Source organism: Ambystoma mexicanum, chromosome 2p (genome assembly GCF_040938575.1).
Source record: "Ambystoma mexicanum isolate Mex_15411 chromosome 2p, UKY_AmexF1_1, whole genome shotgun sequence".
In the NCBI taxonomy this organism is placed as follows: Eukaryota; Metazoa; Chordata; class Amphibia; order Caudata; family Ambystomatidae; genus Ambystoma; species Ambystoma mexicanum.
In genome coordinates, this window is record NC_090923.1 from 427599522 (window position 1) to 427743700 (window position 144179).

A 144179-nucleotide genomic window follows, 5' to 3' on the forward strand; every position below is an offset into this window, starting at 1 on the left:
GGGAAGGAGGGTTAGGGACTCGACGAGTGGATAGGTAGAGGGATTTTAGGGTAACCGGATTGAGGGATAGGAAGAGGTTATGGATGGGACTGGGGACTTTTAGGATAAACGATGACTGCACACTTTTCCTGAACTGGTTGCTGCCAGTGTTTGTAACACCTTTACATGTAAAGATGTTTTCCCTTCACACTAGATTGCCCTTTCAACATATCATGTACATTCTCCCCTGAACATGAAGTTTAAACAAACTTGAATCGGCAAACATGATATGAGTCCAGTTACAATTTTCATAAACAAACGTCTTTGCACAAGCACACTTAGCTTCAACTTCTGTCTTTAAGTCCTGTCCTGCAAAGGCTGTCGAGTCCTGTGCCACGTCCTTGCGGTCAGGTGATCTGATGCTCACTGAAAGGAAAAACAAGGACAAGCATTAGCGTGTGCCTTCTGGTTGTGTTAGTCTCTCACTCTCACTTTCCCAAACACACTCTACACACATTCAGCATTCCGCATTCCGTGCATTCAAAGATTCTGGTTCCCTTGGGGTGCGTTGCCGCACGTGGCCTTAAATCCCCAGGATCTATATTTTGCCAATATTCGATCTTCCTTCAGACCGAGTGCCTTTTGCACAGTAATGCGCTCCCGCCTCGTACGCCGTTCCGGCGTATGTTTCACGAGACGAAAACAGGTGAAAACATCCACATATAAAGTCGTCTGCACACAATCACTGATCAGAACTCTCTCCCCGAAGCCCGCCCACTTAGCTTCTATGTGGCGGCGCAGGGGCTCTGGAGGGATTGGGAAATGCCCCCTGCGCTTCCCCGTATAACCCAGACTTTCCGTGAGCTGAGCGGCACTTATCTTTGTGAAGCGAGGGGCCGGATGGTTCCTCCGGAGGCTCTGGGCCACTCGCGTGTGAATTCCGAGGAGCTGCTGGGCACACGTCCGCTCTCCTCGATGTCTCGAGCACAAGCCCCGTGCCTTGGGGCTCGCGCATGCGCATTCGCGCGCCACACCCAGCGCGGCTTCCCATTGGCTCGCGAGTCCGCCGAGCATGCTGGGGAATGTAGTCCTGGTGTGTCAAATGCTGGGATTTGTAGTCTTGGACTGCAATATGTCTACAGAAAGGGCATAACAGCCTTTTTAAGTACAACAGCCTTCTGGGTCTAGATGCCTTCATGATCCCAGGCCCTACAGTTCCAACAGAATATGGTCTTTGGCCAGACCTGCCCCTGACAACCAGACTGATTTGCATATGGCTGGACCCTTGTGCAATGGCACAGACGGGCTAAAAAATGGTGGTTTGGAAGGTTGCCCAGAGCAACGCCAGTGGTACAGATTCATTCAAAACCTTCCACCCATCACTTTTGTGGTCACAGTTTGTCTCACTACGTGAGAGAGGGTATGCCCAGACGTGGGTCCCTTGCTCGCTGTGGCATAGGGAACCAAGCTGCACCTCACTGAGGAGGCCAAACAAGGCCGAAACATGTCTGGGATGGCTTGTGTTTCCGTGCAGAGGGGATCTGGCCTAGCAGTTCGGGCTGGGCTGCTACCATTGGTGGCAGTACCAGACTGATTTGCATATGGCTGGACCCTTTTGCAATGGCGCAGATGGGCTAAAAAACGGTGGTGTGGAAGGTTGCCCAGAGCAACGCCAGTGGTACAGATTCATTCAAAACCTTCCACCCATCACTTTTGTGGTCACAGTTTGTCTCACTATGTGAGAGAGGGTATGCCCAGACGTGGGTCCCTTGCTCGCTGTGCCATAGGGAACCAAGCTGCACCTCACTGAGGAGGCCCAACAAGGCCGAAACATGTCTGGGGTTGCTTGTGTTTCCGTGCAGAGGGGACCTGGCCTAGCAGTTCGGGCTGGGCTGCTACCATTGGTGGCAGTACCAGACTGATTTGCATATGGCTGGACCCTTTTGCAATGCCGCAGACGGGCTAAAAAACAGTGGTGTGGAAGGTTGCCCAGAGCAACGCCAGTGGTACAGATTCATTCAAAACCTTCCACCCATCACTTTTGTGGTCACAGTTTCTCTCACTATGTGAGAGAGGGTATGCCCAGACGTGGGTCCCTTGCTCGCTGTGCCATAGGGAACCAAGCTGCACCTCACTGAGGAGGCCCAACAAGGCCGAAACATATCTGGGGTTGCTTGTGTTTCCGTGCAGAGGGGACCTGGCCTAGCAGTTCGGGCTGGGCTGCTACCATTGGTGGCAGTACCAGACTGATTTGCATATGGCTGGACCCTTTTGCAATGGCGCAGACGGGCTAAAAAACGATGGTGTGGAAGGTTGCCCAGAGCAACGCCAGTGGTACAGATTCATTCAAAACCTTCCACCCATCACTTTTGTGGTCACAGTTTGTCTCACTATGTGAGAGAGGGTATGCCCAGGCGTGGGTCCCTTGCTCGCTGTGCCATAGGGAACCAAGCTGCACCTCACTGAGGAGGCCCAACAAGGCCGAAACATGTCTGGGGTTGCTTATGTTTCCGTGCAGAGGGGACCTGGCCTAGCAGTTCGGGCTGGGCTGCTACCATTGGTGGCAGTACCAGACTAATTTGCATATGGCTGGACCCTTTTGCAATGGCGCAGACGGGCTAAAAAACGGTGGTGTGGAAGGTTGCCCAGAGCAACGGCAGTGGTACAGATTCATTCAAAACCTTCCACCCATCACTTTTGTGGTCACAGTTTGTCTCACTATGTGAGAGAGGGTATGCCCAGACGTGGGTCCCTTGCTCGCTGTGCATAGGGAACCAAGCTGCACCTCACTGAGGAGGCCCAACAAGGCCGAAACATTTCTGGGGATGCTTGTGTTTCCGTGCAGAGGGGACCTGGCCTAGCAGTTCGGGCTGGGCTGCTACCATTGGTGGCAGTACCAGACTGATTTGCATATGGCTGGACCCTTTTGCAATGGCGCAGACGGGCTAAAAAACGGTGGTGTGGAAGGTTGCCCAGAGCAACGCCAGTGGTACAGATTCATTCAAAACCTTCCACCCATCACTTTTGTGGTCACAGTTTGTCTCACTATGTGAGAGAGGGTATGTCCAGACGTGGGTCCCTGCTCGCTGTGCTATAGGGAACCAAGCTGCACCTCACTGAGGAGGCCCAACAAGGCCGAAACATGTCTGGGGTTGCTTGTGTTTCCGTGCAGAGGGGACCTGGCCTAGCAGTTCGGGCTGGGCTGCTACCATTGGTGGCAGTACCAGACTGATTTGCATATGGCTGGACCCTTTTGCAATGGCACAGACGGGCTAAAAAACGGTGGTGTGGAAGGTTGCCCAGAGCAACGCCAGTGGTACAGATTCATTCAATATCTTCCACCCATCACTTTTGTGGTCAGAGTTTGTCTCACTATGTGAGAGAGGGTATGCCCAGACGTGGGTCCCTTGCTCACTGTGCCATAGGGAACCAAGCTGCACCTCACTGAGGAGGCCCAACAAGGCCGAAACATGTCTGGGGTTGCTTGTGTTTCCGTGCAGAGGGGACCTGGCCTAGCAGTTCGGGCTGGGCTGCTACCATTGGTGGCAGTACCAGACTGATTTGCATATGGCTGGACCCTTTTGCAATGGCGCAGACGGGCTAAAAAACGGTGGTGTGGAAGGTTGCCCAGAGCAACGCCAGTGGTACAGATTCATTCAAAACCTTCCACCCATCACTTTTGTGGTCACAGTTTGTCTCACTATGTGAGAGAGGGTATGCCCAGACGTGGGTCCCTTGCTCGCTGTGCCATAGGGAACCAAGCTGCACCTCACTGAGGAGGCCCAACAAGGCCGAAACATGTCTTGGGTTGCTTGTGTTTCCGTGCAGAGGGGACCTGGCCTAGCAGTTCGGACTGGGCTGCTACCATTGGTGGCAGTCCCAGACAGATTTGCATATGGCTGGACCCTTTTGCAATGGTGCAGACGGGCTAAAAAACGGTGGTGTGGAAGGTTGCCCAGAGCAACGCCAGTGGTACAGATTCATTCAAAACCTTCCACCCATCACTTTTGTGGTCACAGTTTGTCTCACTATGTGAGAGAGGGTATGCCCAGACGTGGGTCCCTTGCTCGCTGTGCCATAGGGAACCAAGCTGCACCTCACTGAGGAGGCCCAACAAGGCCGAAACATGTCTGGGGTTGCTTGTGTTTCCGTGCAGAGGGGACCTGGCCTAGCAGTTCGGGCTGGGCTGCTACCATGGGTGGCAGTACCAGACTGATTTGCATATGGCTGGACCCTTTTGCAATAGCACAGACGGGCTAAAAAATGGTGGTTTGGAAGGTTGCCCAGAGCAACGCCAGTGGTACAGATTCATTCAAAACCTTCCACCCATCACTTTTGTGGTCACAGTTTGTCTCACTATGTGAGAGAGGGTATGCCCAGACGTGGGTCCCTTGCTCGCTGTACCATAGCGAACCAAGCTGCACCTCACTGAGGAGGCCTAACAAGGCCGAAACATGTATGGGGTTGCTTGTGTTTCCGTGCAGAGGGGATCTGGCCTAGCAGTTCGGGCTGGGCTGCTACCATTGGTGGCAGTACCAGACTGATTTGCATATGGCTGGACCCTTTTGCAATGGCGCAGATGGGCTAAAAAACGGTGGTGTGGAAGGTTGCCCAGAGCAACGCCAGTGGTACAGATTCATTCAAAACCTTCCACCCATCACTTTTGTGGTCACAGTTTGTCTCACTATGTGAGAGAGGGTATGCCCAGACGTGGGTCCCTTGCTCGCTGTGCCATAGGGAACCAAACTGCACCTCACTGAGGAGGCCCAACAAGGCCGAAACATGTCTGGGGTTGCTTGTGTTTCCGTGCAGAGGGGACCTGGCCTAGCAGTTCGGGCTGGGCTGCTACCATTGGTGGCAGTACCAGACTGATTTGCATATGGCTGGACCCTTTTGCAATGCCGCAGACGGGCTAAAAAACAGTGGTGTGGAAGGTTGCCCAGAGCAACGCCAGTGGTACAGATTCATTCAAAACCTTCCACCCATCACTTTTGTGGTCACAGTTTCTCTCACTATGTGAGAGAGGGTATGCCCAGACGTGGGTCCCTTGCTCGCTGTGCCATAGGGAACCAAGCTGCACCTCACTGAGGAGGCCCAACAAGGCCGAAACATATCTGGGGTTGCTTGTGTTTCCGTGCAGAGGGGACCTGGCCTAGCAGTTCGGGCTGGGCTGCTACCATTGGTGGCAGTACCAGACTGATTTGCATATGGCTGGACCCTTTTGCAATGGCGCAGACGGGCTAAAAAACGATGGTGTGGAAGGTTGCCCAGAGCAACGCCAGTGGTACAGATTCATTCAAAACCTTCCACCCATCACTTTTGTGGTCACAGTTTGTCTCACAATGTGAGAGAGGGTATGCCCAGGCGTGGGTCCCTTGCTCGCTGTGCCATAGGGAACCAAGCTGCACCTCACTGAGGAGGCCCAACAAGGCCGAAACATGTCTGGGGTTGCTTGTGTTTCCGTGCAGAGGGGACCTGGCCTAGCAGTTTGGGCTGGGCTGCTACCATTGGTGGCAGTACCAGACTGATTTGCATATGGCTGGACCCTTTTGCAATGGCGCAGACGGGCTAAAAAACGGTGGCGTGGAAGGTTGCCAAGGGCAACCCCAGTGGTACAGATTCATTCAAAACCTTCCACCCATCACTTTTGTGGTCACAGTTTGTCTCACTATGTGAGAGAGGGTATGCCCAGACGTGGGTCCCTTGCTCGCTGTGCCATAGGGAACCAAGCTGCACCTCACTGAGGAGGCCCAACAAGGCCGAAACATGTCTGGGGTTGCTTGTGTTTCCATGCAGAGGGGACCTGGCCTAGCAGTTCGGGCTGGGCTGCTACCATTGGTGGCAGTACCAGACTGATTTGCATATGGCTGGACCCTTTTGCAATGGCGCAGACGGGCTATAAAACGGTGGTGTGGAAGGTTGCCCAAAGCAACGCCAGTGGTACAGATTCATTCAAAACCTTCCACCCATCACTTTTGTGGTCACAGTTTGTCTCACTATGTGAGAGAGGGTATGCCCAGACGTGGGTCCCTTGCTCGCTGTGCCATAGGGAACCAAGCTGCACCTCACTGAGGAGGCCCAACAAGGCCGAAACATGTCTGGGGTTGCTTGTGTTTCCATGCAGAGGGGACCTGGCCTAGCAGTTCGGGCTGGGCTGCTACCATTGGTGGCAGTACCAGACTGATTTGCATATGGCTGGACCCTTTTGCAATGGCGCAGACGGGCTAAAACACAGTGGTGTGGAAGGTTGCCCAGAGAAACGCCAGTGGTACAGATTCATTCAAAACCTTCCACCCATCACTTTTGTGGTCACAGTTTGTCTCACTATGTGAGAGAGGGTATGTCCAGACGTGGGTCCCTGCTCGCTGTGCTATAGGGAACCAAGCTGCACCTCACTGAGGAGGCCCAACAAGGCCGAAACATGTCTGGGGTTGCTTGTGTTTCCGTGCAGAGGGGACCTGGCCTAGCAGTTCGGGCTGGGCTGCTACCATTGGTGGCAGTACCAGACTGATTTGCATATGGCTGGACCCTTTTGCAATGGCACAGACGGGCTAAAAAACGGTGGTGTGGAAGGTTGCCCAGAGCAACGCCAGTGGTACAGATTCATTCAATATCTTCCAACCATCACTTTTGTGGTCAGAGTTTGTCTCACTATGTGAGAGAGGGTATGCCCAGACGTGGGTCCCTTGCTCACTGTGCCATAGGGAACCAAGCTGCACCTCACTGAGGAGGCCCAACAAGGCCGAAACATGTCTGGGGTTGCTTGTGTTTCCGTGCAGAGGGGACCTGGCCTAGCAGTTCGGGCTGGGCTGCTACCATTGGTGGCAGTACCAGACTGATTTGCATATGGCTGGACCCTTTTGCAATGGCGCAGACGGGCTAAAAAACGGTGGTGTGGAAGGTTGCCCAGAGCAACGCCAGTGGTACAGATTCATTCAAAACCTTCCACCCATCACTTTTGTGGTCACAGTTTGTCTCACTATGTGAGAGAGGGTATGCCCAGACGTGGGTCCCTTGCTCGCTGTGCCATAGGGAACCAAGCTGCACCTCACTGAGGAGGCCCAACAAGGCCGAAACATGTCTGGGGTTGCTTGTGTTTCCGTGCAGAGGGGACCTGGCCTAGCAGTTCGGACTGGGCTGCTACCATTGGTGGCAGTCCCAGACAGATTTGCATATGGCTGGACCCTTTTGCAATGGCGCAGACGGGCTAAAAAACGGTGGTGTGGAAGGTTGCCCAGAGCAACGCCAGTGGTACAGATTCATTCAAAACCTTCCACCCATCACTTTTGTGGTCACAGTTTGTCTCACTATGTGAGAGAGGGTATGCCCAGACGTGGGTCCCTTGCTCGCTGTGCCATAGGGAACCAAGCTGCACCTCACTGAGGAGGCCCAACAAGGCCGAAACATGTCTGGGGTTGCTTGTGTTTCCGTGCAGAGGGGACCTGGCCTAGCAGTTCGGGCTGGGCTGCTACCATGGGTGGCAGTACCAGACTGATTTGCATATGGCTGGACCCTTTTGCAATAGCACAGACGGGCTAAAAAATGGTGGTTTGGAAGGTTGCCCAGAGCAACGCCAGTGGTACAGATTCATTCAAAACCTTCCACCCATCACTTTTGTGGTCACAGTTTGTCTCACTACGTGAGAGAGGGTATGCCCAGACGTGGGTCCCTTGCTCGCTGTACCATAGCGAACCAAGCTGCACCTCACTGAGGAGGCCTAACAAGGCCGAAACATGTATGGGGTTGCTTGTGTTTCCGTGCAGAGGGGATCTGGCCTAGCAGTTCGGGCTGGGCTGCTACCATTGGTGGCAGTACCAGACTGATTTGCATATGGCTGGACCCTTTTGCAATGGCGCAGATGGGCTAAAAAACGGTGGTGTGGAAGGTTGCCCAGAGCAACGCCAGTGGTACAGATTCATTCAAAACCTTCCACCCATCACTTTTGTGGTCACAGTTTGTCTCACTATGTGAGAGAGGGTATGCCCAGACGTGGGTCCCTTGCTCGCTGTGCCATAGGGAACCAAACTGCACCTCACTGAGGAGGCCCAACAAGGCCGAAACATGTCTGGGGTTGCTTGTGTTTCCGTGCAGAGGGGACCTGGCCTAGCAGTTCGGGCTGGGCTGCTACCATTGGTGGCAGTACCAGACTGATTTGCATATGGCTGGACCCTTTTGCAATGCCGCAGACGGGCTAAAAAACAGTGGTGTGGAAGGTTGCCCAGAGCAACGCCAGTGGTACAGATTCATTCAAAACCTTCCACCCATCACTTTTGTGGTCACAGTTTCTCTCACTATGTGAGAGAGGGTATGCCCAGACGTGGGTCCCTTGCTCGCTGTGCCATAGGGAACCAAGCTGCACCTCACTGAGGAGGCCCAACAAGGCCGAAACATATCTGGGGTTGCTTGTGTTTCCGTGCAGAGGGGACCTGGCCTAGCAGTTCGGGCTGGGCTGCTACCATTGGTGGCAGTACCAGACTGATTTGCATATGGCTGGACCCTTTTGCAATGGCGCAGACGGGCTAAAAAACGATGGTGTGGAAGGTTGCCCAGAGCAACGCCAGTGGTAGAGATTCATTCAAAACCTTCCACCCATCACTTTTGTGGTCACAGTTTGTCTCACAATGTGAGAGAGGGTATGCCCAGGCGTGGGTCCCTTGCTCGCTGTGCCATAGGGAACCAAGCTGCACCTCACTGAGGAGGCCCAACAAGGCCGAAACATGTCTGGGGTTGCTTGTGTTTCCGTGCAGAGGGGACCTGGCCTAGCAGTTTGGGCTGGGCTGCTACCATTGGTGGCAGTACCAGACTGATTTGCATATGGCTGGACCCTTTTGCAATGGCGCAGACGGGCTAAAAAACGGTGGCGTGGAAGGTTGCCAAGGGCAACCCCAGTGGTACAGATTCATTCAAAACCTTCCACCCATCACTTTTGTGGTCACAGTTTGTCTCACTATGTGAGAGAGGGTATGCCCAGACGTGGGTCCCTTGCTCGCTGTGCCATAGGGAACCAAGCTGCACCTCACTGAGGAGGCCCAACAAGGCCGAAACATGTCTGGGGTTGCTTGTGTTTCCATGCAGAGGGGACCTGGCCTAGCAGTTCGGGCTGGGCTGCTACCATTGGTGGCAGTACCAGACTGATTTGCATATGGCTGGACCCTTTTGCAATGGCGCAGACGGGCTAAAACACAGTGGTGTGGAAGGTTGCCCAGAGAAACGCCAGTGGTACAGATTCATTCAAAACCTTCCACCCATCACTTTTGTGGTCACAGTTTGTCTCACTATGTGAGAGAGGGTATGCCCAGACGTGGGTCCCTTGCTCGCTGTGCCATAGGGAACCAAGCTGCACCTCACTGAGGAGGCCCAACAAGGCCGAAACATGTCTGGGGTTGCTTGTGTTTCCGTGCAGAGAGGACCTGGCCTAGCAGTTCGGGCTGGGCTGCTACCATTGGTGGCAGTACCAGACTGATTTGCATATGGCTGGACCCTTTTGCAATGGCGCAGACCGGCTAAAAAACGGTGGTGTGGAAGGTTGCCCAGAGAAACGCCAGTGGTACAGATTCATTCAAAACCTTCCACCCATCACTTTTGTAGTCACAGTTTGTCTCACTATGTGAGAGAGGGTATGCCCAGACGTGGGTCCCTTGCTCGCTGTGCCATAGGGAACCAAGCTGCACCTCACTGAGGAGGCCCAACAAGGCCGAAACATGTCTGGGGTTGCTTGTGTTTCCGTGCAGAGGGGACCTGGCCTAGCAGTTCGGGCTGGGCTGCTACCATTGGTGGCAGTACCAGACTGATTTGCATATGGCTGGACCCTTGTGCAATGGCACAGACGGGCTAAAAAATGGTGGTTTGGAAGGTTGCCCAGAGCAACGCCAGTGGTACAGATTCATTCAAAACCTTCCACCCATCACTTTTGTGGTCACAGTTTGTCTCACTACGTGAGAGAGGGTATGCCCAGACGTGGGTCCCTTGCTCGCTGTGCCATAGGGAACCAAGCTGCACCTCACTGAGGAGGCCAAACAAGGCCGAAACATGTCTGGGATGGCTTGTGTTTCCGTGCAGAGGGGATCTGGCCTAGCAGTTCGGGCTGGGCTGCTACCATTGGTGGCAGTACCAGACTGATTTGCATATGGCTGGACCCTTTTGCAATGGCGCAGATGGGCTAAAAAACGGTGGTGTGGAAGGTTGCCCAGAGCAACGCCAGTGGTACAGATTCATTCAAAACCTTCCACCCATCACTTTTGTGGTCACAGTTTGTCTCACTATGTGAGAGAGGGTATGCCCAGACGTGGGTCCCTTGCTCGCTGTGCCATAGGGAACCAAGCTGCACCTCACTGAGGAGGCCCAACAAGGCCGAAACATGTCTGGGGTTGCTTGTGTTTCCGTGCAGAGGGGACCTGGCCTAGCAGTTCGGGCTGGGCTGCTACCATTGGTGGCAGTACCAGACTGATTTGCATATGGCTGGACCCTTTTGCAATGCCGCAGACGGGCTAAAAAACAGTGGTGTGGAAGGTTGCCCAGAGCAACGCCAGTGGTACAGATTCATTCAAAACCTTCCACCCATCACTTTTGTGGTCACAGTTTCTCTCACTATGTGAGAGAGGGTATGCCCAGACGTGGGTCCCTTGCTCGCTGTGCCATAGGGAACCAAGCTGCACCTCACTGAGGAGGCCCAAATATTCCGAAACATATCTGGGGTTGCTTGTGTTTCCGTGCAGAGGGGACCTGGCCTAGCAGTTCGGGCTGGGCTGCTACCATTGGTGGCAGTACCAGACTGATTTGCATATGGCTGGACCCTTTTGCAATGGCGCAGACGGGCTAAAAAACGATGGTGTGGAAGGTTGCCCAGAGCAACGCCAGTGGTACAGATTCATTCAAAACCTTCCACCCATCACTTTTGTGGTCACAGTTTGTCTCACTATGTGAGAGAGGGTATGCCCAGGCGTGGGTCCCTTGCTCGCTGTGCCATAGGGAACCAAGCTGCACCTCACTGAGGAGGCCCAACAAGGCCGAAACATGTCTGGGGTTGCTTGTGTTTCCGTGCAGAGGGGACCTGGCCTAGCAGTTTGGGCTGGGCTGCTACCATTGGTGGCAGTACCAGACTGATTTGCATATATCTGGACCCTTTTGCAATGGCGCAGACGGGCTATAAAATGGTGGTGTGAAAGGTTGCCCAAAGCAACGCCAGTGGTACAGATTCATTCAAAACCTTCCACCCATCACTTTTGTGGTCACAGTTTGTCTCACTATGTGAGAGAGGGTATGCCCAGACGTGGGTCCCTTGCTCGCTGTGCCATAGGGAACCAAGCTGCACCTCACTGAGGAGGCCCAACAAGGCCGAAACATGTCTGGGGTTGCTTGTGTTTCCGTGCAGAGGGGACCTGGCCTAGCAGTTTGGGCTGGGCTGCTACCATTGGTGGCAGTACCAGACTGATTTGCATATATCTGGACCCTTTTGCAATGGCGCAGACGGGCTATAAAATGGTGGTGTGAAAGGTTGCCCAAAGCAACGCCAGTGGTACAGATTCATTCAAAACCTTCCACCCATCACTTTTGTGGTCACAGTTTGTCTCACTATGTGAGAGAGGGTATGCCCAGACGTGGGTCCCTTGCTCGCTGTGCCATAGGGAACCAAGCTGCACCTCACTGAGGAGGCCCAACAAGGCCGAAACATGTCTGGGGTTGCTTGTGTTTCCGTGCAGAGGGGACCTGGCCTAGCAGTTTGGGCTGGGCTGCTACCATTGGTGGCAGTACCAGACTGATTTGCATATGGCTGGACCCTTTTGCAATGGCGCAGACGGGCTAAAAAACGGTGGCGTGGAAGGTTGCCAAGGGCAACCCCAGTGGTACAGATTCATTCAAAACCTTCCACCCATCACTTTTGTGGTCACAGTTTGTCTCACTATGTGAGAGAGGGTATGCCCAGACATGGGTCCCTTGCTCGCTGTGCCATAGGGAACCAAGCTGCACCTCACTGAGGAGGCCCAACAAGGCCGAAACATGTCTGGGGTTGCTTGTGTTTCCATGCAGAGGGGACCTGGCCTAGCAGTTCGGGCTGGGCTGCTACCATTGGTGGCAGTACCAGACTGATTTTCATATGGCTGGACCCTTTTGCAATGGCGCAGACGGGCTATAAAACGGTGGTGTGGAAGGTTGCCCAAAGCAACGCCAGTGGTACAGATTCATTCAAAACCTTCCACCCATCACTTTTGTGGTCACAGTTTGTCTCACTATGTGAGAGAGGGTATGCCCAGACGTGGGTCCCTTGCTCGCTGTGCCATAGGGAACCAAGCTGCACCTCACTGAGGAGGCCCAACAAGGCCGAAACATGTCTGGGGTTGCTTGTGTTTCCGTGCAGAGGGGACCTGGCCTAGCAGTTCGGGCTGGGCTGCTACCATTGGTGGCAGTACCAGACTGATTTGCATATGGCTGGACCCTTTTGCAATGGCTCAGACGGGCTAAAAAACGGTGGCGTGGAAGGTTGCCAAGGGCAACCCCAGTGGTACAGATTCATTCAAAACCTTCCACCCATCACTTTTGTGGTCACAGTTTGTCTCACTATGTGAGAGAGGGTATGCCCAGACGTGGGTCCCTTGCTCGCTGTGCCATAGGGAACCAAGCTGCACCTCACTGAGGAGGCCCAACAAGGCCGAAACATGTCTGGGGTTGCTTGTGTTTCCGTGCAGAGGGGACCTGGCCTAGCAGTTCGGGCTGGGCTGCTACCATTGGTGGCAGTACCAGACTGATTTGCATATGGCTGGACCCTTTTGCAATGGCTCAGACGGGCTAAAAAACGGTGGCGTGGAAGGTTGCCAAGGGCAACCCCAGTGGTACAGATTCATTCAAAACCTTCCACCCATCACTTTTGTGGTCACAGTTTGTCTCACTATGTGAGAGAGGGTATGCCCAGACGTGGGTCCCTTGCTCGCTGTGCCATAGGGAACCAAGCTGCACCTCACTGAGGAGGCCCAACAAGGCCGAAACATGTCTGGGGTTGCTTGTGTTTCCATGCAGAGGGGACCTGGCCTAGCAGTTCGGGCTGGGCTGCTACCATTGGTGGCAGTACCAGACTGATTTGCATATGGCTGGACCCTTTTGCAATGGCGCAGACGGGCTAAAACACAGTGGTGTGGAAGGTTGCCCAGAGAAACGCCAGTGGTACAGATTCATTCAAAACCTTCCACCCATCACTTTTGTGGTCACAGTTTGTCTCACTATGTGAGAGAGGGTATGCCCAGACGTGGGTCCCTTGCTCGCTGTGCCATAGGGAACCAAGCTGCACCTCACTGAGGAGGCCCAACAAGGCCGAAACATGTCTGGGGTTGCTTGTGTTTCCGTGCAGAGGGGACCTGGCCTAGCAGTTCGGGCTGGGCTGCTACCATTGGTGGCAGTACCAGACTGATTTGCATATGGCTGGACCCTTTTGCAATGGCGCAGACCGGCTAAAAATCGGTGGTGTGGAAGGTTGCCCAGAGAAACGCCAGTGGTACAGATTCATTCAAAACCTTCCACCCATCACTTTTGTAGTCACAGTTTGTCTCACTATGTGAGAGAGGGTATGCCCAGACGTGGGTCCCTTGCTCGCTGTGCCATAGGGAACCAAGCTGCACCTCACTGAGGAGGCCCAACAAGGCCGAAACATGTCTGGGGTTGCTTGTGTTTCCGTGCAGAGGGGACCTGGCCTAGCAGTTCGGGCTGGGCTGCTACCATTGGTGGCAGTACCAGACTGATTTGCATATGGCTGGACCCTTGTGCAATGGCACAGACGGGCTAAAAAATGGTGGTTTGGAAGGTTGCCCAGAGCAACGCCAGTGGTACAGATTCATTCAAAACCTTCCATCCATCACTTTTGTGGTCACAGTTTGTCTCACTACGTGAGAGAGGGTATGCCCAGACGTGGGTCCCTTGCTCGCTGTGCCATAGGGAACCAAGCTGCACCTCACTGAGGAGGCCAAACAAGGCCGAAACATGTCTGGGATGGCTTGTGTTTCCGTGCAGAGGGGATCTGGCCTAGCAGTTCGGGCTGGGCTGCTACCATTGGTGGCAGTACCAGACTGATTTGCATATGGCTGGACCCTTTTGCAATGGCGCAGATGGGCTAAAAAACGGTGGTGTGGAAGGTTGCCCAGAGCAACGCCAGTGGTACAGATTCATTCAAAACCTTCCACCCATCACTTTTGTGGTCACAGTTTGTCTCACTATGTGAGAGAGGGTATGCCCAGACGTGGGTCCCTTGCTCGCTGTGCCATAGGGAACCAAGCTGCACCTCACTGAGGAGGCCCAACAAGGCCGAAACATGTCTGGGGGTGCTTGTGTTTCCCTGCAGAGGGGACCTGGCCTAGCAGTTCGGGCTGGGCTGCTACCATTGGTGGCAGTACCAGACTGATTTGCATATGGCTGGACCCTTTTGCAATGCCGCAGACGGGCTAAAAAACAGTGGTGTGGAAGGTTGCCCAGAGCAACGCCAGTGGTACAGATTCATTCAAAACCTTCCACCCATCACTTTTGTGGTCACAGTTTCTCTCACTATGTGAGAGAGGGTATGCCCAGACGTGGGTCCCTTGCTCGCTGTGCCATAGGGAACCAAGCTGCACCTCACTGAGGAGGCCCAACAAGGCCGAAACATATCTGGGGTTGCTTGTGTTTCCGTGCAGAGGGGACCTGGCCTAGCAGTTCGGGCTGGGCTGCTACCATTGGTGGCAGTACCAGACTGATTTGCATATGGCTGGACCCTTTTGCAATGGCGCAGACGGGCTAAAAAACGATGGTGTGGAAGGTTGCCCAGAGCAACGCCAGTGGTACAGATTCATTCAAAACCTTCCACCCATCACTTTTGTGGTCACAGTTTGTCTCACTATGTGAGAGAGGGTATGCCCAGGCGTGGGTCCCTTGCTCGCTGTGCCATAGGGAACCAAGCTGCACCTCACTGAGGAGGCCCAACAAGGCCGAAACATGTCTGGGGTTGCTTGTGTTTCCGTGCAGAGGGGACCTGGCCTAGCAGTTTGGGCTGGGCTGCTACCATTGGTGGCAGTACCAGACTGATTTGCATATATCTGGACCCTTTTGCAATGGCGCAGACGGGCTATAAAATGGTGGTGTGAAAGGTTGCCCAAAGCAACGCCAGTGGTACAGATTCATTCAAAACCTTCCACCCATCACTTTTGTGGTCACAGTTTGTCTCACTATGTGAGAGAGGGTATGCCCAGACGTGGGTCCCTTGCTCGCTGTGCCATAGGGAACCAAGCTGCACCTCACTGAGGAGGCCCAACAAGGCCGAAACATGTCTGGGGTTGCTTGTGTTTCCGTGCAGAGGGGACCTGGCCTAGCAGTTCGGGCTGGGCTGCTACCATTGGTGCCAGTACCAGACTGATTTGCATATGGCTGGACCCTTTTGCAATGGCGCAGACGGGCTAAAACACAGTGGTGTGGAAGGTTGCCCAGAGCAACGCCAGTGGTATAGATTCATTCAAAACCTTCCACCCATCACTTTTGTGGTCACAGTTTGTCTCACTATGTGAGGAAGGGTATGCCCAGACGTGGGTCCCTTGCTCGCTGTGCCATAGGGAACCAAGCTGCACCTCACAGAGGAGGCCCAACAAGGCCGAAACATGTCTGGGGTTGCTTGTGTTTCCGTGCAGAGGGGACCTGGCCTAGCAGTTCGGGCTGGGCTGCTACCATTGGTGGCAGTACCAGACTGATTTGCATATGGCTGGATCCTTTTGCAATGGCGCAGACCGGCTAAAAAACGGTGGTGTGGAAGGTTGCCCAGAGAAACGCCAGTGGTACAGATTCATTCAAAACCTTCCACCCATCACTTTTGTGATCACAGTTTGTCTCACTATGTGAGAGAGGGTATGCCCAGACGTGGGTCCCTTGCTCGCTGTGCCATAGGGAACCAAGCTGCACCTCACTGAGGAGGCCCAACAAGGCCGAAACATGTCTGGGGTTGCTTGTGTTTCCGTGCAGAGGGGATCTGGCCTAGCAGTTCGGGCTGGGCTGCTACCATTGGTGGCAGTACCAGACTGATTTGCATATGGCTGGACCCTTGTGCAATGGCACAGACGGGCTAAAAAATGGTGGTTTGGAAGGTTGCCCAGAGCAACGCCAGTGGTACAGATTCATTCAAAACCTTCCACCCATCACTTTTGTGGTCACAGTTTGTCTCACTACGTGAGAGAGGGTATGCCCAGACGTGTGTCCCTTGCTCGCTGTGCCATAGGGAACCAAGCTGCACCTCACTGAGGAGGCCCAACAAGGCCGAAACATGTCTGGGGTTGCTTGTGTTTCCGTGCAGAGGGGATCTGGCCTAGCAGTTCGGGCTGGGCTGCTACCATTGGTGGCAGTACCAGACTGATCTGCATATGGCTGGACCCTTTTGCAATGGCGCAGATGGGCTAAAAAACGGTGGTGTGGAAGGTTGCCCAGAGCAACGCCAGTGGTACAGATTCATTCAAAACCTTCCACCCATCACTTTTGTGGTCACAGTTTGTCTCACTATGTGAGAGAGGGTATGCCCAGACGTGGGTCCCTTGCTCGCTGTGCCATAGGGAACCAAGCTGCACCTCACTGAGGAGGCCCAACAAGGCCGAAACATGTCTGGGGTTGCTTGTGTTTCCGTGCAGAGGGGACCTGGCCTAGCAGTTCGGGCTGGGCTGCTACCATTGGTGGCAGTACCAGACTGATTTGCATATGGCTGGACCCTTTTGCAATGCCGCAGATGGGCTAAAAAACAGTGGTGTGGAAGGTTGCCCAGAGCAACGCCAGTGGTACAGATTCATTCAAAACCTTCGACCCATCACTTTTGTGGTCACAGTTTCTCTCACTATGTGAGAGAGGGTATGCCCAGACGTGGGTCCCTTGCTCGCTGTGCCATAGGGAACCAAGCTGCACCTCACTGAGGAGGCCCAACAAGGCCGAAACATATCTGGGGTTGCTTGTGTTTCCGTGCAGAGGGGACCTGGCCTAGCAGTTCGGGCTGGGCTGCTACCATTGGTGGCAGTACCAGACTGATTTGCATATGGCTGGACCCTTTTGCAATGGCGCAGACGGGCTAAAAAACGGTGGTGTGGAAGGTTGCCCAGAGCAACGCCAGTGGTACAGATTCATTCAAAACCTTCCACCCATCACTTTTGTGGTCACAGTTTGTCTCACTATGTGAGAGAGGGTATGCCCAGGCGTGGGTCCCTTGCTCGCTGTGCCATAGGGAACCAAGCTGCACCTCACTGAGGAGGCCCAACAAGGCCAAAACATGTCTGGGGTTGCTTGTGTTTCCCTGCAGAGGGGACCTGGCCTAGCAGTTTGGGCTGGGCTGCTACCATTGGGGGCAGTACCAGACTGATTTGCATATGGCTGGACCCTTTTGCAATGGCGCAGACGGGCTAAAAAACGGTGGCGTGGAAGGTTGCCAAGGGCAACCCCAGTGGTACAGATTCATTCAAAACCTTCCACCCATCACTTTTGTGGTCACAGTTTGTCTCACTATGTGAGAGAGGGTATGCCCAGACGTGGGTCCCTTGCTCGCTGTGCCATAGGGAACCAAGCTGCACCTCACTGAGGAGGCCCAACAAGGCCGAAACATGTCTGGGGTTGCTTGTGTTTCCGTGCAGAGGGGACCTGGCCTAGCAGTTCGGGCTGGGCTGCTACCATTGGTGGCAGTACCAGACTGATTTGCATATGGCTGGACCCTTTTGCAATGGCGCAGACGGGCTAAAAAACGGTGTTGTGGAAGGTTACCCAGAGCAACGCCAGTGGTACAGATTCATTCAAAACCTTCCACCCATCACTTTTATGGTCACAGTTTGTCTCACTATGTGAGAGAGGGTATGCCCAGACGTGGGTCCCTTGCTCGCTGTGCCATAGGGAACCAAGCTGCACCTCACTGAGGAGGCTCAACAAGGCCGAAACATGTCTGGGGATGCTTGTGTTTCCGTGCAGAGGGGACCTGGCCTAGCAGTTCGGGCTGGGCTGCTACCATTGGCGGCAGTACCAGACTGATTTGCATATGGCTGGATCCTTTTGCAATGGCACAGACGGGCTAAAAAACGGTGGTGTGGAAGGTTGCCCAGAGCAACGCCAGTGGTACAGATTCATTCAAAACCTTCCACCCATCACTTTTGTGGTCACAGTTTGTCTCACTATGTGAGAGAGGGTATGCCCAGACGTGGGTCCCTTGCTCGCTGTGCCATAGGGAACCAAGCTGCACCTCACTGAGGAGGCCCAACAAGGCCGAAACATGTCTGGGTTTGCTTGTGTTTCCGTGCAGAGGGGACCTGGCCTAGCAGTTCGGGCTGGGCTACTACCATTGGTGGCAGTACCAGACTGATTTGCATATGGCTGGACCCTTTTGCAATGGCGCAGACGGGCTAAAAAATGGTGGTGTGGAAGGTTGCCCAGAGCAACGCCAGTGGTACAGATTCATTCAAAACCTTCCACCCATCACTTTTGTGGTCACAGTTTGTCTCACTATTTGAGAGAGGGTATGCCCAGACGTGGGTCCCTTGCTCGCTGTGCCATAGGGAACCAAGCAGCACCTCACTGAGGAGGCCCAACAAGGCCGGAATATGTCTGGGGTTGCTTGTGTTTCCGTGCAGAGGGGACCTGGCCTAGCAGTTCCGGCTGGGCTGCTACCATTGGTGGCAGTACCAGACTGATTTGCATATGGCTGGACCCTTTTGCAATGGCGCAGACAGGCTAAAAAACGATGGTGTGGAAGGTTGCCCAGAGCAACGCCAGTGGTACAGATTCATTCAAAACCTTCCACCCATCACTTTTCTGGTCACAGTTTGTCTCACTATGTGAGAGAGGGTATGCCCAGACGTGGGTCCCTTGCTCGCTGTGCCATAGGGAACCAAGCTGCACCTCACTGAGGAGGCCCAACAAGGCCGAAACATGTCTGGGGTTGCTTGTGTTTCTGTGCAGAGGGGACCTGGCCTAGCAGTTCGGGCTGGGCTGCTACCATTGGTGGCAGTACCAGACTGATTTGCATATGGCTGGACCCTTTTGCAATGGCGCAGACGGGCTAAAAAACGGAGGTGTGGAAGGATGCCCAGAGCAACGCCAGTGGTACAGATTCATTCAAAACCTTCCACCCATCACTTTTGTGGTCAGAGTTTGTCTCACTATGTGAGAGAGGGTATGCCCAGACGTGGGTCCCTTGCTCACTGTGCCATAGGGAACCAAGCTGCACCTCACTGAGGAGGCCCAACAAGGCCGAAACATGTCTGGGGTTGCTTGTGTTTCCGTGCAGAGGGGACCTGGCCTAGCAGTTCGGGCTGGGCTGCTACCATTGGTGGCAGTACCAGACTGATTTGCATATGGCTGGACCCTTTTGCAATGGCGCAGACGGGCTAAAAAACGGTGTTGTGGAAGGTTGCCCAGAGCAACGGGTGTGGTACAGATTCATTCAAAACCTTCCACCCATCACTTTTATGGTCACAGTTTGTCTAACTATGTGAGAGAGGGTATGCCCAGACGTGGGTCCCTTGCTCGCTGTGCCATAGGGAACCAAGCTGCACCTCACTGAGGAGGCCCAAGAAGGCCGAAACATGTCTGGGGTTGCTTGTGTTTCCGTTCAGAGGGGACCTGGCCTAGCAGTTCGGGCTGGGCTGCTACCATTGGTGGCAGTCCCAGACTGATTTGCATATGGCTGGACCCTTTTGCAATGGCGCAGACGGGCTAAAAAACGGTGTTGTGGAAGGTTGCCCAGAGCAACGCCAGTGGTACAGATTCATTAAAAACCTTCCACCCATCACTTTTGTGGTCACAGTTTGTCTCACTATGTGAGAGAGGGTATGCCCAGACGTGGGTCCCTTGCTCGCTGTGCCATAGGGAACCAAGCTGCACCTCACTGAGGAGGCCCAACAAGGCCGAAACATGTCTGGGGTTGCTTGTGTTTCCGTGCAGAGGGGACCTGGCCTAGCAGTTCGGGCTGGGCTGCTACCATTGGTGGCAGTACCAGACTAATTTGCATATGGCTGGACCCTTTTGCAATGGCGCAGACGGGCTAAAAAACGGTGGTGTGGAAGGTTGCCAAGAGCAACAGCAGTGGTACAGATTCATTCAAAACCTTCCACCCATCACTTTTGTGGTCACAGTTTGTCTCACTATGTGAGAGAGGGTATGCCCAGACGTGGGTCCCTTGCTCGCTGTGCCATAGGGAACCAAGCTGCACCTCACTGAGGAGGCCCAACAAGGCCGAAACATGTCTGGGGTTGCTTGTGTTTCTGTGCAGAGGGGACCTGGCCTAGCAGTTCGGGCTGGGCTGCTACCATTGGTGGCAGTACCAGACTGATTTGCATATGGCTGGACCCTTTTGCAATGGCGCAGACGGGCTAAAAAACGGTGGTGTGGAAGGTTGCCCAGAGCAACGCCAGTGGTACAGATTCATTCAAAACCTTCCACCCATCACTTTTGTGGTCACAGTTTGTCTCACTATGTGAGAGAGGGTATGCCCAGACGTGGGTCCCTTGCTCGCTGTGCCATAGGGAACCAAGCTGCACCTCACTGAGGAGGCCCAACAAGGCCGAAACATTTCTGGGGATGCTTGTGTTTCCGTGCAGAGGGGACCTGGCCTAGCAGTTCGGGCTGGGCTGCTACCATTGGTGGCAGTACCAGACTGATTTGCATATGGCTGGACCCTTTTGTAATGGCGCAGACGGGCTAAAAAACGGTGGTGTGGAAGGTTGCCCAGAGCAACGCCAGTGGTACAGATTCATTCAAAACCTTCCACCCATCACTTTTGTGGTCACAGTTTGTCTCACTATGTGAGAGAGGGTATGCCCAGACGTGGGTCCCTTGCTCGCTGTGCCATAGGGAACCAAGCTGCACCTCACTGAGGAGGCCCAACAAGGCCGAAACATGTCTGGGGTTGCTTGTGTTTCCGTGCAGAGGGGACCTGTCCTAGCAGTTCGGGCTGGGCTGCTACCATTGGTGGCAGTCCCAGACTGATTTGCATATGGCTGGACCCTTTTGCAATGGCGCAGACGGGCTAAAAAACGGTGGTGTGGAAGGTTCCCCAGAGCAACGCCAGTGGTACAGATTCATTCAAAACCTTCCACCCATCACTTTTGTGGTCACAGTTTGTCTCACTATGTGAGAGAGGGTATGCCCAGACGTGGGTCCCTTGCTCGCTGTGCCATAGGGAACCAAGCTGCACCTCACTGAGGAGGCCCAACAAGGCCGAAACATGTCTGGGGTTGCTTGTGTTTCCGTGCAGAGGGGACCTGGCCTAGCAGTTCGGGCTGGGCTGCTACCATTGGTGGCAGTACCAGACTGATTTGCATATGGCTGGACCCTTTTGCAAAGGCGCAGACGGGCTAAAAAACGGTGGTGTGGAAGGTTGCCCAGAGCAACGGCAGTGGTACAGATTCATTCAAAACCTTCCACCCATCACTTTTGTGGTCACAGTTTGTCTCACTATGTGAGAGAGGGTATGCCCAGACGTGGGTCCCTTGCTCGCTGTGCCATAGGGAACCAAGCTGCACCTCACTGAGGAGGCCCAACAAGGCCGAAACATGTCTGGGGTTGCTTGTGTTTCCGTGCAGAGGGGACCTGGCCTAGCAGTTCGGGCTGGGCTGCTACCATTGGTGGCAGTACCAGACTGATTTGCATATGGCTGGACCCTTTTGCAATGGCGCAGACGGGCTAAAAAACGGTGGTGTGGAAGGTTACCCAGAGCAACGCCAGTGGTACAGATTCATTCAAAACCTTCCACCCATCACTTTTATGGTCACAGTTTGTCTCACTATGTGAGAGAGGGTATGCCCAGACGTGGGTCCCTTGCTCGCTGTGCCATAGGGAACCAAGCTGCACCTCACTGAGGAGGCTCAACAAGGCCGAAACATGTCTGGGGATGCTTGTGTTTCCGTGCAGAGGGGACCTGGCCTAGCAGTTCGGGCTGGGCTGCTACCATTGGTGGCAGTACCAGACTGATTTGCATATGGCTGGATCCTTTTGCAATGGCACAGACGGGCTAAAAAACGGTGGTGTGGAAGGTTGCCCAGAGCAATGGGTGTGGTACAGATTCATTCAAAACCTTCCACCCATCACTTTTGTGGTCACAGTTTGTCTCACTATGTGAGAGAGGGTATGCCCAGACGTGGGTCCCTTGCTCGCTGTGCCATAGGGAACCAAGCTGCACCTCACTGAGGAGGCCCAACAAGGCCGAAACATGTCTGGGTTTGCTTGTGTTTCCGTGCAGAGGGGACCGGGCCTAGCAGTTCGGGCTGGGCTACTACCATTGGTGGCAGTACCAGACTGATTTGCATATGGCTGGACCCTTTTGCAATGGCGCAGACGGGCTAAAAAACGGTGGTGTGGAAGGTTGCCCAGAGCAACGCCAGTGGTACAGATTCATTCATAACCTTCCACCCATCACTTTTGTGGTCACAGTTTGTCTCACTATGTAAGAGAGGGTATGCCCAGACGTGGGTCCCTTGCTCGCTGTGCCATAGGGAACCAAGCTGCACCTCATTGAGGAGGCCCAACAAGGCCGGAACATGTCTGGGGTTGCTTGTGTTTCCGTGCAGAGGGGACCTGGCCTAGCAGTTCGGGCTGGGCTGCTACCATTGGTGGCAGTACCAGACTGATTTGCATATGGCTGGACCCTTTTGCAATGGCGCAGACAGGCTAAAAAACGATGGTGTGGAAGGTTGCCCAGAGCAACGCCAGTGGTACAGATTCATTCAAAACCTTCCACCCATCACTTTTCTGGTCACAGTTTGTCTCACTATGTGAGAGAGGGTATGCCCAGACGTGGGTCCCTTGCTCGCTGTGCCATAGGGAACCAAGCTGCACCTCACTGAGGAGGCCCAACAAGGCCGAAACATGTCTGCGGTTGCTTGTGTTTCTGTGCAGAGGGGACCTGGCCTAGCAGTTCGGGCTGGGCTGCTACCATTGGTGGCAGTACCAGACTGATTTGCATATGGCTGGGCCCTTTTGCAATGGCGCAGACGGGCTAAAAAACGGTGGTGTGGAAGGTTGCCCAGAGCAACGCCAGTGGTACAGATTCATTCAAAACCTTCCACCCATCACTTTTGTGGTCACAGTTTGTCTCACTATGTGAGGAAGGGTATGCCCAGACGTGGGTCCCTTGTTCGCTGTGCCATAGGGAACCAAGCTGCACCTCACTGAGGTGGCCCAACAAGGCCGAAACATGTCTGGGTTTGCTTGTGTTTCCGTGCAGAGGGGACCTGGCCTAGCAGTTCGGGCTGGGCTGCTACCATTGGTGGCAGTACCAGACTGATTTGCATATGGCTGGACCCTTTTGCAATGGCGCAGACGGGCTAAAAAACGGTGGTGTGGAAGGATGCCCAGAGCAACGGCAGTGGTACAGATTCATTCAAAACCTTCCACCCATCACTTTTGTGGTCAGAGTTTGTCTCACTATGTGAGAGAGGGTATGCCCAGACGTGGGTCCCTTGCTCACTGTGCCATAGGGAACCAAGCTGCACCTCACTGAGGAGGCCCAACAAGGCCGAAACATGTCTGGGGTTGCTTGTGTTTCCGTGCAGAGGGGACCTGGCCTAGCAGTTCGGGCTGGGCTGCTACCATTGGTGGCAGTACCAGACTGATTTGCATATGGCTGGACCCTTTTGCAATGGCGCAGACGGGCTAAAAAACGGTGTTGTGGAAGGTTGCCCAGAGCAACGGATGTGGTACAGATTCATTCAAAACCTTCCACCCATCACTTTTGTGGTCACAGTTTGTCTCACTATGTGAGAGAGGGTATGCCCAGACGTGGGTCCCTTGCTCGCTGTGCCATAGGGAACCAAGCTGCACCTCACTGAGGAGGCCCAAGAAGGCCGAAACATGTCTGGGGTTGCTTGTGTTTCCGTGCAGAGGGGACCTGGCCTAGCAGTTCGGGCTGGGCTGCTACCATTGGTGGCAGTCCCAGACTGATTTGCATATGGCTGGACCCTTTTGCAATGGCGCAGATGGGCTAAAAAACGGTGGTGTGGAAGTTTGCCCAGAGCAACGCCAGTGGTACAGATTCATTCAAAACCTTCCACCCATCACTTTTGTGGTCACAGTTTGTCTCACTATGTGAGAGAGGGTATGCCCAGACGTGGGTCCCTTGCTCGCTGTGCCACAGGGAACCAAGCTGCACCTCACTGAGGAGGCCCAACAAGGCCGAAACATGTCTGGGGTTGCTTGTGTTTCCGTGCAGAGGGGACCTGGCCTAGCAGTTCGGGCTGGGCTGCTACCATTGGTGGCAGTACCAGACTGATTTGCATATGGCTGGACCCTTTTGCAATGGCACAGACGGGCTAAAAAATGGTGGTTTGGAAGGTTGCCCAGAGCAACGCCAGTGGTACAGATTCATTCAAAACCTTCCACCCATCACTTTTGTGGTCACAGTTTGTCTCACTACGTGAGAGAGGGTATGCCCAGACGTGGGTCCCTTGCTCGCTGTACCATAGCGAACCAAGCTGCACCTCACTGAGGAGGCCCAACAAGGCCGAAACATGTCTGGGGTTGCTTGTGTTTCCGTGCAGAGGGGATCTGGCCTAGCAGTTCGGGCTGGGCTGCTACCATTGGTGGCAGTACCAGACTGATTTGCATATGGCTGGACCCTTTTGCAATGGCGCAGATGGGCTAAAAAACGGTGGTGTGGAAGGTTGCCCAGAGCAACGCCAGTGGTACAGATTCATTCAAAACCTTCCACCCATCACTTTTGTGGTCACAGTTTGTCTCACTATGTGAGAGAGGGTATGCCCAGACGTGGGTCACTTGCTCGCTGTGCCATAGGGAACCAAGCTGCACCTCACTGAGGAGGCCCAACAAGGCCGAAACATGTCTGGGGTTGCTTGTGTTTCCGTGCAGAGGGGACCTGGCCTAGCAGTTCGGGCTGGGCTGCTACCATTGGTGGCAGTACCAGACTGATTTGCATATGGCTGGACCCTTTTGCAATGGCACAGACGGGCTAAAAAACGGTGGTGTGGAAGGTTGCCCAGAGCAACGCCAGTGGTACAGATTCATTCAAAACCTTCCACCCATCACTTTTGTGGTCACAGTTTGTCTCACTATGTGAGAGAGGGTATGCCCAGGCGTGGGTCCCTTGCTCGCTGTGCCATAGGGAACCAAGCTGCACCTCACTGAGGAGGCCCAACAAGGCCGAAACATGTCTGGGGTTGCTTGTGTTTCCGTGCAGAGGGGACCTGGCCTAGCAGTTTGGGCTGGGCTGCTACCATTGGTGGCAGTACCAGACTGATTTGCATATGGCTGGACCCTTTTGCAATGGCGCAGACGGGCTAAAAAACGGTGGCGTGGAAGGTTGCCAAGGGCAACCCCAGTGGTACAGATTCATTCAAAACCTTCCACCCATCACTTTTGTGGTCACAGTTTGTCTCACTATGTGAGAGAGGGTATGCCCAGACGTGGGTCCCTTGCTCGCTGTGCCATAGGGAACCAAGCTGCACCTCACTGAGGAGGCCCAACAAGGCCGAAACATGTCTGGGGTTGCTTGTGTTTCCGTGCAGAGGGGACCTGGCCTAGCAGTTCGGGCTGGGCTGCTACCATTGGTGGCAGTACCCGACTGATTTGCATATGGCTGGACCCTTTTGCAATGGCGCAGACGGGCTAAAAAATGGTGGCGTGAATGGTTGCCAAGGGCAACCCCAGTGGTACAGATTCATTCAAAACCTTCCACCCATCACTTTTGTGGTCACAGTTTGTCTCACTATGTGAGAGAGGGTATGCCCAGACGTGGGTCCCTTGCTCGCTGTGCCATAGGGAACCAAGCTTCACCTCACTGAGGAGGCCCAACAAGGCCGAAACATGTCTGGGGTTGCTTGTGTTTCCGTGCAGAGGGGACCTGGCCTAGCAGTTCGGGCTGGGCTGCTACCATTGGTGGCAGTACCAGACTGATTTGCATATGGCTGGACCCTTTTGCAATGGCGCAGACGGGCTAAAAAACGGTGGTGTGGAAGGTTGCCTAGAGCAACGCCAGTGGTACAGATTCATTCAAAACCTTCCACCCATCACTTTTATGGTCACAGTTTGTCTCACTATGTGAGAGAGGGTATGCCCAGACGTGGGTCCCTTGCTCGCTGTGCCATAGGGAACCAAGCTGCACCTCACTGAGGAGGCCCAACAAGGCCGAAACATTTCAGGGGATGCCTGTGTTTCCGTGCAGAGGGGACCTGGCCTAGCAGTTCGGGCTGGGCTGCTACCATTGGTGGCAGTACCAGACTGATTTGCATATGGCTGGACCCTTTTGCAATGGCACAGACGGGCTAAAAAACGGTGGTGTGGAAGGTTGCCCAGAGCAACGCCAGTGGTACAGATTCATTCAAAACCTTCCACCCATCACTTTTGTGGTCACAGTTTGTCTCACTATGTGAGAGAGGGTATGCCCAGACGTGGGTCCCTTGCTCGCTGTGCTATAGGGAACCAAGCTGCACCTCACTGAGGAGGCCCAACAAGGCCGAAACATGTCTGGGGTTGCTTGTGTTTCCGTGCAGAGGGGACCTGGCCTAGCAGTTCGGGCTGGGCTGCTACCATTGGTGGCAGTACCAGACTGATTTGCATATGGCTGGACCCTTTTGCAATGGCGCAGACGGGCTAAAAAACGGTGGTGTGGAAGGTTGCCCAGAGCAACGCCAGTGGTACAGATTCATTCAAAACCTTCCACCCATCACTTTTGTGGTCACAGTTTGTCTCACTATGTGAGAGAGGGTATGCCCAGACGTGGGTCCCTTGCTCGCAGTGCTATAGGGAACCAAGCTGCACCTCACTGAGGAGGTCCAACAAGGCCGAAACATGTCTGGGGTTGCTTGTGTTTCCGTGCAGAGGGGACCTGGCCTAGCAGTTCGGGCTGGGCTGCTACCATTGGTGGCAGTACCAGACTGATTTGCATATGGCTGGACCCTTTTGCAATGGCGCAGACGGGCTAAAAAACGGTGGTGTGGAAGGTTGCCCAGAGCAACGCCAGTGGTACAGATTCATTCAAAACTTTCCACCCATCACTTTTGTGGTCAGAGTTTTTCTCACTATGTGAGAGAGGGTATGCCCAGACGTGGGTCCCTTGCTCGCTGTGCTACAGGGAACCAAGCTGCACCTCACTGAGGAGGCCCAACAAGGCCGAAACATGTCTGGGGTTGCTTGTGTTTCCGTGCAGAGGGGACCTGGCCTAGCAGTTCGGGCTGGGCTGCTACCATTGGTGGCAGTACCAGACTGATTTGCATATGGCTGGACCCTTTTGCAATGGCGCAGACGGGCTAAAAAACAGTGGTGTGGAAGGTTGCCCAGAGCAACGCCAGTGGTACAGATTCATTCAAAACCTTCCACCCATCAATTTTGTGGTCACAGTTTGTCTCACTATGTGAGAGAGGGTATGCCCAGACGTGGGTCCCTTGCTCACTGTGCCATAGGGAACCAAGCTGCACCTCACTGAGGAGGCCCAACAAGGCTGAAACATGTCTGGGGTTGCTTGTGTTTCCGTGCAGAGGGGACCTGGCCTAGCAGTTCGGGCTGGGCTGCTACCATTGGTGGCAGTACCAGACTGATTTGCATATGGCTGGACCCTTTTGCAATGGCGCAGACGGGCTAAAAAACGGTGGCGTGGAAGGTTGCCAAGGGCAACCCCAGTGGTACAGATTCATTCAAAACCTTCCACCCATCACTTTTGTGGTCACAGTTTGTCTCACTATGTGAGAGAGGGTATGCCCAGACGTGGGTCCCTTGCTCGATGTGCCATAGGGAACCAAGCTGCACCTCACTGAGGAGGCCCAAGAAGGCCGAAACATGTCTGGGGTTGCTTTTGTTTCCGTGCAGAGGGGACCTGGCCTAGCAGTTCGGGCTGGGCTGCTACCATTGGTGGCAGTACCAGACTGATTTGCATATGGCTGGACCCTTTTGCAATGGCGCAGACGGGCTAAAAAACGGTGGTGTGGAAGGTTGCCCAGAGCAACGCCAGTGGTACAGATTCATTCAAAACCTTCCACCCATCACTTTTGTGGTCACAGTTTGTCTCACTATGTGAGAGAGGGTATGCCCAGACGTGGGTCCCTTGCTCGCTGTGCCATAGGGAACCAAGCTGCACCTCACTGAGGAGGCCCAACAAGGCCGAAACATTTCAGGGGATGCTTGTGTTTCCGTGCAGAGGGGACCTGGCCTAGCAGTTCGGGCTGGGCTGCTACCATTGGTGGCAGTACCAGACTGATTTGCATATGGCTGGACCCTTTTGCAATGGCACAGACGGGCTAAAAAACGGTGGTGTGGAAGGTTGCCCAGAGCAACGCCAGTGGTACAGATTCATTCAAAACCTTCCACCCATCACTTTTGTGGTCACAGTTTGTCTCACTATGTGAGAGAGGGTATGCCCAGACGTGGGTCCCTTGCTCGCTGTGCTATAGGGAACCAAGCTGCACCTCACTGAGGAGGCCCAACAAGGCCGAAATATGTCTGGGGTTGCTTGTGTTTCCGTGCAGAGGGGACCTGGCCTAGCAGTTCGGGCTGGGCTGCTACCATTGGTGGCAGTACCAGACTGATTTGCATATGGCTGGACCCTTTTGCAATGGCGCAGACGGGCTAAAAAACGGTGGTGTGGAAGGTTGCCCAAAGCAACGCCAGTGGTACAGATTCATTCAAAACCTTCCACCCATCACTTTTGTGGTCACAGTTTGTCTCACTATGTGAGAGAGGGTATGCCCAGACGTGGGTCCCTTGCTCGCTGTGCCATAGGGAACCAAGCTGCACCTCACTGAGGAGGCCCAACAAGGCCGAAACATGTCTGGGGTTGCTTGTGTTTCCGTGCAGAGGGGACCTGGCCTAGCAGTTCGGGCTGGGCTGCTACCATTGGTGGCAGTACCAGACTGATTTGCATATGGCTGGACCCTTTTGCAATGGCTCAGACGGGCTAAAAAACGGTGGCGTGGAAGGTTGCCAAGGGCAACCCCAGTGGTACAGATTCATTCAAAACCTTCCACCCATCACTTTTGTGGTCACAGTTTGTCTCACTATGTGAGAGAGGGTATGCCCAGACGTGGGTCCCTTGCTCGCTGTGCCATAGGGAACCAAGCTGCACCTCACTGAGGAGGCCCAACAAGGCCGAAACATGTCTGGGGTTGCTTGTGTTTCCGTGCAGAGGGGACCTGGCCTAGCAGTTCGGGCTGGGCTGCTACCATTGGTGGCAGTACCAGACTGATTTGCATATGGCTGGACCCTTTTGCAATGGCTCAGACGGGCTAAAAAACGGTGGCGTGGAAGGTTGCCAAGGGCAACCCCAGTGGTACAGATTCATTCAAAACCTTCCACCCATCACTTTTGTGGTCACAGTTTGTCTCACTATGTGAGAGAGGGTATGCCCAGACGTGGGTCCCTTGCTCGCTGTGCCATAGGGAACCAAGCTGCACCTCACTGAGGAGGCCCAACAAGGCCGAAACATGTCTGGGGTTGCTTGTGTTTCCATGCAGAGGGGACCTGGCCTAGCAGTTCGGGCTGGGCTGCTACCATTGGTGGCAGTACCAGACTGATTTGCATATGGCTGGACCCTTTTGCAATGGCGCAGACGGGCTAAAACACAGTGGTGTGGAAGGTTGCCCAGAGAAACGCCAGTGGTACAGATTCATTCAAAACCTTCCACCCATCACTTTTGTGGTCACAGTTTGTCTCACTATGTGAGAGAGGGTATGCCCAGACGTGGGTCCCTTGCTCGCTGTGCCATAGGGAACCAAGCTGCACCTCACTGAGGAGGCCCAACAAGGCCGAAACATGTCTGGGGTTGCTTGTGTTTCCGTGCAGAGGGGACCTGGCCTAGCAGTTCGGGCTGGGCTGCTACCATTGGTGGCAGTACCAGACTGATTTGCATATGGCTGGACCCTTTTGCAATGGCGCAGACCGGCTAAAAATCGGTGGTGTGGAAGGTTGCCCAGAGAAACGCCAGTGGTACAGATTCATTCAAAACCTTCCACCCATCACTTTTGTAGTCACAGTTTGTCTCACTATGTGAGAGAGGGTATGCCCAGACGTGGGTCCCTTGCTCGCTGTGCCATAGGGAACCAAGCTGCACCTCACTGAGGAGGCCCAACAAGGCCGAAACATGTCTGGGGTTGCTTGTGTTTCCGTGCAGAGGGGACCTGGCCTAGCAGTTCGGGCTGGGCTGCTACCATTGGTGGCAGTACCAGACTGATTTGCATATGGCTGGACCCTTGTGCAATGGCACAGACGGGCTAAAAAATGGTGGTTTGGAAGGTTGCCCAGAGCAACGCCAGTGGTACAGATTCATTCAAAACCTTCCATCCATCACTTTTGTGGTCACAGTTTGTCTCACTACGTGAGAGAGGGTATGCCCAGACGTGGGTCCCTTGCTCGCTGTGCCATAGGGAACCAAGCTGCACCTCACTGAGGAGGCCAAACAAGGCCGAAACATGTCTGGGATGGCTTGTGTTTCCGTGCAGAGGGGATCTGGCCTAGCAGTTCGGGCTGGGCTGCTACCATTGGTGGCAGTACCAGACTGATTTGCATATGGCTGGACCCTTTTGCAATGGCGCAGATGGGCTAAAAAACGGTGGTGTGGAAGGTTGCCCAGAGCAACGCCAGTGGTACAGATTCATTCAAAACCTTCCACCCATCACTTTTGTGGTCACAGTTTGTCTCACTATGTGAGAGAGGGTATGCCCAGACGTGGGTCCCTTGCTCGCTGTGCCATAGGGAACCAAGCTGCACCTCACTGAGGAGGCCCAACAAGGCCGAAACATGTCTGGGGGTGCTTGTGTTTCCGTGCAGAGGGGACCTGGCCTAGCAGTTCGGGCTGGGCTGCTACCATTGGTGGCAGTACCAGACTGATTTGCATATGGCTGGACCCTTTTGCAATGCCGCAGACGGGCTAAAAAACAGTGGTGTGGAAGGTTGCCCAGAGCAACGCCAGTGGTACAGATTCATTCAAAACCTTCCACCCATCACTTTTGTGGTCACAGTTTCTCTCACTATGTGAGAGAGGGTATGCCCAGACGTGGGTCCCTTGCTCGCTGTGCCATAGGGAACCAAGCTGCACCTCACTGAGGAGGCCCAACAAGGCCGAAACATATCTGGGGTTGCTTGTGTTTCCGTGCAGAGGGGACCTGGCCTAGCAGTTCGGGCTGGGCTGCTACCATTGGTGGCAGTACCAGACTGATTTGCATATGGCTGGACCCTTTTGCAATGGCGCAGACGGGCTAAAAAACGATGGTGTGGAAGGTTGCCCAGAGCAACGCCAGTGGTACAGATTCATTCAAAACCTTCCACCCATCACTTTTGTGGTCACAGTTTGTCTCACTATGTGAGAGAGGGTATGCCCAGGCGTGGGTCCCTTGCTCGCTGTGCCATAGGGAACCAAGCTGCACCTCACTGAGGAGGCCCAACAAGGCCGAAACATGTCTGGGGTTGCTTGTGTTTCCGTGCAGAGGGGACCTGGCCTAGCAGTTTGGGCTGGGCTGCTACCATTGGTGGCAGTACCAGACTGATTTGCATATATCTGGACCCTTTTGCAATGGCGCAGACGGGCTATAAAATGGTGGTGTGAAAGGTTGCCCAAAGCAACGCCAGTGGTACAGATTCATTCAAAACCTTCCACCCATCACTTTTGTGGTCACAGTTTGTCTCACTATGTGAGAGAGGGTATGCCCAGACGTGGGTCCCTTGCTCGCTGTGCCATAGGGAACCAAGCTGCACCTCACTGAGGAGGCCCAACAAGGCCGAAACATGTCTGGGGTTGCTTGTGTTTCCGTGCAGAGGGGACCTGGCCTAGCAGTTCGGGCTGGGCTGCTACCATTGGTGCCAGTACCAGACTGATTTGCATATGGCTGGACCCTTTTGCAATGGCGCAGACGGGCTAAAACACAGTGGTGTGGAAGGTTGCCCAGAGCAACGCCAGTGGTATAGATTCATTCAAAACCTTCCACCCATCACTTTTGTGGTCACAGTTTGTCTCACTATGTGAGGAAGGGTATGCCCAGACGTGGGTCCCTTGCTCGCTGTGCCATAGGGAACCAAGCTGCACCTCACAGAGGAGGCCCAACAAGGCCGAAACATGTCTGGGGTTGCTTGTGTTTCCGTGCAGAGGGGACCTGGCCTAGCAGTTCGGGCTGGGCTGCTACCATTGGTGGCAGTACCAGACTGATTTGCATATGGCTGGATCCTTTTGCAATGGCGCAGACCGGCTAAAAAACGGTGGTGTGGAAGGTTGCCCAGAGAAACGCCAGTGGTACAGATTCATTCAAAACCTTCCACCCATCACTTTTGTGATCACAGTTTGTCTCACTATGTGAGAGAGGGTATGCCCAGACGTGGGTCCCTTGCTCGCTGTGCCATAGGGAACCAAGCTGCACCTCACTGAGGAGGCCCAACAAGGCCGAAACATGTCTGGGGTTGCTTGTGTTTCCGTGCAGAGGGGATCTGGCCTAGCAGTTCGGGCTGGGCTGCTACCATTGGTGGCAGTACCAGACTGATTTGCATATGGCTGGACCCTTGTGCAATGGCACAGACGGGCTAAAAAATGGTGGTTTGGAAGGTTGCCCAGAGCAACGCCAGTGGTACAGATTCATTCAAAACCTTCCACCCATCACTTTTGTGGTCACAGTTTGTCTCACTACGTGAGAGAGGGTATGCCCAGACGTGTGTCCCTTGCTCGCTGTGCCATAGGGAACCAAGCTGCACCTCACTGAGGAGGCCCAACAAGGCCGAAACATGTCTGGGGTTGCTTGTGTTTCCGTGCAGAGGGGATCTGGCCTAGCAGTTCGGGCTGGGCTGCTACCATTGGTGGCAGTACCAGACTGATCTGCATATGGCTGGACCCTTTTGCAATGGCGCAGATGGGCTAAAAAACGGTGGTGTGGAAGGTTGCCCAGAGCAACGCCAGTGGTACAGATTCATTCAAAACCTTCCACCCATCACTTTTGTGGTCACAGTTTGTCTCACTATGTGAGAGAGGGTATGCCCAGACGTGGGTCCCTTGCTCGCTGTGCCATAGGGAACCAAGCTGCACCTCACTGAGGAGGCCCAACAAGGCCGAAACATGTCTGGGGTTGCTTGTGTTTCCGTGCAGAGGGGACCTGGCCTAGCAGTTCGGGCTGGGCTGCTACCATTGGTGGCAGTACCAGACTGATTTGCATATGGCTGGACCCTTTTGCAATGCCGCAGATGGGCTAAAAAACAGTGGTGTGGAAGGTTGCCCAGAGCAACGCCAGTGGTACAGATTCATTCAAAACCTTCGACCCATCACTTTTGTGGTCACAGTTTCTCTCACTATGTGAGAGAGGGTATGCCCAGACGTGGGTCCCTTGCTCGCTGTGCCATAGGGAACCAAGCTGCACCTCACTGAGGAGGCCCAACAAGGCCGAAACATATCTGGGGTTGCTTGTGTTTCCGTGCAGAGGGGACCTGGCCTAGCAGTTCGGGCTGGGCTGCTACCATTGGTGGCAGTACCAGACTGATTTGCATATGGCTGGACCCTTTTGCAATGGCGCAGACGGGCTAAAAAACGGTGGTGTGGAAGGTTGCCCAGAGCAACGCCAGTGGTACAGATTCATTCAAAACCTTCCACCCATCACTTTTGTGGTCACAGTTTGTCTCACTATGTGAGAGAGGGTATGCCCAGGCGTGGGTCCCTTGCTCGCTGTGCCATAGGGAACCAAGCTGCACCTCACTGAGGAGGCCCAACAAGGCCAAAACATGTCTGGGGTTGCTTGTGTTTCCCTGCAGAGGGGACCTGGCCTAGCAGTTTGGGCTGGGCTGCTACCATTGGGGGCAGTACCAGACTGATTTGCATATGGCTGGACCCTTTTGCAATGGCGCAGACGGGCTAAAAAACGGTGGCGTGGAAGGTTGCCAAGGGCAACCCCAGTGGTACAGATTCATTCAAAACCTTCCACCCATCACTTTTGTGGTCACAGTTTGTCTCACTATGTGAGAGAGGGTATGCCCAGACGTGGGTCCCTTGCTCGCTGTGCCATAGGGAACCAAGCTGCACCTCACTGAGGAGGCCCAACAAGGCCGAAACATGTCTGGGGTTGCTTGTGTTTCCGTGCAGAGGGGACCTGGCCTAGCAGTTCGGGCTGGGCTGCTACCATTGGTGGCAGTACCAGACTGATTTGCATATGGCTGGACCCTTTTGCAATGGCGCAGACGGGCTAAAAAACGGTGTTGTGGAAGGTTACCCAGAGCAACGCCAGTGGTACAGATTCATTCAAAACCTTCCACCCATCACTTTTATGGTCACAGTTTGTCTCACTATGTGAGAGAGGGTATGCCCAGACGTGGGTCCCTTGCTCGCTGTGCCATAGGGAACCAAGCTGCACCTCACTGAGGAGGCTCAACAAGGCCGAAACATGTCTGGGGATGCTTGTGTTTCCGTGCAGAGGGGACCTGGCCTAGCAGTTCGGGCTGGGCTGCTACCATTGGCGGCAGTACCAGACTGATTTGCATATGGCTGGATCCTTTTGCAATGGCACAGACGGGCTAAAAAACGGTGGTGTGGAAGGTTGCCCAGAGCAACGCCAGTGGTACAGATTCATTCAAAACCTTCCACCCATCACTTTTGTGGTCACAGTTTGTCTCACTATGTGAGAGAGGGTATGCCCAGACGTGGGTCCCTTGCTCGCTGTGCCATAGGGAACCAAGCTGCACCTCACTGAGGAGGCCCAACAAGGCCGAAACATGTCTGGGTTTGCTTGTGTTTCCGTGCAGAGGGGACCTGGCCTAGCAGTTCGGGCTGGGCTACTACCATTGGTGGCAGTACCAGACTGATTTGCATATGGCTGGACCCTTTTGCAATGGCGCAGACGGGCTAAAAAATGGTGGTGTGGAAGGTTGCCCAGAGCAACGCCAGTGGTACAGATTCATTCAAAACCTTCCACCCATCACTTTTGTGGTCACAGTTTGTCTCACTATTTGAGAGAGGGTATGCCCAGACGTGGGTCCCTTGCTCGCTGTGCCATAGGGAACCAAGCAGCACCTCACTGAGGAGGCCCAACAAGGCCGGAATATGTCTGGGGTTGCTTGTGTTTCCGTGCAGAGGGGACCTGGCCTAGCAGTTCCGGCTGGGCTGCTACCATTGGTGGCAGTACCAGACTGATTTGCATATGGCTGGACCCTTTTGCAATGGCGCAGACAGGCTAAAAAACGATGGTGTGGAAGGTTGCCCAGAGCAACGCCAGTGGTACAGATTCATTCAAAACCTTCCACCCATCACTTTTCTGGTCACAGTTTGTCTCACTATGTGAGAGAGGGTATGCCCAGACGTGGGTCCCTTGCTCGCTGTGCCATAGGGAACCAAGCTGCACCTCACTGAGGAGGCCCAACAAGGCCGAAACATGTCTGGGGTTGCTTGTGTTTCTGTGCAGAGGGGACCTGGCCTAGCAGTTCGGGCTGGGCTGCTACCATTGGTGGCAGTACCAGACTGATTTGCATATGGCTGGACCCTTTTGCAATGGCGCAGACGGGCTAAAAAACGGAGGTGTGGAAGGATGCCCAGAGCAACGCCAGTGGTACAGATTCATTCAAAACCTTCCACCCATCACTTTTGTGGTCAGAGTTTGTCTCACTATGTGAGAGAGGGTATGCCCAGACGTGGGTCCCTTGCTCACTGTGCCATAGGGAACCAAGCTGCACCTCACTGAGGAGGCCCAACAAGGCCGAAACATGTCTGGGGTTGCTTGTGTTTCCGTGCAGAGGGGACCTGGCCTAGCAGTTCGGGCTGGGCTGCTACCATTGGTGGCAGTACCAGACTGATTTGCATATGGCTGGACCCTTTTGCAATGGCGCAGACGGGCTAAAAAACGGTGTTGTGGAAGGTTGCCCAGAGCAACGGGTGTGGTACAGATTCATTCAAAACCTTCCACCCATCACTTTTATGGTCACAGTTTGTCTAACTATGTGAGAGAGGGTATGCCCAGACGTGGGTCCCTTGCTCGCTGTGCCATAGGGAACCAAGCTGCACCTCACTGAGGAGGCCCAAGAAGGCCGAAACATGTCTGGGGTTGCTTGTGTTTCCGTTCAGAGGGGACCTGGCCTAGCAGTTCGGGCTGGGCTGCTACCATTGGTGGCAGTCCCAGACTGATTTGCATATGGCTGGACCCTTTTGCAATGGCGCAGACGGGCTAAAAAACGGTGTTGTGGAAGGTTGCCCAGAGCAACGCCAGTGGTACAGATTCATTAAAAACCTTCCACCCATCACTTTTGTGGTCACAGTTTGTCTCACTATGTGAGAGAGGGTATGCCCAGACGTGGGTCCCTTGCTCGCTGTGCCATAGGGAACCAAGCTGCACCTCACTGAGGAGGCCCAACAAGGCCGAAACATGTCTGGGGTTGCTTGTGTTTCCGTGCAGAGGGGACCTGGCCTAGCAGTTCGGGCTGGGCTGCTACCATTGGTGGCAGTACCAGACTAATTTGCATATGGCTGGACCCTTTTGCAATGGCGCAGACGGGCTAAAAAACGGTGGTGTGGAAGGTTGCCAAGAGCAACAGCAGTGGTACAGATTCATTCAAAACCTTCCACCCATCACTTTTGTGGTCACAGTTTGTCTCACTATGTGAGAGAGGGTATGCCCAGACGTGGGTCCCTTGCTCGCTGTGCCATAGGGAACCAAGCTGCACCTCACTGAGGAGGCCCAACAAGGCCGAAACATGTCTGGGGTTGCTTGTGTTTCTGTGCAGAGGGGACCTGGCCTAGCAGTTCGGGCTGGGCTGCTACCATTGGTGGCAGTACCAGACTGATTTGCATATGGCTGGACCCTTTTGCAATGGCGCAGACGGGCTAAAAAACGGTGGTGTGGAAGGTTGCCCAGAGCAACGCCAGTGGTACAGATTCATTCAAAACCTTCCACCCATCACTTTTGTGGTCACAGTTTGTCTCACTATGTGAGAGAGGGTATGCCCAGACGTGGGTCCCTTGCTCGCTGTGCCATAGGGAACCAAGCTGCACCTCACTGAGGAGGCCCAACAAGGCCGAAACATTTCTGGGGATGCTTGTGTTTCCGTGCAGAGGGGACCTGGCCTAGCAGTTCGGGCTGGGCTGCTACCATTGGTGGCAGTACCAGACTGATTTGCATATGGCTGGACCCTTTTGTAATGGCGCAGACGGGCTAAAAAACGGTGGTGTGGAAGGTTGCCCAGAGCAACGCCAGTGGTACAGATTCATTCAAAACCTTCCACCCATCACTTTTGTGGTCACAGTTTGTCTCACTATGTGAGAGAGGGTATGCCCAGACGTGGGTCCCTTGCTCGCTGTGCCATAGGGAACCAAGCTGCACCTCACTGAGGAGGCCCAACAAGGCCGAAACATGTCTGGGGTTGCTTGTGTTTCCGTGCAGAGGGGACCTGTCCTAGCAGTTCGGGCTGGGCTGCTACCATTGGTGGCAGTCCCAGACTGATTTGCATATGGCTGGACCCTTTTGCAATGGCGCAGACGGGCTAAAAAACGGTGGTGTGGAAGGTTCCCCAGAGCAACGCCAGTGGTACAGATTCATTCAAAACCTTCCACCCATCACTTTTGTGGTCACAGTTTGTCTCACTATGTGAGAGAGGGTATGCCCAGACGTGGGTCCCTTGCTCGCTGTGCCATAGGGAACCAAGCTGCACCTCACTGAGGAGGCCCAACAAGGCCGAAACATGTCTGGGGTTGCTTGTGTTTCCGTGCAGAGGGGACCTGGCCTAGCAGTTCGGGCTGGGCTGCTACCATTGGTGGCAGTACCAGACTGATTTGCATATGGCTGGACCCTTTTGCAAAGGCGCAGACGGGCTAAAAAACGGTGGTGTGGAAGGTTGCCCAGAGCAACGGCAGTGGTACAGATTCATTCAAAACCTTCCACCCATCACTTTTGTGGTCACAGTTTGTCTCACTATGTGAGAGAGGGTATGCCCAGACGTGGGTCCCTTGCTCGCTGTGCCATAGGGAACCAAGCTGCACCTCACTGAGGAGGCCCAACAAGGCCGAAACATGTCTGGGGTTGCTTGTGTTTCCGTGCAGAGGGGACCTGGCCTAGCAGTTCGGGCTGGGCTGCTACCATTGGTGGCAGTACCAGACTGATTTGCATATGGCTGGACCCTTTTGCAATGGCGCAGACGGGCTAAAAAACGGTGGTGTGGAAGGTTACCCAGAGCAACGCCAGTGGTACAGATTCATTCAAAACCTTCCACCCATCACTTTTATGGTCACAGTTTGTCTCACTATGTGAGAGAGGGTATGCCCAGACGTGGGTCCCTTGCTCGCTGTGCCATAGGGAACCAAGCTGCACCTCACTGAGGAGGCTCAACAAGGCCGAAACATGTCTGGGGATGCTTGTGTTTCCGTGCAGAGGGGACCTGGCCTAGCAGTTCGGGCTGGGCTGCTACCATTGGTGGCAGTACCAGACTGATTTGCATATGGCTGGATCCTTTTGCAATGGCACAGACGGGCTAAAAAACGGTGGTGTGGAAGGTTGCCCAGAGCAATGGGTGTGGTACAGATTCATTCAAAACCTTCCACCCATCACTTTTGTGGTCACAGTTTGTCTCACTATGTGAGAGAGGGTATGCCCAGACGTGGGTCCCTTGCTCGCTGTGCCATAGGGAACCAAGCTGCACCTCACTGAGGAGGCCCAACAAGGCCGAAACATGTCTGGGTTTGCTTGTGTTTCCGTGCAGAGGGGACCGGGCCTAGCAGTTCGGGCTGGGCTACTACCATTGGTGGCAGTACCAGACTGATTTGCATATGGCTGGACCCTTTTGCAATGGCGCAGACGGGCTAAAAAACGGTGGTGTGGAAGGTTGCCCAGAGCAACGCCAGTGGTACAGATTCATTCATAACCTTCCACCCATCACTTTTGTGGTCACAGTTTGTCTCACTATGTAAGAGAGGGTATGCCCAGACGTGGGTCCCTTGCTCGCTGTGCCATAGGGAACCAAGCTGCACCTCATTGAGGAGGCCCAACAAGGCCGGAACATGTCTGGGGTTGCTTGTGTTTCCGTGCAGAGGGGACCTGGCCTAGCAGTTCGGGCTGGGCTGCTACCATTGGTGGCAGTACCAGACTGATTTGCATATGGCTGGACCCTTTTGCAATGGCGCAGACAGGCTAAAAAACGATGGTGTGGAAGGTTGCCCAGAGCAACGCCAGTGGTACAGATTCATTCAAAACCTTCCACCCATCACTTTTCTGGTCACAGTTTGTCTCACTATGTGAGAGAGGGTATGCCCAGACGTGGGTCCCTTGCTCGCTGTGCCATAGGGAACCAAGCTGCACCTCACTGAGGAGGCCCAACAAGGCCGAAACATGTCTGCGGTTGCTTGTGTTTCTGTGCAGAGGGGACCTGGCCTAGCAGTTCGGGCTGGGCTGCTACCATTGGTGGCAGTACCAGACTGATTTGCATATGGCTGGGCCCTTTTGCAATGGCGCAGACGGGCTAAAAAACGGTGGTGTGGAAGGTTGCCCAGAGCAACGCCAGTGGTACAGATTCATTCAAAACCTTCCACCCATCACTTTTGTGGTCACAGTTTGTCTCACTATGTGAGGAAGGGTATGCCCAGACGTGGGTCCCTTGTTCGCTGTGCCATAGGGAACCAAGCTGCACCTCACTGAGGTGGCCCAACAAGGCCGAAACATGTCTGGGTTTGCTTGTGTTTCCGTGCAGAGGGGACCTGGCCTAGCAGTTCGGGCTGGGCTGCTACCATTGGTGGCAGTACCAGACTGATTTGCATATGGCTGGACCCTTTTGCAATGGCGCAGACGGGCTAAAAAACGGTGGTGTGGAAGGATGCCCAGAGCAACGGCAGTGGTACAGATTCATTCAAAACCTTCCACCCATCACTTTTGTGGTCAGAGTTTGTCTCACTATGTGAGAGAGGGTATGCCCAGACGTGGGTCCCTTGCTCACTGTGCCATAGGGAACCAAGCTGCACCTCACTGAGGAGGCCCAACAAGGCCGAAACATGTCTGGGGTTGCTTGTGTTTCCGTGCAGAGGGGACCTGGCCTAGCAGTTCGGGCTGGGCTGCTACCATTGGTGGCAGTACCAGACTGATTTGCATATGGCTGGACCCTTTTGCAATGGCGCAGACGGGCTAAAAAACGGTGTTGTGGAAGGTTGCCCAGAGCAACGGATGTGGTACAGATTCATTCAAAACCTTCCACCCATCACTTTTGTGGTCACAGTTTGTCTCACTATGTGAGAGAGGGTATGCCCAGACGTGGGTCCCTTGCTCGCTGTGCCATAGGGAACCAAGCTGCACCTCACTGAGGAGGCCCAAGAAGGCCGAAACATGTCTGGGGTTGCTTGTGTTTCCGTGCAGAGGGGACCTGGCCTAGCAGTTCGGGCTGGGCTGCTACCATTGGTGGCAGTCCCAGACTGATTTGCATATGGCTGGACCCTTTTGCAATGGCGCAGATGGGCTAAAAAACGGTGGTGTGGAAGTTTGCCCAGAGCAACGCCAGTGGTACAGATTCATTCAAAACCTTCCACCCATCACTTTTGTGGTCACAGTTTGTCTCACTATGTGAGAGAGGGTATGCCCAGACGTGGGTCCCTTGCTCGCTGTGCCACAGGGAACCAAGCTGCACCTCACTGAGGAGGCCCAACAAGGCCGAAACATGTCTGGGGTTGCTTGTGTTTCCGTGCAGAGGGGACCTGGCCTAGCAGTTCGGGCTGGGCTGCTACCATTGGTGGCAGTACCAGACTGATTTGCATATGGCTGGACCCTTTTGCAATGGCACAGACGGGCTAAAAAATGGTGGTTTGGAAGGTTGCCCAGAGCAACGCCAGTGGTACAGATTCATTCAAAACCTTCCACCCATCACTTTTGTGGTCACAGTTTGTCTCACTACGTGAGAGAGGGTATGCCCAGACGTGGGTCCCTTGCTCGCTGTACCATAGCGAACCAAGCTGCAACTCACTGAGGAGGCCCAACAAGGCCGAAACATGTCTGGGGTTGCTTGTGTTTCCGTGCAGAGGGGATCTGGCCTAGCAGTTCGGGCTGGGCTGCTACCATTGGTGGCAGTACCAGACTGATTTGCATATGGCTGGACCCTTTTGCAATGGCGCAGATGGGCTAAAAAACGGTGGTGTGGAAGGTTGCCCAGAGCAACGCCAGTGGTACAGATTCATTCAAAACCTTCCACCCATCACTTTTGTGGTCACAGTTTGTCTCACTATGTGAGAGAGGGTATGCCCAGACGTGGGTCACTTGCTCGCTGTGCCATAGGGAACCAAGCTGCACCTCACTGAGGAGGCCCAACAAGGCCGAAACATGTCTGGGGTTGCTTGTGTTTCCGTGCAGAGGGGACCTGGCCTAGCAGTTCGGGCTGGGCTGCTACCATTGGTGGCAGTACCAGACTGATTTGCATATGGCTGGACCCTTTTGCAATGGCGCAGACGGGCTAAAAAACGGTGGTGTGGAAGGTTGCCCAGAGCAACGCCAGTGGTACAGATTCATTCAAAACCTTCCACCCATCACTTTTGTGGTCACAGTTTGTCTCACTATGTGAGAGAGGGTATGCCCAGGCGTGGGTCCCTTGCTCGCTGTGCCATAGGGAACCAAGCTGCACCTCACTGAGGAGGCCCAACAAGGCCGAAACATGTCTGGGGTTGCTTGTGTTTCCGTGCAGAGGGGACCTGGCCTAGCAGTTTGGGCTGGGCTGCTACCATTGGTGGCAGTACCAGACTGATTTGCATATGGCTGGACCCTTTTGCAATGGCGCAGACGGGCTAAAAAACGGTGGCGTGGAAGGTTGCCAAGGGCAACCCCAGTGGTACAGATTCATTCAAAACCTTCCACCCATCACTTTTGTGGTCACAGTTTGTCTCACTATGTGAGAGAGGGTATGCCCAGACGTGGGTCCCTTGCTCGCTGTGCCATAGGGAACCAAGCTGCACCTCACTGAGGAGGCCCAACAAGGCCGAAACATGTCTGGGGTTGCTTGTGTTTCCGTGCAGAGGGGACCTGGCCTAGCAGTTCGGGCTGGGCTGCTACCATTGGTGGCAGTACCCGACTGATTTGCATATGGCTGGACCCTTTTGCAATGGCGCAGACGGGCTAAAAAATGGTGGCGTGGATGGTTGCCAAGGGCAACCCCAGTGGTACAGATTCATTCAAAACCTTCCACCCATCACTTTTGTGGTCACAGTTTGTCTCACTATGTGAGAGAGGGTATGCCCAGACGTGGGTCCCTTGCTCGCTGTGCCATAGGGAACCAAGCTTCACCTCACTGAGGAGGCCCAACAAGGCCGAAACATGTCTGGGGTTGCTTGTGTTTCCGTGCAGAGGGGACCTGGCCTAGCAGTTCGGGCTGGGCTGCTACCATTGGTGGCAGTACCAGACTGATTTGCATATGGCTGGACCCTTTTGCAATGGCGCAGACGGGCTAAAAAACGGTGGTGTGGAAGGTTGCCTAGAGCAACGCCAGTGGTACAGATTCATTCAAAACCTTCCACCCATCACTTTTATGGTCACAGTTTGTCTCACTATGTGAGAGAGGGTATGCCCAGACGTGGGTCCCTTGCTCGCTGTGCCATAGGGAACCAAGCTGCACCTCACTGAGGAGGCCCAACAAGGCCGAAACATTTCAGGGGATGCCTGTGTTTCCGTGCAGAGGGGACCTGGCCTAGCAGTTCGGGCTGGGCTGCTACCATTGGTGGCAGTACCCGACTGATTTGCATATGGCTGGACCCTTTTGCAATGGCGCAGACGGGCTAAAAAATGGTGGCGTGGATGGTTGCCAAGGGCAACCCCAGTGGTACAGATTCATTCAAAACCTTCCACCCATCACTTTTGTGGTCACAGTTTGTCTCACTATGTGAGAGAGGGTATGCCCAGACGTGGGTCCCTTGCTCGCTGTGCCATAGGGAACCAAGCTGCACCTCACTGAGGAGGCCCAACAAGGCCGAAACATGTCTGGGGTTGCTTGTGTTTCCGTGCAGAGGGGACCTGGCCTAGCAGTTCGGGCTGGGCTGCTACCATTGGTGGCAGTACCCGACTGATTTGCATATGGCTGGACCCTTTTGCAATGGCGCAGACGGGCTAAAAAATGGTGGCGTGGATGGTTGCCAAGGGCAACCCCAGTGGTACAGATTCATTCAAAACCTTCCACCCATCACTTTTGTGGTCACAGTTTGTCTCACTATGTGAGAGAGGGTATGCCCAGACGTGGGTCCCTTGCTCGCTGTGCCATAGGGAACCAAGCTTCACCTCACTGAGGAGGCCCAACAAGGCCGAAACATGTCTGGGGTTGCTTGTGTTTCCGTGCAGAGGGGACCTGGCCTAGCAGTTCGGGCTGGGCTGCTACCATTGGTGGCAGTACCAGACTGATTTGCATATGGCTGGACCCTTTTGCAATGGCGCAGACGGGCTAAAAAACGGTGGTGTGGAAGGTTGCCTAGAGCAACGCCAGTGGTACAGATTCATTCAAAACCTTCCACCCATCACTTTTATGGTCACAGTTTGTCTCACTATGTGAGAGAGGGTATGCCCAGACGTGGGTCCCTTGCTCGCTGTGCCATAGGGAACCAAGCTGCACCTCACTGAGGAGGCCCAACAAGGCCGAAACATTTCAGGGGATGCCTGTGTTTCCGTGCAGAGGGGACCTGGCCTAGCAGTTCGGGCTGGGCTGCTACCATTGGTGGCAGTACCAGACTGATTTGCATATGGCTGGACCCTTTTGCAATGGCACAGACGGGCTAAAAAACGGTGGTGTGGAAGGTTGCCCAGAGCAACGCCAGTGGTACAGATTCATTCAAAACCTTCCACCCATCACTTTTGTGGTCACAGTTTGTCTCACTATGTGAGAGAGGGTATGCCCAGACGTGGGTCCCTTGCTCGCTGTGCTATAGGGAACCAAGCTGCACCTCACTGAGGAGGCCCAACAAGGCCGAAACATGTCTGGGGTTGCTTGTGTTTCCGTGCAGAGGGGACCTGGCCTAGCAGTTCGGGCTGGGCTGCTACCATTGGTGGCAGTACCAGACTGATTTGCATATGGCTGGACCCTTTTGCAATGGCGCAGACGGGCTAAAAAACGGTGGTGTGGAAGGTTGCCCAGAGCAACGCCAGTGGTACAGATTCATTCAAAACCTTCCACCCATCACTTTTGTGGTCACAGTTTGTCTCACTATGTGAGAGAGGGTATGCCCAGACGTGGGTCCCTTGCTCGCAGTGCTATAGGGAACCAAGCTGCACCTCACTGAGGAGGTCCAACAAGGCCGAAACATGTCTGGGGTTGCTTGTGTTTCCGTGCAGAGGGGACCTGGCCTAGCAGTTCGGGCTGGGCTGCTACCATTGGTGGCAGTACCAGACTGATTTGCATATGGCTGGACCCTTTTGCAATGGCGCAGACGGGCTAAAAAACGGTGGTGTGGAAGGTTGCCCAGAGCAACGCCAGTGGTACAGATTCATTCAAAACTTTCCACCCATCACTTTTGTGGTCAGAGTTTTTCTCACTATGTGAGAGAGGGTATGCCCAGACGTGGGTCCCTTGCTCGCTGTGCTACAGGGAACCAAGCTGCACCTCACTGAGGAGGCCCAACAAGGCCGAAACATGTCTGGGGTTGCTTGTGTTTCCGTGCAGAGGGGACCTGGCCTAGCAGTTCGGGCTGGGCTGCTACCATTGGTGGCAGTACCAGACTGATTTGCATATGGCTGGACCCTTTTGCAATGGCGCAGACGGGCTAAAAAACAGTGGTGTGGAAGGTTGCCCAGAGCAACGCCAGTGGTACAGATTCATTCAAAACCTTCCACCCATCAATTTTGTGGTCACAGTTTGTCTCACTATGTGAGAGAGGGTATGCCCAGACGTGGGTCCCTTGCTCACTGTGCCATAGGGAACCAAGCTGCACCTCACTGAGGAGGCCCAACAAGGCTGAAACATGTCTGGGGTTGCTTGTGTTTCCGTGCAGAGGGGACCTGGCCTAGCAGTTCGGGCTGGGCTGCTACCATTGGTGGCAGTACCAGACTGATTTGCATATGGCTGGACCCTTTTGCAATGGCGCAGACGGGCTAAAAAACGGTGGCGTGGAAGGTTGCCAAGGGCAACCCCAGTGGTACAGATTCATTCAAAACCTTCCACCCATCACTTTTGTGGTCACAGTTTGTCTCACTATGTGAGAGAGGGTATGCCCAGACGTGGGTCCCTTGCTCGATGTGCCATAGGGAACCAAGCTGCACCTCACTGAGGAGGCCCAAGAAGGCCGAAACATGTCTGGGGTTGCTTTTGTTTCCGTGCAGAGGGGACCTGGCCTAGCAGTTCGGGCTGGGCTGCTACCATTGGTGGCAGTACCAGACTGATTTGCATATGGCTGGACCCTTTTGCAATGGCGCAGACGGGCTAAAAAACGGTGGTGTGGAAGGTTGCCCAGAGCAACGCCAGTGGTACAGATTCATTCAAAACCTTCCACCCATCACTTTTGTGGTCACAGTTTGTCTCACTATGTGAGAGAGGGTATGCCCAGACGTGGGTCCCTTGCTCGCTGTGCCATAGGGAACCAAGCTGCACCTCACTGAGGAGGCCCAACAAGGCCGAAACATTTCAGGGGATGCTTGTGTTTCCGTGCAGAGGGGACCTGGCCTAGCAGTTCGGGCTGGGCTGCTACCATTGGTGGCAGTACCAGACTGATTTGCATATGGCTGGACCCTTTTGCAATGGCACAGACGGGCTAAAAAACGGTGGTGTGGAAGGTTGCCCAGAGCAACGCCAGTGGTACAGATTCATTCAAAACCTTCCACCCATCACTTTTGTGGTCACAGTTTGTCTCACTATGTGAGAGAGGGTATGCCCAGACGTGGGTCCCTTGCTCGCTGTGCTATAGGGAACCAAGCTGCACCTCACTGAGGAGGCCCAACAAGGCCGAAATATGTCTGGGGTTGCTTGTGTTTCCGTGCAGAGGGGACCTGGCCTAGCAGTTCGGGCTGGGCTGCTACCATTGGTGGCAGTACCAGACTGATTTGCATATGGCTGGACCCTTTTGCAATGGCGCAGACGGGCTAAAAAACGGTGGTGTGGAAGGTTGCCCAGAGCAACGCCAGTGGTACAGATTCATTCAAAACCTTCCACCCATCACTTTTGTGGTCACAGTTTGTCTCACTACGTGAGAGAGGGTATGCCCAGACGTGGGTCCCTTGCTCGCTGTGCCATAGGAAACCAAGCTGCACCTCACTGAGGAGGCCCAACAAGGCCGAAACATGTCTGGGGTTGCTTGTGTTTCCGTGCAGAGGGGACCTGGCCTAGCAGTTCGGGCTGGGCTGCTACCATTGGTGGCAGTACCAGACTGATTTGCATATGGCTGGACCCTTTTGCAATGGCGCAGACGGGCTAAAAAACGGTGGTGTGGAAGGTTGCCCAGAGCAACGCCAGTGGTACAGATTCATTCAAAACCTTCCACCCATCACTTTTGTGGTCACAGTTTGTCTCACTATGTGAGAGAGGGTATGCCCAGACGTGGGTCCCTTGCTCGCTGTGCCATAGGGAACCAAGCTGCACCTCACTGAGGAGGCCCAACAAGGCTGAAACATGTCTGGGGTTGCTTGTGTTTCCGTGCAGAGGGGACCTGGCCTAGCAGTTCGGGCTGGGCTGCTACCATTGGTGGCAGTACCAGACTGATTTGCATATGGCTGGACCCTTTTGCAATGGCGCAGACGGGCTAGAAAACGGTGGTGTGGAAGGTTGCCCAGAGCAACGCCAGTGGTAGAGATTCATTCAAAACCTTCCACCCATCACTTTTGTGGTCACAGTTTGTCTCACTATGTGAGAGAGGGTATGCCCAGACGTGGGTCCCTTGCTCGCTGTGCCATAGGGAACCAAGTTGCACCTCACTGAGGAGGCCCAACAAGGCCGAAACATGTCTGGGGATGCTTGTGTTTCCGTGCAGAGGGGACCTGGCCTAGCAGTTCGGGCTGGGCTGCTACCATTGGTGGCAGTACCAGACTGATTTGCATATGGCTGGACCCTTTTGCAATGGCGCAGACGGGCTAAAAAACGGTGGTGTGGAAGGTTGCCCAGAGCAACGCCAGTGGTACAGATTCATTCAAAACCTTCCACCCATCACTTTTGTGGTCACAGTTTGTCTCACTATGTGAGAGAGGGTATGCCCAGATGTGGGTCCCTTGCTCGCTGTGCCATAGGGAACCAAGCTGCACCTCACTGAGGAGGCCCAACAAGGCCGAAACATGTCTGGGGTTGCTTGTGTTTCCGTGCAGAGGGCACCTGGCCTAGCAGTTCGGGCTGGGCTGCTACCATTGGTGGCAGTACCAGACTGATTTGCATATGGCTGGACCCTTTTGCAATGGCGCAGACGGGCTAAAAAACGGTGGTGTGGAAGGTTGCCCAGAGCAACGCCAGTGGTACAGATTCATTCAAAACCTTCCACCCATCACTTTTGTGGTCACAGTTTGTCTCACTATGTGAGAGAGGGTATGCCCAGACGTGGGTCCCTTGCTCGCTGTGCCATAGGGAACCAAGCTGCACCTCACTGAGGAGGCCCAACAAGGCCGAAACATGTCTGGGGTTGCTTGTGTTTCCGTGCAGAGGGCACCTGGCCTAGCAGTTCGGGCTGGGCTGCTACCATTAGTGGCAGTACCAGACTGATTTGCATATGGCTGGACCCTTTTGCAAAGGCACAGACGGGCTAAAAAACGGTGGTGTGGAAGGTTGCCCAGAGCAACGCCAGTGGTACAGATTCATTCAAAACCTTCCACCCATCACTTTTGTGGTCACAGTTTGTCTCACTATGTGAGAGAGGGCATGCCCAGACGTGGGTCCCTTGATCGCTGTGCCATAGGGAACCAAGCTGCACCTCAGTGAGGAGGCCCAACAAGGCCGAAACATGTCTGGGGTTGCTTGTGTTTCCGTGCAGAGGGGACCTGGCCTAGCAGTTCGGGCTGGGCTGCTACCATTGGTGGCAGTACCAGACTGATTTGCATATGGCTGGACCCTTTTGCAATGGCGCAGACGGGCTAAAAAACGGTGGTGTGGAAGGTTGCCCAGAGCAACGCCAGTGGTACAGATTCATTCAAAACCTTCTACCCATCACTTTTGTGGTCACAGTTTGTCTCACTATGTGAGAGAGGGTATGCCCAGATGTGGGTCCCTTGCTCGCTGTGCCATAGGGAACCAAGCTGCACCTCACTGAGGAGGCCCAACAAGGCCGAAACATGTCTGGGGTTGCTTGTGTTTCCGTGCAGAGGGGACCTGGCCTAGCAGTTCGGGCTGGGCTGCTACCATTGGTGGCAGTACCAGACTGATTTGCATATGGCTGGACCCTTTTGCAATGGCGCAGACGGGCTAAAAAACGGTGGTGTGGAAGGTTGCCCAGAGCAACGCCAGTGGTACAGATTCATTCAAAACCTTCCACCCATCACTTTTGTGGTCACAGTTTGTCTCACTATGTGAGAGAGGGTATGCCCAGACGTGGGTCCCTTGATCGCTGTGCCATAGGGAACCAAGCTGCACCTCACTGAGGAGGCCCAACAAGGCCGACACATGTCTGGGGTTGCTTGTGTTTCCGTGCAGAGGGGACCTGGCCTAGCAGTTCGGGCTGGGCTGCTACCATTGGTGGCAGTACCAGACTGATTTGCATATGGCTGGACCCTTTTGCAATGGCGCAGACGGGCTAAAAAACGGTGGTGTGGAAGGTTGCCCAGAGCAACGCCAGTGGTACAGATTCATTCAAAACCTTCCACCCATCACTTTTGTGGTCACAGTTTGTCTCACTATGTGAGAGAGGGTATGCCCAGACGTGGGTCCCTTGCTCGCTGTGCCATAGGGAACCAAGCTGCACCTCACTGAGGAGGCCCAACAAGGCCGAAACATTTCAGGGGATGCTTGTGTTTCCGTGCAGAGGGGACCTGGCCTAGCAGTTCGGGCTGGGCTGCTACCATTGGTGGCAGTACCAGACTGATTTGCATATGGCTGGACCCTTTTGCAATGGCGCAGACGGGCTAAAAAACGGTGGTGTGGAAGGTTGCCCAGAGCAACGCCAGTGGTACAGATTCATTCAAAACTTTCCACCCATCACTTTTGTGGTCAGAGTTTTTCTCACTATGTGAGAGAGGGTATGCTCAGACGTGGGTCCCTTGCTCACTGTGCCATAGGGAACCAAGCTGCACCTCACTGAGGAGGCCCAACAAGGCCGAAACATGTCTGGGGTTGCTTGTGTTTCCGTGCAGAGGGGACCTGGCCTAGCAGTTCGGGCTGGGCTGCTACCATTGGTGGCAGTACCAGACTGATTTGCATATGGCTGGACCCTTTTGCAATGGCGCAGACGGGCTAAAAAACGGTGGTGTGGAAGGTTGCCCAGAGCAACGCCAGTGGTACAGATTCATTCAAAACTTTCCACCCATCACTTTTGTGGTCAGAGTTTTTCTCACTATGTGAGAGAGGGTATGCTCAGACGTGGGTCCCTTGCTCGCTGTGCCATAGGGAACCAAGCTGCACCTCACTGAGGAGGCCCAACAAGGCCGAAACATTTCAGGGGATGCTTGTGTTTCCGTGCAGAGGGGACCTGGCCAAGCAGTTCGGGCTGGGCTGCTACCATTGGTGGCAGTACCAGACTGATTTGCATATGGCTGGACCCTTTTGCAATGGCACAGACGGGCTAGAAAACGGTGGTGTGGAAGGTTGCCCAGAGCAACGCCAGTGGTACAGATTCATTCAAAACCTTCCACCCATCACTTTTGTGGTCACAGTTTGTCTCACTATGTGAGAGAGGGTATGCCCAGACGTGGGTCCCTTGCTCGCTGTGCTATAGGGAACCAAGCTGCACCTCACTGAGGAGGCCCAACAAGGCCGAAATATGTCTGGGGTTGCTTGTGTTTCCGTGCAGAGGGGACCTGGCCTAGCAGTTCGGGCTGGGCTGCTACCATTGGTGGCAGTACCAGACTGATTTGCATATGGCTGGACCCTTTTGCAATGGCGCAGACGGGCTAAAAAACGGTGGTGTGGAAGGTTGCCCAGAGCAACGCCAGTGGTACAGATTCATTCAAAACTTTCCACCCATCACTTTTGTGGTCAGAGTTTTTCTCACTATGTGAGAGAGGGTATGCTCAGACGTGGGTCCCTTGCTCACTGTGCCATAGGGAACCAAGCTGCACCTCACTGAGGAGGCCCAACAAGGCCGAAACATGTCTGGGGTTGCTTGTGTTTCCGTGCAGAGGGGACCTGGCCTAGCAGTTCGGGCTGGGCTGCTACCATTGGTGGCAGTACCAGACTGATTTGCAAATGGCTGGACCCTTTTGCAATGGCGCAGACGGGCTAAAAAACGGTGGTGTGGAAGGTTGCCCAGAGCAACGCCAGTGGTACAGATTCATTCAAAACCTTCCACCCATCACTTTTGTGGTCACAGTTTGTCTCACTATGTGAGAGAGGGTATGCCCAGACGTGGGTCCCTTGCTCGCTGTGCCATAGGGAACCAAGCTGCACCTCACTGAGGAGGCCCAACAAGGTCGAAACATGTCTGGGGTTGCTTGTGTTTCCGTGCAGAGGGGACCTGGCCTAGCAGTTCGGGCTGGGCTGCTACCATTGGTGGCAGTCCCAGACTGATTTGCATATGGCTGGACCCTTTTGCAATGGCGCAGACGGGCTAAAAAACGGTGGTGTGGAAGGTTGCCCAGAGCAACGCCAGTGGTACAGATTCATTCAAAACCTTCCACCCATCACTTTTGTGGTCACAGTTTGTCTCACTATGTGAGAGAGGGTATGCCCAGACGTGGGTCCCTTGCTCGCTGTGCCATAGGGAACCAAGCTGCACCTCACTGAGGAGGCCCAACAAGGCCGAAACATGTCTGGGGTTGCTTGTGTTTCCGTGCAGAGGGGACCTGGCCTAGCAGTTCGGGCTGGGCTGCTACCATTGGTGGCAGTACCAGACTAATTTGCATATGGCTGGACCCTTTTGCAATGGCGCAGACGGGCTAAAAAACGGTGGTGTGGAAGGTTGCCCAGAGCAACGCCAGTGGTACAGATTCATTCAAAACCTTCCACCCATCACTTTTGTGGTCACAGTTTGTCTCACTATGTGAGAGAGGGTATGCCCAGACGTGGGTCCCTTGCTCGCTGTGCCATAGGGAACCAAGCTGCACCTCACTGAGGAGGCCCAACAAGGCCGAAACATGTCTGGGGTTGCTTGTGTTTCCGTGCAGAGGGGACCTGGCCTAGCACTTCGGGCTGAGCTGCTACCATTGGTGGCAGTACCAGACTGATTTGCATATGGCAGGACCCTTTTGCAATGGCGCAGACGGGCTAAAAAACGGTGGTGTGGAAGGTTGCCCAGAGCAACGCCAGTGGTACAGATTCATTCAAAACCTTCCACTCATCACTTTTGTGGTCATAGTTTGTCTCACTGTGTGAGAGAGGGAATGCCCAGACGTGGGTCCCTTGCTCGCTGTGCCATAGGGAACCAAGCTGCACCTCACTGAGGAGGCCCAACAAGGCCGAAACATGTCTGGGGTTGCTTGTGTTTCCGTGCAGAGGGGACCTGGCCTAGCAGTTCGGGCTGGGCTGCTACCATTGGTGGCAGTACCAGACTGATTTGCATTTGGCTGGACCCTTTTGCAATGGCGCAGACGGGCTAAAAAACGGTGGTGTGGAAGGTTGCCCAGAGCAACGCCAGTGGTACAGATTCATTCAAAACCTTCCACCCATCACTTTTGTAGTCACAGTTTGTCTCACTATGTGAGAGAGGGTATGCCCAGACGTGGGTCCCTTGCTCGCTGTGCCATAGGGAACCAAGCTGCACCTCACTGAGGAGGCCCAACAAAGCCGAAACATGTCTGGGGTTTCTTGTGTTTCCGTGTAGAGGGGACCTGGCCTAGCAGTTCGGGCTGGGCTGCTACCATTGGTGGCAGTACCAGACTGATTTGCATATGGCTGGACCCTTTTGCAATGGCGCAGACGGGCTAAAAAACGGTGGTGTGGAAGGTTGCCCAGAGCAACGCCAGTGGTACAGATTCATTCAAAACCTTCCACCCATCACTTTTGTGGTCACAGTTTGTCTCACTACGTGAGAGAGGGTATGCCCAGACGTGGGTCCCTTGCTCGCTGTGCCATAGGAAACCAAGCTGCACCTCACTGAGGAGGCCCAACAAGGCCGAAACATGTCTGGGGTTGCTTGTGTTTCCGTGCAGAGGGGACCTGGCCTAGCAGTTCGGGCTGGGCTGCTACCATTGGTGGCAGTACCAGACTGATTTGCATATGGCTGGACCCTTTTGCAATGGCGCAGACGGGCTAAAAAACGGTGGTGTGGAAGGTTGCCCAGAGCAACGCCAGTGGTACAGATTCATTCAAAACCTTCCACCCATCACTTTTGTGGTCACAGTTTGTCTCACTATGTGAGAGAGGGTATGCCCAGACGTGGGTCCCTTGCTCGCTGTGCCATAGGGAACCAAGCTGCACCTCACTGAGGAGGCCCAACAAGGCTGAAACATGTCTGGGGTTGCTTGTGTTTCCGTGCAGAGGGGACCTGGCCTAGCAGTTCGGGCTGGGCTGCTACCATTGGTGGCAGTACCAGACTGATTTGCATATGGCTGGACCCTTTTGCAATGGCGCAGACGGGCTAGAAAACGGTGGTGTGGAAGGTTGCCCAGAGCAACGCCAGTGGTAGAGATTCATTCAAAACCTTCCACCCATCACTTTTGTGGTCACAGTTTGTCTCACTATGTGAGAGAGGGTATGCCCAGACGTGGGTCCCTTGCTCGCTGTGCCATAGGGAACCAAGTTGCACCTCACTGAGGAGGCCCAACAAGGCCGAAACATGTCTGGGGATGCTTGTGTTTCCGTGCAGAGGGGACCTGGCCTAGCAGTTCGGGCTGGGCTGCTACCATTGGTGGCAGTACCAGACTGATTTGCATATGGCTGGACCCTTTTGCAATGGCGCAGACGGGCTAAAAAACGGTGGTGTGGAAGGTTGCCCAGAGCAACGCCAGTGGTACAGATTCATTCAAAACCTTCCACCCATCACTTTTGTGGTCACAGTTTGTCTCACTATGTGAGAGAGGGTATGCCCAGATGTGGGTCCCTTGCTCGCTGTGCCATAGGGAACCAAGCTGCACCTCACTGAGGAGGCCCAACAAGGCCGAAACATGTCTGGGGTTGCTTGTGTTTCCGTGCAGAGGGCACCTGGCCTAGCAGTTCGGGCTGGGCTGCTACCATTGGTGGCAGTACCAGACTGATTTGCATATGGCTGGACCCTTTTGCAATGGCGCAGACGGGCTAAAAAACGGTGGTGTGGAAGGTTGCCCAGAGCAACGCCAGTGGTACAGATTCATTCAAAACCTTCCACCCATCACTTTTGTGGTCACAGTTTGTCTCACTATGTGAGAGAGGGTATGCCCAGACGTGGGTCCCTTGCTCGCTGTGCCATAGGGAACCAAGCTGCACCTCACTGAGGAGGCCCAACAAGGCCGAAACATGTCTGGGGTTGCTTGTGTTTCCGTGCAGAGGGGACCTGGCCTAGCAGTTCGGGCTGGGCTGCTACCATTAGTGGCAGTACCAGACTGATTTGCATATGGCTGGACCCTTTTGCAAAGGCACAGACGGGCTAAAAAACGGTGGTGTGGAAGGTTGCCCAGAGCAACGCCAGTGGTACAGATTCATTCAAAACCTTCCACCCATCACTTTTGTGGTCACAGTTTGTCTCACTATGTGAGAGAGGGCATGCCCAGACGTGGGTCCCTTGATCGCTGTGCCATAGGGAACCAAGCTGCACCTCAGTGAGGAGGCCCAACAAGGCCGAAACATGTCTGGGGTTGCTTGTGTTTCCGTGCAGAGGGGACCTGGCCTAGCAGTTCGGGCTGGGCTGCTACCATTGGTGGCAGTACCAGACTGATTTGCATATGGCTGGACCCTTTTGCAATGGCGCAGAAGGGCTAAAAAACGGTGGTGTGGAAGGTTGCCCAGAGCAACGCCAGTGGTACAGATTCATTCAAAACCTTCTACCCATCACTTTTGTGGTCACAGTTTGTCTCACTATGTGAGAGAGGGTATGCCCAGATGTGGGTCCCTTGCTCGCTGTGCCATAGGGAACCAAGCTGCACCTCACTGAGGAGGCCCAACAAGGCCGAAACATGTCTGGGGTTGCTTGTGTTTCCGTGCAGAGGGGACCTGGCCTAGCAGTTCGGGCTGGGCTGCTACCATTGGTGGCAGTACCAGACTGATTTGCATATGGCTGGACCCTTTTGCAATGGCGCAGACGGGCTAAAAAACGGTGGTGTGGAAGGTTGCCCAGAGCAACGCCAGTGGTACAGATTCATTCAAAACCTTCCACCCATCACTTTTGTGGTCACAGTTTGTCTCACTATGTGAGAGAGGGTATGCCCAGACGTGGGTCCCTTGATCGCTGTGCCATAGGGAACCAAGCTGCACCTCACTGAGGAGGCCCAACAAGGCCGACACATGTCTGGGGTTGCTTGTGTTTCCGTGCAGAGGGGACCTGGCCTAGCAGTTTGGGCTGGGCTGCTACCATTGGTGGCAGTACCAGACTGATTTGCATATGGCTGGACCCTTTTGCAATGGCGCAGACGGGCTAAAAAACGGTGGTGTGGAAGGTTGCCCAGAGCAACGCCAGTGGTACAGATTCATTCAAAACCTTCCACCCATCACTTTTGTGGTCACATTTTGTCTCACTATGTGAGAGAGGGTATGCCCAGACGTGGGTCCCTTGCTCGCTGTGCCATAGGGAACCAAGCTGCACCTCACTGAGGAGGCCCAACAAGGCCGAAACATGTCTGGGGTTGCTTGTGTTTCCGTGCAGAGGGGACCTGGCCTAGCAGTTCGGGCTGGGCTGCTACCATTAGTGGCAGTACCAGACTGATTTGCATATGGCTGGACCCTTTTGCAATGGCGCAGACGGGCTAAAAAACGGTGGTGTGGAAGGTTGCCCAGAGCAACGCCAGTGGTACAGATTCATTCAAAACCTTCCACCCATCACTTTTGTGGTCACAGTTTGTCTCACTATGTGAGAGAGGGTATGCCCAGATGTGGGTCCCTTGCTCGCTGTGCCATAGGGAACCAAGCTGCACCTCACTGAGGAGGCCCAACAAGGCCGAAACATGTCTGGAGTTGCTTGTGTTTCCGTGCAGAGGGGACCTGGCCTAGCAGTTCGGGCTGGGCTGCTACCATTGGTGGCAGTACCAGACTGATTTGCATATGGCTGGACCCTTTTGCAATGGCGCAGACGGGCTAAAAAACGGTGGTGTGGAAGGTTGCCCAGAGCAACGCCAGTGGTACAGATTCATTCAAAACCTTCCACCCATCACTTTTGTGGTCACAGTTTGTCTCACTATGTGAGAGAGGGTATGCCCAGACGTGGGTCCCTTGCTCGCTGTGCCATAGGGAACCAAGCTGCACCTCACTGAGGAGGCCCAACAAGGCCGAAACATGTCTGGGGTTGCTTGTGTTTCCGTGCAGAGGGGACCTGGCCTAGCAGTTCGGGCTGGGCTGCTACCATTAGTGGCAGTACCAGACTGATTTGCATATGGCTGGACCCTTTTGCAAAGGCACAGACGGGCTAAAAAACGGTGGTGTGGAAGGTTGCCCAGAGCAACGCCAGTGGTACAGATTCATTCAAAACCTTCCACCCATCACTTTTGTGGTCACAGTTTGTCTCACTATGTGAGAGAGGGCATGCCCAGACGTGGGTCCCTTGATCGCTGTGCCATAGGGAACCAAGCTGCACCTCAGTGAGGAGGCCCAACAAGGCCGAAACATGTCTGGGGTTGCTTGTGTTTCCGTGCAGAGGGGACCTGGCCTAGCAGTTCGGGCTGGGCTGCTACCATTGGTGGCAGTACCAGACTGATTTGCATATGGCTGGACCCTTTTGCAATGGCGCAGACGGGCTAAAAAACGGTGGTGTGGAAGGTTGCCCAGAGCAACGCCAGTGGTACAGATTCATTCAAAACCTTCTACCCATCACTTTTGTGGTCACAGTTTGTCTCACTATGTGAGAGAGGGTATGCCCAGATGTGGGTCCCTTGCTCGCTGTGCCATAGGGAACCAAGCTGCACCTCACTGAGGAGGCCCAACAAGGCCGAAACATGTCTGGGGTTGCTTGTGTTTCCGTGCAGAGGGGACCTGGCCTAGCAGTTCGGGCTGGGCTGCTACCATTGGTGGCAGTACCAGACTGATTTGCATATGGCTGGACCCTTTTGCAATGGCGCAGACGGGCTAAAAAACGGTGGTGTGGAAGGTTGCCCAGAGCAACGCCAGTGGTACAGATTCATTCAAAACCTTCCACCCATCACTTTTGTGGTCACAGTTTGTCTCACTATGTGAGAGAGGGTATGCCCAGACGTGGGTCCCTTGATCGCTGTGCCATAGGGAACCAAGCTGCACCTCACTGAGGAGGCCCAACAAGGCCGACACATGTCTGGGGTTGCTTGTGTTTCCGTGCAGAGGGGACCTGGCCTAGCAGTTCGGGCTGGGCTGCTACCATTGGTGGCAGTACCAGACTGATTTGCATATGGCTGGACCCTTTTGCAATGGCGCAGACGGGCTAAAAAACGGTGGTGTGGAAGGTTGCCCAGAGCAACGCCAGTGGTACAGATTCATTCAAAACCTTCCACCCATCACTTTTGTGGTCACAGTTTGTCTCACTATGTGAGAGAGGGTATGCCCAGACGTGGGTCCCTTGCTCGCTGTGCCATAGGGAACCAAGCTGCACCTCACTGAGGAGGCCCAACAAGGCCGAAACATTTCAGGGGATGCTTGTGTTTCCGTGCAGAGGGGACCTGGCCTAGCAGTTCGGGCTGGGCTGCTACCATTGGTGGCAGTACCAGACTGATTTGCATATGGCTGGACCCTTTTGCAATGGCACAGACGGGCTAAAAAACGGTGGTGTGGAAGGTTGCCCAGAGCAACGCCAGTGGTACAGATTCATTCAAAACCTTCCACCCATCACTTTTGTGGTCACAGTTTGTCTCACTATGTGAGAGAGGGTATGCCCAGACGTGGGTCCCTTGCTCGCTGTGCTATAGGGAACCAAGCTGCACCTCACTGAGGAGGCCCAACAAGGCCGAAATATGTCTGGGGTTGCTTGTGTTTCCGTGCAGAGGGGACCTGGCCTAGCAGTTCGGGCTGGGCTGCTACCATTGGTGGCAGTACCAGACTGATTTGCATATGGCTGGACCCTTTTGCAATGGCGCAGACGGGCTAAAAAACGGTGGTGTGGAAGGTTGCCCAGAGCAACGCCAGTGGTACAGATTCATTCAAAACTTTCCACCCATCACTTTTGTGGTCAGAGTTTTTCTCACTATGTGAGAGAGGGTATGCTCAGACGTGGGTCCCTTGCTCACTGTGCCATAGGGAACCAAGCTGCACCTCACTGAGGAGGCCCAACAAGGCCGAAACATGTCTGGGGTTGCTTGTGTTTCCGTGCAGAGGGGACCTGGCCTAGCAGTTCGGGCTGGGCTGCTACCATTGGTGGCAGTACCAGACTGATTTGCATATGGCTGGACCCTTTTGCAATGGCGCAGACGGGCTAAAAAACGGTGGTGTGGAAGGTTGCCCAGAGCAACGCCAGTGGTACAGATTCATTCAAAACTTTCCACCCATCACTTTTGTGGTCAGAGTTTTTCTCACTATGTGAGAGAGGGTATGCTCAGACGTGGGTCCCTTGCTCGCTGTGCCATAGGGAACCAAGCTGCACCTCACTGAGGAGGCCCAACAAGGCCGAAACATTTCAGGGGATGCTTGTGTTTCCGTGCAGAGGGGACCTGGCCAAGCAGTTCGGGCTGGGCTGCTACCATTGGTGGCAGTACCAGACTGATTTGCATATGGCTGGACCCTTTTGCAATGGCACAGACGGGCTAGAAAACGGTGGTGTGGAAGGTTGCCCAGAGCAACGCCAGTGGTACAGATTCATTCAAAACCTTCCACCCATCACTTTTGTGGTCACAGTTTGTCTCACTATGTGAGAGAGGGTATGCCCAGACGTGGGTCCCTTGCTCGCTGTGCTATAGGGAACCAAGCTGCACCTCACTGAGGAGGCCCAACAAGGCCGAAATATGTCTGGGGTTGCTTGTGTTTCCGTGCAGAGGGGACCTGGCCTAGCAGTTCGGGCTGGGCTGCTACCATTGGTGGCAGTACCAGACTGATTTGCATATGGCTGGACCCTTTTGCAATGGCGCAGACGGGCTAAAAAACGGTGGTGTGGAAGGTTGCCCAGAGCAACGCCAGTGGTACAGATTCATTCAAAACTTTCCACCCATCACTTTTGTGGTCAGAGTTTTTCTCACTATGTGAGAGAGGGTATGCTCAGACGTGGGTCCCTTGCTCACTGTGCCATAGGGAACCAAGCTGCACCTCACTGAGGAGGCCCAACAAGGCCGAAACATGTCTGGGGTTGCTTGTGTTTCCGTGCAGAGGGGACCTGGCCTAGCAGTTCGGGCTGGGCTGCTACCATTGGTGGCAGTACCAGACTGATTTGCAAATGGCTGGACCCTTTTGCAATGGCGCAGACGGGCTAAAAAACGGTGGTGTGGAAGGTTGCCCAGAGCAACGCCAGTGGTACAGATTCATTCAAAACCTTCCACCCATCACTTTTGTGGTCACAGTTTGTCTCACTATGTGAGAGAGGGTATGCCCAGACGTGGGTCCCTTGCTCGCTGTGCCATAGGGAACCAAGCTGCACCTCACTGAGGAGGCCCAACAAGGTTGAAACATGTCTGGGGTTGCTTGTGTTTCCGTGCAGAGGGGACCTGGCCTAGCAGTTCGGGCTGGGCTGCTACCATTGGTGGCAGTCCCAGACTGATTTGCATATGGCTGGACCCTTTTGCAATGGCGCAGACGGGCTAAAAAACGGTGGTGTGGAAGGTTGCCCAGAGCAACGCCAGTGGTACAGATTCATTCAAAACCTTCCACCCATCACTTTTGTGGTCACAGTTTGTCTCACTATGTGAGAGAGGGTATGCCCAGACGTGGGTCCCTTGCTCGCTGTGCCATAGGGAACCAAGCTGCACCTCACTGAGGAGGCCCAACAAGGCCGAAACATGTCTGGGGTTGCTTGTGTTTCCGTGCAGAGGGGACCTGGCCTAGCAGTTCGGGCTGGGCTGCTACCATTGGTGGCAGTACCAGACTAATTTGCATATGGCTGGACCCTTTTGCAATGGCGCAGACGGGCTAAAAAACGGTGGTGTGGAAGGTTGCCCAGAGCAACGCCAGTGGTACAGATTCATTCAAAACCTTCCACCCATCACTTTTGTGGTCACAGTTTGTCTCACTATGTGAGAGAGGGTATGCCCAGACGTGGGTCCCTTGCTCGCTGTGCCATAGGGAACCAAGCTGCACCTCACTGAGGAGGCCCAACAAGGCCGAAACATGTCTGGGGTTGCTTGTGTTTCCGTGCAGAGGGGACCTGGCCTAGCACTTCGGGCTGAGCTGCTACCATTGGTGGCAGTACCAGACTGATTTGCATATGGCAGGACCCTTTTGCAATGGCGCAGACGGGCTAAAAAACGGTGGTGTGGAAGGTTGCCCAGAGCAACGCCAGTGGTACAGATTCATTCAAAACCTTCCACCCATCACTTTTGTGGTCACAGTTTGTCTCACTATGTGAGAGAGGGTATGCCCAGACGTGGGTCCCTTGCTCGCTGTGCCATAGGGAACCAAGCTGCACCTCACTGAGGAGGCCCAACAAGGCCGAAACATTTCAGGGGATGCTTGTGTTTCCGTGCAGAGGGGACCTGGCCTAGCAGTTCGGGCTGGGCTGCTACCATTGGTGGCAGTACCAGACTGATTTGCATATGGCTGGACCCTTTTGCAATGGCACAGACGGGCTAAAAAACGGTGGTGTGGAAGGTTGCCCAGAGCAACGCCAGTGGTACAGATTCATTCAAAACCTTCCACCCATCACTTTTGTGGTCACAGTTTGTCTCACTATGTGAGAGAGGGTATGCCCAGACGTGGGTCCCTTGCTCGCTGTGCTATAGGGAACCAAGCTGCACCTCACTGAGGAGGCCCAACAAGGCCGAAATATGTCTGGGGTTGCTTGTGTTTCCGTGCAGAGGGGACCTGGCCTAGCAGTTCGGGCTGGGCTGCTACCATTGGTGGCAGTACCAGACTGATTTGCATATGGCTGGACCCTTTTGCAATGGCGCAGACGGGCTAAAAAACGGTGGTGTGGAAGGTTGCCCAGAGCAACGCCAGTGGTACAGATTCATTCAAAACTTTCCACCCATCACTTTTGTGGTCAGAGTTTTTCTCACTATGTGAGAGAGGGTATGCTCAGACGTGGGTCCCTTGCTCACTGTGCCATAGGGAACCAAGCTGCACCTCACTGAGGAGGCCCAACAAGGCCGAAACATGTCTGGGGTTGCTTGTGTTTCCGTGCAGAGGGGACCTGGCCTAGCAGTTCGGGCTGGGCTGCTACCATTGGTGGCAGTACCAGACTGATTTGCATATGGCTGGACCCTTTTGCAATGGCGCAGACGGGCTAAAAAACGGTGGTGTGGAAGGTTGCCCAGAGCAACGCCAGTGGTACAGATTCATTCAAAACTTTCCACCCATCACTTTTGTGGTCAGAGTTTTTCTCACTATGTGAGAGAGGGTATGCTCAGACGTGGGTCCCTTGCTCGCTGTGCCATAGGGAACCAAGCTGCACCTCACTGAGGAGGCCCAACAAGGCCGAAACATTTCAGGGGATGCTTGTGTTTCCGTGCAGAGGGGACCTGGCCAAGCAGTTCGGGCTGGGCTGCTACCATTGGTGGCAGTACCAGACTGATTTGCATATGGCTGGACCCTTTTGCAATGGCACAGACGGGCTAGAAAACGGTGGTGTGGAAGGTTGCCCAGAGCAACGCCAGTGGTACAGATTCATTCAAAACCTTCCACCCATCACTTTTGTGGTCACAGTTTGTCTCACTATGTGAGAGAGGGTATGCCCAGACGTGGGTCCCTTGCTCGCTGTGCTATAGGGAACCAAGCTGCACCTCACTGAGGAGGCCCAACAAGGCCGAAATATGTCTGGGGTTGCTTGTGTTTCCGTGCAGAGGGGACCTGGCCTAGCAGTTCGGGCTGGGCTGCTACCATTGGTGGCAGTACCAGACTGATTTGCATATGGCTGGACCCTTTTGCAATGGCGCAGACGGGCTAAAAAACGGTGGTGTGGAAGGTTGCCCAGAGCAACGCCAGTGGTACAGATTCATTCAAAACTTTCCACCCATCACTTTTGTGGTCAGAGTTTTTCTCACTATGTGAGAGAGGGTATGCTCAGACGTGGGTCCCTTGCTCACTGTGCCATAGGGAACCAAGCTGCACCTCACTGAGGAGGCCCAACAAGGCCGAAACATGTCTGGGGTTGCTTGTGTTTCCGTGCAGAGGGGACCTGGCCTAGCAGTTCGGGCTGGGCTGCTACCATTGGTGGCAGTACCAGACTGATTTGCAAATGGCTGGACCCTTTTGCAATGGCGCAGACGGGCTAAAAAACGGTGGTGTGGAAGGTTGCCCAGAGCAACGCCAGTGGTACAGATTCATTCAAAACCTTCCACCCATCACTTTTGTGGTCACAGTTTGTCTCACTATGTGAGAGAGGGTATGCCCAGACGTGGGTCCCTTGCTCGCTGTGCCATAGGGAACCAAGCTGCACCTCACTGAGGAGGCCCAACAAGGTCGAAACATGTCTGGGGTTGCTTGTGTTTCCGTGCAGAGGGGACCTGGCCTAGCAGTTCGGGCTGGGCTGCTACCATTGGTGGCAGTCCCAGACTGATTTGCATATGGCTGGACCCTTTTGCAATGGCGCAGACGGGCTAAAAAACGGTGGTGTGGAAGGTTGCCCAGAGCAACGCCAGTGGTACAGATTCATTCAAAACCTTCCACCCATCACTTTTGTGGTCACAGTTTGTCTCACTATGTGAGAGAGGGTATGCCCAGACGTGGGTCCCTTGCTCGCTGTGCCATAGGGAACCAAGCTGCACCTCACTGAGGAGGCCCAACAAGGCCGAAACATGTCTGGGGTTGCTTGTGTTTCCGTGCAGAGGGGACCTGGCCTAGCAGTTCGGGCTGGGCTGCTACCATTGGTGGCAGTACCAGACTAATTTGCATATGGCTGGACCCTTTTGCAATGGCGCAGATGGGCTAAAAAACGGTGGTGTGGAAGGTTGCCCAGAGCAACGCCAGTGGTACAGATTCATTCAAAACCTTCCACCCATCACTTTTGTGGTCACAGTTTGTCTCACTATGTGAGAGAGGGTATGCCCAGACGTGGGTCCCTTGCTCGCTGTGCCATAGGGAACCAAGCTGCACCTCACTGAGGAGGCCCAACAAGGCCGAAACATGTCTGGGGTTGCTTGTGTTTCCGTGCAGAGGGGACCTGGCCTAGCACTTCGGGCTGAGCTGCTACCATTGGTGGCAGTACCAGACTGATTTGCATATGGCAGGACCCTTTTGCAATGGCGCAGACGGGCTAAAAAACGGTGGTGTGGAAGGTTGCCCAGAGCAACGCCAGTGGTACAGATTCATTCAAAACCTTCCACTCATCACTTTTGTGGTCATAGTTTGTCTCACTGTGTGAGAGAGGGAATGCCCAGACGTGGGTCCCTTGCTCGCTGTGCCATAGGGAACCAAGCTGCACCTCACTGAGGAGGCCCAACAAGGCCGAAACATGTCTGGGGTTGCTTGTGTTTCCGTGCAGAGGGGACCTGGCCTAGCAGTTCGGGCTGGGCTGCTACCATTGGTGGCAGTACCAGACTGATTTGCATTTGGCTGGACCCTTTTGCAATGGCGCAGACGGGCTAAAAAACGGTGGTGTGGAAGGTTGCCCAGAGCAACGCCAGTGGTACAGATTCATTCAAAACCTTCCACCCATCACTTTTGTAGTCACAGTTTGTCTCACTATGTGAGAGAGGGTATGCCCAGACGTGGGTCCCTTGCTCGCTGTGCCATAGGGAACCAAGCTGCACCTCACTGAGGAGGCCCAACAAAGCCGAAACATGTCTGGGGTTTCTTGTGTTTCCGTGTAGAGGGGACCTGGCCTAGCAGTTCGGGCTGGGCTGCTACCATTGGTGGCAGTACCAGACTGATTTGCATATGGCTGGACCCTTTTGCAATGGCGCAGACGGGCTAAAAAACGGTGGTGTGGAAGGTTGCCCAGAGCAACGCCAGTGGTACAGATTCATTCAAAACCTTCCACCCATCACTTTTGTGGTCACAGTTTGTCTCACTACGTGAGAGAGGGTATGCCCAGACGTGGGTCCCTTGCTCGCTGTGCCATAGGAAACCAAGCTGCACCTCACTGAGGAGGCCCAACAAGGCCGAAACATGTCTGGGGTTGCTTGTGTTTCCGTGCAGAGGGGACCTGGCCTAGCAGTTCGGGCTGGGCTGCTACCATTGGTGGCAGTACCAGACTGATTTGCATATGGCTGGACCCTTTTGCAATGGCGCAGACGGGCTAAAAAACGGTGGTGTGGAAGGTTGCCCAGAGCAACGCCAGTGGTACAGATTCATTCAAAACCTTCCACCCATCACTTTTGTGGTCACAGTTTGTCTCACTATGTGAGAGAGGGTATGCCCAGACGTGGGTCCCTTGCTCGCTGTGCCATAGGGAACCAAGCTGCACCTCACTGAGGAGGCCCAACAAGGCTGAAACATGTCTGGGGTTGCTTGTGTTTCCGTGCAGAGGGGACCTGGCCTAGCAGTTCGGGCTGGGCTGCTACCATTGGTGGCAGTACCAGACTGATTTGCATATGGCTGGACCCTTTTGCAATGGCGCAGACGGGCTAGAAAACGGTGGTGTGGAAGGTTGCCCAGAGCAACGCCAGTGGTAGAGATTCATTCAAAACCTTCCACCCATCACTTTTGTGGTCACAGTTTGTCTCACTATGTGAGAGAGGGTATGCCCAGACGTGGGTCCCTTGCTCGCTGTGCCATAGGGAACCAAGTTGCACCTCACTGAGGAGGCCCAACAAGGCCGAAACATGTCTGGGGATGCTTGTGTTTCCGTGCAGAGGGGACCTGGCCTAGCAGTTCGGGCTGGGCTGCTACCATTGGTGGCAGTACCAGACTGATTTGCATATGGCTGGACCCTTTTGCAATGGCGCAGACGGGCTAAAAAACGGTGGTGTGGAAGGTTGCCCAGAGCAACGCCAGTGGTACAGATTCATTCAAAACCTTCCACCCATCACTTTTGTGGTCACAGTTTGTCTCACTATGTGAGAGAGGGTATGCCCAGATGTGGGTCCCTTGCTCGCTGTGCCATAGGGAACCAAGCTGCACCTCACTGAGGAGGCCCAACAAGGCCGAAACATGTCTGGGGTTGCTTGTGTTTCCGTGCAGAGGGCACCTGGCCTAGCAGTTCGGGCTGGGCTGCTACCAATGGTGGCAGTACCAGACTGATTTGCATATGGCTGGACCCTTTTGCAATGGCGCAGACGGGCTAAAAAACGGTGGTGTGGAAGGTTGCCCAGAGCAACGCCAGTGGTACAGATTCATTCAAAACCTTCCACCCATCACTTTTGTGGTCACAGTTTGTCTCACTATGTGAGAGAGGGTATGCCCAGACGTGGGTCCCTTGCTCGCTGTGCCATAGGGAACCAAGCTGCACCTCACTGAGGAGGCCCAACAAGGCCGAAACATGTCTGGGGTTGCTTGTGTTTCCGTGCAGAGGGGACCTGGCCTAGCAGTTCGGGCTGGGCTGCTACCATTAGTGGCAGTACCAGACTGATTTGCATATGGCTGGACCCTTTTGCAAAGGCACAGACGGGCTAAAAAACGGTGGTGTGGAAGGTTGCCCAGAGCAACGCCAGTGGTACAGATTCATTCAAAACCTTCCACCCATCACTTTTGTGGTCACAGTTTGTCTCACTATGTGAGAGAGGGCATGCCCAGACGTGGGTCCCTTGATCGCTGTGCCATAGGGAACCAAGCTGCACCTCAGTGAGGAGGCCCAACAAGGCCGAAACATGTCTGGGGTTGCTTGTGTTTCCGTGCAGAGGGGACCTGGCATAGCAGTTCGGGCTGGGCTGCTACCATTGGTGGCAGTACCAGACTGATTTGCATATGGCTGGACCCTTTTGCAATGGCGCAGACGGGCTAAAAAACGGTGGTGTGGAAGGTTGCCCAGAGCAACGCCAGTGGTACAGATTCATTCAAAACCTTCTACCCATCACTTTTGTGGTCACAGTTTGTCTCACTATGTGAGAGAGGGTATGCCCAGATGTGGGTCCCTTGCTCGCTGTGCCATAGGGAACCAAGCTGCACCTCACTGAGGAGGCCCAACAAGGCCGAAACATGTCTGGGGTTGCTTGTGTTTCCGTGCAGAGGGGACCTGGCCTAGCAGTTCGGGCTGGGCTGCTACCATTGGTGGCAGTACCAGACTGATTTGCATATGGCTGGACCCTTTTGCAATGGCGCAGACGGGCTAAAAAACGGTGGTGTGGAAGGTTGCCCAGAGCAACGCCAGTGGTACAGATTCATTCAAAACCTTCCACCCATCACTTTTGTGGTCACAGTTTGTCTCACTATGTGAGAGAGGGTATGCCCAGACGTGGGTCCCTTGATCGCTGTGCCATAGGGAACCAAGCTGCACCTCACTGAGGAGGCCCAACAAGGCCGACACATGACTGGGGTTGCTTGTGTTTCCGTGCAGAGGGGACCTGGCCTAGCAGTTCGGGCTGGGCTGCTACCATTGGTGGCAGTACCAGACTGATTTGCATATGGCTGGACCCTTTTGCAATGGCGCAGACGGGCTAAAAAACGGTGGTGTGGAAGGTTGCCCAGAGCAACGCCAGTGGTACAGATTCATTCAAAACCTTCCACCCATCACTTTTGTGGTCACATTTTGTCTCACTATGTGAGAGAGGGTATGCCCAGACGTGGGTCCCTTGCTCGCTGTGCCATAGGGAACCAAGCTGCACCTCACTGAGGAGGCCCAACAAGGCCGAAACATGTCTGGGGTTGCTTGTGTTTCCATGCAGAGGGGACCTGGCCTAGCAGTTCGGGCTGGGCTGCTACCATTAGTGGCAGTACCAGACTGATTTGCATATGGCTGGACCCTTTTGCAATGGCGCAGACGGGCTAAAAAACGGTGGTGTGGAAGGTTGCCCAGAGCAACGCCAGTGGTACAGATTCATTCAAAACCTTCCACCCATCACTTTTGTGGTCACAGTTTGTCTCACTATGTGAGAGAGGGTATGCCCAGATGTGGGTCCCTTGCTCGCTGTGCCATAGGGAACCAAGCTGCACCTCACTGAGGAGGCCCAACAAGGCCGAAACATGTCTGGAGTTGCTTGTGTTTCCGTGCAGAGGGGACCTGGCCTAGCAGTTCGGGCTGGGCTGCTACCATTGGTGGCAGTACCAGACTGATTTGCATATGGCTGGACCCTTTTGCAATGGCGCAGACGGGCTAAAAAACGGTGGTGTGGAAGGTTGCCCAGAGCAACGCCAGTGGTACAGATTCATTCAAAACCTTCCACCCATCACTTTTGTGGTCACGGAGCGTGTGGGGCTCCTGATAAATATCCCGCGGCATCTAAAGGCGAAAAGGAACAGAAGCTTTGGAACTTTAAAGGAGTACGCGGTCCCGCGACGGTGGAGACAAAATGGTGGATGCCTGCAACCAAAGAGGCTTAGTAATGTGAAGATGGACACGGACAGTCACAGCAGGAAACTAATGGCGAGTCGGGCAGTACAAGTTAGTAAACTGCAACGTATGCACAGCGAATAGCTCTCCGACTCCAGAGCAGTGCGTATGCCGAGGTGCAACATTGTAACAAGATGCTGCAGTGCTACATTGCTGTGAGGTGCGGACCGGGCTTCCGAAGAGCGAAGCCACAGAGAGAAGCCGACATAGCACGCCGGAGGACACCAATCAGTATAGCTCTGATACACGATCCAGTCTGTTGCCACTACGGAGACAGACGGCATTGGGGTCCGACATACGGAAAAGAACAGGCAACGGGAAAAAAAAGACTAATGCTGACACACAAGGGAAATGGGCACTCATAGCAGTAGAGGAATAAGCACGTATCACTCCCACACAGCTGGATGTCCGCAGGACATATTGGGATAATATCCGAGGCGGTGTCACAAATCTACGAGCTGCAAACAAGTGGCGTGAGGCGGGTAGATGCGTGGGACGCCTGTGTGAATAACACAGCTTCAGCAATAACCAGTGCTGCATTGCCGCGAGGTGCGGACCGGGCTTCCGCAGACCGAAGCCAGAGAGAGAGGCCAACATAGAGCGCCGGAGGACACGATCAGTAAAGCCCTGACACGCGATCCATCTTGACAATTTTGTAGTTTTTCTTTGTATACTTTATACCATTTCTCTGCGAGTATCGTCATATGTTTGACAGAGTCTCCACTGCATTTTTCGTCTGTCTCACTACACACAAAAATGTCATCCACATATTGAATTATTGCGCTTCCAAGCTGAACATTTACCAAGTCCATCTGAAGGACTCTATTAAACATCAAAGGGGACCAGCCTGTTGCAACTACGGAGACAGAAAGCATGGGAGCCCGACATACGGAAAAGGACAGGCAATGAGGGAAAAAAGTCTAATGCTGGCACACAAGGGAAATGGGCACTCATAGTGGAAGGCCCCTGGAAGAGGAGAAACCATGTATCACTCCCACACAGCTGGATATTTGCAGGACATGTTGTGATAATATCTGAAGCGGCGTCACGAATCTATGAGCCACAAAACAAGTGCAGTGAAGCGGATAGATGCGTCGGGTGCCCGGTGTGAATAACACAGCTCCAACAATAACCAAGCATAATAAGAAGGAGACCGCCAAGCAGGCTGAATGCCGACACTGCAGAAAGGTTCCCATTAGGGTGAAACATAACTCTAAGTACCACATAGGCTCGTGGCATAGTGGCAGTGGAGTGGAGGGTGCATCTTTAGACCCTCTGGGACATGCGAATGGGGTATTGATCATAATAGTCAGAGAAGGTACGTGGGAGGACACAGCCCACTCGAAACGTAACTTTGCATGCCACCACATATCGTTGCCCCCTTAGGACGACGCTCCTGGGCCTGACTGACCTGGTGGAGTCACAGTAACGCTAGGAAATAAAACTAGCACTATACAGGGGAGCCGGAACTGGATACGCATGCAGGAGTGCAAGGAGTGTCGGTGAAAGGAGCGAGGGAAAAGAGCAGGCAACCCACAATAGAGACCTTCGCCAAGACGCAGCGGACTCCTACTGCCTCGGCAGAGAGCGCAGCGGCCGTTTCCGTGGATGGTATCCCAGAAGGAGAAAACCACTTGGTTCTAGCAGCTAAAACAGAGCTGAGAGCCACATGGGGGACAGCAATGGTGGATCTACGGATGGCCTTGGAGAATAAAATAGATGCAGTGGAATCAAAGTCACTCTGCTGCAACAAGATGTCAGAGCGCTGGCAGAAAGGACAAGTGGCCTGGAAAGTGCAGTAAAGACCAACACAAATGTCAGCACAAGTAATGTGAAGGACGTCCACATACTAAAGCAGCAGGTGGCTAATCTTGAGAACCTGAGCAGAAGAAGCGGAAGGCAGGGCAAGACGAAACAACATCCGGTTGGTCGGCCTGCCGGAGGGAGAAGAAGGCCAGGACCCCACAGATTATGTGGAGAATATGATCCGGCAAGAGATAGGGGCAGACAAGCTTTCACGGAGGTTTACAGTTGAACGTGCACATCGGGCCCTGGTGAGGAAACCATGACCTGGGGACCCACCTCGAGTGATAATTGCGAAGATCCTGAATTACAAAGACAGAGAGAAGATCCTGGAGTACTTTCGTAAAGGTGGAATGATAGAAAGGGCATCTACCAACATCACGGCGTATCCTGACTACACTATGTTGGTGCAAAAACAGCAGTACAGCTATGTGGCGATCAAGAGGCGACTGTGCATGGCTGATATCAAGTACATACTGCTGTACCCTGCAAAGCTAAAATTCTTGCATAAAAGTAGAGCGTTCTTTTTTGATACCCCAGAGGAAGCGGCGGCATGGCTGGACTTTCAGGGATGCCCGGAGCGAGATGAAGAGCAGGATCGTAAGGAGCACGATAAGTGAGGAGGACGTATCGTGAATACTGAGGGGATAAATGGGAGGGGAGTCCCAGTAACTGTATTATGGAGCTTTTGGACTCACTGACCCTGTTGGACTGGAATATAGCAAATAAAATGCACCAGTAAACTGTGTAGCGCTAGGCATAGTGAATTTGAAGTAGGCGGGAGCGGCAGGATTAACGCAGCCTACCCCCAGGAATTAGTAGTAAGGCGGCCATTAGGGCGACTTCAATCCTGCTGAGCCACGAGTACAGGCTATTGCCAGAACGGGCCAGATGCGGGGTGCCTGAGATCCAGGGATGGAGCTGGGCAACAGTTGGGGAGGGTGTTGTTGGGATAGGGAAGGGAGGTGGGAGGGAGGGCTGTTGGGGGGATGGTTGTGTTTTTAGTTAAGGGGAGTTTAAGTTGGGAAACAAGCCTATACAGACAAGTTAAGCAATTGGATTTCGACTATACGGGAGAAGGGAGGAGTAGGACTCTACCATGCCATGGGGGACCTTAAAATAGTTACCTGGAACGTCAGGGGGCTCAATAGTTACCTGAAGAGGAATAAGGTCATGCTATACTTACTTAGAAAGAAGATAGACATAGCCTTACTACAAGAGACGCAACGGACGCGAGACAAGATGGAGATGATTGGGAAGAAATGGAAGGGGACTGTGGTGGGTTTGTCATATTCGGCTTATGCTAGGAGGGTGATTATCTGGTTGGCGCCGCACGTCCCGTTTCAGCTGCTACAGACGCTGGTTGAGACGGACGTAGGATGGTTATAATGAGGGGATTGGTGGAAAATAGGGAGATAAGCGTTGTGAATACGTATGCCCCGAACCAAAATACAGCGGCATATTTTAAAACATTATGTAGCAATCTCAACATGTGTGTGGGGAGTGCGGCGATTTGGGGGGGACTTTAACTGCGTACTAAACCCTAAAGTAGACAGATCAGATGGGAAAATGGATAGACATGCCCCAGCTGCTAAAGCGTTGCAGACACTGCTGAATGACTTTCGGTTCGTAGATGCATGGAGGGCGTGACACCCCCAAGAAAGGCAACATTCACGCTATTCTGCCCCGCAGCAATTACATGCAAGGTTGGACTATGTCTCTGTCACACCAGAGATAATGACAGAGATCATGCACGTTGAATATGAAGCGAGGGTCCTTTCGGACCACTCACCTCTGATCCTCGGATGGCAATATCATCCCCCGAGAGCGAGGATACCGACATGGCGCCTCAGAGCAGAGGCGCTGAGAGACCCCCTCTTCAGGGAGGATATGAGGGAGGAGATTGTTAACTATTTTGAGATGAATACTGGCAGTGTGGACTCGGCAGGCATATTGTGGGAAGCCTTCAAAGTTGTGATAAGGGGGGTTGCTATAGCAAAATATAAAGGACTGCAAGGAGGGATACTGGCTGACCTGCGGGAAACAGAGGGAGAACTGGAAAGGGCACTGGAGGGAGGAAATAATACCAAGGAAGATACCGAACTGATACTCAGGCTGCAGCAGAAATGTGCTGGGCACTGGGAGAGATTGTGTAACCTCAACTACAAAAAATATATAGAGAGACAGCATGCAGGAGGGGATAAACCAGGAAGGATTTTGGCGTGGCTATATAAGAGTGAAACCCCTAGACCCACGATTAGAACGATAACAAGGGAAGATGGAAGGGTGGTGGATACCCAAGAGGGAGTTAATCAGGAGTTTGCAGACTATTACGGGCAGCTATATGGAGATGATGTGGAGGATAATCGCGTGACGATAGTAGAAACATTGGAGGACATAGGATTGCCGCAGATTAGTGCTGAGGAAAGAGAGGAGCTGGATGCACCGACTACTCTAGAGGAGCTAGAAGAGGTGGTGAGACAGTTGCCCACTAATAAGACCCCGGGGGCTGATGGACTCCTAAGTGAATTCTATAAAACATTCAAAGAAGAGGTAATCCCCCTGCTGTTCGATATGTTGAATGAGGCATATGAGCTAGGCAGGATGCCAGAGTCACTCAGAAAAGCGATTATAATACTGCTACCCAAACCTAATAAGCCCGGGCATAGTTGCGGTTCATATAGACCCCTATCAATGTTAAATCAACACAGTAAAATACTGACTGCCGTTTTGGCAAATAGATTGAGGAGGGTCATTGGTAGATTAATACATCCTGACCAGACGGGCTATGTCCCTAATAGAAACATATCCAACAATCTTAGAAGGATTCACAGAGTCATTGAATATGGAAACGAGAATGAAGGTGAACTGGCAATTGTGTCACTGGACGCAATAAAGGCCTTCGACTCGGTCAAATGGCCATGGTTGTTGGCGGCCCTGCCTGGCTACGGGATGGGTTCTGGATACTTACAGTGGGCTAAAATGTTATATAGTGAACAGCTGGCCAGAGTTAAAACTGGAGCAGTTATATCGGAAAGGTGGCAACTCCGCAGGGGCACCAGACAAGGCTGCACATGGTCCCCTATGCTTTATATATTGGCCCTAGAACCCCTAGCGATCTACTTGATGCAACAATATGATACGATAGGCATCGCTGTGGGAGGTGAACGACATCTGATATCCTTATATACAGATGATGTGCTGTTGTATCTGCGACATCCGGAGGAAAACCTCCAATATATTTTGGAGGTAATGGAAAGATATGCAGGGATGTCTGGTATAGCGGTGAACCCTCAGAAGTCCAGCATGTTCCCGTTGGGCGGATATAAAGGGATCCCCTTGAAACAACTACTGGTGTTACAGATACCATGGGTTAGCACATTTCATTATCTAGGGATAGATATATACCACAAGAGGAGCATAAGTGCAACACAGAGGTAGCCATTAAGAAAATCGAAAATTGCATGAGGTTCTGGGTAAAGCTGCCTTTAGCAATGATGGGGCGTGGGGCGATGTTGAAGATGGTGGTCCTACCTAGGCTTCTGCACTACTTTGGGAACTTCCTGCACTGGATACCAAAGAAGTTCTTTAATAGATCGGACAGTATGTGCAGGGAGTTCTTGTGGCAGGGAACACGGAACAGAGCGGCCCTCTGGAAGCTACAGCATTTCTATGAGAGAGGGGGTATAAAACTGCCTAACTATGAATTCTATTATGTAGCAAGCCAGCTGCAATACATGGCCAAATGGCTCTCAGAGGAGACAACCTCTGAATCCAGGTTGTTCAGGCAAGACTGTGCCCCATTTTACTTAAGAGAGATTATGTGGCTGCCCAAAGCAGAAGTGGAAGAGCGTCCCAAGATGATGGTACTTGGATGGGGGATGTGGCACAGGGCCTGCCAGAAAATAGAGAACCCATTTCCGTGTTCCCCTCAAGTACCACTGGTTGCACTAGTGGGTGAAGAAAAGCAACTACGGATGATAATCAGAAACCATTGGGAACCGGTTGGAATAGCGACTATGGGAGATATTTGGCAGGAAGGAACCATACTAGATTTTGAGGTGTTGGGGGAGGAAACCGGGTTACACACAGGCCAGTATATCACGTATCATAGACCGGTGCAGAGAATTAAGAGAACGTGGCCTGAACTGGTACTGGAGGAAGAACCAGATGCTGCTATGGACATAATATATGACATAGCAGAGGGGATACACGAGATATCTAGAATATACGAAATGGTGATGTCTAAAGTGGGGAAGGAGGTAGTGCAATTGAGACGAGACTGGGAGGGGGAAGTGGGAGCCCCGATGGAGGATGGAATGTGGGAACGAGTCCAAGGGTATCATAGGAAGGTGTCGAGGAATGCTAGACTAAAGCAAATGCAACTGTATATCACGCACAGGGCGTATATGACACCCCACAGGATAACAAGATTTAAAAATGCAGGACGGTAAGCATGCCCCAAATGTGATGAAGCGAACACGGGCATGGTGCACATGTTTTGGTCATGCCCGGTTATCGAGCGCTTCTGGAGTGAAGTAGCACACAAGCTATCAGAAAGAGGAATTAAGATCGAGGTGGATACAGTATGGGCATGCTTGTTAGGGGCGTTCCCTAGGCCACGGAAACTTAAGCATGTGAGCAAGCTAAAGGACCTAGCATATGCGCTTGCAAAGAGAAGAATTGCTATGGGATGGAAGACATGCCATAAACCACGAGTGGAGGTATGGTTGAAGGATTTGCAGAAATGGGAGGAGGCAGAAACTATGGTGTGGCAAGAAGCTAGCAATGTTGGGGGGGAGGAGGAGACTGAGACCCTGATGGCATGGACATTATTAATAGCAGAGTTATTTGGGTCAATGTGAGACCCAATGGAACCCATGGAAAGGAATACCCTGTCGCAAGATGGTGTAACAGATCATTAAAAGAAGTGGGCTTGTAACGGGGGGTGGGATATGGGAAGCAGTGAACACAATTAGGTGATGTATAAGTGAAATGTTATTGTATGCACTGCAAGTTTGGTTTGTATTGTTTGTTTAAATAACTAATAAAATTATTTTTTTTAAAAGAGGTTGAAGCTTAAAATAGACATACTGAGCTGAATGAGCAAACAGATTAAAGAGCAATATGCTTCGACTCTTCCGATACATTACTACCAACTACTTATTTTGTGATAGGGTGAAGGATAGGAGGCATTGAAAAGGGTCTTGTGTGAGCTCTTTTGTTTCAGTGCAGCCTTATACGAAGATCGATGGATGTTGGAGATGAGACTATTGTGGAGTGAATGTAGAGGCCCATTCCTGTTTAGCCGGACAGAACCACTTCAGAGTGGAAAACAGGATTGGGCTGCTGGAGACCGGGTGCGCTGGAGATCCTTGTGGAGTGGGTGTCGTTGAGATATCAAATAGGGTAAAAATCAAAAAGCAACAGCAGCATCAGAGGGCCGAGTGGGAGGCTGATGCTGTAGTGCAACAGTTAGTAAATGGGTTTTCCATCAAGGTGTTATGATATGATATGATATGATATGGCATTTGTAATGTGCCTATGCACAAGTGTTGGAAAAGGAGGGTCTGTTTTAGGTGTTGAGAGGGGGCCCTATGGTGATGGAGCCTGATATTTGGGTGTAATAGCAGGAGGAGGCAGTGGCAGATGTGATATTGTAGGAGGTGGCTGGGGAAGAGGTGGAAGAGGGAGTGGAAGCAACAGTGTTGGTGGTAGATATGTGAGAGGATGAATAGATGGGTGTTGACAAAGGCTCATAATCAGCTCTGGTGAAGGGGTGGCGGGAGATGTTATGGTGCATGGGTGGGTGGAGTTTGAGGTGGAGTAGGCTAAGGCTGTTAAGCATGTAGATGCAGAAGAGGAGGAAACAAAGGTTGTGTTGTCTTCCACTCATGTCTTTGATATATGCCCCATAGTACCACTGGGAGTGCTTATATATCATGTGGTTTAATTGCAATTTAGAGGAAACCCAGTGATTTGTAAATGACCCCAAAATAGAGTATTTGCTATTATGCAGAATACAAGTGACACAAGAGGTTACAAAACTCCTCTTCAACAATCATGCTTTTGATTATTTGAACACACCCCAGGCATTCCAACACACTTTTTCCTATCCTTGTGTAGAGTAACCCCTCAGCCCTCACAAATGAAAAAATGCAAGGCACTAGGGAAAAAGAACCAGCACACCACTTGCAAGGAGAACAAGGTTTATTCTCACAAAAAGTATGTGCCAGCAAAGAACTCTGCTGCCACAAAGCCGTCTGCCAAAAACAGCATGAACAATGGGTTTTAAAGGTACACAGGGTCATAATGATGTACATCACATAGATTACAAATCCAGGTAGCTGGTTGATGTGACCCTATACACATATAAATAAAGAAGTGTGGAGTATGACCAACCCTCTGTGCGCTTAGGTCCTTAAGTTAGGGTTTGTGGCGTGCAGCATTACTTAGTGCAGTGAGGTCCTACTCCTGATCTCATAAGACACAAATAGTTAATGAATTGTACATGTAAATCATGCTCACTACAGTGTAGTGTTACACATAAATTGTTTCCAATATTTGCACTTTATTGGGATTCACTTTCAGAAAAGATAGTCAACAGGTGTTTCGACATTAAAAGGGTAATTCATAGAATTTCGCACAAAAGTGGCGCACGCAGCTGGCGCACAGTGTGTGCGTGCGAATGTCTGTGCAGCCGCGTGCGCTAAAATCGATATCTGCGCACAGCGTATTCATGGTTTTCAGCCTCCAAAACCAGCCGTGGCGCAGAGTGGCGCAGCGACCCTGCAGCTGCGCCAGTTACTGTCCCATGTACGCCCTCGTGCAAGGAAAAGCCATCAAAATTCACAATTCATCGCAAAGGGCTGCGCTAACGCTCGACCAGTATACAGGGCTGCCAAACATCAAACGGCGAGCGGGGAACGTGTATTACTGGGGTGTGCGGGAAGTTCCACACGCGATTTCAGCAGGGTATGTGTATTACAGGGGTGCGCTGGAAGTTCCACACGCGATTCCAGCAGGGTATGTGTATTTCTGGGGTGCGGGGAAGTTCAACACGTGATTACAGCAGGGTATGTGTATTACAGGGGTGCGCTGGAAGTTCCACACGCGATTCCAGCAGGGTACGTGTATTACTGGGGTGCGGGGAATTTTTACACGCGATTTCAGCAGGGTGCCAGTATTACTGGGGTGCGCAGGAAGTTCCACACGCGATTTCAGCAGGGTACGTGTATTTCTGGGGTGCGGGGAAGTTTAACACGCGATAGGCCCTGTGCGAGTGGGGTACGTGTATTTCGGGGGTGCAGGGGAGTCCTACACGTGAATTGGCAGTGTGGGTCCTCCCAGGTGTTCCGTCTACACCCTCCATGACACCTGCAGGCAGACCACACCACAGGGGAGTACCCTGCACCCCTGGTCATGTCCCGCAGGCAGCCCATCCACCATGCGCATGCCTCCCCAGCCAAGCGACATGTCACCTTGCACTAGTGATCACCAACGCATTACCCCTTGCACCCCCACCACACAGCAGTGCAGGGCACCTGCCAGCAGGCACACACTCATCTCCCCCAGCACCCCCACCCCCAGCAGTGTGGGGCACCTGCCAGCAGACCCCCACTCATGTCCCACCCATGTCCCCTTGTACCCCCATGCCCCAGCAGTGCAGGGCACCTGCCAGCAGGCCTCCACTATGTCCCCTTGCACACCCACCCCCCAGCAGTGCAGGGCACCTGCCAGCAGGCCCCCACTCATGTACCACTCATGTCCCCTTGCACCCCACCCCGCAGCAGTGTGGGGGACCTGACAGCAGGCCCCACTCATGTCCCACTCATGTCCCTTTTCAGCACCACCCCCCAGCAGTGCAGGGCACCTGCCAGCAGGCCCCCACTCATGTTCCCTTGCACATCCACCCCCCAGCATTGTGGGGCTCCTGCCAACAGGCCCCCACTCATGACCCCTTGCACCCCCAGCACTGAGGGGCACCTGCCAGCAGGCCCCCACTCATGTCCCCTTGCACCCCCACCCCCCAGCACTGAGGGGTACCTGCCAGCAGGCCCCCACTCATGTCCCCTTGCACAGCCACCCCCCAGCAGTGCGGGGCACCTGCCAGCAGGCCCCCACTCATGTCCCACTCATGTCCCCTTGCACCCCCACCCCCCAGCAGTGTGGGGCACCTGCCAGCAGGCCCCCACTCATGTCCCACCCATGTCCCCTTGCACCCCCACCCCCAGCAGTGCAGGGCACCTGCCAGCAGGCCCCACTCATGACCCCTTGCACCCCACCCCCCAGCACTGAGGGTCACCTGCCAGCAGGCCCCCACTCATGTCCCCTTGCACCCCCAGCACTGAGGGGCACCTGCCAGCAGGCCCCCACTCATGTCCCCTTATACACGCACCCCCCAGCAGTGCGGGGCACCTGTCAGCAGGCCCCCACTCATGTCCCACTCATGTCCCCTTGCACCCCCACCCCCCAGCAGTGCAGAGCACCTGCCAGCATGCCCCACTCATGTCCCCTTGGACCCCCAACCCCCAGCACTGAGGGTCATCTGCCAGCAGGCCCCCACTCATGTCCCCTTGCACCCCCAGCACTGAGGGGCAGCTGCCAGCAGGCCCCCACTCATGTCCCACTCATGTCCCCCTGCACCCCCACCCCCCAGCAGTGCGGGGCACCTGCCAGCAGGCCCCCACCCATGTCCCACTCATGTCCCCTTGCACCCCCACCCCCCAGAAGTGTGGGGCACCTGCCAGCAGGCCCCCACCCATGTCCCACCCATGTCCCCTTGCACCCCCACCCCCAGCAGTGCAGGGCACCTGCCAGCAGGCCCCCACTCATGCCCCCTTGCACCCCCACCCCACAGCACTGAGGGTCACCTGCCAGCAGGCCCCCACTCATGTCCCCTTGCACCCCCAGCACTGAGGGGCACTTGCCAGTAGGCCCCCACTCATGTCCCTCTGCACCCCCAGCCCCCAGAAGTGCAGGGCACCTGCCAGCAGGCCCCCACTCATGTCCCCTTGCACCCCCGCCCCCAGCAGTGCAGGGCATCTGCCAGCAGGCCCCCACTCATGTCCCCTTGCACCCCCACCCCCAGCAGTGCAGGGCATCTGCCAGCAGGCCCCCACTCATGTCCCCTTGCACACCCACCCCCCAGCAGTGTGGGGCACCTGCCAGCAGGCCCCCACTCATGTCCCACCCATGTCCCCTTGCACCCCCACCCCCCAGCAGTGCAGGGCACCTGCCAGCAGGCCCCCACTCATTTCCCCCAGCACCCCCACCCCCCAGCAGTGCAGGTCACCTGCCAGCAGGCCCTGACACGTCCCCCAGCCAACACGTCATCACAATCTAGATCCCTGGCCCTTATGGCCAGCCTCCACATACCAAAGACCCACCCAAGTATTGCACCCACCCACATAGAAATGCCAATTACATGACACAACCCCAATGGCAAGTATGTAAATGAAGACATGTCCCTCACACACACAATGGGTGCAAGTGAATCTCAAAACCCATATCATGATATGCATGAAAACAATGAGATAATACCACACATCGAAGTTTGAAGAACAAAATGTATTAAAAGCAACATGAATTGAATTAAAATCAAACAAACGACAATGGAAATTAAAAAAGAAATGCTGCATGTCTGTAAAATAATGAAAAACAACAAATCATAATCCAAAGGAAAGGTGTCCAAAGTCACAGTTCCAAAAATGAAATCCAAGGGAAACACAAAAGTGAAAACCATTGCTCCATGGGGGAAATCCAAACAAAAAAGTAGAATCCAACAGTCAACTATACACAGATGAACAATCTAGGGTCCATGATCCCAACTGAAGAAATGAAACCTATCAAAAACTCCTACCTAATAAAAAAAACTATATACAAAAATGTGGTCCATTGTCCAAAAGGTCCAAAATAAAGAAAAAAACAAAGGAAACCTAATACTAACTAAATAACTATTTACAAGGGCAGCGGGCAAGTCCAACGGCTCACATGTTGATGTTCCGGGCCAGGGCATCATCGAACTCCTGCTCAATGTCCCAGAGGAGGTCCTCTTCCATGGCCCTGAGGGTTCGCAGGGACGATGACATCTGTAACTCCAGGTCCCTGCGAACGGCCTCGAGGTACTCGGCCCGCCTCAGGGCCCTACGCATGGAGTTCTCCGCCCTGACCATCGTGAGCCATGCCTCTTCCACCCGCTGCCGCTCCGCATCTATTGCATGGCCCAACCACTGCCACACGGAAGACACTTCCCGTCCAGGGTCCTCCTGCCCTCCGGCCGATGCCTGCCCCTCCGATGTTGATGGCCCTGAGCCATCATTGCTCCCACCTCCACCTACAGCCTGCTCCTGCTGCTGCTGTCCATGTGCCCTGTCCGATGGTGCCTGCACATCCTCCATCTGCGGGTCTCCAGTTGTGGTGTCCACCCCTGCTGGACCGCTGACTCCTGACTGTTGCAGGGATGTGAGCTCCACAAAGCTGGCTGTGTTGGTCAGGCCAGGTCCACAGGAGGCCCTGGTGGAATCTGGGCCAGAAGACGATGTGGAGAACGACCGGCCCATAGCCCCCACAGAGGAGGAGAGGTCCGCCAGATTGCGTGTCACATGTAGGAACCCTCCGCCAGGGCCCCTCCCAGCAGTGCCACGTCACAACGCTGCTCTTCGTGATGGCATGCGTTCTCCGCCCAGAAAGAACGCACATCATCATGAATGACACGCGTGCGCAACGCAACACCCACCAGGACGAATCCCATACGGTCGCGGGACCCCTCATCCGCAGGTAGTGGAGAGGCAGGTGATATGGCACTCTCCCCTACCTGCAGATGGGCCTGGGACGGGGCCTCCCTGCTGGTGCATGATGGTGCAGTCACAGGGTCAAGGACAGCGACATGCACAGGCCCTTTCGTGGTGACCTGTGCTGCCTCCTGACCCTGGCCCTGGACTACAACACTTGCACCAGTGGTACTACCCCCACCAGGCCCCATGTGCGGCTCAGTAGCAGGCTCCTCCTCCTCTGTGGAGACCACCAACCTGGATGTCTCCACACCGTCTTCCGCCATTGGAAGCCCCTGTGGGGGCTCACCCGGCCCTTCCGCCACAGCCGTTGAGGCAGACGCAGCACCAGCCCCCTCGCTCCCGGATGATGGTAATTCCTGGGAGGGTGGCTGGGCCTTGCGTAGCCGCCCAGTTGAGTCATCCCCACCACTTGGCTCCACAGCGCCATCTCCGCCCTCTTCTTCACTTGACGCTGCATAGAGGGAGACATAGAACACAAGCATCAGGGTACAGTACAAAATACCCTAGACAAGAAGCAATAACACATGAGTGGCACTGTCAAATGTCACTTCCATCCTGTCATTCCACAACACATGGGTGAATACACACAACACACATGCAGAAACAGTCTGTGCGCCTGCAATCAACATCAACATCCATGTAGAAGGGCCCCTGTAAACCAAGATGTTGCCTTCAAAGTCACATGCATCCATGGCGTTTCAAACTCATACACACACTTCTCAGGCACACACACACACATGTGCACCATACATGTACATGACATCAGCACCCATTCCTCACCCCCCCTCCATGTCCAGGAACAGAGACAGCCATGCATTCATGTGTGCATTCCACGTAGAGCTCCCCATGTTGCTTTAAAACACATGCACCAACCATGTGGCTCACACATAACTGGTCCCACATGCATGACCATGATGTCCCTGCACACACACATATCCATACATGGCCTATGTCACACATACAGGCAAGCATCAGACTACCAGCACACTGCAACATGCACTGTCTCACACAGCAATGCTTGGCCACTTACCGCTCAACTCCAGACGGGTCTGCCTCCGAAGGATCTGGGCGTGGAGCACTGGGCCTACGCGTTCCAGGACCCTCATCTGGATGGCTTCAGGCGTGCTTGGCCGCCCTCCGCGAGGTGCCGGGCCTTGTGGAGGGTCCTGGACCTGAAGTCCCCCCAGCGCTTCTTGACGTGCTTGATGTTGCGGGTTGTCACCCCCTCCGCGTTGATGGCAACCACTATGTTGTCCCAGATCCTCTTCCGTCCTTCCTTGTTGGCGTGTGATGTTCCGAAGAGGGCATCATAATGCCCCAGGACATGCTCCACCAGGACACCAACTTCGGTGGCAGTGAAGCTGGTGGCCCTCTGCCTCTCTGGCTGGGGGTTGCCAGTGGTGCCAGATGGTGTAGTGCCCGACATGGCAACCCCAGAGGCAGGAGTGGGCGGGCAACTGGGTCCTGGGGCTGGGCTGTGGAGTGATGGAATCCCAGTCGGGAGGCTTCTGTTCCAGCAGGGGTGGACACAGCAACTGGACCCCTGCAGATGGCTGTCGTGCAGGCACCAAATAGCAGGGCACGTGGGCAGCAGGCAGACAGGCAGCAGCAGATGGCTAGTGGGAGCGTGCTCGGGGATCTGGGGGGCAGTAATTCAGCCTTCTGGGCAGGAGCGTCGTCTTCCGTGTGTGTACACATGGCCAGCTTGATACAGAGTGATTTGGCACGGGAAAATCTTGCACGTCAGCGTGTAATTCGAGGAAAGGCCCTTAGCACGTAAGCGCGTCAGCACACGTACGCGATATCCTTGGACCAAAGGCCCTTAGCACGTAAGCGCGTCAGCACCCGTACGCAATATCATTGGACCAAAGGCCCTTAGCACATAGGCCCGTCTGTGACGTATCGTGCATGGGCGTTGCCCTTTCGTGTGTAAAACTTGCTGCGCACCCCTGAAATTCATGTACTCCCTCGACCAGGGCCCTTTCGCATGTGAAACTTCACGCAAACACCGTAATGCACGTACCCTGCTGAAATCGCAGGTGAAACTTCACGCGAACCCCAGGAATACACGTACCCCGCTCGCTCGCACAGGGCCAATATTCCTGTGGTTGCGTGAAGTTTCACACACGATAGGCCATGTGCGAGTGGGGTACGTGTATTTCAGGGGTTCGCGTGAAGTTTCACACGCGATAGGCCATGTGCGAGTGGGGTACGTGCATTACTGGTGTTCGTGGGAATTTTCACCCGCGATAGACCCTGTGCGAGTGGGGTACGTGTATTTCAGGGGTTCGTGGGAAGTTTCACACGCGATAGGCCATGTGCGAGTGGGGTACGTGCATTACTGGTGTTCGTGGGAAGTTTCACCCACGATAAGCCCTGTGCGAGTGGGGTACGTGTATTTCAGGGGTTTGCGTGAAGTTTCACACGCGATAGGCCATGTGCGAGTGGGGTACGTGCATTACTGGTGTTCACGTGAAGTTTCACCCACGATAGGCCCTGTGCTAGTGGGGTAAGTGTATTTCAGGGGTTCTTGGTAAGTTTCACACGCAATTTAGCTGTCAGAGCGGGGGACGTGAATTTCGGGGGTGCACGGGCAGTCCTACACTTGAATTGGCAGTGAGGGTCCTCCCAGGTGTTCCCTCTACACCCTCCACGGCCCCTGCAGACAGACCACACCACAAGGGGCTACAACGCACCCCTGGTCATGTCCCGCAGGCAGCCCATCCACCATGGCCATGCACCCCAGACAAGCCACCTGTCCGCTTGCACCACTGATCAACAACTCATGTCGCCCTACACCTCCACCCCCCAGTAGTGCAGGGTACCTGCCAGCAGGCCCCCACTCATGTCCCACCCATGTCCCCTTGCCCCCCCATGTTAGGCAGAAACCTGTGCAGTTCCCTCTGGGACCACTGCAAAAGGTTTAAGTCTACAGGAGTTAGCAGTAAACCCAATTGGTAGCAGTCTGTACCATACAGATTTACCTGGTAGCTGTGGCTGAGCAGTCAGACTTCTCTCAAGATGAGTTAGGCAGTACTTAGAGTATACAAAATAGGGCAATTTACACAGTAGAACAAGCAGACACCGATCAGAGCTTGGGTGTAAAGATAAATAATTATTTATTTAAAAACACATCTACGAAAAACACACTCGCACTAATATGGCAAACAACTTCAATCACAATTACTATAAGTAGATGTCAATCCCAAAACAATATTTCGACAAGTCTAGGTTCAACGGCACCGCTTATTTGCAGACAGAGGTGAATGCTTTAACCTAGATGGCACTCTAATATTCGTCAGAAAGGGAGAGAAAAGGCAGGGTATGAAACCAACTCGGTACCAACACTTTTACGAAGCAAATGCAAGGTAGGGTCTAATGTGGATCACAAAGTTCAGAGGCCAGGCCAACTCGGAGAGAGGCAAGGCGATATGTCCCAAAAAGTATCACAGTGGAAATGCACTTCAAGTCTTTGTAGCAAAATGTCACAGCAAGGTTGGACCAGTTTTAGAACAAAAGTTTAGAAGGTGTGGAGGCGACCCAGTGGAAAGGTAAGGATTTAAGACACCTCACGCTAACCGTCACAAGGGTAGCCAGGCGGACACGCTACCTTGTAAGTGAAGAGACAGCTCCGGTAAGGGCAGTTGTTCCTGGTGTTGGATGCAAGTCGGGACATTGCCAGAAGAAGAGATGATTTCGTCGTAGAGGAAAGCGAAGATCGTTGCACCACCAGGGAAGAGACCAGCCGCGGAGTGCTCTATCACAAGGCACCACCTTTTGGTCACGGTACAGTGGTTAGTGGCTATCCGGTTGCCGGGGTGCCCAGCACAGGCAATTCGACCACTAGACGTCCTGGAAGCGAAGAAAAAGCAAGGGACCGGTTGTTCCCACCAGTCAAGGGAAGAAGACTCCCCAGCAGGGAGATCTCCTCTGTCGTTGGGAAGTGGTGAGTCGGTTCAGCAGGGCTCCACCGGAGGTGTCGTCGTTGCAGGTCGGGTCAGCTTTACCCTCGTCGGATTCTTAGGTCCTGTGGCGACTTCTGAAATTCCAGTCCCAAAAGCCCTGCTTTTATGCAGAAAACCCCCATTCATTCAGCCTAGCTGTCAATCAAACACGCTAAGTAGTGAGCGGGGTGGCTCACCACTTGGGCCAATCACACCAGAGTGCGACTTGAGTTGGCAAGGCAACTCAGTCCAGGGTGCCAAAACCCCCTCCCACACCCCCTGTGGTACCCAGTCAGAATGGCACCACTCTGGAGGGTTTCTGTGTGCAGAAGCCCGCCAAAAGTGGAACAAAGGGCTCAACCTTTGGTTTGGAGTTACAGAGGTGAACACATACGCCATTTTAAAAACCGAGTTCGGGCAGAAAATACCAACCAGTGGATTTATTTAAGATAAATAAACCGGCGGTATGTTAGAGACTAATGTGAAAAAGTATTAGCCTCGAACGATGGGAAGAATCCCATAGGAATATATTCTCGGTCGAATATAAAAAGTAGTATCCACTACCACCAGCCAAAACTCGACGAGGGGGGATGGGACAGTGCCCCCTCGAACAACAGACCCAGGGGTAATCGGATTACCCCTACCAGTACGTCCACAATAGGATGGTTTGTACTGGTTCTGTTAGTAAATTTAGGTCCAGTAAAGCCAATGGTGACTTTACATGCCCTGGGAGACAGTAGTCAGTCCCAGGGCATGGAGTCTATGGTGGGGATCACCTAGGACACCCCAGTGTTACAGCACGGAGGGTCCGGTGTAACACACATAGTAAAACACATGAGGCCCTATGGAGTAAAAGACCCCATAGCCCATAGAACACATTGACATTCAAAGAAATTAACCACAAATCATGTCCAAGAGTGGGAGAAAAGAGTCTCACTCTTGGCAGGATGAAAAAAACAAACTCCAAAAATCCAGCAAAGCTGCTGGGGGACTCACTAGGCTAGGAAATTCAGCCTAAACAGAGAATTCTCCCTAACAGTGGGGGCCTGCTTGCGATTACCCCTGGGTCTGTTATTCGAGGGGGCACTGTCCCGTCCCCCCTCGTCGAGTTTTGGCTGGTGGCAGTGGAAATTACTCGTTATATTCAACCCCGAATATAACCCTATGGGATTCTTCCCATTGTTGGAGGTTAATACTTTTTCTCGTTAATCTCTAACATACCACCGGTTTATTTATCTTAAATAAATCTATCGGTTGGTATTTTCTGCCAGAACTCGGTTTTTAAAATGGCATCTGTGTTCGTCTCTATGAGTCCTAAACCAAAGGTTGAGCCCTTTTTTCCACTTTTGGCGGACTTCTGCCGAGAGGCCCTCCAAAGTGGTGCCATTCTGTCTGGGTACCACAGGGAGTGTAGGAGGGGGTTTAGGCACCCTGGACTGCACCCCAGGCGCACTCTGGTGTGATTGTCCCACCCCGCTCACCACTTAGCGTGTTTTGATTGACAGCTAGGCTGAATGAATGGGGGTTTTCTGCATAAAAGCAGGGCTTTTGGGACTGGATCTTCAGAAGTCGCCACAGGACCTAAGAATCCGACGAGGGTAAAGCTGAGCTGACCTGCAACGATGACACCTCCGGTGGAGCCCTGCTGAACCGACTCACCACTTCCCGACGACAGAGGAGATCTCCCCGCCGGAGAGTCTCTTCCCCTGACTGGTGGGAACAACCAGTCCCCTTTGCTTTTTCTTCGCTTCCAGGACGTAGTGGTCGAATTGCCCGTGCTGAGCACCCCGGCAACCAGATAGCCACTAACCCGTACCGCGACCAAAAGGTGGTGCCTTGTGACGGAGCACTCCGCGGCTGGTCTCTTCCCTGGTGGTGCAAAGATCTTCGACTTTCCTTCGACGACAAGATCATCTCTTCTCTTGGCAAAGCCCCGACTTGCATCCACCACCAGGAACAACTGCCCCCGCCGGAGCTGTCTCTCCACATACAAGGTACCGTGTCTGCCTGGCTTCCCTTTTTGACGGTTAGCGTGAGGTGTCTTAATCCTCGCCTCTCCATCGGGTCGCCTCCAAGCCTTCTTAACTTTCTGTTCTGAACTGGTCCAATCTTTCTGTGACAATTTGCGCCAAAGACTCGAAGTGCATTTCCACTGTGATACTTTTTGGGGACATTTCGCCTTGCCTCTCTCCGAGTGGGTCTGGCCTCTGAACTTTGCGATCTACAGTAGACCCTGCCTTACTTGCCTTGCATTTGTTTGTAAAAGTGTTGGTACCGAGTTGATTTCATACCCTGCCTTTTCTCTCCCATCCTAACGAATACTAGAGTGCCATCTAGGTTAAAGCATTCACCTCTGTCTGCAAATAAGTGATGCCTTTGAACCTAGACTTGTCCAACTACTGTTAGGGGGATTGATTTACTTATAGTAATTGTAATTGAAGTTGTTTGCCGTATTAGTGCCAAATTGTTTTCTATAGATGTGTTGTTATAAATAAATACCTATATATCTTTACACCCAAGCTCTGTTCCATGTTTGCTTGTTCTACTGTGTAAATTGCCCTATTTTGTATACTCCACATACTGCCTAACTTTTCTTGAGAGAGGGCTGACTGCTCAGCCACAGCTACCAGGTGAATCTGTGTGGTACAGACAGCTACCAAGTGGGTTTTACTGGCAACACCTCTAAGCCTAAATCTTTTGCAGTGGTCCCAGAGGGAACTGCACAGGTCTTCCGCTTAACACTGGTGTACAGCGGTGGGATTTGTATCGAGTATACAGTTTAGAGTGCTTTTCAACACTTTAGGATAACTAACCACAAAGCTTAGCACTAAAAAGCAACTTTCAAAAACATGTCTATTATGGAAGTTTACAGTCAAGAATCCTTGTCAGGTGAAAATACTGAGAGTTTGAGAGCTCTCTGTAGACAAGAGAATCTTTCTGTAAGAGGCAAGAAAGTAGAACTGATAGCGAGATTGCTGGAAAACCAAAGTCTGGGTACTGGTTCAGAGGAACCAACTTCTCCAGCAAATGTAGATAACAGTTAAGGTATTGATCTGAATCAAAGTTCTGATAATAGTGATGAAGAGGCTGAAGAGGAAGGAGAGGCTAACGAAACTGTCTCCCCTGCTCCTCTGTCTGCCTTACCAGCTGTACCTACAGGGCCTATAACAGGTCCCACACTAAGTCCTCAAGTCCTTGAACTAGAAAAAATGAAAATAGACTTGTAATTCAGAAGGATTACTGCTCAAACTGAACAGAAACACCAAGAAATGCAACAAATTCTTAGGCTCCGAGAAATGGAGCTCAAGCACGAGTTAGAAATGAACAAGTTGTCTGTCGAAACTGCTTCTGGCTCCTCTCGAAGTTCCAGTCCCAAAAGAGCCCGGATGCCGAAGGAATTAATTGGTATGTATGAACCAAAGTTGGATGTGTTGGATTGGCTGAGTTTGTTTGAGTACAATCATGGGCTCCAGAACATCACAGGTAATGAGCTACTTACCTGGTTGTTCTCTAGGCTCCCCCCTGTTGCAACTGATTTGGTAATGGAGTTGGGGGAGGAGGATAGGAAATAGTACGAAAGTTTGAAACTAGCTTTGATAGCTAGATTTGGGAAGACCCCTTCCCAGTATCTTAAGAGGTTTAGAACCCTCAAAAAGCATGATGGTACCCCTTGGGCTACCTGGGTGAGTGAAGGGTTGAAAAACTTAGAGGGATGGATTAAGTGTTACAAAGTGAACACTTATTAGGGTATGAAGAATCTTTTTATGTTGGAGTCTATTTATGATGCCTGTTCTCCTGAGCTCAGACAGCACTTGGCTGATTCGAAGGAATTGGATTCCAGGAAGCTAGCTAAGGCTGCTGACTTGTCGGTTGCCAACAGGGCTACTCATTAGGATTCTGGGGCAACTCAGAAAAAGGATGAGGGAAAAAAGCCTAAAAAAGACTCAAAAGAGAATTCTAATAACTCACATTCCGAAGAGTGCCCCAAACAAAACCAGAAGGGTAAGCCACAAGGAAAACCGCAGCAGAATAGTCTGTCTTCTGGTGCCAAACCGGAAGGAGGCCAGAACAAGCCACCATTCCAGAAAGCATTCGGGAAATGCTTTGTTTGTGGCTCGACTGACCACGTGAAAGGAGATCCCAGATGTAAGGGTAAACCTTCAGGGGTCCAGCTTGTCTCCTTAGCCTTCGCTCCAGAGGAGGAAGTCCAAATGGCAAGTGGAAACTTTCTACTGCTGGCTGATGAGCCCATTGGAGTCTCAGCCAGTGTTTCTTTAGTATCTCTGGGGTTGTGGGAACAACAGAATTTAGACGTCTATAATTCTATCCCCGATAATACTAAAGAGTATTATAAGGACAGTGTCCAGGTGAATGGTCAGGAGACTCCTGCTATTAGGGACACTGGGGGCAGCATAACTGTGGTGGATACATTGTTTTTTCAGGCTGAGGATGTTGCTAAGGCACCCAAATGCCTCACCAAGTGGTCTGTGCAGATGCTTCCCCAATTACCAGTTCTCATCCAGTGTAACGAAATGACTGTGAAGATCCCTGTCAGCATACAGAGTGAGGTACCAGGACGCGTTCTGTTGGGTAACGATTTGAAAACTCTCGGAGTTGTGTCACATACCCCCAGACCTCCTAGTAAACGGTTACAGGAGCTAACCAGACCTGCAAGGGAGAGAACCATGCGAGGAACTCTCCAGGAGATGATGAAGAAAGAAATCACTCCTGCTCCACTGGAATTGTCAGCTGCTGTCTCCAAGAAATCAGAAGCGAAAGGGAAACCTAAGACTTCTATACCGAAACCAGCAGCCAGCATTTCAGTGCAGCCAACAAGGACTTCCCAGCGGTTGTCCAAAGTTACACCCGTAACTCCACCTCCAGCTGAGGCTGAGACGGAGGTACAACCCTGTGTGGTAGAATGAGACTCTGAAGAGGAGCTAATGGAAGGCCAGGAACTCATTGGAGGTCTGGATCCTGTTGACCATCCTGAGCTGCAGAAGGTGGACCCAGCAGGGCAGACTTCAGTAAGGGAAAGAGAGAATGTCCAACTCTGGAAGGTCTTCGCCACCAGGCAGAAGCTCAGGCTGAAGGGCAAGAGCCTGGGAAATACAGGTTGCACTCGGAAGATGGCCTCTTCTACAGTGAACCGACCGAGTCTGCACCTGGAGACTACAAACGACTTGTACTACACCAAGAGAACAGACCACAGTGCTTGCAGTTAGCCCACGAGATTACTTTGGCTGGTCACTTGAGTTTCAAGAAGACTAAGGAAAGGCTCTCTCTCTACTTTTATTGGCCGAAGATGGGGGCCGAAGTAGAAAAACACTGCAGGAGCTGCCACACCTGCCAGACCTCTGGTAAGGTTGGCTCCAAGAATGTGGCACCTTTAGTGCCTCTCCCAGTTGTGGGAGTCCCATTTGAGAGAGTAGGGATTGACATTGTTGGTCCCCTTGATCCTCCAACCTCCTCAGGCAACAGGTTTATACTTGTTGTAGTAGACCATGCTACTAGGTATCCTGAGGCAATTCCTATGAGAACTGTTACAGCTCCGGCTGTGGCTAAGGCCCTCCTTGGTATTTTTACCAGGGTCGGGTTTCCTAAGGAAGTAATCTCTGACAGGGGGTCAAACTTTATGTCCCACTACATGAAAGCCAGGTGGAAAACCTGTGGAGTTACTTACAAGTTCTCAACGGCTTACCACCCACAAACCAATGGGTTGGTAGAATGGTTCAACCGAACCATGAAGAGCATGATAGGTGCTTTAGAGGAACCCCTTAAGCGTAAGTGGGACCTTCTACTGCCATGCCTTCTCTTTGCTTATAGAGAAGTCCCTCAGGAGGGAGTAGGTTATTCTCCCTTTGAGCTCCTCTATGGTCATCCCGTCAGAGGTCCATTGGCCCTGATTAAGGAGGGGTTGGAGAGTGCTCCTTCCCCCAAGCCAGTCAGAGTGACTGACTACGTGATAGGTCTCCGGAGGAGAATGTCGCACATGATGACAGAAGCAAGCGATAACTTGAAAGCTGGACAAGCATTGGTCAAGCACTGGCATGATCAAAAGGCTAACATGGTCGAGTTCACTCAAGACCAGCTCATTCTCGTTATGATCCCAACAAGGCAGAGGGCCTTGCAAGACAAATGGATGTTGACCCTTCAGAGTTGTGGGTAAACTCGGAGAGGTCAACTATCTGGTGGACTTGGGCAATCCCAATGAGGCTCCGACAGTCTTCCACACCAACCGACTCAAAGCGTATGTCTCAATACCTGATGTAGGAGCGTTGCTTCTAGCATCATCAGAAGAAGAAGAAGAGAGTGAAGCTCTTCCGGATCTCCTCAGAGGCTTACCCTTAGACGAAAACATTGAAGGAGTAAACCTCTCTTCAAATCTGACACCCGAGCAACAAGAAGAGTGCAAATCTATGTTGAATCAGTTTGCCTCTCTGTTCTCGCTTTCACCAGGCTTGACCCCTTGGGGCCAGCACGACATACTCACTGGTGACTGTCTGCCAGTCAAAAGCAGAGGATACCGAATGTCAGAAAACGTACGAACCAACATCAAAGGTGAGGTCAGCAAGATGCTTGATCTCGGGCTAATAGAGCCCTCTACTAGTCCATGGTCTAGCCTAGTTGTGTTAGTACCAAAGGCCGGATCTAAAGAACTTAGATTCTGCGTGGATTATAGAGCTTTTAATGCAGTCACCAAGACTGATGCCCACCCTTTGCCAAGAACAGATGAGTTGGTGGATAAACTCAGCGCAGCCAAGTTCCACAGCACATTTGACTTGACGTCAGGCTATTGGCAAATAGCCCTGACAGACCATGCCAAGGAGAAAACTGCATTTTCTACCCCCGTTGGCTTATACCAGTTTAAGGTAATGCCTTTCGGATTGAAAAATACACCTGCTACATTTCAACGGATGGTAAACCAGGTTCTGAATGGGATGGAGGACTTCTGCATGGCATACTTGGATGACATAGCAGTGTTCAGCAATTCCTGGGAAGAACATGTAACCCACCTGAGAGATGTTTTGCAGGCTCTTGGACGAGCCAATCTGACCATAAAGGTGAGTAAATGCCAAATTGGACAGAGTAAGGTAGTCTATCTTGGACATGAGGTAGGAGGTGGAGAAATAAGGCCATTGCTCAGTAAGATTGAAGCTGTGCAAAATTGGACAACACCTACTACTCAGACCCAAGTGAGAGCCTTCCTAGGCCTCACTGGGTATTACAGGAATTTCATTGAGAACTATGGGACCATAGCTTCTCCACTGAATGTCATCTCCTCGCCCAAATTTCCTAAAAAGGTTAGATGGAACGAGGAGTGCAATCAGGCTTTTGAAAACCTGAAAAAGGTGCTTTGCCAAGCCCCAGTACTCAGAGCTCCTGATTACCGCCAAACTTTCATTGTGCAGACAGATGCTTCAAACGTAGGAATAGGTGCCATACTCAGTCAACTGAATGGGAAAGGTAGGGAGCACCCCGTTTGCTTCATCAGCCGCAAGCTGAAGGATCCTGAAACAAGGTGGGCAACACTCGAAAGAGAATGCTTTGCTATCGTGTGGGCTCTGAAGAAGTTTAGGCCATACTTGGATGGTTCTACTTTTGTCATTCAGACTGACCACCAACCCTTGAGATGGTTAATGCAAATGAAAGGGGAAAACCCAAAACTACTGAGATGGTCAATCTGCCTGCAAGGGTTTGATTTCACCATTGAGCACAGGTCAGGGTGTCACCACCAAAATGCTGATGGTCTCTCTAGGATGTATGTCATCGACTAGAGGTATGAGATTCATCCAGGAGTGGATTAAATCCTCCTGTCCCTTAGTCTGGGGAGGGGGAGTGTTAGGGAGAATTCTCTGCTTAGGCTGAATTTCCTAACCTAGTGAGTCCCCCAGAAGCTTTGCTGGATTTCTGGAGTTTGTTTTTTCCCATCCTGCCAAGAGTGAGACTCTTTTCTCCCACTCTTGGACATGAATGTGGTTAATTCCTTTGAATGTCAATGTGTTCTATGGGCTATGGGGTCTTTTACTCCATAGGGTCTCATATGTTTTGCTATGTGTGTTACAACGCACCCTCCGTGCCCTAACACCGGGGCGTCCTAGAGGACCCCCACCATAGACTCCATACCCGGGGACTGTTATTCGAGGGGGCACTGTCCCGTCCCCCCTCGTCGCGTTTTGGCTGGTGGCAGTGGAAACTACTCTTTATATTCGACCCCGAATATAACCCTATGGGATTCTTCCCATCGTTGGAGGTTAATACTTTTTCTCGTTAATCTCTAATATACCACTGGTTTATTTATCTTAAATAAATCTATCGGTTGGTATTTTCTGCCAGAACTCGGTTTTTAAAATGACATCTGTGTTCGTCTCTGTGACTCATAAACCAAAGGTTGAGCCCTTTTTCCACTTTTGGCGGGCTTCTGCCCAGAGGCCCTCCAAAGTGGTGCCATTCTGTCTGGGTACCACAGGGGGTGTGGGAGGGGGTTTAGGCATCCTGGACTGAGTTGCCTTGCCAACTCAAGTCACACTCTGGTGTGATTGGCCCAAGTGGTGAGCCACCCAGCTCACCACTTAGCATGCTTTGATTGACAGCTAGGCTGAATGAATGGGGGTTTTCTGCATAAAAGCAGGGCTTTTGGGACTGGATCTTCAGAAGTCGCCACAGGACCTAAGAATCCGACGAGGGTAAAGCTGAGCCGACCTGCAATGACGACACCTCCGGTGGAGCCCTGCTGAACCGACTCACCACTTCCCGATGACAGAGGAGATCTCCCCGCCGGAGAGTCTCTTCCCCTGACTGGTGGGAACAACCAGTCCCCTTTGCTTTTTCTTCGCTTCCAGGACGTTGTGGTCGAATTGCCCGTGCTGAGCACCCCGGCAACCAGATAGCCACTAACCCGTACCGCGACCAAAAGGTGGTGCCTTGTGACGGAGCACTCCGCGGCTGGTCCCTTCCCTGGTGGTGCAACGATCTTCAACTTTCCTTCAACGACAAGATCATCTCTTTTCTTGGCAAAGCCCCGACTTGCATCCACCACCAGGAACAACTGCCCCCGCTGGAGCTGTCTCTCCACATACAAGGTACTGTGTCCGCCTGGCTTCCCTTTTTGACGGTTAGCGTGAGGTGTCTTAATCCTCGCCTCTCCATCGGGTCGCCTCCAAGCCTTCTTAACTTTCTGTTCTGAACTGGTCCAATCTTTCTGTGACAATTTGCGCCAAAGACTCGAAGTGCATTTCCACTGTGATACTTTTTGGGGACATTTCGCCTTGCCTCTCTCCGAGTGGGTCTGGCCTCTGAACTTTGCGATCTACAGTAGACCCTGCCTTACTTGCCTTGCATTTGTTTGTAAAAGTGTTGGTACCGAGTTGATTTCATACCCTGCCTTTTCTCTCCCATCCTAACGAATACTAGAGTGCCATCTAGGTTAAAGCATTCACCTCTGTCTGCAAATAAGTGGTGCCATTGAACCTAGACTTGTCCAACTATTGTTAGGGGGATTGATTTACTTATAGTAATTGTAATTGAAGTTGTTTGCTGTATTAGTGCCAGAGTGTTTTCTATAGATGTGTTGTTATAAATAAATACCTATATATCTTTACACCCAAGCTCTGTTCCGTGTTTGCTTGTTCTACTGTGTAAATTGCCCTATTTTGTATACTCCACATACTGCGTAACTTTTCTTGAGAGAGGTCTGACTGCTCAGCCACAGTTACCAGGTGAATCTGTGTGGTACAGACAGCTACCAAGTGGGTTTACTGCCAACACCTGTAAGCCTAAATCTTTTGCAGTGATCCCAGAGGGAACTGCACAGGTTTTCCCCTTAACACCCACTCATGTCCCCTTGCACCCCCACCTCCCAGCATTGTAGGGCACCTGCCAGCAGGCCCCCACTCATGTCCCACTCATGTTCCCTTGCACCCCCAACCCCCAGCATTGTGGGGCACCTGCTAGCAGGCCCCCACTCATGTCCCACTCATGTCCCCTGCACCCCCACCCCCCGGCATTGTGGTGCACCTGCCAGCAGGCCCCCACTCATGTCCCACTCATGTCCCCTTGCACCCCACCCCCCAGCATTGTGGGGCACCTGCCAGCAGGCCCCCACTCATGTCCCCTTGCACCCCCACCCCCAAGCATTGTGGGGCACCTGTCAGCAGGACCCCACTCATGTCCCACTCATGTCCCCTTGCACCCCCACCCCCCAGCATTGTGGGGCACCTGCCAGCAGGCCCCCACTCATGTCCCACTCATGTCCCCTTGCGCCCCCACCCCCCAGCATTGTGGTGAACCTGCCAGCAGGCCCCCACCCATGTCCCCCAGCCAACACGTCATCACAATCTAGATCCCTGGCCCTCATGGCCAGCCTCCACATGCCAAAGACCCACCCAAGTATTGCATCCACCCACATAGAAATGCCAATTTCATGATACAACCCCAATGGCAAGTATGTAAATGAACACATGTCCGTCACACACACACAATGGGTGCAAGTGAATGTCAAAACCCACATCATAACACGCATGAAAGCAATGAGATAATACCACACATCGAAGTATGAACAACAAAATGTATTAAAAGCAACATGAATGGAATAAAAAACAAACAAACGACAAAGGGAATTAAAAAAAAAAAGCTGCATGTCCGTAAAATAATGAAAAACAACAAATCATAATCCAAAGGAAAGGTGTCCAAAGTCACAGTTCAAAAAATGAAATCCAAGGGAAAAACAAAAGTGAAAACCATTGCTCCATGGGGAAATAAAATAATAAAAAAGATGAATCCAATAGTGAACAGTGAACTATATACAGAAGAACAATCCAGGGTCCATGATCCCAACTGAAGAAATGAAACCTATCAAAAATACTACCTAATGAAAAGCTATATACAGAAAGGTGGTACATTGTCCAAGCGCAACCAAAATAAAGAAAAAAACAAAGGAAATCTAACACTATCTAACTATTTACAAGGGCAGTGGGCAAGTCCACCGGCTCACATGTTGATGTTCCGGGCCAGGGCATCATCGAACTCCTGCTCGATGTCCCGGAGGCGGTCCTCTTCCATGGCCCCGAGGGTTCGCAGGGACGATGACATCTGGAACTCCAGGTCACTGCGAATGGCCTCGAGGCACTCGGCCCGCATCAGGGCCCTACGCTTGGAGTTCTCCGCCCTGACCATCGTGAGCGTGCCTCTTCCGCCCGCTGCGGCTCCGCATCTATCGCATGGCCCAGCCACTGCCACATGGAAGACACTTCCGGTCCAGGGTCCTCCTGCCCTTCGGCCGATGCCTGCCCCTCCAATGATGAAGGCACCGAGCCATCATGGCTCCAACCTTGTTGCTGCTGCTGCTGTGCCGCTGCCTGTGCCCTGGTTCCTGCTGCCTGCGCATCCTCCTCCAGCTGGGGTGCAGTTGTTGAGGTGCCCACCCCTGCTGGACGTCCGACTCCCAACTGTGGCAGGGATGTGTCCTCCACCAGCCTGGCCGCAGGGTCAGAGGCAGCTCCACAGGGCACCCAGGTGACACATGGGTGGGAAGATGGCACAGAGGATGACTGGCGCGTAGGGGGTTCAGTTGAGGAGGGGGTCAGAACAAGGTCCACAAAACGGAGGAATCCGGCCATGGTGAGCTGTCCCAGTGGGTCAACGCGGTCAACGAGCCATGCGAGAAGACGTGCAGTCTCATCATGAAAAGACTGCAGGTTAGCTCGCATGGCACGTTGACGAAACGCCACCCCACCCAGGACAGGCTCAACCCGGTGCCGGATAACCACATCCGCAGGGAGAGGAAGGCCAGTTGGTGTAAGCCAATCCCCTCCCTGAGAACGGGTCTGAACGTAGGTATCCCTGCTGGTGCAAGATGATGCAGTCACAGGATCGGGGACAGGATTACACACAGGCACCTCTGCGGCGGCCTGTGCTGCCTCCTGTCCCTGCCCCTACACTGCACCACTAGCACCAGTGGAATCCCCACCTCCAGACCCCGTCTCTGTCCCTTGCACGTCCTCCTCCTCCACCAAACCCCCCACCAACCTGGATGACTCCGTGCCATCTTCCTCCATTGGGCCCTGTGGGGTCTCAGCTGCCCCTTCGGCTGCCGAGGAGTCCAACTCCAACCTCTGCCTCTTGGACCTCCCCTCGGCAGCTGCGACCTGGGACGCGGCACCGGACTCCTCACTCCCCGACGAGATGACAACCTGGGAGGGGAGACGGGCCTTGCATCTCCGGCTGGCGGTGCGATCCCTGCCGCTGAGCTCCACAGCACCTTCTCCGCCCTCTTCATCAGTTGACGCTGCAGACAGGGAGAGATAGGAGACAGGCATCAGGGCACTGTACAATGGACTCATACACACATGACAGTTGTACATGAGTGGCATTGTCAAACTTCAGACATGGCATCACAATCCCCAACACACATGTCATTGCAACTCACACACATGAGCTACTCCACAGCCATATTGCAACAGCCATCACCATCCATACACATACAAACAGCATGAGCAGCCAAAGGTGAGCCAGACATCACATGAAACACAGGGAGTGCACTAGACATGCACACACGCCACCACAATTACATGCATGTGTACACCTCCGCCAACTGTCGCAGTGATGGGATGGGCATCGATGTCACATCTGGCAATCAGTCTTCTACATATCAGTCTCACATGCAACCATGATGCATCACTGTTGCACCCATGTCAAATACACACACATGCACATGTACATGGTGCAGATACATGCAGCTGGAACCAACATCCATGTGTGACACCACAACCATGCCAAGTTACATACACAGTAATCAAAACATGTGTGCTCACACATCTGCATTTGGCCTGCATGCTTACCCACACATACACCATCCATGTGTCTCACACATGAAAGGACTTGCATGTGTCAGCCTCACAGCCCTGTACATATACATCCATACATGGCCCTACAAAATCACATGTACAACCTGCACACTACTGGCACACCACCACACGCACAGCTTCCAATCAGTATGCATGTACACTTACCGCTCGACTCCAGACGGGTCTGCCTCTCAAGGACCTGGACGTGGAGCGTTGGGCGTATGCTTCTGACAGGTGGCCCCGGCGCCCCTTAGCATCCGCTGCCTTCAAGAGGCGCCGGGCCTTGTTGAGGGTCCTGGACCTGAAGTCCTCCCAGCGCTTCTTGACATGTTGTAAGTCGCAGACTGCCACCCCCTCCGCGTTGATGGCAGTCACAATGTCCTTCCATATCCGAGTCCGTCCTTCCTTGTCAGCGACCGACCTTCCGAAGAGGGCATCATACTGCCCCAGGACTTGCTCCACCAGGACACCAACTTCGGTGGCAGTGAAGCTGGTGGCCCTCTGCCTCTCTGGCTGGGGGTTGCCAGTGGGGCCAGATGGTGTAGTGCCCAACATGGCAACCCCAGAGGCAGGTGTGGGTGGGCAACTGGGTCCTGGGGCTGGGCTGTGGAGTGATGGAATAGCAGTCGGGAGTCTTCGGTTCCAGTAGGGGTCCTCACAGCAACAGCACCTCGGGCTGACGTGCAGGCAGCAAATGGGAGGGCACGTGGGCAGCAGGCAATCAGGCAGCAGCAGATGGCAGGTGGGAGCGTGCTCAGGGTTCTGGGGGGCAGTAATTCGGCCTTCTGGCCAGAAGCGTGGTCTTTCGTGTGTGAACGCATGGCCAGCTTGATACGGAGTGATTTGGCACGTGAAAATCTGGCACGTCAGCATGTAATTTGAGGAAAGGCCCTTAGCGCGTAGGCGCGTCAGCATGCGTACGCGATTTCATTGGACCAAAGGCCCTTAGCGCGTAAGCGCATCTGTGACGTGCACACGCAGGCGTTTCCCTGAACCCGGGTGCATGTTACACATCCAAGAACTGCACGTCCGAGTGTCAGCTCGTGTAATTGGAGGTTAGGGCCTTAGCGCGTATACGCGCAAGTGACGTTGGACGTGTGGGCTGGTTCAAAAGGCACGTGTAGGACGTCATTTAATTATACGTGCTTTTCCTGGAGAGCGAGTGGGTAAATTCTGTACTTCTTGTCGGTTCACACGCAATTTACTTCACAGCGTTTCTAGTTCGTACTCCCTGTTACCTCTGACAGCTTTTTTCGGATTTTCTGTTGGGCCTGTTTCCTCAAACAGCGTTCACTTCTTCTTTCGTCCTGTCTCCCCAGACAGTGTACAATTCGTCTTTTGGCGGGGGTGTTGCCAACGCGCACATGCGCGTATTTTTAACGCTAATTTTCCAGGCAGACGGTGAGTCGTGCACGTATTTACCAACTGTGCTTGCCCCCTGTGTCGCGTACCCCTTCAGAGGTCATTGTAGGCAGCGTGTAACACGCGTATGTTCATTTTTGTGTTTCTGGGTGCCACAGCGTAGTGCAGGTTCATTTTTCCACGCACGTGGTCTACGAGGGGTTGCGTGCACGTTATATTCTGTTTTTGGGGTGCCTGTGCGTTGCGTGACCCGTCATCTTTCCCCAGGGGTCACATGCAGCCTGGCTAGAGCACTAGGGTACGAATTCCATCTAGTACCCTACCCCTTTGACACCCAATTGCCCAGGACAATAGTTTACTGCAACTCCCATACGCACATCAACATCAGTGCCATGGTTGGGAGGCGACCAAGCGGTAAGGGTGGCAAAGGTGGCCGAGCCTCAAGAGGTGGCCGTGATGGGCGCGGTAGGGGACGTGGCCGGGATTTGCAGGGTACCCCTAGCCCCCCACGTGTGGAGGACCAGTCAGGGACACCCATGCCCCCCCATAGTTGAGGGAAACGTGGCTGACACCATCTCTGCTCAGCCCTGTTGGACTGGCCCATTGTGGCACCTGACCTGACAGAGGGTGACTCCCAGGCTGACTTCCAGGTCCCCAAGTCTAGACCACGTGTGGCGGTGCAAGTTGGTGTCACCAGGCCACGTGGATCAGGGGCAGCTATGTCATCTGCTGCCTCGAGTAGGCACGGTGGGGAGGCTGCAGGGGCAGCTGCAGCTCCATCCACTCCAGCTCTGACTCTCCCAGCCAGGGCAGTGTTGGTCCCAGTCCATCTTGCTAATGTTCCCCCTGACTACGTAACACTTCAGCCAATGCTTGCTCCAAGTCCTATGCTCAGTGTGCATTCCCACACTCCAACTACCCAGTCCACCGGTGCTCCTGCCCCTAGTGGCCAGAGCGGCGTAGGCCACTCAGGATCCCCACCACCTTCCAAAAAAAAGAGGAAGAGTGCTCGTGCACTACAGGCTGATACCCCAGACACGGCTACGCAGTCCGGCACGCAAAGGAAGCCTAGCTTCAATGATGCCGAACGTGATGCACTTGTGCAGCATGTGTCCGTACATGACAGCGAAATTTTGATCACTTCAGGGTGCAAGACCACACCTGCCCGACGTCAGGCACACTGGCAGACCGTCGCGGAAATCATAAATGCCCTTGGATCAGTGAGGCGCACAGCTGGTGAGTGCTACAAGCGCTGGAATGACCTTAAGCACAGGGCAAAGAAAAAGCTGGCCTCAAGTCATGCCGCTACTCTGGTGACTGGAGGTGGGTCTCCGAAAGAGGACATTGAACTCACTGTACATGAGTCTGTTGCTGGGACCTATGTCACAGAGGAACATATCCAAGGTGTCGGAGATCTGCCAGATTACGAGGCATTGTCCGGTGAGTACACATGCATGTGTGTGTGATCCATGTGTATGTTGTGTGTGTGAGGGGTTCTGATTGAGTGCCAGGTGAGGGTGTGTGTGCCTGAGTGGTTTGGGTCACCCATGTGCTTCATCCAAAACATTCTGTGCCCCTGGATTTGGGTATTACAGTATCCCTTCTGCCCACAGTAGACTTTTTGTGCAACATCACGCCAATTGCCCTTGAAGTGGCATCTTGCAACAACATTGTTCCATATTTCTCATTGTTCATTCAGGCTGATTGTTTCGATCCCCCCACTTTCACTACGCATTTCTCAGCCCTATTGTCAAACGATATGTGACATACCTATGGTACATGCCATCTGTGTGATGGCATGTGTCATGTATGTGGATTGGACATGCCACTCACAGGCCAATGTAGCTAATGTGTTGCTCTTCCATCTTGGTGTCATCAGTGTCTGACATGTTCCTCCCCTTCAAACTCAGTGACAGTGCATGCATGGGAGGGTTATAGTCATATGGGACATGTGTCAATCAAGCACTGGTTCTGAGGCCTAATTGTGTGCCATGGTGCTAATGCCTGTTTCCATTTTTTCTCTTTCATGTTTCTGCAGGGGATGACGCACTTGATGCTGTTGATGGTGAGGAGATGGTGCAGACCCAGGAGGGATCTCAGGCATGACCGGGCACCAGTGGGGGATGGGGTGTGGTGATGGGTGAGAACCCACTCTTGCTGCAGACCGTTCTCTCCGGGGGTGTCTCTGGGTGCACCTCCCCAGCCCTCTTTTCGGGTGTTGATTCGGATGATGAGACCTATGTGGCTTCGCAGGTAGGTGTTTCTGGGAGGGATTCTGTTCTGTCCGACCCACCTGCACCAGGGGTACAGCCCACTATGGGGATGTCAGTGTTGGTAGGTCTGCCTTTGGTGGTTACGGATGCAGGGCCACACTCCGCAACATCTGATCCTGTTCCTGGGCCAGCAGATCAGAGGGGGAATGCAGTCCTGCAGCCTCAGGCAGTGCCGACACAGCAAGGCACAGTTCGCCTTGCCCCAGACAGGTGTGGTGCCCGCCAACGCGGTGGCCGTACGCCACCACGCAATACCGCATGGGAGAAATCCATATATGGTATGGCAAACCAACAGGCAGCAGCATCTGAGATGATGGCTCAAGCTATGGAGAGGGTGGCCACTTCCATTGTCCCCCCAGAAAGGCAGATGGAGCAACTACAGCAGGCAACAGAGTCCATTTGCCAATCACTCAGGGAGGACATGTTGGCGTCCAACAGGGACAGACGGGCGGCACTGGACACTCTGCGGGAAGCCATTTCTTTAGAGTCCCAGGGCCAGAGGGAAGCCCTGAGGGTAGAAGTCCGTCACCTCAGGCAGACTCTTGTGGAGCTTGAGGCTTCCACTGTCACGAGGACAGAACAGCTGCTGGAGCGGGTCACACGTACGCTCTCAGCAGAGATGCAGGCAACTCGGGAGGAGGTCCGGGCATCACGTCAGGTGGTGCATGGGGATCTCCGCACCATATTCCTCCAGAACGAGACCTTCCACACCCGCATGCTTGCTGACATGGAGGACCAGACTAGGGCTTTGCGTGGGCTGCCTCCCATAGCACCACCACCTCCTGTGGCGGCAGCAGCACAGGGTGATGAGAGTGACCACAGCGATTTTGAATCTCTCATGATAGCGTAGCCGTCAGGCCATGAGCCCATGGAGGTGTTTTTTTTCCGCAACATCCACACAGGTGGCTGTTGGTGTGCACCTTGTCCTCGGACCTCCTGGGTGGCCTCACCCACACCCCATGGCTCCCACATGGCCATTTTTGATTTTTGATTTTTGATTTTTGCTTTTTGATTTTTGAGTTTTTGTTACAGTGTGTTGCCTTGTGTGGCTCCCGTGGGCATCCACTGTATTCCGGCTGGGCACATGCAGGCTTGTCCTGAGTTTGGGTTAGATGCTTGGGTTCGTGAGACACACACCCCTCCTGCTTCCCGTTACCATGGGCTTGCAAAGGGTGTGCCCAAGTGACAGTAACTTACACAGTGACGTTGGACTCCCATGACATGTGTGGGCAGTCTGTAGTCAATACTGTGTATACATTCCTAGTGCATATTGCTGTAGTATTGTACACTGCATGGTGTATTGATGTGTGCTTGTGCATCCATGTCTCCCTCCTAATTTGCAGGTTCATTCCTCATGTCTTCACAAGGCCATCTACTTTGGAGATGGAGTTCATGTTGTAAGCAGTGCACTTCCAGATTTGCGTGGCACCAACACTGTACAGTTGGAAGTGGTCGATGTGCTAGCATCACCAGGTTGTAAGTCTACGTATCATTTAACTTAGTACTGTCATGTGAATGCTATGTTTGGGGTGGCTAGCTGCATTGTAATGTGGTAAGTCTTTGGTCATGTGTGTTGTCAGTTCTACATTAATGGGAGCAAATTGTGTGTGGCCATTTTCCATTCGGAACACTGTACTTTGTGACACTTGTGTCATGTTTTGGGCATTCCTTTGTTTGCTCTCACATAGCATGACATGCCATGGTGTGTTGGGTGGCGGTGCTGGGGAGGTGTTGGGTGACATGGCACTGTTGTCATGTTGTATCTTGCAAGGGGGTAATGATTTTAGCAGCATAGAAGTGTGTCTTTTGATGACACAGCATTGGTGGTGTTTGTGTAGGTAGGGATGCACACAATGGAACACTACCAGGTGAACAATCTCAGGCTGGTATGGTTGTGACAGTTGACTGTCAGTTGACTCATCATCATTGATAGTCAGCTGGTATGTGCCAGGGCTGTGTGCACTCCACAGGGGTGTGATTTTAGGTGAAGTAATTAGCCACCAGCTGCGTACGGGCTGCCTCACCCAGCGCCCTTTCCCCTCCCATGTGCAGCGGGCGTGCATGTGGTTGGGGATGTGGGGGCACCACCATGTCCACGGGCAAGCCCCGGCATGTTGCAATGTTGTGCAGGACACATGCTGCCACTATGATCCTGCACACTACTGGGGGAGCGTATAACAGCTGCCCATCAGAATGGTCAAGGGAGCGAAAGCGTGACTTCAGCACTCCGAATGTGCGCTCCACTATGCCCCGGGTTGCAATATGGGCTGTGTTGTATTTTACCTCGGGTGGCATGGTGGGGTTCCGAATTGGCGTCATCATGTGGGTGCTCTGTCCCCTGGGGAGGTGGTGATGGGTATCATTAGTGGGGTTGTGACATTACTCAGTATCTGACATGCATGCATATGCTGTGGCATTTATACTCACCAATCAGCCATGTATCGCCATGCCGACCAGCTTCTAGGTCCCGGTTTAGGGTTGACAGTCTGTAAATGAAACTGTCGTGGGTGGACCCTGGATAGTTGGCATATACTGGGGTGATGATTCCCCTGGCATCACATACTACCTGGACATTGATGGAATGCCAGCGCTTGCGGTTTCTATAGATGTGCTCAGATGCCCTGGGGGGACGTAGGACTAGATGGGTGCAGCCAATGGCACCTAGCACTTTGGGGAAGTGTGCCACCCCGTAAAAATCCTGGACGACAGCCTGCCTTTCTGCAGATGTTCTGGGCAGGTATATGTGCCTGCGTACTGATGGGCGTGCAGTCATGATGGCCAAGACCTGGTGTAGGCAGCGTGACTGCATGGCCTGTGACACCCCCCCCACTATGGCACTTGTCTGCTGAAATGATCCAGTGGCCAAGAAGTGCAGTACATTAAGGACCTTCACCAGGGGGCTGAGTGCTTGGGAGCAGAGGGTGGGTGATGTGAGGTCATCCTCCCACTCACTGACCAGGTCGAGTATTATGTGAGGTGGAAACCTGTACCTCCCATACACGTGGTCATCAGGCATCCCAAAAAGGCTGGTTCTGGGTGTAAAAATTCTGGCACTGACTATCCTCCTCCTCCTGCAGTATCCCACGGCCACTGCTGCTAGGAACAGTATATTCATCCTGGCGTCTGAGCTTGTTTGTTGTTTGCTCGCACTTTTATGCTGCGCGGGTCGACGTACGCCTGCTTCCTGCTTACCTACGTGTTTCCGGATTAGCGCGTCTTTTTTGGCGTGTGCGTGTGGGCGTTCCGCGCATTTGCCTCCTGTACTTCCATGCCCACCACAGTAATACACGTACCCCGCTCGCCCAGGCCCAATCGCGTGTGAAACATCCCGCGAGCCCCTGAAGTACACGTTCCCTGCTCGCCCACGCCCAATCGTGTGTTAAACTTCCCACGAGCCCCCGAAGTACACATACCCCGCTCGCCCAGGCACAATCGCGTGTAAAACTTCCCGCGAGCCCCTGAATTACACGTACCCGCTCGCCCAGTCACAATCGCGTGTGAAACTTCCCGTGGACCCCTGAAATGCACGCTATTTTTGACACAGCGGGTGTCCGTGTTTGCTGCGTACCCCTTTGCACGTCATTTGTCCTAGAGGGCCACAGGATGGGACATTCATCGGAGCTGTATATACGGCTTTTTGTTAGCGCACATTTTTTTAATGTGCTGGGACGCTACCGCCTGACTTCATGTGGCGGACATGTGTTGATGTACATAGTTGACTTTTGGTTTGTGTCGTGGGATCGCCATTTCACTGCTGGGGGGTAGGTGTGCAAGGGGGCATGAGTGGGGGCCTGCTGGCAGGTGCCTCGCACTGCTGGGTGGGTGGGTGTGCAAGGGGACATGAGTGGGGGCCTGCTGGCAGGTGCCCTGCACTGCTGTGGCGGTGGGGGTGCAAGGGAACATGAGTGGGACATGAGTGGGGGCCTGCTGGCAGGTGCCCTGCACTGCTGGGTGGTGGGGGTCCAAGGGGACATGAGTGGGACATGAGTGTGTGCCTGCTGGCAGGTGCCCCGCACTGCTGGGGGGTGGGTGTGCAAGGGGACATGAGTGGGGGCCTGCTGGCAGGTGCCCTGCACTGCTGGGGGGCGGGGGTGCAGGGGGACATGAGTGGGGGCCTGCTGGCAGGTGCCCTGCACTGCTGGGGGGTGGGGGTGCAAGGGGACATGAGTGGGACATGAGTGGGGGCCTGCTGGCAGGTGCCCTGCACTGCTGGGGGGTGAGTGTGCAAGGGGACATGAGTGGGGGCCTGCTGGCAGGTGCCCCGCACTGCTGGGGGTGGGTGTGCAAGGGGACATGAGGGGGGGCCTGCTGGCAGGTGCCCTGCACTGCTGGGGGGTGGGCGTGCAAGGGGACATGAGTGGGGGCCAGCTGGCAGGTGTCCTGCACTGCTGGGGGCATGGGGGTGCAAGGGGACATGAATAGGAAATGAGTGGGGACTTGCTGGCAGGTGCCCTGCACTGGTGGGGGGTGGGGGTGCAAGGGGACATGAGTGGGACATGAGTGTGGGCCTGCTGGCAGGTGCCCCGCAATGCTGTTGGGTGGGTGTGCAAGGGGACATGAGTGGGGGACTGCTGGCAGGTGCCCTGCATTGCTGGGGGTAGGGGTGCAGGGGGACATGGGTGGGGGCCTGCTGGCAGATGCCCTGCACTGCTGGAGGGTGGGGGTGCAAGGGGACATGAGTGGGACATGAGTGGGGGCCTGCTAGCAGGTGCCCTGCACTGCTGGGGGGTGCGGGTGCAAGGGGACATGAGTGGGGGCCTGCTGGCAGGTGCCCCGCACTGCTGGGGGGTTGGTATGGAAGGGGACATGAGTGGGGACCTGCTGGCAGGTGCCCTGCACTGTCGGGGGGTAGGGGTGCAAGGGGACATGAGTGGGACATGAGTGGGGACTTGCTGGCAGGTGCCCTGCACTGGTGGGGGGTGGGGGTGCAAGGGGACATGAGTGGGACATGAGTGTGGCCCTGCTGGCAGGTGCCCCGCAATGCTGTTGGGTGGGTGTGCAAGGGGACATGAGTGGGGGACTGCTGGCAGGTGCCCTGCATTGCTGGGGGTGGGGGTGCAGGGGGACATGGGTGGGGGCCTGCTGGCAGGTGCCCTGCACTGCTGGAGGGTGGGGGTGCAAGGGGACATGAGTGGGACATGAGTGGGGGCCTACTGGCAGGTGCCCTGCACTGCTGGGGGGTGCGGGTGCAAGGGGACATGAGTGTGGCCTGCTGGCAGGTGGCCCGCACTGCTGGGGGGTTGGTATGGAAGGGGACACGAGTGGGGGCCTGCTGGCAGGTGCCCTGCACTGCTGGGGGGTAGGGGTGCAAGGGGACATGAGTGGGGGCCTGCTGGCAGGTGCCCCGCACTGCTTGGGGGTTGGTGTGCAAGGGGACATGAGTGGGGGCCTGTGGGCATGTGCCCCGCACAGCTGGGGGGTGGGTGTGCAAGGGGACATGAGTGGGGGCCAGCTGGCAGGTGCCCCGCACTGCTGGGGGTGGGGGTGCAAGGGGACATGAGTGGAGGCCTGCTGGCAGGTGCCCCGCACTGCTGGGGGGTGGGTGTACAAGTGGACATGAGTGGGGGCCTGCTGGCAGGTGCCCCGCACTGCTGGAGGTGGGTGTGTAAGGGGCCATGAGTGGGGGCCTGCTGGCAGGTGCCCTGCACTGCTGGGGGGTGGGGGTGCAAGGGGACATGAGTGGGGGCTTGCTGGCAGGTGCCCCGCACTGCTGGGGGGTGGGTGTGCAAGGGGACATGAGTGAGGGCCTGCTGGCAGGTGGCCCGCACTGCTGGGGGGTAGGGGTGCAAGGGGACATGAGTGGGGGCCTGCTGGCAGGTGCCCTGCACTGCTGGGGGTTGGGGTGCAAGGAGACATGAGTGGGGGCCTGCTGGCAGGTGCCCCGCACTGCTGGTTGGTGGGTGTGCAAGGGGACATGAGTGGGGACCTGCTGGCAGGTGCCCCGCACTGCTGGGGGGTGGGTGTGCAAGGGGACATGAGTGGGGGCCTGCTGCAGGTGCCCCGCACTGCTGGGGGGTGGGTGTGCAAGGGGACATGAGTGGGGGCCTGCTGGCAGGTGCCCTGCACTGCTGGGGGGTGGGGGTGCATGGGGACCTGAGTGGGGGCCTGCTGGCAGGTGCCCTGCACTGCTGGGGGGTGGGGGTGCAAGGGGACATGAGTGGGATATGAGTGGGGGCCTGCTGGCAGGTGCCCTGCACGGCTGGGGGGTGGGGGTCCAAGGGGACATGAGTGGGGGCCTGCTGTCAGGTGCCCCGCACTGCTGGGGTGTGGGTGTGCAAGGGGACATGAGTGGGGACCTGCTGGCAGGTGCTCTGCACTGCTGGGGGGTGGGGGTGCAAGGGGATATGAGTGGGGGCCTGTTGGCAGATGCCCCGCACTGCTGGGGGGTGGGTGTGCAAGGGGACATGAGTGGGGGCCTGCTGGCAGTTGCCCCGCACTGCTGGGGGGTGGGGGTGCAAGGGGACATGAGTGGGGGCCTGCTGGCAGGTGCCCCGCACTGCTGGGGGGTGGGTGTACAAGGGGACATGAGTGGGTGCCTACTGGCAGGTGCCCCGCACTGCTGGGGGGTGGGGGTGCAAGGGGACATGAGTGGGGGCCTGCTGGCAGGTGCCCTGCACTGCTGGGGGGTGGGGGTGCAGGGGGACATGAGTGGGACATGAGTGGGGGCCTGCTGGCAGGTGCCCTGCACTGCTGGGGGGTGAGGGTTCAAGGGGAAATGAGTGGGACATGAGTGGGGACCTGCTGGCAGGTGCCCTGCACTGCTGGGGTGTGGGGGAGCAAGGGGACATTAGTGGGGGCCTGCTGGCAGGTGCCCCGCACTGCTGGGCGGTGGGGGTGCAGGAAGACATGAGTGGGGGCCTGCTGGCAGGTGCCCCGCACTGCTGGGGGTGGGTGTGCAAGGGGATATGAGTGGGTGCCTGCTGGCAGGTGCCCCGCACTGCTGGGGGGTGGGGGTGCAAGGGGACATGAGTGGTGGCCTGCTGGCAGGTGCCCTGCACTGCTGGGGGGTGAGGGTGCAGGGGGTCATGGTAGGACATGAGTGGGGCCCTGCTGGCAGGCGCCCTGCACTGCTGGGGGGTGGGGGTGCAAGGGGACATGAGTGGGACATGAGTGGGGACCTGCTGGCAGGTGCCCTGCACTGCTGGGTGGTGGGGGAGCAAGGGGACATTAGTGGGGGCCTGCTGGCAGGTGCCCCGCACTGCTGGGTGGTGGGGGTGCAAGGGGACATGAGTGGGGGCCTACTGGCAGGTGCCCCGCACTGCTAAGGGGTGGGGGAGCAAGGGGACATTAGTGGGGGCCTACTGGCAGGTGCCCCGCACTGCTAAGGGGTGGGGGAGCAAGGGGACATTAGTGGGGGCCTGCTGGCAGGTGCCCCGCACTGCTGGGTGGTGGGGGTGCAAGGGGACATGAGTGGGGGCCTGCTGGCAGGTGCCCCGCACTGCTGGGGGGTGGGTGTGCAAGGGGACATGAGTGGGGGCCTGCTGGCAGGTGCCCTGCACTGCTGGGGGGTGGGGGTGCATGGGGACCTGAGTGGGGGCCTGCTGGCAGGTGCCCTGCACTGATGGGGGGTGGGGGTGCAAGGGGACATGAGTGGGATATGAGTGGGGGCCTGCTGGCAAGTGCCCTGCACGGCTGGGGGGTAGGGGTCCAAGGGGACATGAGTGGGGGCCTGCTGTCAGGTGCCCCGCACTGCTGGGGTGTGGGTGTGCAAGGGGACATGAGTGGGGGCCTGCTGGCAGGTGCTCCGCACTGCTGGGGGGTGGGGGTGCAAGGGGATATGAGTGGGGGCCTGCTGGCAGGTGCCCCGCACTGCTGGGGGGTGGGTGTGCAAGGGGACATGAGTGGGGGCCTGCTGGCAGTTGCCCCGCACTGCTAGGGGGTGGGTGTGCAAGGGGACATGAGTGGGGGCCTGCTGGCAGGTGCCCTGCACTGCTGGGGGGTGGGTGTACAAGAGGACATGAGTGGGTGCCTACTGGCAGGTGCCCCGCACTGCTGGGGGGTGGGGGTGCAAGGGGACATGAGTGGGGGCCTGCTGGCAGGTGCCCTGCACTGCTGGGGGGTGGGGGTGCAGGGGGACATGAGTGGGACATGAGTGGGGGCCTGCTGGCAGGTGCCCTGCACTGCTGGGGGGTGAGGGTGCAAGGGGACATGAGTGGGACATGAGTGGGGACCTGCTGGCAGGTGCCCTGCACTGCTGGGGTGTGGGGGAGCAAGGGGACATTAGTGGGGGCCTGCTGGCAGGTGCCCCGCACTGCTGGGCAGTGGGGGTGCAGGGAGACATGAGTGGGGGCCTGCTGGCAGGTGCCCCGCACTGCTGGGGGTGGGTGTGCAAGGGGATATGAGTGGGTGCCTGCTGGCAGGTGCCCCACACTGCTGGGGGGTGGGGGTGTAAGGGGACATGAGTGGTGGCCTGCTGGCAGGTGCCCTGCACTGCTGCGGGGGTGGGGGTGCAGGGGGTCATGGTAGGACATGAGTGGGGCCCTGCTGGCAGGCTCCCTGCACTGCTGGGGGGTGGGGGGGCAAGGGGTCATGAGTGGGACATGAGTGGGGACCTGCTGGCAGGTGCCCTGCACTGCTGGGTGGTGGGGGAGCAAGGGGACATTAGTGGGGGCCTACTGGCAGGTGCCCCGCACTGCTAAGGGGTGGGGGAGCAAGTGGACATTAGTGGGGGCCTGCTGGCAGGTGCCCCGCACTGCTGGGCGGTGGGGGTGCAAGGGGACATGAGTGGGGGCCTGCTGGCAGGTGCCCCGCACTGCTGGGGGGTGGGTGTGCAAGGGGACATGAATGGGGGCCCTGCACTGCTGTGGCGGTGGGGGTGCAAGGGAACATGAGTGGGACATGAGTGGGGGCCTGCTGGCAGGTGCCCTGCACTGCTGGGGGGTGGGGGTGCAAGGGGACATGAGTGGGACATGAGTGGGGGCCTGCTGGCAGGTGCCCCTCACTGCTGGGGGTGGGGGTGCAAGGGGACATGAGTGGGGGCCTGCTGGAAGGTGCCCCACACTGCTGGGGGGTGGGTGTGCAAGGGGACATGAGTGGGGGCCTGCTGGCAGGTAACCTGCACTGCTGGGGGGTGGGGGTGCAAGGGGACATGAGTGTGACATGAGTGTGGGCCTGCTGGCAGGTTCCCCGCACTGCTGGGGGGTAGGTGTGCAAGGGGACATGAGTGGGGGCCTGCTGGCAGGTGCACTGCACTGCTGGGGGGTGGGGGTACACAGGGACATGAGTGGGAGCCTGCTGGCAGGTGCCCTGCACTGCTGGGGGGTGGGGGTGCAAGGGGACATGAGTAGGACATGAGTGGGGGCCTTCTGGCAGGTACCCTGCACGGCTGGGGGGTAGGGGTGCAAGGGGACATGAGTGGGGGCCTGCTGGCAGGTGCCCTGCACTGCTGGGGTGTGGGGGTGTAAGGGGACATGATTGGGGGCCTGCTGGCAGGTGCCCCACACTGCTGGGGGGTGGGTGTGCAAGGGGACATGAGTGGGGGCCTGCTGGCAGGTGCCCCGCACTGCTGGGGGGTGAGTATGCAAGGGGACATGAGTGGGGGCCTGCTTGGGGGTGGGGGTGCAAGGGGACATGAGTGGGACATCAGTGGGGGCCTGCTGGCAGGTGCCCTGCACTGCTTGGGGGTGGGTGTGCAAGGGGACATGAGTCGTGACCTGCTGGCCAGTGCCCTGCACTGCTGGGGGGTGGGGGTGCAAGGGGACATGAGTGGGGGCCTGCTGGCAGGTGCCCTGCACTGCTGGGGGGTGGGGGTGCAAGGGGACATGAGTGGGACATGAGTGGGGGCCTGCTGGCAGGTGCCCTGCACTGCTAGGGGGTGGGGGTGCAAGGGGAAATGAGTGGGGGCCTGCTGGCAGGTGCCCTGCACTGCTGGGGGGTGGGTGTGCAAGGGGACATGAGTGGGGGCCTGCTGGCAGGTGCCCTGCACTGCTGGGGGGTGGGGGTGGAGGGGTCATGCGTTGGTGATCAGTAGTGCAAGCTGACATGTGGCTTGCCTGGGGGGCATGCCCATGGTGGATGGGCTGCCTGCGGAACATGAAGTTCCCTGTGGTGTGGGCTGCCTGCAGGGGCCGTGGAGGGTGTAGAGGGAACACCTGGGAGGACCCACAGTGCCAATTCACGTGTAGGACTCCCCTGCACCCCAGATGTACATGTACCCCACTCGCACAGGGCTTGTTGCGTGTGATAATTCCTGCGCACCCCCGAAATACACATACCCCGCTCGACCAAGGCCAATCGCATGTGAAACTTCCTGCGCTCCCCAGATTTACACGTACCCAGCCCAATCGCGTGTGAAACTTCACGCGAACCCCAGGAATACACGCACCCCACTCTCACAGGGCCTATCGCGTTTGAAACTTCTCGCGAACCTCTGGAATACACATATCCCGCTCCCCCAGGTACGATTAAGTGTAGAACTTCACGCGCACCCCTGAAATACACGTATCCCGCTCCACCAGGCCCGATCGTGTGTAAAACTTCACACACACATGCACGAAATACACGCACAAGCTAATTTTTCACACAGCAGGTGTCGCTGTTTGTCGCGTACCCCTTTGCACGTCATTTGTCCTAGGGGGCCACAGTATGGGGCATTCATCAGAGCTGTGTATTCGTGCTTTTTGTTAGCGCACATTTTGGCGCACATTTTTTTCCAGCGCAGGGATGCTACCGCCTGCCTTTGTGTGGCGGACGGGTTTGGGTCAGTGCGCGTCTTTGCCCGTGCGCTGGTTTGCCCTATTCGATTCCATGAATACGTGTTGTAGGCGAGCGTGTGGGCGTTCCACGCACTTGCCTCCTGTACTTCCCCCGTGACGCCCACATTTTCACGAGTTGTTCCCCATTCCGAGTGTTACGCCCCGTGTTCCGCCTACTTTTGTTATGTGCGCCGCGCTATATGCGCTTTCGCTGTGGCCTTAGCGCACGCCGTTAGATGACCTGTGTGCCGGCATGCGCCGTGCACTTTTTCAGTGCACATCCCTGATTTTACTCGCGCACGGACTTCCATGAATAGATGTGCGCTGGTTTCCCTGCAATATTCGCACTTGCACTAAGATTTTCACTTTTTCACTGTGAATCGCACATTTTCGCACGCTTGCATCGACATTTTCGGCGCACATTAATTCCATGAATCTGCCTGCAAGTCTTTCTCAAGGCCATATGCTCTGTCAAAATCTCATATGGATAGTGTCAGGCAGATGCTTCGATTGGCAATCGTAGCACTTAGAATAATGATTTATTCAATTGGTGGTGAAGGCAATTCACCAGATCGATCTGCAAATATACTCCAATGGAGTGGATTCCCGTGTAGGGGGATCCCATGGGCTCCAGCAGGCGACCATTGATTATATCATTATTCCAAGAAATACGATTGTCCATCAAAGGATCTGTTGGCTGTCTTTTCTGAAAGTGAATCCCAATAAATAGAAAATATTGGACACAATTTATGTGTAATACTGTGCTGTGCATGAACAGCTTGTACAATTAATTAACCAATATACATATAGCCTGCTCCATATGGGATGCCAGGCGATTGTTCCAAGCCTCTTCTGTCCACCTCCTTCTATGTGGGGATCTTCTTCTTCGTCATTAAGTATGAGGACTCTAATTGGCAATTTGTTTACACAATTCATTATTTTCATAGCTCTACATTCAATCTGGTACCAAGGACATGAGCGAGGCGGCTACTTTTGAAGTCGTGATAACTCCTCAGAACTGCGTGAACCCCCGCTCCAATCCAAGACACGCTGGTGCCTCCACAACTTTCCCACATGGATTTTAAATGTATTACCTTCTCCCCTGGCACCTCGCAGCACAAGTCACATGAACCCATGGCGGGGCCAGCCCATCTCTACTCTCTGATCTTCCTGATCGATTGGCCACATTACAGTTTTATGGCCAGGGGTCTTGGGCTGGTCAGTGCCTTCAAATGTTTGTTTGCAGAGCCCGGGGGTGTCAGGTTGCTATAATTTAGAGATCAGAATGGTGAAGCCTCCCTTCTCGTGGGATATCTCTTCAAAGATCCATTCTAACCTTCTCTTGGCCTTGTAGGGCACTTTCCTTCTGGGTTACGTGCACTAATGATAAGGCACAATAAAGAACTGTGTGTCTTTGGGAAATTAACCTTCTACTGGACTGCCAGGGCTGCGAGCAGAAATCGCACACACACCCTTCTAACTGTTGGGACGGGATTGTAAGTGCACTGACTAGGCCTCAATTTCAAGATGGCATCTTACTTCTGAAATGGAGTTTCATTACACATTTGATACTACTACCGGACATGTGATACTACTACCAGAATTCACTCCATTTCCACAACAGTCCAGCTTCTATGGGTGTCCCCCTCCATTCTGCTAACCCCCCTGCTATACCTTTTCTTTACACCTTATCAAAAGAACATGCACATTTCTACTGCTACATAAACAGAAAAACTGAGCCACTGCATTCAAATCAATTGGTATGCTTTCAGAAACTTCAATTTACAGAACCCTCAGCAACAGAATTGGTCCCTAGAGCTAGAAAATGGGAACACATATGCAATCGTTTCTGCTTATACATTCACAAATACGCCATAGACCAAACATTGCCAAAATCTGGCGAACTCACTATGCCAAACCAAACCATTTTTGCAGATCAACCTCGGCATAACTTCAGTATAATGCATCATAAATGTGGAAAAACATGGATCTCCAAAACAGCAGGTAGATAAAAGCCCTTAAAAGCAACATACGTCAACTATCTCCCACATTAACAAAATTGCACTAGCTTCCACGAAATGTCTAACACTAGAATTGAACTTGTACCATGATGTTTCTGTATTACAGAGGGCATGATTGACACAAGACATTTTTTACAGAGCAATCGTGACATAACTTCAGTTCATCAAACTTGGTGCACACATTCGAAGGAGTGCTGTGAGAGAGTGCTGTCTGGCTGTCTCTCTAATCTTGTACTTGTGGAACTGTTCACTCTTTGTATAGAGTGGTTCTGCTTCATAGATATTTAACCACAGGGACCAGAGCATAACAGTACTCAATCAATCGATTGGCTGAGTCACAAAGGTCCTCCTCCATCAACCAGAACTGTATAACAACAGCAGAGCATGCACATTCGAAGGAGTGCTGCAAGAGAGGGCTTTTCTGGCTGTCTGGCTTTTGGTGGCTGGCGGATGGTTGAGGTTTTGCTTATTTTGAAGTAAGTGTGCGGTCTGACTATCATTCAACAAATGATTTCAAGTCTGGTGGCAATGCCGAGTAAAAGTAAGCTCAAACGCTCCAGAGATAACTTAAGAAGCAACATTACACCAACTACCGCGCTCGACCCATCTAAAAGTCAACCCATGTTGTTGTAAGGCCTTGCTGACGGTATGAGCAAACAAAAGGGGAAAAATACTTTTTTCTTCCAAGTGGAACCCACTATTAATAGCAAGGTACCAACAGTGGAAGTGTTGTGTCCAATGAACAATAATAACAAGTCAAGGCCCCCTGACCTTGGACTATATTTACAACAATTCTTTGTTGGACCTATGTTATACTTTGCAGCAGAGCATGGTGGTCCCTGAAGAGTTGGCTGCCCACCATCATTGGTTGCCCTTTAGTAGTGGAAGTGCAGGTTGTGAGGGAGGATGACATTTCCGGTTTAACAAGGGATCCACATCGCCTATCTGCTTCTCCTAATTTGATTATGCATTCTACTTCGGATATATAGCAGGATTCAGCACACATTGAGACCACTTACTCTGAAATTCAATCTACTATAGCCTCTCTTCAATTTGCAATGACGATCTTGTTCAAGCTTTGCTGAAGAAGCCATGAAAACCGGTTCCCTCATGGGAATCAAGTGAATACATCCTCAGGAGAAAAAGAAGTACTGACTGGTCAGGACTCTCCAGGGGTTAGGTCTTCTGAGATGACTGTTGACAAGGCTGGGGACAAAAGCCATCGAGGGGCAGAGGATAAGGAATCGGGTAACCCATACCCTCAGACTATAGTATTGGATTTGTCTGAGTATTTTTTTCTGAGAAACAGAGGCTAAGAGAGCTCAGGCTCAGCAAGCCAGATGCCCTGTTGAAGTATCGAGTTCGGTATTCCCGAACTGATTAAAAGGACAAAAAAAATACAGTGGAAGGCTGCACGTAGCAAAACATTCTGCTCCCAGAAATTAGGTAAACTAACGATTTGGCTCGTAGAAAATAAGCCTGCAACAAATCTACTGCGCGACTCTGAATCTAATGATTCAGTGGAGGAGCTCAATGAAAGTTTGTATGGTGGGGGTTTGTTGGAGCAGACCTCTACTCCTAATTTAACTCCAAGGGAACCTCATAAAAAGCAGGATATCTGGTGCAAGGAAACTGCTAATATTAAATCGAACAAAGTGAATGACTCAAAAGATGTAAAGTTATTGATGAAGAAATTAATCAAAGAAATCGGAATGCTTTGCTTTGCTGCTTTTAATTTCCTTCACTACTTAGTCAAATTCCACAACTACGCGTTCTGGTTTTTGAAGACTTTGGCCCTCATTACGAGTTTGGCGGTAACCATGCTGCTATTGGCCGCATGGCTGCTGCCGAAATCGTGTCGGGGTTCGGGTCCTCGGATGAGGACTTACCGGGCCATTCCGAGTTCGGAAGGCCCGGCAATTCCTCCCTCCAAGGACCCGGACACGGTCCTTCCCCATTTCAACCCCCATAGGGCTGAATGGGAATGGGAGAGGGAACAGACAACGGGCCATTACGAGTTGGCCTGTTGTTTGCTCCCTCCTCCCCTTGCGGGACCCGTTAATCATGCCTGGTTTTCCCAGGCGTGCTTACCGTGTCCCGAGAGGGGAACTCTTAATGCGGCGGTACAGAGTGAACGGCGCCGGCACCTTTTACGGCGCCGTTCACTCCGTACCGCCATGGTCGTAATGAGGCCCTTTGAGTTTTTTGAACCTTTGGAATGCATAAACCCAAATGTTGCAGCTATACTTTGTAGGCAAGCTGACACGGCTATGTTTCTCTGAGGTTTTTGGATCAATTTATTTAACTGCAGCGTAGATCTTGACCTGGACACTGATGAAGAGGATTTATCATTACCATCTACAAGTCATTTGCTCAAAGCACAAGGCCTTCTTCATCAATTCAACCACTTCCAGACAAGGACAAAGTACAATTATCTGACTTTCAGTTTACATTAAAGTGGTTAGCAGAAGCCTTGCCTGTGGTATTGTCCAGAAAGAATTGAGAACATCTCGTTGTTATCTTTGAAAACTTGTGCTTGCTCATTTTCTATCTCCCAATGGCTCCTTACCTATGTTACTAGTATGGAATCAGATGTTTCTACTTCAGGAGGCCTGGCTTACTACCAATGTTTCTAGTCATGGTTATACCATTTACTAAGCAGCAGAAAATAAGGGGAAAAGGGGCCGAACCTACAGGGGGTTATTAACCAGTGTTATTCATACTATTGACTCCCGTAGGATAAAGGTGTCCTGCTCAGACTACATTCTGGCTATTGAGTTAGCAACTCTCAACCAGGCATCCACTAGGAGTATATTAATCATAAATAGTTAAATCCGCCCAGTGCTTCTCACAAAGAGTATATTCAGGATGCTTTGCAGGATCTCTTTTCGTTGTGGATTAGAGAAAATAATGACAATATTATTGTTTTAGCTGCTAACTTCAACTGCCATTGTGTGTGTCGGGAGGAGTTGCCTTCGGAGTGCCATCGGGAGAGTAGAAGTCTGATGAAACAATCTATTCCAGATGTTGAAGCATAGGAGTGGATGAAGTTTGCTCAGAGTTGGGACTTAATAATGGTTAATGGGCAGACAGAGGGGTATATTCCGGGAGGCTACACTTGGAATTTGGGAAAAAGGAAAGCCAATCTAGATTACGTCTTGATTAATGTTGAGGCATTTTCTAAAGTCAGCAACATGCATGTGTCAAGGAATGATTGGATTGATCATGCGAATATTCAATTTACCCTTGTGATGTATGGATTTATTAATCCTGAGAAGGGCATTGGGAGAGTTACAGTTAATCAACCTGGTAATCGGAGTAAGAGGTCAACTAAAAATATTCTGTGGGAAAAGCAGTTTACATCAATTGGCGGCCTCCTTTTTCCAGTAGATTTTGAGCTAAAAGATATGGAAGAAATTGAAGCTTGGTCTTTAATATTTTTTGAGCAGCATGTGACTTATTAACCTCTTGCCTTGGGCAAAACTGATAAGGCGCAGGATAATTATGATAAAGCAGTTGGTGCCAGGAAGCGCATAATGCATAGGGACCTTTGTAAAATCTAACCTATGTGTCTTCTTTAGATAGACTTAGGGAAATGAAAATGGTCATAAATACCTACAGAAATCGAGTTAGCTGGTGGCGCTTTTAAATGGTTGGGTTATTGAGCAGTGGAAACTCGAGGAGCATATGGGCATTACTAGGGGAAGCCAAGGGTTGCACTGATCAGAACATTCATAACTCTATTAACGAGAAGCAGTGGAAGGAATTTCTGTCAGGGTGCTTACTGGTCATTGAGCTGCAGGCTGACAACTGCACTAGTGCCTATCTCCCTGCGCCTAATTTTTTGAGTGATAAGGAGGACATCAAAACGAGTCCCGTAATGTTGTGTTTAAGCAGGATCCGTAAATGTGGGCTTCTGTGATGAAGATTTACTTTGATAAGGTTTTATTGGAGGGAAAATACCTAGTCCCGGTATTAAAAAAGGGTCTCCAGTATCCCAGCGGCAACTATTGTTTACTCTCTATGCTTGACTCTGCAGGGTAGATGTTTGCATCATTTATATCACAGAAACAGCAGAGATGGGTTGATGATGCTGGGCTTCTTGATAGGTTTCAGAGTGGTTTTCGTAAAGGCTACTCGCTGACCCACAATCTAAGGCTTATTGATCATCTGACAGAAACAGCATGTAGAAATGATTCTCTGGGCTGCTTGTATATTTTCAATCTGCCTTTGATTCAGTCAGCAGAAAGCATTTATGGGCAAAGCTTAAATCTTACGGGTGTCCGAATTACATTCTTTACTTTATAAAGTTGTTGCAAAGGAATAACAAGATCCTGGTCAAAATGGATGGTGAGGGAGCACTAACGGAACCAATCCCATCTCTCTTTGTAGTCAATAGTTTGGAAGAAACATGCTTTGTTATATATCAAAATGAAGTAAAGCCTGAAGGGGCACCTCTTGTATTCTCTGGGTTGTCATCTTCTTAGAAATGAAGAAGTCACCAAATATGAGGCGTCTATTGTTAGTTTATTTGAAACTATAGGTTGGACTTCAAATTGGGATTATGGGTACCATACTATAGCTAGGTCCCTGGAGGCTAAGCTTGAGTTATGGGACTGGGTGACCATTACCGACACTTGTCTACATTAAAGAGCTATGCATTTGAGGCTGAGATGAGCTATACATTTGAAAAACCACAACCATATTTGGTAATTTCTCCTGGGAATTTCAGGAGATGTATACTCCTGTTCTCCATCAATCCACTCCCAACTATTTCTGTAGTGGGTTCAATACTCTCAATCCCGATAACAGAAAGGATATGTCGCATTTGTCAGAAACCACTGATGTTGGAAACACTGAAGTATGTTTTGACCGAGTGCTCTGCTTCGGGTCCTTTGTATAAGAATCACCTGGGAGAATATGTGCATCATTTGTACTCAATTAAGGGCTCCTCTTTTTGCAAGCAAAGCCTTACCTGTGGCTCTATATAGGGTTTGGTTGGTAGTATTGGAGAGATTAAAATGCCACGGGAGTATGTTGACTGAGGAGGTTAAATTAAATTAGTAACTGTCTGTTTTTTATGAAACAAAGTATCGAGGGTTTGTGAAAGGACTGTTCTTATTACTATGATTTTAAATACTTTTTTGAGTTATTGAGATTTCTTGGATGCTATGAAATACTGACTTGTCGAACAAATTGATTTACATTATAGGGAGATATGAACTAAGCTCATATAGGTCTGAGAGATATTACATTATTTATTATTAATTGTAATGTGTTAATATTGGTATGTGTAAAGTTGTTTTAACTAAAACACATTAATAATAAATAAAAAATTAAAATATAACTTCACTACAATGTAGCATACATGTGGAAAAACATTGATGTCCAAAACAGCAGGTAAATAAAAGCCCTTAAAAGCAACATACAACTATCTCCCACATCCGCACAATTGCACTGGCTTCTACAAAATGGCTGACACTAGAGCAGAACGTTTACCATGATGTTTCTGTATTACAGAGCACATGATTGATACAAGATGTCTGACAGAGAGCTAGCTCTCTCTCAACCTAGACCTACAAAGGTACCCTTGCACAAATTCTGGGAGAGCCACGGAAGCGGCAGAGTGAAGAAAAGAAGTTGAAAAGGTAAGTATTCCAGTTTTAATTGAGCTTCGCTGTTATTGATATTTTGCTATTAGGCCGACATCATGCAAACAATACTCTTAGCAAATAACATAACTCAAACTTTAAAATTCGGCACTTAAAACATGCATCATCTAAAACCAATAGTGACTCTCTGTTCACTCATATGCATGTGTCATGCATGTGTCATTCATTCATTCAATAACCATTCAAATATTTTTTTTTCATTTGCAGAAATCACTTTTAAGATGTGTTTAAAAAGGCCACAAGCAGTGTATAAGTACTATTGCCTCAGGGGTACTTTATGTAACTCCAGGAGAGTGAACACATTTATACGTTAGATGGCCTGATTGGGGTTTTCCCATTTAAAAATGATTTGTGTATCAGCAGAGTATCTGTGAAGTAAGAAGGGAGAATTGTCACGAGTATCGCAGCTCTGCCCAGAGTAATCACCACACAATCTGAACAGAGAAGCCAAACAAACTCATAGATTTCTTGCCGTTGGATTAAGACACAAAAAGAAAAGGTTTGTGCCATGGGGCCTCCTCTTTGGGGAGATAGCCCCAAAAAATAGAAAAATAGCAGCAAGTGTGAAGAGGGGAGTTAGCAGAGACGCACAAGACGATTGGTACTTTCCCAGACAGAATTTAAAATAATTAGTTATATAATATGGTAAGATCAATGATGTTAATTGCGGGTGTTTGCCTATCGCTTTCCCTTCACTGTGTCGATCAGATTCCCATAAATGTTTCTCTCAAGAATTTCTATTATATCCTTAAAACTGAGATTATCAGGAATGCTTTTTGCATAGGTGTATATGCCCACGTCGCGCCTAGAAACACTTGTGTACAGGCGCTTTATGCATGACTTATATCATATCACGTACAGTTTTATTCCGCTTGTCCCAATATGCATGCATTCTGCATTAACCTTTGTGTGTTTGATGTATTGGTCACAGTATCTTTTCACTTAATGCCCTCCCCATGGCACTCACAATATTTCTTTAGTTTTTTCTTTCAATAAGCTTTGAGAATTTTAGATATGTTGTTGACTTTGTATTTCATTGTGGTTTACTTGAGTAAATATTCTATGAAAACTATGCAGAGCCAGCAGCAGTGGCCCCATTGAAGGCCAAACGATTCCTGTGGAGCCACAAAGCTCGGCTTTTTATTTTAGTCTTTTTTCTTGTTGCTTGCCCTTTCTTTGTCTCTAATATATATTTCTACAAAATAAATCATGTATTCCCAACAATGCCATATTAATGTTTGAGAGAGGTGCAGTCTCATGAGCCTGTCTCAGTGTGGAGTCTGCCGACATGATTCATTACACCCCGAAAAGATGTCTGGCATTTAAACAAATGTACCCTGGTGCATGAGTAATTCTGCCGAAGTAGATCACAGAGCGATGGATCAGCACTGTCAGTGGATCCCGGTGGAAGTTAATTATTGAATAACAGATTGTTCCAACAATGCATTTGAGGTGGTCATCATACATACGTCCTCAGATGCCATCTCCCTCATTATATGAGAGGACGCTATCTACAGAACATGCAAATCGCCGTTTGACTATTAACTAATGAAACTCTAAAGGATTTGGGTGAATCTGTGGGGAACTTTACATCAACAAACATTTGTAATGCCAACCTTTTTTTATTTTGTATATTGAAATTAATTGTGCCCTACTAGGTACGCACGTAATATCCTACGTTTCTTTTTTGTGAACACATAAGCAGTCACATAATTTCACAGGTATTGCAATTACATTTCAGATATCATCATAATATCTTGGGTTTTCCTATCAAATTCCCCAATGCTTCAATCATACAGTATACATTACCATCAAATTGCAGGAACCCCCACTATACATATAAGTGCAGCTGAGTGATTTATACAAGTCCTAAAGGGAAAGAGGGTGGTTAGTCAAGTTAATGGGCCTCATTACGAGGTAGGAGGTAGCCATGGACTATTAGCGCCATAGCTACCCCCTTACCGCATTCCGGGTCCGTGTTCCCGGAATAAGGACTTACCAGGTCATTCTGACCTTGGAGGACCCGGTAAATCCCCATTCCGGGAACCATTCCCATTCCCATTCGAGCCCCCAGAGGGCTTGAATGGGAATGGGGATGGAGTTAATAACGGGCCCGCTATTTGCGGGCCCGTTATTAGCTCTGAAGTTCCTTAACGGGTCCCTTCCATAACGCCTTGCAAAAGCCAGGCGTTGAGGAAGGGACCCGCTAAGGTACCTCGGAATAGGGTGGGAAGGGATTACCAGCACCGGTGTCCTTACCGGTGCCGGTAATCACTTACCGCCCACCTCGTAATGAGGCCCAATGTGTGTGTAGGTTCTTAAATTAGATTTCCTGTTTAAACGACAGCAGGCCTTATTACGACCCCAGTGGAAACTGTGCTGGTAAAAATGGCAGGCTGCCGCCAGAGTCATGTATTTTTCTGGCACCTGACTTTAGGGAATAACTGGGGCATTACAGCCCTGGTGGTCCCTGAAAGCAGGCCCTGGAAAATATTACTCCCCATTCCCATTTGAGTCCAATAGGACTCAATGGGAATGGGGAGGACCAAAGCACTGGCACCATTAATAATGGTACCGATGCTTCCATCAAAGGCTGCGGGCGGGTGCCGTTCTGACCCTCAGGTCAGACCTGGTGGGTGGGACTGCCCCCACCCCCAGAACTCGGAGTGTGCCGGTCTGGTAACAACGGTGCTGGTAGCTTACCGGCACCGTTGTTATCGCGACCGGCACACTCCTATCGAGGCACAGTGTTTCACATCCCTCTGAATCATTTAATATAATGTGATATGATATGGCATTTATAACGCACCTATACACTAGTGTGTCAGTGTTGAGTCCTGTTTTGTTTTCAAGTGGAGGGAGTTTGTTCCATTGTTTCATACCCAACACTGCTAGGGGTCGTCCACCATGTTTCAGTCTTTTGAATCTGGCTATTACTAGGTTGTCACTTGTGATGATCCCAATGCTATCCCATCTTCTCGGTTGTTTAAGTACCAGTTCATGTATGTAGGAGCTTTCCTTTCGACGATTTAGAAGGTGATGGAGTTGACTTTGATTGAATTGTTTCATGAATAACAAATTTAAGGCTTTCATTCCTGGTGGGATGTGGTCACATGGTATTAGTTGCTGCTTTATTTTGGATTAGTTACCACTGGCTTAGTTGATTTTTATATATCCCTAGGTAAGGGCTATTAAAATAACCTTGTCATTATTGGATGACATTCACTTTTTGTTAGAAGATGACCTCGACTTTGGTAGCATTTTCAAGTTGGGGACAATTGTCATGTGCAGTGCATGGTGGTGGTGCGAGTTATGGTTGCTTAGCTTACCATAACTGGCGAATTTCAGTAGTTTTTCAGTTTTACTTGTAACCATAATGTCCCTTTAACAATGTTTTTTAGCACGACTTAACCATAACGTCCCTTTAACAAAGTTTTTTCATTGAATTTGATAGGTTTTTAGTAGCACAACTTAACCATAATGTCCCGTTAACCTTTTTCACTGAATTTGCTAGGTTTTTAGTAGCGCAACTTAACCATAAGGTCCCTTAGATAAAAAAATGTCACTGAATATAGATATAGATATCATGAATTTCATAGGTTTTTACCAGGATACCCTTAGTTTATATAGATATACCATACATCATACTGAACCGCCTACCCCATGCTAATTGCTGCAGTATCCAAGATGCTTTTCAATGAAACATGTCTTGATAAAAAACACCAACAAAAATGGAAAACAAAAAAAGGCTCTTTTCAGAGCCACCTTTCACAGTTTAAAAATAGAAGTGCCAATAAATTGCTCCAGGGCCCTCTGCATTTTCAGAAGTCTGCGGACAGTCCGCAGACATTAACATTTTTGGGGTATTGAGCTTTCAAAACCATTGCACTCTTCTCCGGGAGGAAGTGGTGGCTCTGAAAAGAGCCTTTTTGTGGTTTCTTTTGTTTCGAAAACTTCAAGTGTCAACACATACTCGAAAAAGGATTGCTATACTTCCAAAAAGGGTTGCAATGCATTTTGAATATTTCTCAGAAAAACCTGATTCCCAGCATCGGTAAGATGGACTCCATATCTGCAAAATAATTTTTTGCTACGAAACATAATATTTTAATTGTGAAAAGAGGACATACCAACAACTCTCACAAAAGCACGAACAGCCTTGTTGCCATTGCTCCTCGCTTTCTGCATGTGTGGACCAAATGAAGAAGAACGCAGCCACATTCGTCCATGACTTTCCCAAGTTCTTCTTCCATTACAAACTGCAAGGAGATTCCACATACATGCCCTAAACTGTTCCCTCCACAATGAATAATAATCATGTCTGGATGACGGTGTGTCATCAAAGTGGCACACAGAGGAACCAAATCCAGCCACTTCATTCCGTGCACTCCATGCCAGTGCACATGCACATGAGGGAATCCAAGATGTGCAGCGACTCCACAGTGCTCTGCATGTACCTCCAATGCATTTATCTACGAGTCGCCCAAAATCCAGACACTCTGCCTTCTGAAAGACACAGCCATAGCTATCTGTTCTCCACTCAGGAAACAGACTTTCTGCCAAAGTCTCTCCTTACACATCACACCCAGTAGACCTTATTGACCAATCCTTTGGCCTGCACATTTTCCTCCAGATGCCTTCACATTATCCTCTGTAAAGCATTCCTTATATTTTCAAATAACATGGCATTTCCCAATATGGATAAAGTGATTCCATCTGCTTTAAAATAATGACCATTAACAGAATCAATATTGCCATTATTAAAAGACAACATTGCAGCTCTGAACAAGAAAACAGACATGCCTTTGTTAACCAAACACCTTGCACCATTTTGCTGGGGACAGAAAACATTACAATTGTCCCATACTACCCTAGGTAACATTTCATAAAAAAATAACCTTGGCTGGAAGAACCACCATCAATGCCTGAACCATTTTTTTCAAGTGCACTCAACAAACTAGGAGCACTGATGTATCCCAAATGAACAGCACCCCAATAGCAGTACATCTACATCTGGGCTGTTCCACATGGAGAAACTCTTACAAACTCCAACCACAACCTGCATATTGGAACCATGCACAGTTGACCACAAAACCTCCACTCCTTCAAAACCAAAACTGGCAGCCATATCTTTAGACATAGCATACCTCTCTAAAACATTTACATACAAATCTCCAACTACCGACACCTTCACCTCTGCCATCTTCACTACACAGAGCCTCTCTTCCTACAAAGAACAACTCCAATACCTGATTGGCTAATCCCCACAGTCTCCTTTCCATGCAGGCATGCTGAGAAGTCCTGAATGTGGCATGCCCTGCCCGCGAATTACAGCAGTGTCTGCGGACCACACAACACACGGGGCAGCCCTTTTTCCCATTTCACATCACTGTTTGCACCACTATCTCATTGGCCACACAAAAGAAGTCACACAAGCATTAACCAATCACATCCAAGAACTCTACCTCTAACTCTGTCATCGCAATTCAGCAAGTTAGATGAACTGTTCATCACTCTGAGTACAAGTCTCCTGTGATTGCAAAGCACCTACAGCTAAAACGACTGTAAAACTCTCCAAGATTTCTACTTCCAGATTCATCCACATCTATATACATCAATACAAACTACAGGTATGAATATTTTGTTTACAGTACATTTGCAACTCATTTATAAATGCATATGAACATGGTAGCTGCCATTGACCCTGCATTATCTGCAAAAAAAGCATACTGTAATTCCTCCCATCTCCTATAATCAAGTTCACTTACAAATCTGTCTGCTTTCCAAATTTTAATTTACCCATATTACTCATTGCAATGTCCAAATTATTATTCTCTGATTTCCTTCTGTCATTTTCTCAACCACTTACCCCTTAACACTATTATTAAATTCCTAGAATGCACAAAAAACAGGAAACCAGCTTGTATCTTACCAAAGCATACATAAAATGCCTGACACTTGCCATTCTTGCAAAACCAAACCAATACAAGTGTACGTTCAGAACAGGGCTAACAGAAATGTGGATACAAAGTCAAAGGATTCCAACACTCATGTAGCAAGCATCTATGGACACAAAATGATGTAATTCCACACACAAAAACATTCTCCTTTTCAATCTGTACATCTTTCCAAGCTTTTTTTCTCGACCTACTACAACTTCTACTAATCTATTACCACACTAAACAGTGCAACAGGAACACACACTTTCAAAAGTGCACCTCATAGGACACACCTATAAATACTCCACTAACCCCCTTAGTAATGATGTTGATGCTCCAAAATCCCCATTCGTATACAAAGCTATGCAATTTAACACATACAATACCTCTTCCTAGAAACAAATCCTTCTGCAGATGTAACTAATCTATTCTTCAAGTGAAATTACTGCGACATTAACACACATATGTACTAAATTCCTTCTTTCACAATTGCAGTGAAGACCACACTCCTGAAAACCAGTAGTGTCTGAAGTACAAGACAGGACCAAGAAGAAACCTATTCTTTGCATCCAACAAAGTAAGTACAATACTGTCGTAGTGTTTTAACTGTTATTCAAAAACTGTACTATCCTAGTATTGTAAAACAAGCAATTGTATCAACCCTGCAGCATTAGATTCAGTATTACTGATTGCACCTCAGCAGGCGCACACTTTGTATTGTCATCTGAGCACACAAATACGAGAATAGCCTTCCCAACCTGAAGTAACAGCCCATTCCACAATCACACACCTCTACATACATGCCACCATCATACTCAGACACTCATGCACAATGCACTCATACATTGCACAATGTCCCAACCCACACTTTCTTTATTTCTCCAACAGACACCAAAGAATGCCTACCAAAAAGCAACTCTGTAGAAAGCAATGCAGAAATAGAGCAGATCAAAATAAAAGTGTACAAAATAAGCATCCACCTATATATATAGCAGAATTTATACAAAAAGTTCAAACAAAACATCTAATACAGTCACTAAGCAAAACTAAAGCAGCTTGCAGTAAAGAAATGTTGATGCCTCTTTCAAAATGTAAAACTAAACAGAAAGGTATTAAAAAGACTGCAGCTACCACTTGTGCTAACACTGCACCTATACATCTTGATGTAGCCACAAGTAAGCGTACCAAAAGAATTATTTTCCACCACAGAGTCCTTCAGAACCTTATAAAAACAGGGGAGAAATCATTCTCAACCCTTAAAACCTACCGCAGAAAACTAATCCTGGAAGCAATCCTTCTGAAAAGGAAATTTTTTATATTAGTTTTGAACAGAATGAAACCACTAACAAAACTAATTACTAAACTACAACAAGGACTTCTCAACAAACGGAATATCAACAAAGAATATTTGCAAACATCTGGGCAGGTGATTGGAGTCACACCACCAGCACAGAACCATATTTCAATGAAGAAGCATAGAAACAAAAGCAAACAAACCCAATTGCCATATATAGCAGTGGACAAGGGTATGAAAAGGTTAATAATATCATCATGGAACAAGAAATGCTGCTTACAAAAATATCCACAGCAAACATAGCATCAGCTCTCCATTCGTGCACATCAATGTGTAAAATACGCTAAAAATCTTTCACATCTTCATGCCAGTTCCTCAATCAGTATGTGAAAGGCAAAGAAACATTAAAATGAAACTATTACAAACTATGGACTCCTGTCCAGTCCGCAAATACACAGGACTACAAGGAGATTCCTTAGCCGACATTTCTGGACCTACTTGCAAAAGCACCTTCCACCACATCAAAATGATAGGAACACACCATTCAACTGTAAGAAATCTCGTTCATAAACTGTACTATGCCAAACGTCCTGCTTTAGCACTGGCCAGTTTAAATAACATTCTTCTACATGGTACAGCCAAAGAACTACTCTAAGAACTAGAGCACATCCAGAGAAAATATTTTGGAAGTGAAACCCACTTACAAAATTCAATATCTTTAGAACATAGTAGCAACAACTTTACAGATGGCAACCTGCTACTTCACACATACAAAAAGAAAATACTAAAGTTTAAAAGCACATCTGCTGAAGTAACAAACCATGTGTGTGTGTGTTGCCGTAGGACTTTTTAAAATAAAAATAACACACAAACTGTGGACATAATGTACAAAATAGAAGACAATGAAGAATCCAAGTGGTTCCAATTAGCACTCTATCTTATAACAGAAAACAAATACGAAATTACTAACCCCTCAGTACTTTGCAGATACTGCAATGCAAAACTTGACAACAACCAAATACCTTCACATGCTATCACTAATAACTTGGAAATATTCCCACTGCCAAAACCACTGCAGCAACTTAACTTGTATGAGAGCATTATAATTCAAACAGTGCACCATTTCAAGCAAGATTATGCCTTCAACAAAAATCAGCAAAACTATCTCCCTCTGAATTACTGAAAGGCATTTATGGCAAAGTAGTTTATTTGCCATTAGATCTCAAGGAAAATGTACACACTCTGGGAGTGCAACGGCCAATAGATCAATCTTTGATTATACTAGTAAATGGCGTACCTACAGAAGACAAAAGAAATTGGCAGCAACTAGTGGACTCACATAAAGTTAGAGAAGCCCTGCTATATCTAAAAGACAACAATGTATACTACAAAGAAATAAACATTGAAGAAAACCTGAGGGAAACCACCAAATTAATTCAAGACTTGTCAGGAACTGGCCAATTTCAACTTCTAAATCCTACTACAGAATCCAATATTTTAGACCATTATACAATTCACCCATTTCACTCTAAAGACACCATAGATGATGCACTGGAAACTTACCAAAAGCTGCAAGCTAAAGGATCTCCAATCAACATATGGGAAGTACTCTTTCCTACTGGACAAGGAGGAAGGTACGATGAAAGACCCACACAAATAACAGCATCAGAATACCGCTCTTTACGAATGTTTTCTGAAGACCCCAGATTCAGACAAAACATGGAATACATATTCCACCTTCTCTTTGAAAGTGAACTAGCAACTCTATGCTACAGAGTTGCACACACATTGAAATCAGGTACCAATTTTCAAAATATGTCTGCTACACAATTACTATAAAAAGTGCAAGAAAAAGATGAAGTTTTACAGTCAAGCATTACAAATCTTTTAGCAAACATGCATGGTACAAAAGGATACTGGTTCCAACAACATGCAGAAGTATGCTGTATGATAAGAAAACCTTGGCCTACCCACATGGTTTGTGACATTAAGATGTGCAGAGTGTGCATGGGAAGATTTGCATGATTTCCTATGCATAGCAAACAAAAACAAAACAAATATAGACATAAAAACACCAGGAGAACTCTGCTCTCTGGATCCTGTAAATGTATCAAGATATTTCCATCATCACTTTATTGCCATGCTACACTTCATTTGTAAAACAACAGTTCCTCCCCTCAGAGAAGTGCAACACTTCTTTTGGAGAAAAGAATACCAAGCCAGAGGAGCACCACACATCCACATGCTTTTGTGGATTAAGGATGCTCCTATATTTGGTCAGGACAGTGATGCCACTGTTTTGCAGTTCATTCAGAAATATGTCACTTGTGAAATCCCTTCACAAACTACACATGGTGACCTACAGGCACAAATTTTACAATTTCAAAGACACAACTGTGGCAAGTATTGTCGGCGCAAATATAAAAACAAAGGGAAATACTACACCAAATGCTGCTTTGGTTTCCCTAGACCAGTTTGAAAAACAGGACAAGTGAAAAACATCATGTCTTCAGTTAAATCACCTAAGAACCCATACTGCATAAAAAGAAAAGAAGGATCAAAGTACATCAATGATTACAATGCAATCATTGCCCTCATATGGAATGTAAATATAGATGTGCAATACATTGCAGACCATTCCACTGCAATTGCACGATATGTCACAGCCTACTTAACCAAAGCAGAGAAAACAGAGCTCAAAGACCTCTGGGATGACATATCATCAGGCAAAACACTGTCACAGAAATTGTACAGCTTTGGCATAAAAATGCTCTCCTATAGAGAATGTGGCTGCTACGAAGCCGCAGACCATTTAACCGGTACTGCCTTGTATGGGAAATCTGAAAACATAGTATGGCTAAGTCTTGGTACTGCTAAATCCAGAAAAAGAGATCTCAAATCATATAAAGACATGGGGTCAATACGAGTTTGGAGGCAGCCATGGCGCTATTAGCGCTATTAGCGCCATGTCTGCCTCCAAACCCGGTTCCGACCTTTGAGGACCCAGTAAGTCCCCATTCAGTAAACCATTCCCCATTCCCATTTGAGCCCCCATACTGCTCACTGGGAATGGGGAAGGTGCTAAAAACGGGCCCACAAATTGTGGGCCCGTTATTAGCTACAAGGTCCCTTAACGGGACCCGCAGAGAACGGCTGGTCAGACCAGCTGTTCCTGCTGGGACCCGCTAAGTGACCACGGAATAAGGCGGTAAGGGTTTACCGGCACCGGCATCCTTTCCGGTGCCCGTAAACCCTTACCGCCCAACTTGGAATGACCCCCATAGAAACAATAGCCACAAATGATCCCAACGACATTTTGAAAAACAACTTACTACACACATACTACCAAAACAGGAGTATCGCTTTGGAAACCACGGGCCTCATTATGACCTGTGCGTTAAGGGATTACCGGTACAGGTAAGGGCACCAGTACCGGTAATCCTTTACCGCCCTATTATGAGTTCCCTTTGCGGGTCCTCCCTTAATGCCTGGTTTTACTAGGCGTTAAGGACGGGACCCGCAAAGGAACTTTGGTGCTAATAACAGTACCGCAATTTGCAGTACCGTTATTAGCGCCTTCCCCATTCCCATTGAGCCCTAAGGGAATGGGGAAGGGCCCTGGTGAATGGGGAATTACTGCCCCTGCCAACCTTGGAATGGGGCGGTAATAGCTCCATTCACCAGGGCGGAGTCAGTAAGGATTTGGAGGCAGCCATGGCACTAATAGCGCCATGGTTACCTCCAAACACCTAATGACCCCCATGTGTCTATACCACGTAGCCCAAAACCTTACATACAAAAATAATATTAAACCAGATGAGAAGAAAGTTAGATACAGAGTCGAAAACTGTGAAGGCAGCCTAGAGAAACTTAACAAACACAGCCTAATTAATCATATGAAATTGTCATTAAAAACTCCTCAACATAAAGAACTGTATTACATGGCCCTACTCCAACTTTTTAAACCATGGAGAAAAGAAGAAGATTTATTAGATACCCATTTCTCCTATGAAGATGCTTTCAAAGCAAATGAAAGCACTATAACAGATAAACATTTCACGCAGTAAAACACCATGTTAGACAATGAACAGCAACAAGAAGAAGAACTCCAGGCACAACTAAATATAGACACTCCTGACAGCAGTCAACCTTCTCTAACAGGAAGCCAAGAACCACTTGGACAGCCACTCATAGCAAAAGAGGCAGAATTAGCCATGACTGAAGTAGAAAACAACATATGCCAGTATGAAAGGTCTACAGAAGTCTTTGCTATACTCAAATCACAATTAAATAAGGAACAGCGTAGCATTTTCCTAGAAATGACTAAACAATTTGAATATGGTATGCAGCACGAAACTAAAACTTGTACCTGTCAATAGTACAAACTTATACTGCTATAGGTGAGTGGTCAAGCTGTTTTCGGGAAAACGTTCTTAATAAAAATCATCAGTAAGTTCCTCCAACAATTGACAAACAAACTGTCTGCTGTTGTACCTGCCCCCACAGGTTTAGCTGCCTACAACATAGGCAGTGTCACTTTACACCGATTGCTACTCCTTCCAGTAGAACACCAAAACAAATTAGACTACTACAAACTTTCACCAGAAGCTGCAATAATATTATGCAGTTTTGAAACAAATGAAAATGCTCCTAATAGGTGAGGTGAGCATGGTCTCCAATCTAATGTTGGCTTTGATTCACCTCAGATTACAAGAGGTCCTCAAAACAGACTACAAAGAACTATTTGGAGGAAAACACATTATTGTTTTCAGAGATCTCCCTCAATTAACATCAGTTGAAGGGGAGCCTATTTTTAAAACCTTAAGGCACAAACTATGCCGTAAAACTCTTGGCAGCAAAGGAAATGTCAATCTTTGGTAACATTTCCAATACAAAGAATTAACTGAAAACATGCGTCAGTCTGGAGATCTCACCTGCGCCAACATTTTGAAAAGTATTAGAGTATTAGAGTTGGTGTAATATCTAAAGAAGCACAATCTATATGAAATACCAGACACATCAATGCACTCTACGAGCATAAGTCATGTGCTACTGATGTCATGGAACAATTAGCACACAGAAATGTAAACTGTATATCCTTGATGCCAATTCTTGCAAGCTGTACACAATTTAATGAAACAATGTTGAAAAAAGAAATGCAACCAATAGTTCAAATTTACTCCAGAGACAAACTGGACGTGCACGGTATGACACTACCCATGTGTGAACAAGCCACAGCAAGACTAAATACCTTACAAAACTCTATCTCTAACACAGCTGGTTTAGAGAAAATATAAAACATTGTCTTTAAACTGTAGGGTAATGCTCAAACGTAACCTTGACGTGGTCAAGGACTAGTTAATGGAGCACTTGGTACAGTTGTTGGCTTTCAAACATACCCATGTGACAACAACATTCAGTTTGTCAATATTCACTTTGACAAACTGTCAGAAGTTAAAAGAATAGGATGCTCAACAGCCCAATTTATTCTTTTCAAAGACATGTATGTACGCAGAGAACACTTTTCTCTATCTCTAGCATAAGCAGCCACCATTCATAAATCACAAGGTCTTACCCTAGATCAAGCATTGATAGATATTGGCAGCACAATGTTTAAAGAAGGCATGAGCAATGTAGCACTGTCATGCCTACATACACTTGAAGGACTATTTCTAGTCAACGTTGATGCAAGTTGGGTAAACACAGATATTCCTTGCATTGTAGAATCCAATAGACTACATGCACTCTACGCACCCCACATCTAAAAACCAACCATGTTCCTCAAAAAAAAAGTTTGTAAAATAAAACTAGTTCAGACTCAAATTATACAGGATCTCACAACAATACCTTCAAAGAAATTAAAAGAAGCTAATACGTCATCAATGACCACAGCCAAAGAAGGATCTACTGCACAAACAAAAGCAACTACCTCTTCAAAGAAACAATGTGCACTTCCATCAAATGAGACACAGAACTGTCTGGTACATTAAAATGTTCCAATACAACTGGTCTAAATTGCTATGCAAATGTAGTAATCAATATTCTATTCCAATTGCCACCAATTGTTGAAAACATTTACTTAAACAGGGCAGAGCAATTATGTTTACAAATGTTAGTCCTTCACAGAAATGCAACCAACAATCCTGACAACACTTACAATGTTTCTGGAATAAGGCAGGTATTGGACTACTGTGCTGGAATGGTCAGATTCACTACAACACACAAGAAGATCCACAAGAATGTTTAATTTACTTACTACAAGTACTGGCAAACACAAACATACCTCTAAATGAAATCTTCCAAATTTCATACATGTGGAAACATAAATGCACTCTCTGCAGCCATGTGGCACAGGAACAAGTCCCTAATGAACGCTTCGTGTATGTATCCGTACCTAACTGTGAATCCATTCCATTTCAGCAGTTTGTACAAAATGCAAACCATGGCAGATTATGTACTACTTGCAATTCCGATAATTGTTCCACCTTACAAATACAGTCACATGGTGAATACGTAATAGTAATGCTTTTGCGTTACAATGCAGATGGTACCAAAAACAACAGCGAGCTGACTGGATTCACACATGGACAAGTATCACTTGGCAAGAAAACCTTCACAACAGTAGACATAATCTACCAAGCAGGAGCCACAACCAATGTAGGTCACCACACTGCATACATAAAAAAGAAATCTGGATGGTTCGAATGTAATGATACTTCCATTAGTCTAAAACAGAGATTACCAGTAAATCTTGTAAACGCTTGCTTAATATTCTTAAAACCAAAATGTATTCATTAGTCTGAGTAGGAACATCTACAAAATGTCCTCAATAACCTTTAAATCCATAAACTAATAGAATAAGGCAACAGCTATCTAACAGTGAAAAATCATGAACAGTTAGAATACGCCAACTGGTGTCTAACTACAACCAGAAAACGCCAATATAAATTTTTCTAAGGAAACCCTGCAACACTTATTATGTATAAAAATACCCTCAACAACTTCAAAACTATCAACAGTTAGAATACACCAACAGGTATCTAACTGCCCCAAAATTCTGCAACAACCAAACAGATCAATTAATACTGCTAAAATGCAACAAGAAATAAATAAAATTGGAATACGCCAACTGGTATCTAGCTGCAACAATAGTACAACTATTTCCAAACCAAAAACCATATACCTATTCAATTCCTCATACCGAATTCAACCACCGAAAAAGATTGTACCATGACCTAGAAAGTTTTTTTTAATCCTGCATGGATTTTTTTTTCCACAGACCCAATGATTATAGAAACAAACACAGAAACTGAATACATTACACAGTACACAGGTTTGAAGCATAGTACTTGTAAAGTACTAACTATGAGGGTCAACAAAGTACAGAAATGTCTGCTATGCAATACAATGGCCCTCATTACAAGTCAGGCGGTGGACCATGGTGCTATTAGCACCATGGTCCATGCCGGATTCCGCCATGGTGGATGGCGGAATTACTGCCCCATTCCAAGGTGAGTGGGGCTGTAATTCCCCATTCACCATTTGCCCTTCCCCATTCCCATTTTTGACCCATAGGGCTGAATGGGAATGGAGAAGGCGCTAATTACGGCACTGTAAATTACGGTGCCGTAATTAGTACCAAGGTCGCTTAGCGCCTTGGACTTTAACGCCTGCAAAAAGCAGGCGTTAAAGTGTGAATCAGGCATTAAGGGTTAACGGCGCCGACGGCGCCGTTAAACCCTTAACGCCTGACTTGTAATGAGGGCCAATAACTCATTACAAACTACCTATACTAACATGTGATATGTTCTTTTATCACAGAGAATGAAAAAACAATGGGCCTCATTACACGGACGGCGGTGGACCAAGGTGCTATTAGCACCTTGATCCATGCCGGTAAAATACCGGCACCACCTTGGTAGAAAGGGGAATTACCACCCTATTCCAAGGTTGGTGGGGCGGTAACTCCCCCTTCCCCCATTGCCCTTCCCCATTCCCATTTTTGCCCCATAGTGCATAATGGGAATGGGGAAGATGCTAATTACGGCACCGCAAATTGCGGTACCGTAATTAGCTCCCTGGTCCCTTTGCGGGTTGGTTTTTAACGCCTGCAAAAAGCAGGCGTTAAATTCCCCAACCCACAAAGGGACCTCGTAGTAAGGCGGTAAGGTTTAACCGGTACCGGTAAAATACCGGTACCAGTAAACCCTTACCGCCATCTGTGTAATGAGGCCCAATGTCTGCTCCATTTTCCCATACCATGCAAAAAACTGCATACAGCCTCAACAAAGCAAACAGTAAGTATACAATGATCGCAGTCGCAACCACCTCAACATAACACACCCATGCAAACACCTGGCCACTGACCACAACCCAAAATGTTTGCTTGCATTGGTGTGTTATGCTGCAGTGGTTGTGGCCAGTGCCTAGAGTCTTGGGTGTATGGCCTGGCCAAAAAAACACATACAGCCTCAACAAAGCAAACAGTAAGTAGACAATGATTTGAGTCACAACCACTGCAACATAACACACCCATGCCAGAAAACACCTGACCGCTGGCCACAACCCAAAGTGTTTGCTTTCATGGGTGTGTTATACTGCAGTGGTTCTGGCCAGGTTCTAGAGTCTTGGGTGCATGGCCGCTGGCCTACGGCCTTCGGACATGCACCCAATATTCTAGGCTCTGGCCACAACCACCACAGCATAACACACCCATGCAAGCAAACACCTGCCCACTGACCACAACCCAAAAACATAACACAGCCACATCAAGACGTATCCACTTCAATTAACATCCTAAAACAATAATTACAGCCAATGCACAAACTCTTCAATACATACCATCTTCACCCAATACTCTACAAACTACCCAAAACCAATACATCAAGCATAGTAAAATAACCAGTGGTGTGGCCAGTGTGTAGTATGTCTGCGGCCAACAGCGGTGACCGTGGACACCGCAATCACCCCATGGCCTTTTTCCACCTAAAGAAATACAGCAATTGCCCATCTCTCACTTCCCCACCCTTTCCAACCACTCTTCTACATCAACACACCCCCGAAATTAGATTTCTACTCTGTTCCACGCTCCGCTGTCCGCGGATATCCACAAATCCAACATGGCAGGTGCATCAAGAAAATGTGACGCACCTCATGCTTTACTCCAACCAATCAGCGAACACGTTGCTTGTCCGAGGACATGATGGAGACCCACTATCCAATCGTAGTCCTGTCTGCGGAGTGAACAGGGAAGTATGTCCGCGGACCGGACACAGATATCACATTTCAGAACAGCCACGCGAGTGTTCTTAGAACACATTCAACTTGCCAGCGAACAATACGGACAGCCTCCTCAGGACACCCCCATTTTGTTAATTTACGAACATTTCAGGACACCGCAAGTGTTCTTAGAACACATTCAACTTGCCAGCGAACAATACGGACAGCGTCCTCAGGACACCCCCATTTCGTTTATTTGCGAACATTTCAGGACACCGCAAGTGTTTTTAGAACACATTCAACTTGCCAGCGAACAATACAGACAGCGTCCTCAGGACACCCCCATTTTCTTTATTTACATACATTTCAGGACACCACAAGTGTTCTTAGAACAGTTTCAGCTTGCTTGCGACAAAACTGACACATATTGCGTCCTCAGAACACCACCCCAATTTAGTTTATTTAGAACTTTTCAGAACAGCCGTGTTGTCCCTAGACAAATCGAACACAACAAGAGGGTCTACCACATAAAAAAATACAACATTTAACCTATCTCATACTCTCCCACCATCCCCAAAAACTCTTACACACCAACACACTCTACTAAATACAATTTTTAAACCAAGTTTAAAATCCAAGATGGCGGGCGCCACCAAAAATCTGACGCGCTTCACGCTCTACGCCGTCCAATCAACAAACACGTTGCATGTCCGCGGACATCACGCAAGCCGATTGGCCAATTAGAACACTGTCCGCGGAGCGAACAGGGAAGTGTGTCCGCAGACCGAACACAGATATCACTAATTTGTTGTGACCTACTTTTTGGTCATTTTAAAAAAAAAATACTGGACGGATTTTCACCAAATCTGCAAAACCACGCTTTCAGGACCAAGCCGCTACTCCTGGTCCAAATCTGGTGAAAATCCATCCAGCGGTTTGGGCTGTAGGTGCAAGCAAAGTTTTTTCCCCATTCAGTCTATGGGAAAAAAAAGTTTTGGGACCCCCCCTTAGAACTTTGCCCCCCTGGACAAATCCTCACCAAACTTAGCAAAAAAATTCAGAGTGGGCCATATACTTTTTTTGCAAAGTTTGGTGAGGATTCGTCCCGGGGGAGCGAAGTTATAAGCTGCCCAAAAAGTGCTCTTCCTATGGGTTTAGCAACTTAACCATAACTACACGCCCGCTACCGCGGGCCATGTAATATATATTCCAACAACTTAAGATTCACGGAAACACACAGCCACACATTGATCACTTTCTTAGACGTCAACGTAAGAATTGTGAATGAAAAAATAACCTGTGAGTTGCACAGAAAATTCACAAGATCCAACACACCATTACATGCCAACAGTGGACACCCAAAAAATCTAATTTGGAGTGTCCCGTATGGTGAATTCATATGGTTAAGAAGAAATAACAGTACACTAGAGGCATGTGATTCAGAGAGCAGACTTAAAGCTCATGGTTTCAGAAGACAGATGTACCCCAAGAAAGGATTGAGTGGGCATATCTCAAGGCGAGATTAAAAGAGAGACAAAGCCTCTTAATAGGATCCAACAAAAAGGACAAAACTGATGTAGAAAAAGAGAGTACATGCCTTATTCTAACTTTTGACACCCAGACACTCTCAATCAGATGGATCCTACAAAAGCACTGGAAGATCCTCATGGTAGATAAAGATCTCCACAGCAGTTTAAGGAATAACCCTGAAATAACTTTCAGAAGAAATTGATACATCAAAGATACTCTGGTTCAAAGCTATATGACCAAAGAAGAAGACAATAGCAAGACAAGTGGCTAGCAAATCAAAAGAAGGGTTTTTATAACTGCACACCTTGTAATATTTGAACATATGCCAACAATTGCGGTTCATTCAAACATCCGATCACAGGACAAATGATCCAGATACCAGATAAAGACACTTGTGAAACTGAATATGTAGTATATGTCCTCGCATGTTCATGCCAGAGATGGTGTATAGGCAGCACAAAGTGTAATTTAAAGATTTGTATCCAACAACACGTACAAGCCATTTTACATAGTGATGCAAATCACCCCATGGTCAAACATTTTGCAGAATGCCACAACAAGAATATGGGAAGTTTCATTTTTTTTGGAATCCATAAAATCGAAACAGGACCGAGAGGAGGTGACAAAGAAAAATTATTGCGACAAAAAGTGACTTGTTGCATTCTGAATTTTGAAAGTAAATATCCGAATGGTCACAATATCGACGAGGAATTTAACACATTTTTAGGTCAATGAAATATGAACCTCCCCTTTCTTGTGGCCCTGGATGTGGAAGACAAGATATGTTGATTAGCCTCAGAGTTTCACCAATTCAACTATGATGCCATTTCTAAAAGGAAGAAAAAGAAAGAGGAAATACATCATGATAAAAAAATGATGATTTGCTGAGAGCTTTAGTTTTATGTACAGATTTTTTTTTTACCATTTTGGTGATTGTGTCTCTGTTATTATGCGCGTGGTTTTCAAGTTGACAAGTGGAAGTGGTTCAGAAAGCTTTATGGTTGGTTAATACTATTGCGAAACGGATAAAGCAAAGTGCAATATGTGACCAGGCTAAGAGATTTTCTATGGACACATTTTAGGCATTGATAAAGCTCAAGACTCAGAAAGGCGGCAAAATGCACTATTCACTTTAAAGATAGCCAACTATGTACTCTAGTTAAAGGTCAGTTGGCTGATAATGTAATATGTTGCTAGTTAATGATGTTGCTTTTGCACTATGCACTTTATATGAACAATGCTGCTGTTGCACTATGCACTTTCAGAACTAACTGTATTTGCTGGTAAAACCGGAAAACCTCAGAAATTCTACAGTTATCGTAAGCTAAGCAACCATAACCCATACCATCACAAATGTCATTGATGACATCACATGTGAAATTAATTTTGATGAAAAGTCCCAATAAGCGGTTGTGTTTATTATGTTGGTAACAAGATGTCAGGGGTGATTGTTTAATGTCAAACATGTAATAACTAGCTAACAATTCAGGACTTACTGCACAATTGTGCTAGTACAAACAATATATACGAAGACCCACAATGCACACAAATTAGAGGCACATACAGGGAAACTAAAGTAAGGAAGAAAGAAACAGCATCATCATAAAATGTTAATAGCATTAAAGTTTATCTTCATGTATACAAATTAACTGTGTGTTTGAGGCCTGCCTTTTGCCCCATGTACGTGCACCATGAGCTTAGACCAAACCCTTAAGAAAGTACTTTAAGAACATATGACAAGGTTAACGTCTAGATATACAGCACCTTATTAATTTTAATATTCTGACTGTCAGTGAACAAAACCACCTGGCCTAGATATTTCTGTGAACAAAAACAAGTGGGCAGGAATGTAATGTCATCAGTGATGTAATGAATGACATGTGTGATTTGATGTCCTGGGTGTTAGTCTTAGCAGTGTACAGCAGTGGAGTGTCATGCTTGCTTAGCTCACCGTAACTGGTGAATTTCTGAGTTTTTTCTGTTTTACCTGTAGCCACCTTTAACAACGTTTTTCCATTGAATTTCATAGTTTTTTTAGTGCAACTGAACCATAACATTGTTTTAACAAAGATTTTCATTGAATTTCATAGTTTATTATTAGTGCAACTTAACTATAATGTCCGGTTAACAACATTTTTTCATTGAATTTCATAGGTTTCTATTAGTTCAACTTAACCAGAACGTCCCTTTAACAAAGTTTTGTCAGTTAAATATATGGGTTTTTATTAGTGCAACTTGGTTTTTATTAGTGCAACTCAACCATACGTCCCTTTAACAATGTTTTTTTCAGTTACATTTATAGGTTTTTATTAGTGCAACCTAACCATAATGTCCCTTTAACACACTTTTTTCATTGAATTTCATATGTTATTATTAGTGCAATTTAACCATAACATCCCTTTAACAAAGTTTTTTCATTGAATTTCATAGGTTGTTATTAGTGCAACTTAACCATAAAGTCCTTTAACAAAGTTTTTTCAGTGAATTGTATAGGTTTTTATTGGTGCAACTTAACCGTAACGTCTCTTTAACAACGTTGTTTTTTCAGAGAATTCCATGGGTTTTACCAGTGCATGCTATTTTCCCACAACTTACTAATATCTTACTTACCCCAATATAGCAACTTTTTTGTCCAATTTACAACATTTCGCCATTTGCCAGCTTCTAACATCATTTTTAACACTTCAATACTTTTTCCACTGTTTATGCTTCCATCGACATATGCAAATGTCTGACTTCATTGTGGACCTTCCGGACAGTGCCACGTGAACACGTGCTTGCGCGCGGCATGATGACTAGTCCATGGATGCATTTCACGTTCGCTTCCTTGCTTCGAAGACAGTTTGTTACTGCATTTTCTACTGATCTAGGAACTTTCCAGCTCAAGATGTACCCTTGCACCGCTACTACACCTATTCTTACTCATTATCCATTAACAATCTAGTACAAAGCATACACTTAAAAAATATTAGCAAAACTGCTATTTATCTTTAAAATGGCATCAGCTATTGCCATCCCATATCCTCAAGAGCCACCACCAGCTGGAAGAACCACACAAAAAAGTGTAGTATTTCCAAAGACAATGAAGAGGAACAAGAAGATGAGGTAGAGAAAGTGCCTACCTCTAGCACCCAGAGAGAATCATAGGTGTGGCAGTTCTTTAACACTGTTGAGAATGTACCAAAGGCTTAAGCTATAAAAGCGAAACGCACTGTTTGTTTGTACTCAGTCGCGGACTATGTGGACATTACTCCTATGGAACCACCTCCATGAGCCACCACACCAAATCCAACTAGTGCAATTCTCTCAGAAAGAGTGTTCCTTTATTAACGAGCAGTAGGCTGTCTTCCTCCACATCATCTTCCTCAACCAATACTGTAAACACACAGCCATCTTCTGTGGGACACAAAATCCCACCAGCTACCTTGCAAGAAATAAAAGAGGCGGTTGATCCATATCCTTGGAAGAAAACAGTCTTCTGTATATACTACAACACACCACTCTACCGGGGGAAGCAATTTCAATGTGCATTTGAAGCTGTAATTAAGGAGCATGAGGAGCACTGCCCACAACTTTAGAAGTAACTCACATGCAACATCTTCCCCTGTCCACCTGCCCCGCCATATTAGTGCTTGGTACCTCTTCCCTCATTTCCCTCCTCACCTTACGTTCTAACCTCTCCTGCACATTACTTTAAAAAAAAAAAAAAAAATGATCCTTTAGGAACCACATTTCACAGTTAGAAAATATAACTAAAACATCTTATAGACTCCATCTACTTCACATGTTTCAGGAAAGTACATAGACTCAATATGTTTTTTCCAACATTTCCATTAGCATTTTGTGTTATGCTAATCGGAATAATGTGACGTTCATCCCCCGTTCCAGGCACCAGAATGGGGGATAATGGCCCGGCAGCCCAAGCAAAGTGTGTCTGTGTACGCCCTGATGCCTGCAGGCTTCAGGGCATTATAAATAAATACGGAAATAAATTATGAGGGCTCCGGAACATTATCCTCCATTGAAACCCCTGCAATGGGCATAAAGTCAATTAGCACCACTGGTTCCCAAAGCGGGAGCCCGAGGTGCTAAAAAATAGATTTTTCTTCTTACAGCGGGACGCCTGCGGTGTCTCGCTGTAGAAACAAAAAAAATCCTTTTCCAAGATGGCCACCATGGAAAGAGAAGGCGGGGCTCAGTACAGAGCCCCTCTTCCCTTTCCATGGCAGCCTTCAGAAGGCAAAGTCAGAACCCTATGTCCATATTACCACAAGCACATTTTTATTTCCCTTTCAAACCTGTCCTACTTTCGAATAACTTTACCACATAGCCGGTCCCAGGTGGACATGGTAAATTTAACATCAATTGGCGTCCCTCGCGGTCATGGCCAGTAGCCAGATTGTCCGGGTCATGACCTTATATCATGACCCGAACAATCTGGCCACTTCCCCTGGCCACAGGCTATACCTCAGTCACCAAAGGTATATCACAATGTTTTGTACCTATATTATGACACTTGTCCAAAAATAAAAAAAAGGCACATTTGCAAAACCATCCTTTAAGGTCCTTGCTAATGCTCCTGACATGAGTTTGCTTGAAATCCACCCATGTTTAATTTTTTCAAAAGTGTCAAAATGTATGTACATATAATAGTCATATTACATAGGCTCCACTTGATAAAATCCATTCAGTCTTTACACAAACATTGCAGGTTGGGTCTATAATCTTTCTGAAGACTTTTGTCCACATTCGTCAAACTGCAACAAAGTTATAAGCCATCTAAAAATGTTGAGACTCCCCCTCTAAATTAGCCCCCTCTTTACAAAATCCCACCAAACTTAACAAATACATGTATGTCTAGATTTAAAATTATTTTGTAAACTTTTGTGCTGTGCAGATTCGTCAAATGGCACCATATTTATACGCCTTTACAATATTTTGGGACCCCCTAAATGTGTTACCTCTTGACAAAACAGCTCCACACTTTCCAAAACCATTCAGAATCAAGTCTAGAATAACATTCCAAAATCACATGGCGTTTCATTGAGTGGCACCAAAGTTATAAGCCATCCGAGAACTGCTTTTTACCAACCCTGTAATGCAGAAATATGTATAGATATCCCTGAACATCTGAAGTGTTTGCAAACATCATAGGGCTGTCCACAAACATCCAGACTGTTTGTGGTCATTTGGGGTGCAAAACACCAGATTTTTGGCTTCTTACGGCCACATCCCATCCCATCCTCATCACCTGTCACCTCCCCAGGGTTTGTTTGATACGTGCAATGTTGTGTTTTTAAAATATTTTTTATATTTTTCTACTGCGGTGTCCGACACCGGCCGCTGTCTTCAAATCCAACATGACAAAAATTTCCTAAAATCTGACGCACTGCACACCTTTCACCATCCATCAGTGGGCGTGTCCCATGTCTGCGGACCGAACAGGGAAATGGGTCCGCAAAGCGGAGCCAGATATCACTAATTGTTTTTGGACCTACTTTTTGGTTGATACACCAAATTTACATAAACACACATTTGGGATCAAGCCACTGCTCCTGGCGCAAATTTGGCGAAAATCCGTCCAGCGGTTTGGGCTCTAGGCGTGAGCAAAGTTTTTTCCATTATGTCTATGGGAAAAAAAATTGGGACCCCCTATAACTTACCTCACCAAACTTGCCAACAAAATTCAGAGCGGGCGATATAATTTTTTTCAAAGCTTGGTGAGGATTGGTCCAGGGGGATCAAAGTTATAACCCGCCCAAAAAGTGCTCTTCCTATGGGTTTAGCAACTTAACCATAACTACACACCCGCTAACGCAGGCTGTGTAATTATATATATGTATGATATATATGACGAATCCAAACCAAACTTTGCAAAAAAAAGTATATGGCTCACTCTGAATTTGTTTGCAAAGTTTGGTGAGGTTTGGTCAAGGGGGGGCAAAGTTATAGGGGGGACCCAAAATTTATTTTTTTCCCATAGACATAATGGAAATAAATTCTGTTGCGCCTACAGTCCAAACTGCTGGAAGGATATTCACCAAATTTGCAGCAGGATCAGCGGCTTGGTCCCAAAAGCATGCTTTTCTTAATTTGGTGCAAATCCGTCCAGCTGTTTTTTTAAACGACCAAAACGTAAGGCAAAAAAATTAGTGATATTTATGTCCGCTCCGCGGACACACTTATCTGTTCAGTCCGCGGACAGGTCACCGATTGGTTTAGAGGGCAACGTGGTGTCCGCGGACATCAGACCTGCCCACTGATTGGATGGTGAAAAGCATGAAGTGCATCAGATTTTTGGAAACATCCGCCATCTTGGATTCGTGGACAGCGGCCGGTGTCCACAGACATCGCGGTAAAAACATATGAAAAAACACAACATTGCACTTGTCAAACTTATCAAATAATCTCTGGGGAGTTGAGGGGTGATGAGGATGGGATTGGCTACGGCTGCAAGAAGCAAAAAAATTGGTGTTTTGCGTGAAAGTCTGCGAACAGTTTGGATGTTCGCGAACAGTCCTGGGAAGTTGGCACCACTCAATGAAATTGCATGGAATTTTGAAATTATATTTCCGGCCTGATTCCAAATGTGTTTGGTGGGATTCTGTCAAGAGGGGGCAAAATTATTAGAGGGGGGGTCCCAAAATAATGTTGTAAGCGATATTCAATCAACACTACAGCTAAGTCAATGCCTAGTCTGGGATGCTGAGGAAAACCCTTATTGATGTATTTTTATATCCAGTTCAGTATTCTGGATGACAACCCTTGTATAACACCCCCCTCTTAGAATCCCCCTGACCCCACTGAGCCAAGAAGTAGGTTTGATTTGCAAATTAAAAGGTTTATTTGAAAATGTAAACAATATATATATCACACTTCTATAAATAAATTGATAATGGATATTACACTTGTGAATATGAGCAGTAATCAGCAAGAGGTAACTATGAATAGGAACAGAAGAACAAGGTGGGAAAGATTGCTTTATATGGTTCAAAGAAACGCAAGGTGGAATAAAATGCAGTACTGAAATAACTTGTTATGATTTTAGCAAAAGGTAATATGATCACTTTTTCTTTTGACAATTCACTCCCCCCCTATGCAATACCAGAAATGGAAGGAGAGCACACAGTCTTCAAGAATCCCAACAAATCACACTTTATAATGCAATACACAGTTCCAGTTCTCCCAGCAATCTTAGGGAAAACCGGGATGAGTTTTAAACACAGGCGAATTACTTTAATGTGGTTTGCAAGGAAGTGAAAAGGTGCTAAAATTGCTTTTAATTCCCTCTAGAGGTTCAGGGTAGGCGATGGCTACTTTATGTTAGTTCCGGCTCACTTTAACAATACTCTATGAATGATTAGCAGATTGCAAACGAATTTTAGCAAAGAGAAGCAAAAAGCTGCTGATTTCTACAGATGAAGAAATCGGGCCAAATCGCAAATCGCGGTAAATTTCGCCAGTGCGTGTCTCGCGATTACGGGAAAAGTATAGGGAATAGGAAGTCGGTTCTAGGTTCGTTGGAAAGCCTAGATTCTAAGCTTTCAGAGGTTACATTTCGTTCCTAGCACAAATGGTTCCAGAGATACGGACGATTTCGGATTTAAAGTAAACTCAAAATGACAGGTGACAGCTTGCAGCTGCAGAATTGACAGGTGACAGTTGTGCAGCTTTAAAAATGACAGATGACACGATTTCTAGGAGGCAGTTATACTTAGGTTAAAATAGTTTGGATTAGATTATTTTAACTAAGAGATTGGTTCTGCACAGTTCTGCTAGGTACTCACAATATAAATTTGAACTAGGCCTCGTCACGGATCTGGTCAACACGTCCGGCTGCGATTCTGTCTGCTCGGCGGGTCAATTAAGCACCGGTTCTGCTCACAGCGATCTGGGTCAGCTCTGCTCTGCTGGTCTAGCCTCTCTGGATTCTGGATGTAACACTGCTTTCTGGGTACTGCCACAGGTTCTTGCAAAAATTCTTGGCAAAACTTCAAACAGCTCACCCGGCTGTTGAATAGTTTGGTTAGTTTTGAGGCCTGCTGAAGAGGATTCAGCAGGTGGATTCAGGCCTCTCTGCTACAAATTCTGGAGTTAATTTCTGCTACAGGTTCTGAAGATTGATGGATTTGAAGTCTGGATCTCTGGATGTGAAGTCGTCGGTCAGCATGCTCCGCAGCAAATGGAATTGAATGTCTCTACCTGTCCCAGCAGTCTCTTTTTATGTGTTTTGAAAATGGGTTTGTGCCTGGGCCTAGCTAAGCCTGCCCCTCTCTACTTGTCATTGGCCCAATTCTCCCCTCTCCCATGATTGGGGGAAGGAA